Genomic DNA, 113935 nt, shown 5'->3' with positions numbered 1-113935 from the left:
CTATTCTCCATTCCTCAGAGAGTTGAGCCCCATGGGGGTCAGGGACCGGGCCCAAACTGATTATCCTGTAACTGTCCCCGCATGGAGTACACAGTACGTGCCTAATAAATAATAAGCGCAATAATTATTATTAGGGACCCGAGAGACGTAGGAAATGCGTGGGACGCAGTTCTCGGCATTCAGAAACTTGTGTCCTACAAAGCAGTCCCATGTGACCCATCTGTAATGATTCATGTACTTGGAAACGGGGGCACGCACAGCGAGGGATGAGAGCGAGTGTGAGAGGAGCTGGGCAAACAATTATCACTGAAATCAATTCCTTTGTGTCTGCAGACCAGGGCTTGTCCATCACCCTGACAGGAGACGCCACCGTTTAGAAACTCTGCTTTCTCCCAGTTCTCCTTCGTTCAATCAGACGATTCTTTGCCCAAGCTCCTCGGCAATTATGCTTGGGTAACTGCGCATTTTAATCATCCATTTTGGAGGAGGGTAGAAATTTCTGTGGTTGCAACTATTTTTAACCCGACTCTGAGAAGATCTAGAGAAGCCGTGGCCTAGCGGAAAGAGCACGGAAAGAAGAGCTCGAGACTGTAAACTCGTTGTGGGCAGGGAATGTGTCTGTTTATTGTTATATTGTATGCTCCCCAGTACTTAGTACAGTGCTCTACACCCAGTAAGCGCTCAATAAATACAACTGAATGACTGACTGACCTGGGTTCTAATTCCGGCTCGGACATTTGTCTGCTGTGTGATCTTGGGCAAGTCACTTAACTTCTCTGGGTCTGTTTCCTCACCTGTAAAATTTAGAACAGTGCTTTGCACATAGTAAGCGCTTAATAAATGCCATTATTATTATTATTATTATTAAATCCTACTTCCTCTCTCCTCAGACCGTGAGCACCGTGTTGGACAGGGACTCTGTCCAGCCCGACTATCTTGGATCTATCCCATTGCTTAGAATAACGCTTGGCACATCATAAGCGCTTAACAAATATCATAATTATTATTACTTGAACAGGGAAAATGGGGGTCCAGAGTAAAGGCTCCAAAACTGAGGCTAAATTCAGTGTTCCACTTGAAAATATTTGCGGCTGGAAAGAGCACAGAACTGGGAGTCAAAAGATCTAGATTCTAGGCCCAGCTCTGTCCCTCAGCCGCTGGGTGATCTCAGGCAAGTCACTTAACCTCTCTGGGCTTTTGTTTCTTCATTTGTGAAATAGCATGGCATAGTAGATAGAGCACAGGCCTGGGAATCAGAAGGACCTGGGTTCTAATCCTACCTCCACCACTTGTCAGCTGTGTGACTTTGGGCGCGTCACTTCACTTCTCTGTGCCTCAGTTACCTCATCTGTAAAATGGGGATTAAGACTGTGAGCTCCTCGTGGGACAGGGACTACGTCCAACCTGATGAGCTTGTATTTACCTCAGTGCTTAGAAAAGTGCTTGGCATATAATAAGTGCTTAAAAATACTATTATTATTATTATTTTATTAGCTGCTCTCCTTCCCACTTACCCTAGGAGTCCCACGTGGGACCTGTGTTCTGTCTAATTTGACTATAATAGTAGCGGTATTCGTTAAGCGCTTACTATGTGCCAAGCACTGTTCTAAGCCCTGGGGGAGATACAAGGTAATCAGCTTGTCCCACGTGGGGCTCACAGTCTTAATCCCCATTTTAAAGATGAGGGCTTAGTACAGTGCCTGGCACATCATAAGCACTTAACAAATGCCATTATTATTATTGTTATTATTATCATACCCACCAAAGGCTTCTGTTTCTTTCTGTCAATTCATTCATTCAATCGTATTTATTGAGCACTTACTGTGTGCAGAGCACTGGACTAAGCGCTTAGGAAGTACAAGTTGGCAACATAGAGAGACGGTCCCTACCCAACAGCGGGCTCACAGTCTAGAAGGGGGAGACAGATGACAAAACAAAACATATTAACAAAATAGAATAAATATGTACCAGTAAAATAATAAATAAATGAATATTCATTCATTCATTCAATCATATTTATTGAGCACTTAGTGTGTGCAGAGCACTGGACTAAGCGCTTGGGAAGTACAAGTTGGCAACAGAGAGAGACAGTCCCTACCCAACAGCGGGCTCACAGTCTAGAAGGGGGAGACAGATGACAAAACAAAGCATATTAACAAAATAGAATAAATATGTACCAGTAAAATAATAAATAAATAAATATTCATTCATTCATTCAATCGTATTTATTGAGCTCTTACTGTGTGCACGGCACTGGACTAAGCGCTTGGGAAGTACAAGTTGGCAACGTAGAGAGACGGTCCCTACCCAACAGCGGACTCAGAGTCTGGGTGAGGTCTCGAGAAAGGCCCGTCTTTCGCCTGTGTGACTCCAAAGCCCAAGAAAACCAAAATGTCAATGGCCCCACTGCCATCTGACTTCTGAAGTCCACCTCCTCCAGGAAGCCTTCTTCGAGTAAAATCACCTAATTACTAAGAACTGTACTGTCTCCAATCCCTCCACGAACACTGAATCACTTGGCCAATTTGTATGATCCATGCCTTCCCGCTTTCCTTTTAGACTGTGAGCCCGATGTTGGGTAGGGATTGTCTCTATATGTTGCCAATTTGTACTTCCCAAGCGCTTAGTACAGTGCTCTGCACACAGTAAGCACTCAATAAATACGATTGATGATGTTGGTGGCCCTGCCACTTGGCCTTTCTGTCCTCTAGTCTGTCAGCCTGGTCTGCTCCTGTCTGTCTCATCTCCGCCGTACGTGGTCCGGCTCCTGGAGGGAGGGCCTATGCCCACTCCTTCCTCCGTCCTTTCCCACGATGTCCAGTTTGAGGCTGTGCCCATCACGGGTTTTGGGGCCGGTCGTCTGACTGACCGAGTGACATTCACTGACACAGGAGCTGCTCGACAGGTGGACTGACTGGCAGACTCACCGATGGAAGGGTTGGTTGACAGGCGGACACACTGACACATGCACTGCTGGCAGAGTTGCCCGACAGGCGGATGATTAATGGACTGACAGACTCCATACCCCACTCTGCCTTTTTTCTACAAAAACATTCAGGCCATGTTTCCCCTCTCCTCAAGAACTTCCAATGGTTGCCCATCCACCTCCGCCTCAGAAAGAAACTCCTCCCCATTGACTTCAAAGCCCTCAATCACCTTGCCCCTTCCTACCTCAACTTGGTACTCTCCTACAACCCAGCTCGCACACTTCGCCCCTCTAATGCTAACCTTCTCGCCGCACCTCCATCTCGTCTATCTCGCTGCAGATCTCTCACCCACATCCTTCCTCTGGCCTGGAACGCCCTCCCTACTCATATCTTTTAGACTGTGAGCCCACTGTTGGGTAGGGACTGTCTCTATATGTTGCCAACTTGTACTTCCCAAGCGCTTAGTACAGTGCTCTGCACACAGTAAGCGCTCAATAAATACGATTGATGATGATGATGATGATGATGATATCCGACAGACCATCCCTTTCCTCCCTTCGAAGTCTTATTGAGGGCACTGCCTCCAAGAGGCCTTCCCTGACTAAACCCACCATTCCTTCACTCCCATTCCCTTCGGCATTGTCTTGACTTGCTCCCTTTATTCACCCCCCTTCCCAGCCCCACGGTACTTACGTTCCTATCTGTAATTCATTTATTTATATTAATGTCTCCCCCTCTAGATCGTAAGCTTGTTGTGAGCAGGGAATGTTTCTGCTCATTGTTATATTGTGCTCTCCCAAGTGCTTAGTTCACTGCTCTACACACCGTAAGCACTCAATAAATACAATCGACCAACTTACTGATTGACTGATTCCTGGAAGGGCTAAAAGGTGAACCAACCGACTGAATGACTGACAGGAAGACCGACAGGTGGAAGGACCACTTGTACTTCCCAAGCGCTTAGTACAGTGCTGTGCACACAGTAAGCGCTCAATAAATACGACTGATTGATTGACTAATGGACCGACATATTCACTGATCTGGGCTGCCCGTCAGACGGACTAATGGACTGACAGACTCACTGATGTACGGGCTGCCTGACAGATGGACGGAAGGGCTGACTCCACGGTTGGCAGACTGACTTTCTGGCCAACTGCCTGCCTGTCTGCTGAACGGACGGGAGGCCATTCCTTGGGCAGTTTTAGGTTACTCCCTCGCTCCCACCCTCCCTCGCACCTAGCCTTCCCCCTCCCTCCCTCCCACCCTGATTCCCTCACACCTTACCGCTCCCTCCTGCCCTTCCTCCCTCGTGCCTTCCTTCCCGCCTTCTCCCTCCCTCTCACCCTCCCTCCCTCACACCTTCCCCTTCTCTCCTGCCCTTCCTCCCTCTCACCTTACCTCCCTCATACCTTCCCCCTCCCTCCTGCCCTTCCTGCCTTCGCCCTCCCTCTCACCCTCCCTCCCTCATACTTTGCCCCTCCCTCTCACCCTCCTTCCCTCGTGCCCTCCTCCTCACATGTGCCCTTCCTCCTGTTCTCCCTCCAGCCCTCCCTCCCTCCCTCCGGCCTCCATCCTCCCTCACCCCCTCCCCCTCCTTCCCTCAGGCCTTTCTCAATCCCCTGCCCTCCCTCGCTCCTTCCCTCCCTCATACCTTCCCGCCGTCCCTCCCGGCCTCGCGCCTTCTCCCTCCCATCTGCTTTTCCTCCCTCACACCCTCCCTCCTGCCTTCGTCCTCCTTTGGGCCTTCGCCCTCCCTCTCACCTTCCTTCCCTCACACCTTCGCCCTCCCTCTCACCTTCCCTCACAGCTTCCCCCTCCCTCACTCGTACCTTCTTCCTCCCGCCCTCCCTTCCTCCCACCTTCCTTCCCGCCTTCGCCCTCCCTCTCACCTTCCTCCCTCATACTTTCCCCCTCCCTCACGCCCTCCTTCCCTCGTGCCCTCCCCCTCACACGTGCCCTTCCTCCTGCTCTCCCTCCAGTCCTCCCTCCCTCTGGCCTCCGTCCTCCCTCACACCCTCCCCCACCTTCCCTCAGGCCTTTCTCAATCCCCTGCCCTCCCTCACACCTTCCCTCCCTCAAACCTTCCCGCTGTCCCTCCCACCCTCACATCTTTCCCCTCCCACCTGCCTTTCCTCCCTCACACCCTCCCTCCCGCTTTTGTCCTCCTTCGGGCCTTCGGCCTCCCTCACACCCTCCTTCCCTCACACCTTCTCCCTCTCAATCCCCTTCTCACACCTTCACCCTCCCTCCAGCCCTCCCACTCTCCCGCCTTCGCCCTCCCTCTCACCCTCCTTCCCTCATACCTTCACCCTCCCTCTCACCCTCCTTCCCTCACACCTTCACCCTCTCTTCTGCTCTTCGTCCCTCACACCCGCCTTACCTCACACGTGCCCTCCCTCCTGTTCTCCCTCCAGCCCTCCCACCCTCCCACCTTTGCCCTCCCTCTCACCCTCCTTCCCTCACACCTTCGCCCTCACTTCTGCTCTTCGTCCCTCACGACCCCCTTCCCTCACACGTGCCCTCCCTCCTGTTCTCCCTCCAGCCCTCCCACCCTCCCACCTTTGCCCTTCCTCACACCTCCCTCCCTCTCACCCGCCTTCCCTCACACCTTCTCCCTCATTTCCCTTCCCTCACACATCCGCCCTCCCTTCTGCTCTTCGTCCCTCACACCCCCCTTCCCTCACACAAGCCCTCCCACCCTTCCGCCTTCGCCCTCCCTCACACCTTCTCCCTCCCTCAGCCCCGTCCCTCACACCTTCGCCCTCCCTCTCACCCTCCTTCCCTCACACCTTCTCCCTCTCACTCCCCTTCCCTCACACCTTCGCCCTCCCTTCTGCTCTTCGTCCCTCACACCCGCCTTCCCTCACACGTGCCCTCCCTCCTGTTCTCCTTCCAGCCCTCCCACCCTCCCGCCTTCACCCTCCCTCACACCTTCGCCCTTCCTCTCACCCTTCTTCTCTCACACCTTCTGCCTCTCACCCTCCTTCTCTCACACCTTCTCCCTCTCACCCCCCTTCCATCACACCTTCTCCCTCTCACCCTCCTTCCCTCACACCTTCTCCCTCTCACTCCCCTTCCCTCACACCTTCACCCTCCCTTCTGCTTTTCGTCCCTCACACCCGCCTTCCCTCACACATGCCCTCCCTCCTGTTCTCCCTCCAGCCCTCCCAGCTTCGCCCTCCCTCACACCTTCGCCCTCCCTGTCACCCTCCTTCCCTCACATCTTCACCCTCCCTCTCACCCTCCCTCCTTCCCTCACACCTTCGCCCTCCCTTCTGCCCTTCGTCCGCCTCCCGCCTCCCTCTCCCCCCACGCGCCCTTCCCCCCTCCCTCCCTCCGGCCCTGGCGCCTGCGCCCTCCTTCCCGCGCGCGCCTCCTCTCGGGCGCGCGCCCTCCCGCCCCGGCGCCTTTCCCCCCCCCCGCCCCCGCCTGGGGCGCGCGCCTCCCGGCCCCGCGGTGCTGCCCCCTGGCGTCCGGCGCGGGCGGAGCCTTGGCCCGGTCCGGCGGGGGCGCGAGCGCGCGCGCGCGTGCGCAGAAGCCCCGCCCCCCGTGACCCCGTGACCCCGGGCGCCACGTCTGCTCCTCCAGGCCCGGCGGAGACGGGGCTGCTGCCATGGCGGACTGGGGCCGAGGTGAGCCCCCAGCCCAGCCCAGCCCAGCCCAGCCCACCTGACCCCCCCCGGGATTAATAATAATGATAATAATAATAATAATGATGGCATTTGTTAAGCGCTCGCCATCAGACCCCCGGCCTCGACAGGGGCCCCCCGCCCCCTTCTCTAAACCCCAATCTCAGGCCCCAGGCCCAGCCCGGTCACTGGCTCCCGGGGCCGCCCACTTTCATAAACCCCAGTCCCAGCCCCCAGGCCGGGCAGTGACTCCCCGCACTGTCCCCCTCCATAAACCCCAGTGTCAGCCCCTAGGCCGGACAGCGACTCCTGGGACTGTCCACCTCTGTAAGCCCTAGTCTCAGTCCCAGGCCGGGCACTGACTTCCGGGACTGGCCACTTTCATAAACCCAACCTCAGTCCCCAGGCCGGGCAGTAACCCCCACACTGTCCACCTCTCTAAACCCCAGTCTCAGTCCCCAGGCTGGGCAGTGACTCCCGGGACTGGCCACTTTCATAAACCTAACCTCAGTCCCCAGGCTGGGCAGTGACTCCCGGGACTGCCCACTTTCATAAACCCCAGTCTCAGTACCCAGGCCGGACTGTAACTCCCCACACTGTCCACCTCTCTAAACCCCAGTCTCAGTCCCCAGGCTGGGCAGTGACTCCCGGGACTGGCCACTTTCATAAACCTAACCTCAGTCCCCAGGCTGGGCAGTAACCCCCACACTGTCCACCTCTCTAAGCCCCAGTCTCAGTCCCCAGGCTGGGCAGTGACTCCCGGGACTGCCCACTTTCATAAACCCCAGTCTCAGTACCCAGGCCGGACTGTAACTCCCCACACTGTCCACCTCTCTAAACCCCAGTCTCAGTCCCCAGGCCGGGCAGTGACTCCCGGGACTGGCCACTTTAATAAACCTAACCGCAGTCCCCAGCCCGGGCAGTAACCCCCACACTGTCCACCTCTCTAAACCCTAGTCTCAGTCCCCAGGGTGGGCAGTGACTCCCGGGACTGGCCACCTCTCTAAACCCCAGTCTCAGTCCCCAGGCCGGGCAGTGACTCCCGGGACTGCCCACTTCCAATAAACCCCAGTCTCAGTCCCCAGGCCAGACAGTAACTCCCCGCACTGTTCCCCTCAGTAAACCCCAGTCTCAGTCCCCAGGCCGGGCAGTGACTCAGGGGACTGCTCACTTTCATAAACCTAACCTCAGTCCCCAGCCCGGGCAGTAACCCCCACACTGTCCACCTCTCTAAACCCCAGTCTCAATCCCCGGGGTGGGCAGTGACTCCCGGGACTGGCCACCTCTGTAAACCCCAGTCTCAGTCCCCAGGGTGGGCAGTGACTCCCGGGACTGCCCACTTTCAATAAACCCCAGTCTCAGTCCCCAGGCCGGACAGTAACTCCCCGCACTGTCCCCCTCAGTAAACCCCAGTCTCAGTCCCCAGGCCGGGCAGTGACTCCTGGGACTGCCCACTTCCATTAACCCCAGGCTCAGCCCCCAGGCCGGACAGTAATCCCCCCTCTGTAAACCCCAATCTCAGCCCCCAGGCCGGGCAGTGACTCCGGGGACTGCCCACTTTCATAAACCTAACCTCAGTCCCCAGCCCGGGCAGTAACCCCCACACTGTCCCCCTCAGTAAGCCCCAGTCTCAGTCCCCAGGCCGGGCAGTGACTCCCGGGACTGCCCACTTTCAATAAACCCCAGTCTCAGTCCCCAGGCCGGACAGTAACTCCCCGCACTGTCCCCCCTCAGTAAACCCCAGTCTCAGTCCCCAGGCCGGGCAGTGACTCCTGGGACTGCCCACTTCCATTAACCCCAGGCTCAGCCCCCAGGCCGGACAGTAATCCCCCCTCTGTAAACCCCAATCTCAGCCCCCAGGCCGGGCAGTGACTCCGGGGACTGCCCACTTTCATAAACCTAACCTCAGTCCCCAGCCCGGGCAGTAACCCCCACACTGTCCCCCTCAGTAAGCCCCAGTCTCAGTCCCCAGGCCGGGCAGTGACTCCCGGGACTGCCCACTTTCAATAAACCCCAGTCTCAGTCCCCAGGCCGGACAGTAACTCCCTGCACTGTCCCCCTCAGTAAACCCCAGTCTCAGTCCCCAGGCCGGGCAGTGACTCCTGGGACTGCCCACTTCCATTAACCCCAGGCTCAGCCCCCAGGCCAGACAGTAATCCCCCCTCTGTAAACCCCAGTCTCAGCCCCCAGGCCGGGCAGTGACTCCGGGGACTGCCCACTTTCATAAACCAAACGTCAGTCCCCAGTCCGGGCAGTAATCCCTACACTGTCCCCCTCAGTAAACCCCAGTCTCAGTCCCCAGGCCGGGTAGTGACTCCCAGGACTGCCCACTTTCATAAACCCCAATCTCAGCCCCCTGGCCGGTCAGTAATCCCCACACTGTCCCACTCTATAAACCCTAGTCTCAGTCCCCAGGCCGGGCAGTGACTCCCGGGACTGCCCACTTTCATAAACTCAGTTTCAGCCCCCAGGCCGGACAGTAACACCCTCTGTAAACCCCAAACTCAGTCCCCAAGCCAGACAGTGACTCCGGGGACTGCCCACTTTCATAAACCTAACCTCAGTCCCCAGCCCGGGCAGCAACCCCCACACTGTCCGCCTCTGTAAACCCCAATCTCAGTCCCCAGGCCGGGTAGTGACTCCCAGGACTGCCTACTTTCATAAACTCAGTCTCAGCCTCCAGGCCGGACGGTAACTCCCCATACTGGCCCCCCATGAACCCCAGTCTCAGTCTCCAGGCCGGGCAGTGACTCCCGGGACTGTCCACCTCTGTAAGCCCCAGTCTCAGTCCCCAGGCCGGGCAGTAACCCCCTGCCCTAACCCCCCTCTCTAAACCCCAATCTCAGGCCCCAGGCCCAGCCCGGGTACTGACTCCCGGGACTGCCCATTTTCATAAACCTCAGTCTCAGCCCCCCAGTCTGGACGGTAACTCCCCGCACCCCCGGACCTCTGTAAACCCCAGGCCAGGCAGTGACTCCCGGGACTGCCCACTTTCATAAACCCCAGTCTCAGTTCCCAGGCCGGGCACGGACTCCCGGGACTGCCCACTTTCATAAACCCCAGTTTCAGTCCCCAGGCCGGACAGTAACTCCCCACACTGTCCACCTCTGTAAACCCCAGTCTCAGTCCCCAGGCCGGGCAGTGACACCCGGGACTGGCCACTTTCATAAACCCCAGTTTCAGTCCCCAGGCCGGGCAATAATTCCCGCACTGTCCACCTCTGTAAGCCCCAGTCTCAGTCCCCAGGCCGGGCAGTGACTCCCGGGACTGTCCACTTTCATAAACCCAAACTCAGTCCCCAGGCCAGGCAGTATCCCCCGCACTGTCATTCCTTCCTTCATTCATTCAATTGTATTTATTGAGTGCTTACTGTGTGCAGAGCACTGTACTAAGCGCTTGGAAAGTACAGTTTGACGACAGATAGAGACAGTCCCTACCCAACAACGGGCTCACAGTCTGGAAGGGGGAATAATAATTAGGGAATTTTTTAAGCATTTACTATGTGCAAGGCACTGTACTAAGCGCGGGGGTAGATTACAAGCAAATGGGGTTGTATACAGTCCCTGTTCCACGTGGGGCTCACAGTCTCAATCTCCATTTTTACAGCTGAGGTAACTGAGGCACAGAGAAGTAAAGTGACTTGCCCAAGGTCACTCAACAGACAAGTGACAGAGCCGGGATTAGAACCCACGACCTTCTGAGTCCCAGGCCTGGGCTTTATCAATTACACCATGCTGCTTTGCCAGATCTGACATGAGGAAGGGAAGGAGGGACTTAATCAATCAATCAATCAATCAATCGTATTTATTGAGCGCTTACTGTGTGCAGAGCACCGTACTAAGTGCTTGGGAAGTACAAGTGGGCAACATATAGAGACAGTCCCTACCCAACAGCTGGCTCACAGTCTAAAAGGGGGAGACAGAGAACAAAACCAAACATACTAACAAAATAAAATAAATAGAATAGATATGCACAGATTAAATAAGTAAATAAATAGAGTAATTATTTTCTTGGGATCCAAGAAAAGTGTCCTTTTCCCCACCGTGGGTGGCCAAACCTGCTGCCTCTGTCAACCCTCTGACCTCCTCTTCCACACCCTCCCTCCTTCCTTCCTTCTAATAATAATATAATGATGGCATTTGTTAAGCGCTTACTATGTGCAAAGCACCGTTCTAAGCTCTGGGGAGGATACAAGGTGGCCAGGTTGTCCCGCATGGAGCTCACAGTATTAATCCCCATTTTACAGATGAGGTAACAGACACAGAGAAGTGAAGTGACTTGCCCAAAGTCACACAGCTGACAAGTGGCGGAGCCGGGATTAGAACCCATGACCTCTGACTCCCAAGCCTTTGCTGTTTCCACTGAGTCACACTGCTTCGTTAGTAATAATAACAATAATGATAGTCATATTTGTCCACCAAGCACTTCTGTAAGCATACTGGTTAATCAGGATGGACACAGCTCCTGTTCCACGTGGGCTCACAGTCTAAGAAGGAGAGAGGACAGGTATTTCATCCCCATCATCATCATCAATCGTATTTATTGAGCGCTTACTGTGTGCAGAGCACTGTACTAAGCGCTTGGGAAGTACAAGTTGGCAACGTATAGAGACAGTCCCTACCCAACAGTGGGCTCACAGTCTAAAGGGGGATGCCATCATCATCTTCCTGATGAGGAAAACGAGGCCCAGAGAAGTTAAGGAGGTTTCCAAAGGTCACGTGGCGGGCAAGTGGCAGAGGCAGGATTAGAACCCGGGATTAGAGAAGCGGAGTTGCGTAGTGGCTAGAACCCAGGCATGGGACTTAGAAGGACCTGGCTTCTCTCATTCATTCATTCAATCGTATTTATTGAGTGCTTACCATGTGCAGAGCACTGTACTAAGCGCTTGGAAAGTACAATTTCTGATCCTAGTTCTGCCACTTGTCTGCTGGGTGACCTTGGGCAAGTCACTTCACTGTTCTGTGCCTTAGTTCCCTCACCTGAAAAAAAAAAATGGGGCATAATAGTAATTGTGGTATTTGTTAAGCACTTTCTGTGTGCCAGGCACTGTAATAATAATAATAATAATAATATTACCCTCCCTCTGCCCATCCGCCAAGCTAGCTCTCTTCCTCCCTTCAAGGCCCTGCTGAGAGCTCACCTCCTCCAGGAGGCCTTCCCAGACTGAGCCCCTTCCTTCCTCTCCCCCTCGTCCCCCTCTCCATCCCCCCATCTTACCTCCCTCCCTTCCCCACAGCACCTGTATATATGTATATATGTTTGTACATATTTTTTAACTCTATTTATTTATTTAATTTATTTGTACATATCTATTCTATTTATTTTATTTTGTTAGTATGTTTGGTCTCTGTCTCCCCCTTTTAGACTGTGAGCCCACTGTTGGGTAGGGACTGTCTCTATATGTTGCCAATTTGTACTTCCCAAGCGCTTAGTACAGTGCTCTGCACATAGTAAGTGCTCAATAAATATGATTGATGATGAATAATAATAATAATGGCATTTATTAAGCACTTACTATGTGCAAAGCACTGTTCTAAGCGCTGGGGAGGTTACAAGGTGACCAGGTTGTCCCATGGGGGGCTCACAGTCTTCATCCCCATTTTACAGATGAGGTAATTGAGGCACAGAGAAGTTAAGTGACTTGCCCAAAGTCACACAGCTGACAGTTGGCAGAGCCGGGATTTGAACCCATGAACTCTGACTCCAAAGCCCGGGCTCTTTCCAGTGAATCACACTGTACTAAGCACCAGGGTGGATACAAGCAAATCGGGTTGGACAAAGTCCAGGTCCCATGGGGGGGGGCTCACAGTCTCAATCCCCACTTTACAGATGAGGTAACCGAGGCCCAGAGAAGTGAAGTGACTTGCTCAAGGTCACCCAGCAGGAATGTGGTGGAGTCGGGATTAGAACTCATGACCTTCTTACTCCCAGACCCGTGCTCTTTCCACTACATCATGCTGCTTCTCCGGCTTAAGACTCTGAGCCCCATGTGGGACAAGGACTGTATCCAACCTGATTACTTTTTACCTACCCCAGCTCTTTGAACAGCGCCAGGTGCGTAGTAAGTGCTTAACAAATACTAGAACAGTGCTCTGCACATAGTAAGCACTTAATAAATGCCATCATTATCATTATTATTATTAAAAAAACCCACAAAACCCAAAAACCCCAGGTCCTCCGTTTCCCAGGTCCAGGCTCTTTCCTCTAAATAATAGTAATAATAATGTTGGTATTCATTCATTTATTCATTCATTCAATCGTATTTATTGAGCGCTTACTGTGTGCAGAGCACTGTACTAAGCACTTGGGAAGTACAATCGGCATATAGAGATGGTCCCTACCCAACAATCAATCAATCGTATTTATTGAGTGCTTACTGTGTGCAGAGCACTGTACTAAGCGCTTGGGAAGTACAAGTTGGCAACATATAGAGACAGTCCCTACCCAACAGTGGGCTCACAGGCTAAACGGGCTCACAGTCTAGAAGGGGGAGACAGACAAAGCAAAACAAGTAGACAGGTGTCAATACCATCAGAATAAATAGAATTATAGCTTGTTAAGCCCTTACTATATGCCAGGCGCTGTACTAAGCACCAGGGTGGATACGAGCAAATCGGTTTAGACGCAGTCCCTATCCCATGTGGGGCTCACGGCCTCAATCCCCACTTTATTAAGCACTTACTATGTGCCAAGCACTGTTCTAAGCGCTGGGGGAGATACAAGGTAATCAGGTGGTCCCACGTGGGGCTCATAGTCTTCGTCCCCATTTGACAGAAGAGGGAACTGAGGCACAGAGAACGAGAGCTCACCTCCTCCAGGAGGCCTTTCCAGACTGAGCCCCTTTCCTTCCTCTCCCCCTCATCCCCCTCTCCATCCCCCCATCTTACCTCCTTCCCTTCCCCACAGCACCTGGATATATGTATATATGGTTGTACATATTTATTACTCTATTTATTTATTTATTTTACTTGTACATAGCTATCCTATTTATTTTATTTTGTTAGTATGTTTGGTTTTGTTCTCTGTCTCCCCCTTTTAGACTGTGAGCCCACTGTTGGGTAGGGACTGTCTCTATATGTTGCCAACTTGTACTTCCCAAGCGCTTAGTACAGTGCTCTGCACACAGTAAGCGCTCAATAAATGCGATTCATGATTCATGACAGAGAACGATGGCATTTATTAAGTGCTTACTATGTGCAAAGCACTGTTCTAAGCGCTGGGGTGGTTACAAGATGATCAGGTTGTCCCACGTGGGGCTCACAGTCTTAATCCCTATTTCGCAGATGAGGGAATTGAGGCCCAGAGAAGTGAAGTGACTTGCCCCAAGTCACACAGCTGACAAGTGGCAGAGAGGGGATTTGAACCCATGACCTCTGACTCCAAAGCCCGGGCTCTTTCCACCGAGCCACGCTGCTTCCCCCGAAGTTACGTGACTTGCTAAAAGTCACACAGCGGACAAGTGGCGGAGCCGGGATTAGAACCCACGACCTCTGACTCCCAAGCCCGGGATCTTGCCACTGAGCCACCGTCCTTCTGGGAGTTGGGAATTCTGGTAGCAAGGGCCACGGGGGCGAGGGGGAGATGGGCCCCGGGTTTCGAAGCGCTCCATAAGTAATAATAATCATGGTATTTGTGAAGCGCTTGCTTACCACGTCATGGGTTCAAGTCCCAGCTCCGCCAGTGGTCGGCTGTGTGACTTTGTGTCACTTCACTTCTCAGAGCCTCAGTTCCCTCATCTGTAAAATGGGGATGATCAATCAATCAGTCAATCGTATTGAGCGCTCACTGTGTGCAGAGCACTGGACTAAGCGCTTGGGAAGTCCAAGTTGGCAACATCTAGAGATGGTCCCTACCCAACAGCGGGCTCACAGTCTAAAAGGGGAGACAGAGAACAAAACAAAACAAAACATATTAACAATAAAATAAATAAATAGGATGATGACTATATATATAGTATATATGTTTGTACATATTTTTTTTACTCTATTTATTTGTACATATCTATTCTATTTATTTTATTTTGTTAGTATGTTTGGTTTCGTTCTCTGTCTCCCCCTTTTAGACTGTGAGCCCACTGTTGGGTAGGGGCTGTCTCTATATGTTGCCAACTTGTACTTCCCAAGCGCTTAGTACAGTGCTCTGCACATAGTAAGCGCTCAATAAATACGATTGATGATGATGACGATGATGACTGTGAGCCCCTTGCGGGACAACCTGATCACTTTGTATCCCCCCCAGCGCTTAGAACAGTGCTTTGCACATAGTAAGCGCTTAACAAATGCCATTATTATTATTATTATTATTATTATTATTATTATTATTAAGCCGGCTGCCTCAGGGGGGGACTCAGCTCTTTCTCGTCCTGCAGGAGGGACGCCAAGCGCGGTGGATGACCTGCTGGACGTTGAGAACAAGCGGATTGCCGACAGTTTGGCCACCAAGGTCACCAGGTTGAAATCGGTGTGTAGCTGACTTCCCCCCTCGTCCTCTTAGTGGCAATAATAACAATAACAGTGTTCATTTATTAAGCGCTTACTATGTGCCGAGCACTGTCCAAAGCACTGGGGCCGATACAAAGTCATCAGGTCCCACTTGGGACTCATCGGCTAAGCAGGAGAGGGGACGGGGATTGAATCCCCGTAATCCTGGCCCCGCCACTTGTCTGCCGTGTGACCTTGGGCAAGTCGCTTCACTTCTCTGTGCCTCAGTGACCTCATCTGTGAAATGGGGATTGCAACTGTGAGCCCCATGTGGGACAGAGACTGTGTCCAACTCGATTTGCTTGTATAATAATAATAATAATGATGGTGGCACTTATTAAGCGCTTACTATGTATCCACCCCAGCACTACAGGGATTGAATCCCCATAATCCTGGCCCCGCCACTTGTCGGCCGTGTGACCTTGGGCAAGTCACTTCACTTCTCTGTGCCTCAGTGACCTCATCTGTGAAATGGGGATTGAAACTGTGAGCCCCATGTGGGACAGAGACTGTGTCCAACTCGATTTGCTTGTATAATAATAATAATAATGAGCGCTTACTATGTGCTTACTATGTATCCACCCCAGCACTACAGGGATTGAATCCCCATAATCCTGGCCCCGCCACTTGTCTGCTGTGTGACCTTGGGCAAGTCGCTTCACTTCTCTGTGCCTCAGTGACCTCATCTGTGAAATGGGGATTGCAACTGTGAGCCCCATGTGGGACAGAGCCTGTGTCCAACTCGATTTGCTTGTATCCACCCCAGCATTTAGTACAGTGCCTGGCACCTAGTAAGCACTTAACAAATACTATAATAATGATAATAATAGTTATCATTATTAATAACAAATACCAAAGAGCTTAGCAAATACTGTTATTATTGTTATTATTCGGATGAGGGAACTGAGGCCCAGAGAAGTGAAGGGACTTGCCCGAGGTCAGCCAGCAGATACGTGGCAGGGGCAGGATTAGAACCAAATCCTCTGGCTCCCGGAATGTGGGTTCTTTCATTTATTCATAATTTGTTCAATCATATTTACTGAGCGCTTACTGGCAGAGCACTGTACTAAGCGCTTGGGAAAGCATAATACAACAATAAACAGTGACATTCCCTATGTACAATAAGCTTACAGTCTAGAGGTGGGGGCTCTTTCCACTAGGTCACACTCCTCTTGTTTCCCTGTGTACCATCGGGACAAGTGGGAAGCGGGGTGGTGGGCGATGATTTGGAGCAGGTGCCAGTTTAAATGGAAAACAAAAACCAACCGCTTCTTACCCCTTTGAGACTGCATCAGCCTCCACACAGTAAGTGTGTTGCCAACTTGTACTTCCCAAGTGCTTAGTACAGTGCTCTGCACACAGTAAGCGCTCAATAAATACGATTGATGATGATGATGAAGTGCCGTGTGGCCTAGTGGAAAGAGGATTGGCCTGTGAGCTGGGAAACCCGAGTTCTTACCCCAGCTCCTCTGTGATTTTAGGCCCAGTCGCTTGACCACTCTGGGCCTCCGTTTCCCCATCTGTAAAATGGAGATAATAATGGTATTTGTTAAGCACTTACTATGTGCCAAGCACTGTTCTAAGCACAGGGGGGGATACAAGGTGATCAGGTTGTCCCACGTGGGGCTCACAGTCTTAATCCCTTTTTACAGATGAGGGAACGGAGGCATAGAGAAGTTAAGTGACTTGCCCAAAGTCACGCATCTGAGGAGGTAACAATCCATCTCTTCCTTGATTGTGAGCCTTGGGTGGGGCTGGACTGTGTCCTATCTAATAATAATAATGGTATTTGTTAAGCGCTTACTATGTGCCAGGCACTGTACTGCAGACTGGGGTGGATGCAAGGAAATCAGGTTGGACCCAGTCCCTGCCCCACATGGGGCTCACAGTCTCAATCCACGTTTTTCAGGTGAGGTGACTGAGGCCCAGAGATGTGAAGTGATTTGCCCAAGGTCACACAGCAGGCAAGCGGTGGAGCCGGGATTAGAACCCATGGCCTTCTGACTCTTCGGCCCAGGCTTTATCGACTAGTCCATGCTGCCGACCGATTCTTTTCTAACTGCCCGTGCAAGGCACTTGGCACCTTGCAAGCGTTTAATAAGTACCAGCATCTTTACTGTTTTTACCATTACCTTTTCCATTGTTAGGGGTTTGCTCACATACCTGCAAGGCTTCAAGGCTGTCCATCACCTCGCCCCCTCCTACCTCACCTCCCTTCTATCCTTCTCCAGCCCACCCTGCACCCTCCGCTCCTCTGCTGCTAATCTCCTCACCGTACCTCGTTCTCGCCTGTCCCGCCATCGACCCCCGGCCCACGTCCTCCCCCTGGCCCGGAATGCCCTCCCTCTGCACATCCGCCAAGCTGGCTCTCTTCCTCCCTTCAAAGCCCTACTGAGAGCTCACCTCCTCCAGGAGGCCTTCCCACACTGAGCCCCCTCCTTCCTCTCCCCTCCCTACCTCCTTCCCCTCCCCACAGCACCTGTATACATGTTTGTACAGATTTATTACTCTATTTTACTTGTACATATTTACTATTCTATTTATTTTATTTTGTTAATGACGTGCATCTAGCTTTACTTCTATTTATTCTGATGGCTTGACACCTGTTCACGTGTTTTGTTTTGTTGTCTGTCTCCCCCTTCTAGACTGTGAGCCCATTGTTGGGTAGGGACCGTCTCTATATGTTGCCAACTTGGACTTCCCAAGCGCTTAGTACAGTGCTCTGCACACAGTAAGCGCTCAGTAAATACGATTGAATGAATGAGTGAAAGGTGAGAAGCAGCGTGGCTCAGTGGAAGGAGCACGGGCTCTGGAGTCAGAGGTCATGGGTTCAAATCCTGACTCTGCCAATTGTCAGCTGTGTGACTTTGGGCAAGTCACTTCACTTCTTTGGGCCTCAGTTGCCTCATCTGTAAAATGGGGATTAAGACTGTGAGCCCCCCCGTGGGACCACCTGATCACCTTGTAACCTCCCCAGCGCTTAGAACAGTGCTTTGCACATAGTAAGTGCTTAATAAATGCCACTGTTATTATTATTATTATAAAGCAAAGCTCATTGCCAGCAGAGTAAGGTGAGCAGTATGGCCTGTAAGAAGTGGCATGTGAGAGTAGTAGAAGAAGTGTGAGAAGCAGCATGGCTCAGTGGAAAGAGCACGGGCTTAGGAGTCAGAGGTCGTGGGTTCAAATGCCGACTCCGCAAATTGTCAACTGTATGACTTTGGGCAAGTCACTTCTTCTCTGGGCCTCAGTTACCTCATCTGTAAAATGGGGATTAAGACTGTGAGCCCCCAGTGGCCCAACCTGATTACCTTGGGACCACCCCAGCGCTTAGAACAGTGCTTTGCACATAGTTAGTGCTTAATAAATACCATACCATTTACTGAGCGCCCACTTGGTGCCGTGTTCTGTACTAGGCATTTGGGAAGTTCAGAATAACAAAGTGACACCCTTCCCTGCCCTCATGCATTTACATGCGAAGTGGGGAAGACAAACATTAACTATTTCAGCTAGAAAAGCCAAAAATAAATAAGGCAGGGGTATAGAGAGAGAGAGCATGTATACGAATTAGGGTGTAAATAAGTTTTTAAGTGGTAGAGTTGGTTGAAGGGATGATATGGCTCAGGGTGCTGGGAAATAAATCAGGGAAGGCTTGTTGGAGGGTGGGATTTTAGGATGCCGGGAGAGCTGTGGTCTAGCTGATGTGGGAAGGGAGGGGGCCGCAAGCCGGGGAAATGGCGTGAGCGAGGAGACGGAGGCGGGAGAGTTGAGAGCGAGGAGATGGAGGTGGGCGAGTCGAGAGCGAGGAGACGGAGGCAGGAGACCCCAGGAGTGAGGAGAGACGGGCGGGAAAGTTGAGAGCGAGAAGACACAGGCGGGAGAGGCGAGAGTGAGGAGATGGAGGCGGGAGACTCGAGAGTGAGGAGATGCAGGCGGGAGAGTCGAGAATGAAGAGACAGAGGCGGGCAAGTCGAGAGCGAGGAGACGCAGGCGGGAGAGTCGAGAACAAGGAGATGGAGACAGGAGAGAGTGAGGAGACGGAGGCAGGAGACCCCAGGAGTGAGGAGAGGCAGGCGGGAAAGTTGAGAGTGAGAAGACGCAGGCGGGAGAGGCGAGAGTGAGGAGACGGAGGCGGGAGACTCGAGAGTGAGGAGATGCAGGCGGGAGAGTCTAGAATGAAGAGACAGAGGCGGGCAAGTCGAGAGCAAGGAGACGCAGGTGGGAGAGTCGAGAACAAGGAGATGGAGACAGGAGAGTTGAGTGTGAGGAGGCAGAGGCGGGAGAGTCGAGCGAGGAGACGGAGGTGGGAGAACCCAGAGCGAGGAAATGGAGGCGGGAGAACCCAGAGCAAAGAAATGGAGGCGGGAGAAACCAGAGCGAGGAGATGGAGGCGGGAGAGTTGAGTGAGGAGATGGAGCCGGTAGAATCGAGAGCAAGGAGGTGGAGGCGGGAGAGTCGTGCAAGGAGGTGGAGGCGGGAGAGTCGTGCAAGGAGATGGAGGTGGGAGAGTGGAGAGAGAGGGACAACCAGAAGGTTGGCTTGGGGTCAACGGAGGTGGAGAGCGGGGGAGTAGTGGGTAAAGAGAGCAGGTAGGTAAGAAAGGGCCAGAAATTTGAGGCAGGGAACACGTCTACCAACTGTTGTATCATCCTTTCCCAAGCGCTCAGTACAGTGTTCAGCACACAGCAAGCCCTCAATAAATACCTTTGATGGACTGAACCTTGAAACCAACTGGAAGGGATTTCTGTTACAAGAGACACCCAGAGTGGAAAGACGGGCTTGTTGAGCAGCGGCTGAGATTGAATGGGAATCGGGGCCGTTGAGTTTCGGGGAGTCATTGCCTTCCATCTTTCTGTGTCTTGACCAGCTGGCCCTGGACATCGACAAGGATGCCGAGGACCAGAACCGTTACCTGGATGGCATGGTAAGCGACCGCTTTGGTTTCCGGGTAAGCGATGAGGGGCTGCTTCCCCCCCCACCCCACCAAGCGTGGGAGAGCTTCATAAATCCAAAACCCAAGTCAGCTCTGGATGCAGCCAATCAATCAGCCCAACAATCAATTAGGTTTTTTGGGCGTCTCTTCTGTGCAGAGTACTGTAGCAAGTGTTTATTATTGTGCTATTTGTAAAAGTGCTTAAGCACTGTAATAAGCGCTGGGAGAGATTCCAGATAATAATAATAATAATAATGGCAAGTGTTTATTATTGTGCTATTTGTAAAAGTGCTTAAGCACTGTAGTAAGTGCTGGGAGAGATTCGAGATAATAATAATAATAATGGCATTTGTTATGCGCTTACTATTGGCAAAGCACTGTTCTAAGCACTGGGGAGGTTACAGGGTGAGCAGGTTGTCCCATGTGGGGCTCACAGTCTTATTCCCCATTTTACAGGTGAGGTAACTGAGGCGCAGAGAAGTTAAGTGACTTGCCCAAAGTCACACAGCTGACAATTGGCAGAGCTGGGATTTGAACCCATGACCTCTGACTCCCAAGCCCGTGCTCTTTCCATTGAACCACACCACTACAAATCAGATTAGATTATCAGATATCAAATCAGATAATCAGATTAGATAGTCCCTGGCCCATGTGGGGCTCCCAGTTTGAGGGGGAGGGAGAATGGGCATCGTAAACCCATTTTACAGATGAGGGACCCAAAGCCCAGAGAAGTAAAATGACTTGCTCAAGGTCCCACAGCAGGCAAGGACAGAGCTGGAATTAGAACCCAGGTCTTCTGATTCCCTAGCCTGAACTCTTTCCACTAATCAATCAATCAATCAATCGTATTTATTGAGTGCCTACTGTGTGCACAGCACTGTACTAAGTGCTTGGGAAGTACAGGTTGGCAACATATAGAGACAGTCCCTACCCAACAGTGGGCTCACAGTCTAAAAGGGGGAGACAGAGAATAAAACCAAACATACTAACAAAATAAAATAAATAGAATAGATATGTACAAGTTAAATAAATAGGCCACGCTTCTTCTTGCTACAATAATCCGCAGACCGGAAGGTGATTTTCCCATCACTGTAGATGACACCACCGTCCTTCCTGCCTCACAAGCCCGTAACCGTGGTGTTATTCTTGACTCAAGGCCCTTCAAGGCCCTGCTCCCTTCAAGGCCCTGCTGAGAGCTCACCTCCTCCAGGAGGCCTTCCCAGACTGAGCCCCTTCCTTCCTCTCCCCCTCGTCCCCCTCTCCATCCCCCCATCTTACCTCCTTCCCTTCCCCACAGCACCTGTATATATGTATATATGGTTGTACATATTTATTACTCTATTTATTTTACTTGTACATTTCTATCCTATTTATTTTATTTTGTTAGTATGTTTGGTTCTGTTCTCTGTCTCCCCCTTTTAGACTGTGAGCCCACTGTTGCGTAGGGACTGTCTCTATGTGTTGCCAATTTGTACTTCCCAAGCGCTTAGTACAGTGCTCTGCACATAGTAAGCGCTCAATAAATTTGATTGATTGATTGACTCCTCTTTCTCATTCAACCCACCTGTTCAATCCCTCACTAAATCCTATTGATTCCACTGTCACGACGTCGCTAAAATCCATCCTTTCCTCTCCATCTAAACCGCTAGCATGTTAATCCAAGCACTTATCCTAGCCCGCCTTGATTACTGTATCAGCCTCCTGGCTGACCTCCCTGCCTCCTGTCTCTCCCCAGTCCAGTCCATACTTCACTCTGCTGCCCGGATCATTTTTCTACAAAAACGTTCAGGCCGTGTTTCCCCACTCCTCAAGAACCTCCAGGAGTTGCCCGTCAACTTCCGCATCAAACAGAAACTCCTCACCATTGGCTTTAAAGCCCTTAATCCCCTTGTCCCCTCCTATCTCACCTCGCTGCTGTCCTACAACAACCCAGCCTGCACACTTTGCTCCTCAATGCCAGCCTTCTCACCGTCCCTCCATCTCATCTATCTCACCGTGGACCTCTCTCCCATCTCCCACCTTTGTCCTTTGCCCCCCCGCCGCCCATCCGCCAAGCTAGCTCTCTTCCTCCCTTCAAGGCCCTGCTGAGAGCTCACCTCCTCCAGGAGGCCTTCCCAGACTGAGCCCCTTCTTTCCTCTCCCCCTCGTCCCCCTCTCCGTCCCCCCGTCTTACCTCCTTCCCTTCCCCACAGCACCAGTATATATGTATATATGGTTGTACATATTTATTACTCTATTTATTTATTTATTTATTTATTTTACTTGTACATTTCTATCCTACTTATTTTATTTTGTTGGTATGTTTGGTTCTGTTCTCTGTCTCCCCCTTTTAGACTGTGAGCCCACTGTTGGGTAGGGACTGTCTCTATGTGATGCCAATTTGTACTTCCCAAGCGCTTAGTACAGTGCTCTGCACATAGTAAGCGCTCAATAAATACGATTGATTGATTGATTGATTGAATGCCCACCCACCCCGAATCCAACCAACAATGACTCCCTCCCTCTTCAAAACCTTACTGAAAGTACATCTTCTCCAAGAAGCCTTCCCTAAGCCCTCCTTTCCTCTTCTCCCCTCTTACTTGCTCCCTTCATTCATCTCCCCCTCTCCGCCCCACACCACTTATGTATTTATCTGTCATTTATTTACTTATATTAACGTCCGTCTCCCCCTCTAGACCGTAAGCTCGTTGTAGGCAGGGAATGTGTGGTTTTTGTTGGATTGGACCCTCCCAAGCTCTTAGTACAGTGCTCTGCATGTAGTAAGCACCCAGTGATTGATTAATAGTTGGGTAAGAGCTGTATGTAAGTGCTCGGAGAAGTGTGGACGTGCCAGTGGCTAAGTGGCACAGGGCTCAGTGGAAAGAGCCCGGGCTTTGGAGTCAGAGGTCATGGGTTCAAATCCCGGCCCCACCACTCATCAGCTGTGTGACTTTGGGCAAGTCACCTCACTTCTTTGGGTCTCAGTTTCCTCATCTGTAAAATGGGGATGAAGACTGTGAGCCCCCCGGGGGACAACCTGATCACCTTGGAAAGTCCCCAGCGCTTAGAACAGTGCCCTGCACATAGTAAGCGCTTAATAAATGCCATTATTATTATTATTATTATTTGAAATTAACGGGGGAAGGCCTTCCTTAAACTGACAGACCCCCGGGGGCGTTCAGGCAGTAGGCGGGCTTTGGTTTGGACTGCTCCGTTAACCAGGCTCTGCGATCCCCTGTAGACTGCAAGAACCATGCGGGCAAGGATCGCGTCTACCAACTCTGTTGTCTCGTACTTTCCCAAGCGCTTAGTCCAGTGCTCGGTGCACGGTAAGCGCTCAATAAATGCCTTCCATGCCTGGAAGCCCAACCCTAAACCATCCAGAAGGTCAACGCCTACTGAGGGCAGGGAAATCAGTCAAGCTCTTGGATTTACTGAGGGCCTCCTGGGTGCTGATCTCCATACTCAGCACCTTGAGGAGCTAAAGAGAGTTAGCAGGCACAGGCCCCATCCATCTTACCATCTAGCGCTTAGAACAGTGCTTTGCACATAGTAAGCGCTTAATAAATGCCATCATTATTATTATTACTATCTAGCGGGGGAAGACAGAGGCTGAAATCTTTACAGATAAGAGGAAAAGTGCATATGGATCCGATAAGAGAAGCAGTGTGGCTTAGTGGCAAGAACCCCGGCTTGGGAGTCAGAGGATGTGGGTTCTAATCCCGCCTCTGCCACGCGTCTGCTGGGTGACCTTGGTTAAGTCACTTCTCTGTGCCTCAGTTACCTCATCTGTAAAATGAAGACTAAGACTGTGAGCCCCACGTGGGACAACCTGATGATCTTGTATCTACCCCAGCGCTTAGAGCAGTGTTTGGCATATAGTAAGCGCTTAACAAATACCATAGTTGTTATTATTATCTGACTGTAGCTTAGAAGGAGCACGGCCTAGTGGATAGAGCCCGGGCCTCGGGAGTCAGAAGGGCCTGAAGAGTCATAAGGACCTGGCTTCTAATCCCGACTCCACCACATGTCCGCTGTGTGACCCTGGGCAAGTCACTTTACTTCTCTGGACCTCAGTTACCTCATCCGTAAAATGAGGATTAAAACTGTGAGCCCCCTCTAGACTGTAAGCGCCGTATGGGCAGGGAATATGTCCCTGTTTATTGTTAGAGTGTACTTTCCCAAGCGCTTAGTACAGTGCTCTGCACACAATAAGCGCTCAATACAAATGACTGAATGAATGATCGTGGACTGTGTCCAACCTTGTATCTACCCCAGCACTTTAGTACGGTGCCTGGCACATAGTAAGCGCTTAACAAATACCCTAAAAAAAAAAAAAAGAATTAGAATAAGCAATAGCTGTCCAGTTGAGTCCGTGTGAGTGTGGAGGAAGGATATAAACATGAGAGCCATAAGGGGATTGCTGGAGTACCATCCCTGGAGAAGATTAGAGAAGCAGCGTGGCTCAGTGGAAAGAGCACGGGCTTTGGAGTCAGAGGTCATGGGTTCGAATGCCGACTCCACCACATGTCTGCTGTGTGATCTTGGGCAAGTCACTTAACTTCTCTGGGCCTCAGTTACCTCATCTGTAAAATGGGGATTAAGACAGTGAGCCCCACGTGGGACAACCTGATCAGCCTGTATCCTCCCCAGCGCTTAGAACAGTGCTTTGCACATAGTAAGGGCTTAACAAATGCCAATTATTATTATTATTATTATTATTGGGAACTAATTGGGAAGGTTGGAAACTCAAGTGGACTGTTGGTTTGGTATGAAGGAGAGCTGCCTAACTTGGATTGGCGTGAGCGAGTGTCTCTGTAATAATAATAATAATAATAATAATAATAATAATGGCATTTATGAAGCGCTTACTATGTGCAAAGCACTGTTGTAAGCGCTGGGGAGGATACAAGGTCATCAGGTTGTCCCACGGGGGGCTCACAGTCTCCATCCCCATTTTCCAGATGAGGGAACTGAGGCCCAGAGAAGTGAAGCGACTTGCCCAAAGTCACACGGCTGACAGTTGGCAGAGCCGGGATTTGAACCCACAACCTCTGACTCCAAGGCCCGGGCTCTTCCCGCTGAGCCACGCTGCTTCTCTTAGTGTGTTTGGTTTTGTTCTCTGTCTCCCCCTTTTAGACTGTGAGCCCACTGTCGGGTAGGGGCTGTCTCTATGTGTTGCGAACTTGTATCTCCCAAGCGCTTAGTACAGTGCTCTGCACACAGTAAGCGCTCAATAAATATGATTGATTGATTGATGTAGGAGGCCGAATCTCCTCCCATCCCCACTCTTTGGTTTCACCCTGATTTTATGGGTCTGTGGGCATGGCAGAATGAAAATGGCAGTGTTCTCGGTCCCCAGAGGCGGGGGGAGAGTGGTCCCCGAGTTTAGTGTTGCGGGGGGCCGAAGTTGGGTGTGGAACTTCTTGGAATTGGCTTGTGTGGGAGCCTGTAGGCAGTGTTTCGGACTTTAAAGCGTGGTCCGTAATCTCAGCGTGTGTGTGTGGGGGGCCCACGTATGAGGGTGTCCCCTCTCCCGCAGGACACAGACTTCATGAGCGTGACAGGCCTGCTGACAGGAAGCGTGAAGCGCTTCTCCACCATGACGCGCTCGGGGCGCGACAACCGCAAACTCATCTGCTACGTCTCCGTCGGACTCATCTTCGTTTTCTTCATCCTCTACTACCTGGTGTCCAGAGCGCGGACCTGAGCGGGGCCCCGGCCCCGGGGGCGGGGGTAGGGAGGGGGTGCTTAATGAAAGGGACTCGGGGGGAGAAGCAGAGCTTGACCCCGTCAGGAAAGGCCGCTTCTTTCCCCCAACCCCCTCCTCCGTCGCCCTTCCAGATTTTCCTGGATGAACAGGGGATTTCACTTCCGGGCCCCTTTTTTAAGAAATCAGGGCAAAGGCAGGAATCTGGGAAATCTCCAGGGCAAAGTCGGGAATCAATTTCCCGGGAAATCTCCAGTGCCCTGGGACTTCGAGGGCAGGTAAGGGGGTGAGTCCTGATGGAAGAGGGGGAAAATCCTTGAGAGCTACTGCTTTTCCCGGTGCTTAAGGAGCAGGATCGAAGGGTTCTGAGAGTGAGTGTGTGTATGTGTCTGTGAGAGAGAGAGAGAGAAAGAAAAAGAAAAGAGCCACCGACTCAACTCTGAGAAGGAGGACTGGGGGCCCGGTCCTTCGGTTTTCAGGAAGACTGACCTCTTCAGGGTCCGGAAGCCCACCGGGCAGGACCAGTAGGCAAAATACAGCCTTCCATCGAGCGAACTGGACGTGACCGGATTCTCCACTACCGAGCGGGCTCCGTGGGGACCAGAAGGCGAGCGGCAGCCCAGGCATAGACGCAGACCGGCCCGCTACCCACTAGGCCCCAGCACAACCAGCCAGTTGGCAGCGGGGGCCTGGGGAAGGAGGCCCCACAGTTACCATGAAGACCTGCTGGTTTTTAAGCCTCCCACCGTGCCCCTCCCCACTCCAGGCTGTCCGGTCAGAGGGATCCGGGGATGACTAGAAACTGGAAATGATCTCGATCGGCCGGTTCCCCCAGAAGACCAACCTGGATCCTCCCTCCCATTTGTCGATAGCAGGTGGTGCTGGGCCCCCCGCAACAATCAGGATAGACGGGGGCCGGGGGGGGGGGGGCAATAAGGCAGACCTCAAAAAGCAGGTCGGAGAGGAACAAAGACAGTGATTCTGTGCTCCGCCTCCATAGGAACCAGCCTTCTCCAAATTACCCACCCACAACACCGCCCACCGCCCCCCTCGCATTGCACTTTGTCCCACTTTTGAATATTTCTGGCCCCCACCCTATTCACCGTCTCCCTTCCTATCCCCTCTGTCTCCTTGAGAGGTGAAGCCAGGTCTAACTTAAAACATTTTTTTTTTAAACTGCTACCAAAAATGCCTCTATTGCATTCTCCCCCACCCCAAGCCCAGGTCGCCGTCGTTTAAAAAACGTGCGGACAAAGTTGCTTTGTAATTATCGGCTTTATTTATTTACCCCTACAGCTCCCAATTGTTCCTTGGTTCCAGTTTCCTTAATAAAAAGAAAAAAAATCCTTAACGAAAAGTCACTGGCCAAACACGGGTTTCCACACAATTTTTGTTTCCTGGGGTTCTCTGCCGCTAGAGAGGAGGCGGGGTTTGCCGTCGCTTGGATTTCTTCTCATCCTGATGAGAATTAATCCACCCTTAGGTAGCCATCCCCAGGCAGGCAGGCAAAACTTGCCAGCCGAGGCACAAAGAGAGAGTTTTCGGCAACTTGGCCCCGTCGCAAACTTGACCCCCAAGTCTGAGACTGGGCAAAGGTCAGCTGACCGCAGGCCTGGGTATCTCACTGCTCCAGAACTCAGCCTGGTCAGTCAGTCACTCATATTTATCATCATCATCATCAATCGTATTTATTGAGCGCTTACTATGTGCAGAGCACTGTACTAAGCGCTTGGGAAGTCCAAATTGGCAACATATAGAGACAGTCCCTACCCAACAGTGGGCTCACAGTCTAAAAGGGGGAGACAGAGAACAAAACCAAACATACTAACAAAATAAAATAAATAGAATAGATATGTACAAGTAAAATAAATAGAGTAATAAATATGTACAAACATATACATATATACAGGTGCTGTGGGGAAGGGAAGGAGGTAAGACGGGGGGATGGAGAGGGGGGCGAGGGGGAGAGGAAGGAAGGGGCTCAGTCTGGGAAGGCCTCCTGGAGGAGGTGAGCTCTCAGCAGTGCCTTGAGCGCTTACGGTGCTCAAGCGCTTATTGAGCGCTTATGGTGTGCAGAGCACCGTACTAAGCACTTGGGAGAGCTCAATAAAACAATAGCGCGAAGGGCCCGGCTCTGCCAATCACTTGCTGAGACACCTTGGTCAAGTCACTTAATGTCCCAGAAAGTTACCTCATCTGTAAAATCAATCAATCGTATTTATTGAGCGCTTACTGTGTGCAGAGCACTGGACTAAGCGCTTGGGAAGTACAAGTTGGCAACATGTAGAGACGGTCCCTACCCAACAGTGGGCTCACAGTCTAGAAAAGCCTCTAAAATGAGGCTCCTCCCTCCAACTTGGAGGGAGGACAGGAACAGCCTCCAGCCTGATTAACTCTTAGCTACCCTGGCGCTTAGAACAGTGCTTGACATATAGTAAGTGCTTCAAATGGTGCTTGACAAATAGTAAGCGCTTAGCAAGTACCATAAGAAGAAACCAAAATAAAAAGCAAGGAGCCCAATCAGAGGATGGTGGGGTGAAGTGGGAGAGGTGTGTGTGTGAGAGAGAAAGAAGAGAACACCTTGGTCGTCATCATCATCATCAATCATATTTATTGAGCACTTACTGTGTGCAGAGCACTGTACTAAGCGCTTGGGAAGTACAAGTTGGCAACATATAGAGACAGTCCCTACCCAACAGTGAAGCATCTGACTTTTGATCCAAAGTCAGCTGTGTGACTTTGGGCAAGTCATTTAACTTCTCTGTGCCTCGGTTGCCTCGTCTGTAAAATGGGGATTAAGACTGTGAGCCCCCGTGGGACAACCTAATCACCTTGTAACCTCCCCAGCGCTTAGAACAGTGCCTTGCACATAGTAAGTGCTTAATAAATGCCATCATTAATTAAAAAAGACCGGTTGATGGGGGGCCATCAGAGAGAATGTCCTTGCAAGCCCTCCCCAGTCTTGCTTCTGGCTCGGGGGGGACTTTGGGATCCATTGCTATTGCGGGGAGAAAGCCTGGCGCCTACTGTGTGCAGAGTGCTGTACTAGGCGTTAGGGAGAATACAACATAAAGGACATTCCCTGGCCACAACGAGCTTACAGTCTAGAGGGGGACAGACATGAATAGAAAGAAAGAAATGAAGGATATGGACAAAAGTGTTGTGGGGCTGAGAAGGAGGATGAATAAAGGGAGCGAGTCAGGGTGATGCAGAAGGGAGAGCTCATCTCTAGACTCAGCTCGCTATGGGCAGGAAATATGTCTGTTTATTTTATTGTACTCTCCCAAGCGCTTAGTACAGTGCTCTGCACACAGTAAGTGCTCAATAAATATGATTGAATGAAGGAATTAATGAAAGGGGGGAGGGATGGGTACCCCAGCCGCCCTCGCACCCCCTTCTCCGGGCCCAGGATTTGGTAGGCCTGACTGACGAGGGGAGACCAGCCCCCCCAGGACTGGCAGCCCCCTGCCCTCTGTGCAGTCATATTGGACACCCCTGCAATTGACCGGCCCCCCCGCCCCTGCCCCCGCAGGCCCCCATCCCCACCGGAGCTGAAAGAGGGGCAGGCCCTTTCCGACCAGGCCTGAGTTGGGTTCGTCCCAGCCTCTGCCTCACGCTGAGGCAAATCGAGGTTTCTCGTTTTCAGACACAGCTGGGAGCCTGGATAGCCCGTCTCCATCCAAAGCGTGAAATTCCAATTCGCACCAAAGTCCAAAAAAACGCAAAAAAACCCCCCAAAACACCCCGCCGGCCTCCCGAGACGGTGACTCGGGCAGCCGGAAAGGTGAAATCCGGCTCCCGCGTGACGTCGGCCGCGGGGGCCGAGGCCAGACGATCTCCGCGGGGGCGAGATTGGGGCGAGGGTTGGGGGGCCGGGCTGACGTCGGCAGATGATACCACTGCCGATGGGCTTTGGGGAAGTACACCCGGGCATCCTTGCCTGTTTTCAAGCCCCCCCAAGGGAGGGCCCTGTGGGCAATAACCCATTTATTGTACAGCCTTTCATCGTAGGCGACAAGAGGAGCAAACCGGAAAACGAGGGACGATGCACACACACACACAAATACACACTCACACACGAATACACACACACACACGCACATATCCCGGGTCCCTCGCCGTTCTCCGGGCTCTCGAGCATAAGGCTAAGCCAGAACTGACACCTAATCGGGGACACGGGACGCTCGTCCGGTCGTCGGGGGAGAGGAGGATCTCAAAGCAATTCTGGTCTGGGAAGGAGCAGGATGTAGGTGATGAGGTGGGGTGGGAGACGGGAAGGGGCGAGGGGATGGCTATTCCACGTCCACTATCAGCGGAGCCATGTAGTCGGAGTATTTGATTCCAAAGGTGATGCCTTGGCTGCCGGGTTTGATCAGGGAGACCTGTGGGCGGAAGAAGATGGACGTGTATAATAAAGAGGTACATGGCGGTATTTGTTGAGCGCGCATACTGTGTGCCAAGCACGAGGGTGGGTACAATACGATCGGATAGAGATCCTGACAACAAGGGGCTCCCAGTCCAACGTGGGGGTCGGGGTAAGGACAGGTATTTTTCTTACTCCTCCCTCAGGAATAAGAAAAATTCCTCCCTTATGTCAAACAGGTGTCTGTTTTACAGATGCGGAAACTGAGGTAGCGAGCAGTTAATTTTTTTTGGTGGGGGAAGGATACCTGTTAAGCGCTTACTATGTGCTAGGCATCATCATCATCATCATCAATCGTATTTTTTGAGCGCTTACTGTGTGCAGAGCACTGTACTAAGCGCTTGGGAAGTACAAGTTGGCAACATAGACTGTGAGCCCACTGTTGGGTAGGGACTGTCTCTATGTGTTGCCAATTTGTACTTCCCAAGCGCTTAGTACAGTGCTCTGCCCATAGTAAGCGCTCAATAAATACGATTGATTGATTGATTGATTGATATAGAGACAGTCCCTACCCAACAGTGGGCTCACGGTCTAAAAGGGGGAAACTTAGGCACTGTACTAAGCCCTGAGGTAAATACAAGTTTGTCACGTTGGACATAATCCATGTCCCACATGGGGCTCACGGTCTTAACTACCCATTTTACAGTTGAGGTACCTGAGGCACAGAGAAGTGAAGTGACTTGGCCAAGGTCACACAGCAGACAAGTGGCGGAGGCAGGATTAGAACCCAGGTCCTTCTGATTCCCAGGCGCTTGCTCTATCCACTAGGCCACCCTGCTTCTCAAGTGACTTGTTGCTCCTTAAGAGACTTGCTCATGGTCACGTAGCTTGAGGAGCTAGGATTAGATCCCAGGTCCCTGCTTTTCCCTCCGAACCATGATGTTTCACCTTCCATGATTCCCAGATTATTCATTCATTCCTTCCATCATATTTATTGAGCGCTTACTGTGTGCAAAGCACTGTACTAAGCACTTGGATCACTCCAGATTACTCTGGAGTAGGAGGAGGAGAGGGGAAAACAGGCCGAGAGCCAGTTGTGGAGCCGGGAGGGAGGTGAATTCAGAACACAGTTGCAGCTCGGCCCCTGCCCCCAGGACCAGATGATGCTTATGGTACTTGTTAAGTGCTTGCTATGTGCCAAGCACTGTACTAAGCGCTGGGGTAGGTATAAGCACTTAGTACAGCGCTCTGCACACAGTAAGCGCTCAATAAATGCGATTGAATATAAACTAATGCCGGCTCCACCACTTGCCTGTTGTGACCTCGAGGACCCTCTCTATATGTTGCCAAATTGTACTTCCCAAGCGCTTAGTACAGTGCTCTGCACACAGTAAGCGCTCAATAAATACGATTGAATGAATGAATGAATGAATGAGCAAGTCACTTCACTTTTCTGTGCCTCAGTTACCCCATCCGTAAAATGGGGATTGAGACAGTGAGCCCCATGTGGGACAGGGACTGTGTCCAACCTGATTACCTTGATTCCACCCCAGCGCTTAGTACGGTGCCTGGCACATAGTAAATGTTTAACTATTACTCTATTTATTTATCTTGTACATATCTATTCTATTTATTTTATTTTGTTAGTATGTTTGGTTTTGTTCTCTGTCTCCCCCTTCTAGACTGTGAGCCCGCTGTTGTTGGGTAGGGACTGTCTCTATATGTTGCCGGCTTGTACTTCCCAAGCGCTTAGTACAGTGCTCTGCACACAGTAAGCGCTCAATAAATACGATTGATTGATTGATCGATTAACAAATGCCACAATTATTATTATTTTAATCGGGTTCGATCCAGTCCCTATCCCACATGGGACTCACACTCTAATTAAGAGGAGGATTGAATCCCCCTTTTCCAGAGGAGGGAACTGAGGCACAGAGAAGTAAAGTGCCTTGCCCAAGGTCACGCGGCACACAACTGGCCGAGGCAGAACTAGAACCCAGGCCTCTGACTCCCCGGGTGGGCGGCTCTTTCAGGTAGGACACACTGCTTCCCTGAGAGGAACTGGATTTGGGGCGGGGGGCAAGGATGGTTCCTTTCAAGCCCCCCTTTCTTCCCCATCCTCCCAGCTCTCTGCTCTGGGAAGCCACGAGGGACCTTTACTTGTTGCCAACTTGTACTTCCCAAGCGCTTAGTCCAGTGCTCTGCACACAGTAAGCGCTCAATAAATACGATTGATTGATTTACCTTTCCCAAGCCGGAAAGTCCTGGCCTCTCTGAGGGAGGAATGAGCCACTGGCTCCGAAATTGCAGTTTTGGGCTACTTTGGAGCCAGAAATGGAGTGGGGTGAGAGGTCAGGGAAGGGGACTCCTCTCCCTCCCGTCTCCCCCCGCCATTCCACGAGGTCAACAGCTCTGTTGTAAGTTCTCAGAATTGTCAATCAATCAATCAATCGTATTTATTGAGTGCTTACTATGTGCAGAGCGCTGTACTAAGCGCTTGGGAAGTACAAATTGGCAACATATAGAGACCGTCCCTACCCAACAGTGGGCTCACAGTCTAAAAGGGGGAGACAGAGAACAAAACCAAACATACTAACAGAATAAAATGAATAGATATGTACAAGTAAAATAAATAAATAGAGTAATAAATACGTACAAACATATATACATATATACAGGTGCTGTGGGGAAGGGAAGGAGGTAAGATGGGGGGGATGGAGAGGGGAATGGAATTGTCCATTCATTCATTCATTCACTGTCATATTTATTGAGAGCTTACTGTGTGCTCAATAAATACTGTACTAGGCGCTTGGGAAGTACAAGTCGGCGACATATAGAGACGGTCTCTACCCACCAACGGGTTTATAGTCTAGAAGGGGGAGACAGACAACAAAACCAAACATGTAGACAGGTGTCAAAATCGTCAGAACAAATAGAATTACAGCTTCCATGCACATCATTAACAAAATAACTAGTAAATATGCCCGACCTGACCTGAGCTCAGAAAAGAAACTTGTCAGGAAAACAATCTGATCCGTGGTTCTGAGTGACCCCCCACCCCATCCCCATTAAGATATATATATCTTTATATACTTGTATATGCTTGTATATATGTTTGTACATATTTACTACTCTATTTATTTTACTTGTACATAACTATTCTATTTATTTTATTTTGTTAGTATGTTTGGTTTTGTTCTCTGTCTCCCCCTTTTAGACTGTGAGCCCACTGTTGGGTAGGGACTGTCTCTATATGTTGCCAGCTTGTACTTCCCAAGCGCTTAGTACAGTGCTCTGCACACAGTAAGCGCTCAATAAATAATAATAATAATAATGGCATTTATTAAGCGCTTACTATGTGCAAAGCACTGTTCTAAGCCCTGGGGAGGTCACAAGGTGATCAGGTTGTTCCACGGGGGACTCACAGTCTTAATCCCCATTTTACAGATGAGGGAACTGAGGCCCAGAGAAGTGAAGTGACTTGCCCAGAGTCACCCAGCTGACAAGTGGTGGAGCTGGGATTTGAACCCATGACCTCTGACTCCAAAGCTCGGGCTCTTTCCACTGAGCCATGATTTGATTGATTGATTGAGTGATTGATTGATAAAGATGGGGGACCCCTGCTGTGGACCCTGTTGGAAGGACCCTGGATCTGGGAACAAGGAGGCCCGAGTAGTGGTCCCAACGCCGCCTGCAAGGACTCTGCCGGTGGTGGTGGCGAAGGATGCCGACTGGAGAAACACCCTGTGCTTTCCGTGAGATGGATGAAACCAACGGGAATCCTGAAAGTGCTTAGTACAGTGCCTGGTATGTAGTAAGTGCTTAACAAATACTATATAAAAAAAGAAAGATGACTGGCTGATGAGGGCGGTGAAGGCTGTAGTGGCTACTATTTCTCAATGGGCTGCCCCTCGTCCTCACACCCGGCCCCAGCCCCTGCCCCCGCCTAACTTCTCCGCCTTCTCACTCTGTAATAATAATAATAATAATAATAATAATAGTATTTATTGAGCGCTTACTATGTGCAAAGCACTGTTCTAAGCACTGGGGGGATACAAGATGATCAGGTTGTCCCACGTGGGGCTCACAGTCTTAATCCCCATTTTACAGATGAGGGAACTGAGGCACAGAGAAGGTAAGTGACTTGCCCAAAGTCATACAGCTGACAATTGGCGGAGCTGGGATTTGAACCCATGACCGCTGACTCCAAAGCCCTTTCCACTGAGCCACACTGCTTCTCTTAATTGATTGTACCAATCAATCAATCGTATTTATTGAGCGCTTACTGTGTGCAGAGCACTGTACTAAGTGCTTGGGAAGTACAAGGTGGCAACCACTGGCAGGGGTGACTGGTACTTTGCAAACCACCCACACGAGGATCAACTCCCAGCCTGAGCCCAGTAGTCAGAAAGACCTGAATTCTAATCCCAGTTCCTCCCCTCGTCTGCCACGTGACCTGTAGCAAGTCACTTCGCTTCTCTGTGCCTCGGTTACCTCAACTGTACAATGGGGAATAAGATTGTGAGTCCCCTGAGGGGCAGAAACTGTGTCCAACTTGATTAGTTTGTATCTACCTCAGCGCTTAGTACAGTGCCTGGCACATTCATTCATTCATTCAATCGTATTTATTGAGTGCTTACTGTGTGCAGAGTACTGTACTAAGCGCTTGGGAAGTACAAGTTGGCAACATATAGAGACGGTCCCTACCCAACAGCGGGATCACAGTCTAAAAGATCAGGTTGTCCCACGGGGGGCTCCCAGTCTTCATCCCCATTTGACAGATGAGGGAACTCTCCCAGGCGCTTAATACAGTCGTCTACCCACAGTAAACACTCAGTAAGTATCATTGACTGATTGATTGTGCACTGAGATGGAGGTTTAGAGGATACAAAGACTGAAGATTAGCTGAACGGCTGAGTCGTGGGCAAAAATCACCTCACATTGGATGCAAGAATCATCATCATCATCATTATCAATCGTATTTATTGAGCGCTTACTGTGTGCAGAGCACTGGACTAAGCGCTTGGGAAGTACAAGTTGGCAACATATAGAGACAGTCAATCAATCAATCAATCAATCAATCGTATTTATTGAGCGCTTACTATGTGCAGAGCACTGTACTAAGCGCTTGGTAAGTACAAATTGGCAACACATAGAGACAGTCCCTACCCAACAGTGGGCTCACAGTCTAAAAGGGGGAGACAGAGAACAAAACCAAACATACTAACAAAATAAAATAAATAGAATAGATATGTACAAGTAAAATAACTAAATAGAGTAATAAATATGTCCAAACATATATACATATATACAGGTGCTGTGGGGAAGGGAAGGAGGTAAGATGGGGGGATGGAGAGGGGGACGAGGGGGAGAGGAAGGAAGGGGCTCAGTGTTTGAAGGCCTCCTGGAGGAGGTGAGCTCTCAGTAGGGCCTTGAAGGGAAGAAGAGAGCGAGCTTGGCGGATGGGCAGAGGGATTGGGGGCATTCCAGGCCCGGGGGATGACGTGGGCCGGGGGTCGATGGCGGGACAGGCGAGAACGAGGTACGGTGAGGAGATTAGCGGTGGAGGAGCGGAGGTTGCGGGCTGGGCTGGAGAAGGAGAGAAGGGAGGTGAGGTAGGAGGGGGCGAGGTGATGGAGAGCCTTGAAGCCCAGGGTGAGGAGTTTCTGCCTGATGCGCAGATTGATTGGTAGCCACTGGAGATTTTTGAGGAGGGGAGTAATATGCCCAGAGCGTTTCTGGACAAAGATAATCCGGGCAGCAGCATGAAGTATGGATTAAAGTGGGGAGAGACACGAGGATGGGAGATCAGAGAGAAGGCTGATGCAGTAGTCCAGACGGGATAGGATGAGAGCTTGAACGAGCAGGGTAGCGGTTTGGATGGAGAGGAAAGGGCAGATCTTGGCAGGGGCCCCCAAATCAGGCCCAAAGGGGCTGTCCTCCCCCCCTGCCCCCATGTCCCTCTCTCCTCCTGACCCCTCTTCCTTACCTTCCCTAGGGTGTATGTTCCCGGTCCGGGTTTCTGGGATTTATCTCCCGGCGGCACGTTTCTCGTGGTGATGGAGAACCCTGGGGCCCGGTTCTTGAACAGGTCAAGTTCGGTCATCCGATAGGCGGCAGGGCCTGGTGTCTGGAAGAACAATAACAATAATAATAATAATAGAGAAGCAGCCTGTGCTCTATCCACTCACCATAGGGAATGTCTCCGACCTGACTTGCTTGTATCCATAATAATAATAATAATAATTTTTAGACTGTGAGCCCACTGTTGGGTAGGGACTGTCTCTATATGTTGCCAATTTGTACTTCCCAAGCGCTTAGTACAGTGCTCTGCACATAGTAAGCGCTCAGTAAATACGATTGATGATGATAATAATAATAATAGAGAAGCAGCCTGTGCTCTATCCACTCACCATAGGGACTGTCTCCGACCTGACTTGCTTGTATCCACCCCAGCTATTAGAACAGTGTGTAATAAGCGCAGAACAAATACCGCAATTATTATTATTAGCTACTATTTTTTCCACCTGAGTTAGTGGGGAGGGAAAGGAGTTGTCAAATCCCGCCAGGGGATTTGACATATTAATACAACAATAAACGGACACATTCCCTGCCCACAGTGAGAAGCAGCGTGACTCGGTGGGAACAGCCCGGGCTTTGAAGTCGGAGGTCATGGGTTCAAATCGCGGCTCCGCCAATTGTCAGCTGTGTGACTTTGGGCAAGTCACAACTTCTCTGGGCCTCAGTGACCTCATCTGCCAAATGGGGATGAAGACTGTGAGTCCCCCGTGGGACAACCTGATCACCTTGTAACCTCCCCAGCGCTTAGAACAGTGCTTTGCACATAGTCAGCGCTTAATAAATGCTATCATTAAATAGTGGCTAGAGACTGGTTCCGGTAGTCAGAAGGACCTGGGTTCTAATCCCGGGCAGGCCACTTGTGTGCTGTATGACGTCGGGTAAGTCACTGAACGTCTCTGGGCTTCCGTTACCTCATCTGTAAAATGGGGATTAAGACGGTGAGCCCCATGGGGCATATGGACTGTGTCCAACCTGATGATCTTGTATCTGTCCCTGTGCCTAGTTGCGTCTGGAACATAGTAAGCGCTTAACAAATACCATTTAAAAAAAAGTATGTACTAGCATTCAGTGAATCAACTGATCAATCAGTGGTATGCCTTGAGCACTGACTATGAGTAGAGCACTGTACTAAGCACTTGGGAGAGTCCAAAAGAGCTGACATGAGCTCATTGTGGACAGGGACTGTGTGTTTATTTTTCTATTGTATTATTATCTATTATTCTTCTTCTCCCAAGTGCTTAGTACAGTGTTCTGCCTGCACTAAGCGCTCAATAAATATGATTGAATGAACGGATAAATGATCTTTATCTCAGATAAAGAGCTCAGAGTATGTTGCCAATTTGTACTTCCCACGCGCTTAGTACAGTGCTCTGCACACAGTAAGCACTCCATAAATACAATTGATGATGATGATGATGATCTTTGACTTCAAGAAGCATCCAATCTAAAATCAATCAATCAATCAATCGTATTTATTGAGCGCTTACTATGTGCAGAGCACTGTACTAAGCGCTTGGGAAGTACAAATTGGCAACACATAGAGACAGTCCCTACCCAACAGTGGGCTCACAGTCTAAAAGGGGGAGGCAGAGAACAAAGCCAAACATACCAAAAAAATAAAATAAATAGGATAGAAATGTACAAGTAAAATAAATAAATAAATAGAGTAATAAATATGTAAAAATTAAAAATAAAAATCAGTTAGAGGCAATAAAATATGAAGACTGGTGGACTTAAATGCTCCTCCTAGGGACTGTGGGAGCTAAATTGTTCGGGGGGCATGCAAATGCCAAGGCGAGAGGTCAGACTCTAGCAAAACTTCCTGGGAAAAGATTTTAAACTACTGTATTGCCTAGTGGAAAAAGCACGGGCCTAGGGTTCTAACAACAACAATAATAATAATAATAATGGTATTTGTTAAGCTCTTACTATGTGCCAAGCACTGGGGTAGATACAAGGTAACCAGGTTGTCCCACGTGGGGCTCACAGACTTCACGTCCATTTTACTGATGAGGGAACTGAGGCCCGGAGAAGTGAAGAGACTTGCCCAAAGTCACTCAGCCTATATGTGGCGGAGCTAGGATTAGAACCCATGACTTCTGTCTCCCAAGCCCAGGCTGTTTTCACTAAGCCACTCTGCTTCTCTCAATCAATCAATCGTATTTATTGAGCGCTTACTGTGTGCGGAGCACTGTACTAAGCGCTTGGGAAGTACAAGTTGGCAACATATCATCATCAATCGTATTTATTGAGCGCTTACGGTGTGCAGAGCACTGTACTAAGCGCTTGGGAAGTACAAGTTGGCAACATATAGAGACGGTCCCTACCCAACAGTGGGCTCACAGTCTAGAAGGAAAATCTTGGAGAATGCGGACATCGAACCCGCTACCTCTCACATGCTAAGCGAGTGCTCTACCATTTGAGCTAATTCTCCTCTCCTAATCCCTGCTCTACCACTTCTCTGCCGTGTGACCTTGGGGAAGTCACTTCCACTTGTCTGTGCCTCAGTTCCCTCACCTGTAAAATGGTGATTGAGACCGTGAGCCCCACATGGGACAGGGACTGTGTCCAATACAATATGCTTGTATCCACCCCAGCGCCTAGTACATCACATGGCACATAGTACTTAACAATTCCTTCTGCATCGCCCTGACTTGCCCCTTTGCTCTTCCCCCCTCCGGGCCCCAAAGCACTCATGTCCAGATTTGTCATTTTATTTCATCATCATCATCATCATCAATCGTATTTATTGAGCGCTTACTATGTGCAGAGCACTGTACTAAGCGCTTGGGAAGTACAAACTGGCAACACATAGAGACAGTCCCTACCCAACAGTGGGCTCACAGTCTAAAAGGGGGAGACAGAGAACAAAACCAAACATACCAACAAAATAAAATAAATAGGATAGATATGTACAAGTAAAATAAATAAATAGAGTAATAAATATGTAAAACCATATATACATATATACAGGTGCTGTGGGGAAGGGAAGGAGGTAAGATGGGGGGGTGGAGAGGGGGATGAGGGGGAGAGGAAGGAAGGGGCTCAGTCTGGGAAGGCCTCCTGGAGGAGGTGATTATTATTTATTTGTATCGGCATCTGTCTCCCCCACTCTAGACTGTGAGCTCATTGTGGACAGGGAATGTCGCTGTTTATTGTTGTACCGTACTTTCCCAAGCGCTTATTACAGTGCTCTAGCACTCAATAAATGATTGAATGAATGAATGAATGAACAAATACCATAATTGTTATATTATTTACATTCGGGAGGCTGTGTGAAGCAGGGGGCTGAACGAGATGACCCCAGAGCGCTCCAGCTCCAGGGTCAATCTCTCTCTTATCCAAGGCTTCTCCTTCCTCCCCAGCAGTTCGGCCCCTTCCACCCCAGAGCGGCTCGTACAAGATGGAAATTCATCCACTAGCCCCCTCCTTCCTCCCTTGACTAGCCCCCCTTCTCCCTCTCCCTTCTGCATCGCCCTGACTTGCTCCCTTTATCACCGCCACCCCCCTCCTGTCCCAGCCCCACAGCACTTACACCCAAATCTGTCAGTTTCTTTCTATTCGTCATCATCATCAATCGTATTTATTGAGCGCTTACTGTGTGCAGAGCACCGTACGAAGCGCTTGGGAAGTACAAGTTGGCAACATATTCATGTGTGCCTCCCCCTCTAATAATAATAATGATAGCATTTATTAAGCGCTTACTATGTGCAAAGCATCGTTCGAAGCGCTGGGGAGGTTACAAGGTGATCAGGTTGTCCCACGGGGGGCTCACAGTCTTAATCCCTATTTTACAGATGAGGTAACTGAGGTGCAGAGAAGTGACTTGCCTAAAGTCACACAGCTGAACCCGTGACCTCTGACTCCAAAGCCCGGGCTCTTTCCACTGAGCCACGCTGCTTCTAGGCCGTAAACTCGTTAATGGGAAGGGAATATGTCCATTAATTGTTGTATTGTACTGTCCCAAGCGCTTAGTCCAGTGCTCTGCACATTGTAAGGGCTCAATAACTATGACGGATTGACGGACTGGCTGGCTCCCTTGGCCTGGATGTGGCTGGGAGTCCTGGGTCCCCATGGTCGTGGCTCTGGGGGGTCCCCCATTGGGGTGCGGGCCCGCGTACCTTGGCGAGATCGTCCGCGAAGCCCCCCAGCTGGTTCTTCCCCGTGATGGAGTAACAGGGCCGGGATGATTTGCTGACAGCCCGGGGCCCGTTGACTGAAGGAAGCACGTAGGCCGCGGGACCTGCATTGGGGGAGCCCCACGGGCCGGTCAGCAGCCGGACCCCCCCAACCCCAGGAGCCGCGACCCCTCCTCCCTGCCTTCCCACGGTCCTGCCCCCGACCCGAGATGTGAACCAGAGAGAGGGGAGGGGGTCGGGGCTGAGGAAAGCAGATGGCTGTGGTCCCCCCCCACCACACTCCACGACCACCCCAGGCAGACACTCTGCTGAGTCTGGGGGAAGCAGAGGGGGACCCCCTCTCCCAAACCTCTCTCCCAATCCTGCCTCTGGCCTGGAATGCCTTCCCTCCTATCCTCATTCAAAGCCTTATTCAAGGCCCATCTCCTCCCAGAGGCCTGCCTTTTTCTTTCTTTCTTTCTTTCTTTCTTTCTTTCTTTCTTTCTTTCTTTCTTTCTTTCTTTCTTTCTTTCTTTCTTTCTCTCTTTCTCTCTTTCTCTCTTTCTCTCTTTCTTTCTCTTTCTCTCTTTCTCTCTTTCTCTCTTTCTCTCTTTCTCTCTTTCTCTCTTTCTTTCTTTCTTTCTTTCTTTCTTTCTTTCCTTTCTTTCTTTCTTTCTTTCTTTCCTTCCTTCCTTCCTTCCTTCCTTCCTTCCTTCCCCTTCCTTCCTTCCTTCCTTCCTTCCTTCCTTCCTTCCTTCCTCTCCCCCTCGTCCCCCTCTCCATCCCCCCCATCTTACCTCCTTCCCTTCCCCACAGCACCTGTATAGATGTATATATGTTTGTACGTATTTTTTACTCTATTTATTTATTTATTTTACTTGTACATATCTATTCTATTTATTTTATTTTGTTAGTATGTTTGGTTTTGATCTCTGTCTCCCCCTTTTAGACTGTGAGCCCACTGTTGGGTAGGGACTGTCTCTATATGTTGCCATCTTGTACTTCCCAAGGGCTTAATACAGTGCTCTGCACCCAGTAAGCGCTTAATAAATGTGATTGATTGATTGACTAAGCCCCCCTTTCCTCTTCTCCCACTCCCTTCTGCATCACCCTGACTCACTCCCTTTATTCATCCCCCCTCCCAGCCCCACACCACTTATGTCCATACCTGTCATTTATTTATTTATATATGTTGCCAATTTGTACTTCCCAAGCGCTTTGTACAGTGCTCTGCACATAGTAAGCACTCAATAAATACGATTGATGATGATGATGATGATTTATTTCTCTTGATGCCTGCCTCCCCCTCTAGACTGTAAGCTCATTGTGGGCAGGGAATGTGTCTGTTTATTGTTGCACTGGACTCTCCCAACCGCTTAGCACTGTGCTCTGCATACAGTAAATCAATCAATCAATCGTATTTATTGAGCGCTTACTGTGTGCAGAGCACTGTACTAAGCGCTTGGGAAGTACAAGTTGGCAACATATACAGTCCCTACCCAACAGTGGGCTCACAGTCTAAAAGACTGTAAATGCTCCATAAATACAATTGAATGGATGAATAAATAAATAAATGATATTGTGGGCAGGGAACATTGTCTGCTTATTGTAATACTGTCCACTCCCAAGCTTTTAGTACAGTGCTCTGCACACAGTAAGTGCTCAATAAATATAGCTGAATGAATGAATGAACACACAAACAGATCCTTTTCTCCTCTTCCACCCTCCCTACCCATCTGCTCATGGGGCAGCTGGATCTTCAGGGTAGTTCACTTTTCCTGACTCAGGTGGACTTTTTAGTTACCTAAAAAGTTAGTTTTACTACCTTTAATTTAGTTTACTTTAGTTTAGTTTTTAGCTTAGGTCCGGGAAGGACCTGAAGGTAACAGGGAAAAAAATGACCCCACCCCCAGTGATAACCGGGTCTACTGGCTAACCCATTGGGAAACCCACTGGCCAACTCACCAACCCACCAGACAACCCATTGGACAACCCACTAACCAACCGATTGGTCAACCTGCTAGTCAATCTGCTAGTCAATCCACTAGTAATAATAATAATTATGTTGTTAAGCACTTATTATGTGCTAAGCACTGTTCGAAGTGCTGGGGTAGATCCAAATTAATCAGGTTGGACGCAGTCCCTGTCCAACACGGGGCTCACAGTCTTCATCCCCATTTTACAGATGAGGTAGGTGAGGCCCAGAGAGGTGAAGTGACTTGCCCAAGGTCACACAGCAGACATGTGGCAGAGCCAGGATGAGAACCCAGGTCCTTCTGATCCGCAGGCCCAGACTCCGTCCACTAAGCCACACTGCTTCTCAACCAACTAGTCAACCACCTGGCAACCCACTGGACAATCCACTAATCTACCCGCTGGACAAACCACTAGTCAACTTGCTGGTCTAACCGTAAATAATAATAATTATGGTATTTGTTGAGCGCTTACTATCATCATCAATCGTATTTATTGAGCGCTTACTGTGTGCAGAGCACTGTACTAAGCGCTTAGTACTATGTGCCAAGCACTGTACTTAGCACTGGGGAAGATACAAGGTAATCAGGTTGTCCCACGTGGGGCTCACAATCTTAATCCCTGTTTTACAGATGAGGTAACTGAGGCACACAGAAGTGAAGCGACTTGCCCAAGATCATACAGCAGATAAGTGGCAGAGCTGGGATTGGAACCCACATCCTCTGACTCGCAAGCCCGGGCTTTCGCCAATCGGCCATGCTGCCCTATTCCTTAACATAAAACCTTGTTCCTCTCACAGGGACCCATTGGTTTAGGCTTCGCCCTCTTCGCCCTGAAGAGCCTCAACCCTAGCAGGGGTTTGAGCGGGTGGGCCGCACCCTGCCCTCACCTGGGGTGTTGTCCACTTGGAAGCTCTTGCCCCTCAAGGCGATGGTTTGGCTGGGGGGAGACTTGTAGATGTACCTGTTGGCCCTCTCTGCGTAGTAATCACCTAATAAAAATAAATGAAAATGGTATTTGTTAAGCACTTAGTACTTAAGTGCTAGACGCAAGGTAATTGGTTTGGACATTAGGCTCCCAGTCATCATCCCACATTAGGCTCCCAGTCATCATCCCCATTTTACAGATGAGGGAACTGAAGCCAAGAGAAGTTAAGTGACTAGCCCAGGGTCACACAGCAGACAACTGGCAGAGTCAGGATTAGAACCCAAGCCCCTCTGACTCCCGAGCCCATTCTCTCTCCACTAGACCATGCTGCTTCGCTGCCTAGAGCAGGAGAGCAAAGTGGGGCAGGCCAGTGTGGGCCAGGAAGGAGGAGGAATCGGAGGAGTCAGTGATGTGCCCAGTGGGAGTATATGGTTGGGGGCGAGGGACGAGTGGGGCCTCCATCCTGATGCTGCCGTTCACACACCCCAGGGAGGAAAACAACGCCAATCAATCAATCAATCAATCATATTTATTGAGCGCTTACTGTGTGCAGAGCACTGTACTAAGTGCTTGGGACGTACAAGCTGGCAACATATAGAGACAGTCCCTACCCAACAGTGGGCTCACAGTCTAGAAGGGGGAGACAGAGAACAAAACCAAACATACTAACAAAATAAAATAAATAGAATAGATAGGTACAAGTAAAATAAATAAATAAATAGAGTAATAAATATGTACAAACATTTATACATATATACAGGTGCTGTGGGGAAGGGAAGGAGGTAAGACGGGGGGATGGAGAGGGGGATGAGGGGGAGAGGAAGGAAGGGGGTCAGTGTGGGAAGGCCTCCTGGAGGAGGTGAGCTCTCAGTAGGGCCTTGAAGGGAGGAAGAGAGCTAGCTTGGCGGATGGGCAGAGGGAGGGCATTGCGGGTGGCTGCCCTCTGCAAACCAGGCCTAGCCGTCTCAGCCCCCCACGGTAGGGCTGATCTGCGTGGACGCTCACAGCGTCAGAGATCTCCTGGGGTAATGGGAGTATCTTGGGGAGGGGCCTGGGACATTTTTCTACTCGGAGGAGCCTGAAGACAGGGCTGGGCACTCAGGCAGTTGAAACAAATCAATCAATCAATCAATCAATCGTATTTATTGAGCGCTTGGGCTTCAAGGCTGTCCATCACCTTGCCCCCTCCTACCTCACCTCCCTTCTCTCCTTCTCCAGCCCAGCCCGCACCCTCCGCTCCTCCGCCGTTAATCTCCTCACCGTACCTCGTTCTCACCTGTCCCGCTATCGACCCCCGGCCCACGTCCTCCCCCGGGCCTGGAATGCCCTCCTTCCCAACATCCGCCAAGCTAGCTCTCTTCCTCCCTTCAAGGCCCTACTGAGAGCTCACCTACTCCAGGAGGCCTTCCCAGCCTGAGCCCCTTCCTTCCTCTCCCCCTCGTCCCCCTCTCCATCTCCCCATCTTACCTTCTTCCCTTCCCCACAGCACCTGTATATATGTATATATGTTTGTACATATTTATTACTCTATTTATTTATTCATTTATTTTACTTGTACATATCTATTCTATTTATTTTATTTTGTTAATATGTTTGGTTTTGTTCTCTGTCTCCCCCTTTTAGACTGTGAGCCCACTGTTGGGTAGGGACCGTCTCTATGTGTTGCCAACTTGTACTTCCCAAGCGCTCAGTACAATGCTCTGCACACAGTAAGCGCTCAATAAATACGATTGATGATGATGATGATGATGATGATGTGCAGAGCACTGTACTAAGCGCTTGGGAAGTACAAGTTGGCAACATATAGAGACAGTCCCTACCCAACAGTGGGCTCACAGTCTAAAAGGGGGAGACAAAGACCTCTGCACACAGTAAGCGCTCAATAAATACGATTGATTGATTGATTGATTGATTGATTGATTGATGCCAGGTAATAGGGCAGAACTTCTGGGGCTTCTGGGTATTGATGCTGTCCTGTGTGCCGTCACTAGGGGGCGGGCTGGGGCAGAACGTCCAGGGCCTTCTGGGTAATGATGCTGTCCTGGGTGCCGTCACTAGGGGGCAGTGTTGGGGCATTCATTCATTCATTCAATTGTATTTATTGAGCGCTTACTGTGTGCAGAGCACTGGACTAAGCGCTTGGGAAGTACAAGTTGGCAACATACAGAGACGGTTCCTACCCAACAGTGGGCTCACGGTCTAGAAGGGGGAGACAGAGAACAAAACAAAACATATTAACAAAATAAAATTCATTCATTCAATCGTATTTATTGAGCGCTTACTGTGTGCACAGCACTGGACTAAGCGCTTGGGAAGTCCAAGTTGGCAACATCTAGAGACGGTCCCTACCCAACAGTGGGCTCACAGTCTAGAAGGGGGAGACAGACAGCAAAACAAAACATATTAACAAAATAAAATTCATTCATTCATTCATTCAATTGTATTTATGGAGCGCTTACTGTACAGTAATAAATAAATAAATAGAATAAACATGTACAAATAAAATAAATAAATTCATTCATACATTTGTATTTATTGAGCGCTTACTGTGTGCAGAGCACTGTACTAAGTGCTTGGGAAGTACAAGTCGGCAACATATAGAGACGGTCCCTACTCAACAACAGGCTCACAGTCTAGAAGGGGGAGACAGACAACAAAACAAAACATGTGGACAGGTGTCAAGTCATCAGAATAAATAGAAGTAAAGCTAGATGCAGAAACAGGGGTGCAAATTCATTCATTCGTTCATTCATTCATTCATTCAAATAATAATAATAATGGTGGTATTTATTAAGCACTTACTATGTGCAAAGCACTGTTCTAAGTGCTGGGGAGGTTACAAGGTTAGACTGTCAGCTCGATGTGGGTAGGGAATGCATCTGTTTATTGTATTGGACTCTTCCAAGCTCTTAGTCCAGTGCTCTGCGCACAGTAAGCACTTAATAAATACGATTGAATGAATAATAATAATAATGATGGCATTTATTAATCACTTACTATGTGCAAAGCACTGTTCTAAGCGCTGGGGAGGTTACAAGGTGATCAGGTTGTCCCACGGGGGGCTCACAGTCTTCAACCGCATTTTACAGATGAGGTAACTGAGGCCTAGAGAAGTGAAGTGACTTGCCCAAAGTCACATAGCTGACAATTGGCGGAGTTGGGATTTGAAACCATGACCTCTGACTCCAGAGCCCGTGCTTCTTCCATTGAGCCACGCTGCAATTGTATTTATTGAGTGCTTACTGTGTGCAAAGCATTGTGCTAAGCACTTGGGAGAGTACAATACAACAACAAACAGACATATTTCTGCCCACAATGAGCTCACAGTCTAGAGGGGGAGACAGACATTGAAATAAATAGATGGATAGATAGATAGATAGATAGATGATGGATGGATGGATGGATGGATGGATAGATAGACAGACAGACAGACAGACAGACAGATAGATAGATAGATAGATAGATAGATAATGGAGATAGATGATAGATAGATAGATAGATATAGAGATAGACAGATAGATAGATAGATAGATAGATAGATAGATGATAGATAGATAGAGACAGATAGATAGATAGATAGAGACATAGATAGATAGATAGATAGATAGATAGAGATAGAGATAGAGATAGCTAGATAGATAGATAGATAGATATAGAGATAGATAGATAGATAGATAATGGAGATAGATAGATAATGGAGATAGATAGATAGATAGATAGAGATAGATAGATAGATAGATAGATAGATAGATAGATAGATAGATAGATAGAGACCTAGATAGATAGATAGATAGATAGATAATGGAGATAGATAGATAATGGAGATAGATAGATGATAGATAGATAGATAGATAGATAGATAGATAGATAGATAGATGATAGATAGATGATAGATAGATAGAGAGAGAGAGAGAGAGAGAGAGATAGATAGATAGATAGATAGAGATAGATAGATAGATAGATAGATATAGAGATATAGAGATGGATAGATAGATAGAGACAGATTAGATAGATAGATAGATAGATAGATGATAGATAGAGAGAGATGATAGATAGATGATGGATAGATAGATAGATAGATAGATAGATAGATAGATAGATAGATATAGTAGAGATATACTCTCAGCATGGCTTAGTGGAAAGAGCCTGGGCTTTGGAGTCAGAGATCAGGGGTTCAAATCCCAGCTCCGCCAGTTGTCAGCTGTGTGCCTTTGGGCATGTCACTTAACTTCTCTGTGCCTCAGTTACCTCATGTAAAATGGGGATGAAGACTGTGAGCCCCCCATGGGACAACCTGATCACCTTGTAACCTCCCCAGCGCTTAGAACAGTGCTTTCATTCATTCAATTGTATTTATTGAGCACTTACTGTGTGCAGAGCACTGTACTAAGTGCTTGGGAAGTACAAGTTGGGCTTTTCACATAGTAAGCGCTTAATAAATGCCATCATCATCATTATTATTATTATACATCTGTGCTGTGGGGATGGGAGGGAGGCCGAATGAAGGAGCAAGTAAGAGCGAGCCCACTGTTGGGTAGGGACTGTCTCTATATGTTGCCAATTTGTACTTCCCAAGCGCTTAGCCCAGTGCTCTGCACATAGTAAGCGCTCAATAAATACGATTGATGATGACGATGATGAGTGGCGCGGAAGGGAGTGGGAGAAGAGGAGAGGAGGGCTTAGTCAGGGAAGTCTTCTTGGAGGAGATGGGCCTTCAATAAGGCTTTGAAGGAAATGCCAAGAGAAGCTTCCCTCCCCTGCCCCTTGGGAAAATGCCCTAATGCCCTCTGGGGTAGTCCAACTGCCAGCGGGCATCGTCTGGGCTACTCCAGGAGAGGCCGAGATGGCCCAACAGCTGCAGCAGAACCCAGGGTGGCTGCCCATTTGGCCTCCGTGAGGCATTTTTATTTTCTCTATTTATTTATTTATTCATTTTATTTGTACATATCTATTCTATTTCATTTTGTTAGTATGTTTGGTTCTGTTCTCTGTCTCCCCCTTTTAGACTGTGAGCCCACTGTGGGGTAGGGACTGTTTCTACATGTTGCCGATTCGTACTTCCCGAGCGCTTAGTCCAGTGCTCTGCACATAGTAAGCGCTCAATAAATACAATTGATGATGATGATGACGATGATTGGCCACGTACTCACCAGGGCCGGGAGTCAGGGTGGTCTTGGCCTCGTAACGCTTGCACATGGAATATGCCGGCGATAAGTCTTTCCCCGTCTTCTGAATGTTGGGTTGAATGTAGTAGGGACCGGGGGAGCAGATTTTGGCCAGAGGCATAGGGGCTCCCCGAAAGCTGTAAGCGGGGGCTCGGTCCTTGCCCGGGTGGTGTTTCCAAAACCCTGGGGAAACAACACAGACAGAGGGAAGGAGGCAACCCATCCATCAATCTAGGGTATTTATTGAGCACTTAATGCATGCGGAGCACTGTACCGAGGACTTTTAGACCGTGAGCCCACTGTTGGGTAGGGACCGTCTCTATACGTTGCCAACTTGTACTTCCCAAGCGCTTAGTCCAGTGCTCTGCACACAGTAAGCACTCAATAAATACGACTGATCGATCGATCGATTGACTTGGCATTATAACAGAGTTGGTAGACACGTCTCCTGCCCACAAACAGAACAGCATGGCCTAGTGGGTAGAGCATGGGCCTCGGAGTCCGAAGGACATTCGTTCATTCATTCATTCATTCAATCGTACTTATTGAGCGCTTAGTGTGTGCAGAGCACTGTACTAAGCGCTTAAGACATGGGTTCTAATCCAAGCTCCACCGCTTGCCTGCTGTGTGACCAAGCCACTTTACTTCCCTGGGCCTCGGTTCCCTCGTCTGTAAAATGGGGGTTAAGATTGTGAGCCCCATGTGGGACAGGGGTTGTTTCCAACCTGATAAATGTGGATCCACCCCAGCGCTTAGAACAACGGTAGAGCACCAAGCACATCGAGGAAAAGCGTCAGGCACAACAGGGCTGACTGTCAGCTCGTTGTGGGTAGGGAATGCGTCTCTTTATTGTTGTATTGGACTCTCCCAAGCGCTTAGTCCAGTGCTCTGAACACAGTAAGCGCTCAATAAATACGATCGAATGAATAATAATGATGATGATGGCATTTATTAAGCACTTGCTATGTGCAGAGCACTGTTCTAAGCGCTGGGGAGGTTATAAGGTGATCAGGTTGTCCCACGGGGGGCTCACAGTCTTAGTCCCCATTTTACAGATGGGGTAACTGAGGCACAGAGAAGTTAAGTGACTTGCCCAAAGTCATACAGCTGACAATTGGAGGAGTCGGCACTTGAACCCATGACCTCTGACTCCAAAACCCGGGTTCTTTCCACTGAGCCATGCTGTGAGCCCACTGTTGGGTAGGGACTTTCTCTATATGTTGCCATTTTGTACTTCCCAAGCGCTTAGTACAGTGCTCTGCACACAGTAAGCGCTCAATAAATACGATTTATTGAGCTTTATTGATGCTGCTCCTCTAAATGAGGCAGAGTGCGCTCTCTCTCTCTCTCTCTCTCTCTCTCTGTCTCTCTCTCTGTCTCTCTCTCACAATCTCTTAAAGGCACAGGGACTCTGGGGTCTCCCCACCTCCCCGGGGCGGCGGGGGGGGGGGGAGCAGTTTGTTATTATTAATAATAATAATATTTTTAAGCGCTTACTGTGTGCCAGGCGCTAGGGTAGAGACAAGCAATCGAGTTGGACACAGTCTCTGTCCCATGTTTCAATCCCCATTTTACAGATGAGGGGACTGAGGCCCAGAGAAGTGAAGTGACTTGCCCAGAGTCACATAGCGGACAATTGGTGGAGTCGGGATTTGAACCCATGACCTCTGACTCCAAAGCCCGGGCTCCATGCTACTTCTCTAAATGAATGAATCAGGGCAGAGTGCTCTCTCTCTCTCTCTCTCTCTCTCTCTCTCTCTCTCTCTCTCTCTCTCTCTCTCTCTCTCTCTCTCTCTCTCTCTCTCTCTCTCTCTAAGGCATAGGGACTCTGGGGTCTCCCCACCCCCCCGGGGGGGGCAGTTTGTTATTATTAATAATAATAATAATAACATTTTTAAGCACTTACTGTGTGCCAGGCGCTAGGGTAGATACAAGCAATCGAGTTGGACACAGTTTCTGTCCCATGTTTCAATCCCCATTTTACAGATGAGGGGCTTGAGGCCCAGAGAAGTGAAGTGACTTGCCCAAAGTCACACAGTGGACAATTTTTGGAGTCGGGATTTGAACCCATGACCTCTGACTCCAAAGCCCGGGCTCCATGCTGCTTCTCTAAATGAATGAATCAGGGCAGAGTGCTTTCTCTCTCTCTCTCTCTCTCTCTCTCTCTCTCTCTCTCTCGGACTCTGGGGTCTCCCCACCCCCCCGGAGGGGGCAGTTCGTTATTATTAATAATAATAATATTTTTAAGCGCTTACTGTGTGCCAGACGCTAGGGTAGAGACAAGCAATCGAGTTGGACACAGTCTCTGTCCCATGTTTCAGTCCCCATTTTACAGATGAGGGGACTGAGGCCCAGAGAAGTGAAGTGACTTTCCTAAGGGCACACAGCAGACATGTGGTGGAGCTGAGATTAAAATCCACGACCTTCTGTCTCCCAGGCCTGGGCCTGATCCACTGTGCCAAAGTTTCTGCTTGGGATCAGGGGCCTGGGGGCCAGCCCCGCTGCGGAAAAATGCGTCCTGGAGGGTCCCCGGTTACCTGTGGCTCCCTGGATCATGTATTTCGGGCCGGGGCTGGTGTACAGGGCCATGATGGGACCGCGGGGGCGGTGGGGCCGCCAGCTCCCCACCCACCCCCCGTCCGTCATGGTGGGCTTTGGAGCCAGACCCTGAAACAGAGGAGTGGAAAGGGTTAACCAGCCGTAGGGCTCCCCCCCCCCCCCCAACAATCTCTCCATCCCCCTATCTCTCCGCTCACTCTGGTCAAAGGGACAAAGAAGGAGGGTAGAAGTGAGAGTAGTAATAGAGGTAATACTATTTATTAATTATGAATAATAATAATTTTGGTATTTTTATAATTACATTTATTAAGCGCTTATCATGTGCAAAGCACTGTTCTAAGCGCTGGGGAGGTTACAAGGTGATCAGGTTGTCCCACGGGGGGCTCACCGTCTTCATCCCCATTTGACAGATGAGGTAACTGAGGCCCAGAGAAGTGAAGTGACTTGCCCAAAGTCACCCAGCTGACAATGGGCGGAGCTGGGATTTGAACCCATCACCTTCCTTCCTCTCCCCCTCGTCCCCCCTCCATCCCCCCATCTTACCTCCTTCCCTTCCCCACAGCACCTGTATATCTGTATATACGTTTGTACATATTTATTACTCTATTTATTTATCTTACTTGTACCTATCTATTCTATTTCTTTTATTTTGTTAGTATGTTTGGTTTTGTTCTCTGTCTCCCCCTTCTAGACTGTGAGCCCACTGTTGGGTAGGGACTGTCTCTATGTGTTGCCGACTTGTAATCAATCAATCAATCAATCGTATTTATTGAGCGCTTACTATGTGCAGAGCACTGTACTAAGCGCTTGGGAAGTACAAATTGGCAAGGCTTGTACTTCCCAAGCGCTTAGTACAGTGCTCTGCACACAGTAAGCGCTCAATATATATGATTGATTGATTGATGATTGATTGACCTCTGAATCCAAAGTTCTTTCCATTGAGCCACGCTGCTTCTCCGCCTTCTCCTGCAAACATTACCCAACCTTGGCTTCACCGACTGTGTCCTCTCCTGGTTCTCCTCCTGTCTCTCTGGCCGCTCGATCTCAGTCTCCTTCGCGGGCTCCTCCTCTGCCTCCCACCCCGAACTATGGGGGTCCCTCAAGGTTCATTTCTGGTCCCCTCCTATTCTCCAGTTACTCCCACTTCCTTGGAGAACTCAGTCGTTCCCACGGCTTCAACTGTCACCCCTAAGCAGATGATTCCCAAATCTACATCTTCCCCCCGGATCTCTCTCCCTCTCTGCAGTCTCTCATTTCCTCCTGCCTTCAGGACATCTCTACTTGGATCAATCAATCAGTAGTATTTATTAAGCCCTTACTGTGTGCAGAGCACTGTACTAAGCGCTTGGGAAGTACAAGTTGGCAACATCTAGAGACAGTCCCTACCCAACAGTGGGCTCCCTAAGCCACGCTGCTTCTTTTTAGGTCCCTCTCTTCCCCCGACAGGTAATAGTGTCTGCTGTGTGACCGCCATTTGTCTGCTGCAATCAATCAATCAATCAATCATATTTATTGAGCGCTTACTGTGTGCAGAGCACTGGACTAAGCGCTTGGGAAGTACAAGTTGGCAACATATAGAGACAGTCCCTACCCAACAGTGGGCTCACTAAGCCACGCTGCTTCTTTTTAGGTCCCTCTCTTCCCCCGACAGGTAATAGTGTCTGCTGTGTGACCGCCATTTGTCTGCTGCAATCAATCAATCAATCAATCGTATTTATCGAGCGCTTACTGTGTGCAGAGCACTGTACTAAGCGCTTGGGAAGTACAAGTTGGCAACATCTAGAGACAGTCCCTACCCAACAGTGGGCTCCCTAAGCCACGCTGCTTCTTTTTAGGTCCCTCTCTTTCCCCGACAGGAAATAGTGTCTGCTGTGTGACCGCCATTTGTCTGCTGCAATCAATCAATCAATCAATCAATCATATTTATTGAGCCCTTACTGTGTGCAGAGCACTGTACTAAGTGCTTGGGAAGTACAAGTTGGCAACATCTAGAGACAGTCCCTACCCAACAGTGGGCTCACTAAGCCACGCTGCTTCTTTTTAGGTCCCTCTCGTCCCCCGACAGGAAATAGTGTCTACCATGTGACCGCCATTTGTCTGCTGCAATCAATCAATCAATCAATCAATCAATCAATCGTATTTATTGAGCGCTTACTGTGTGCAGAGCACTGTACTAAGCGCTTGGGAAGTACAAGTTGGCAACATCTAGAGACAGTCCCTACCCAACAGTGGGCTCACAGTCTAAAAGGGGGACCGACCTTGAGCAAGTCACTTCACTTCTCTGTGCCTCAGTTACCCCATCTGGAAATGGGGTTGGACAGATCTTCCCAAACTTAGCCTGGGCAAAACAGAACTGTTTATCTTCCCACGCAAACCCATCCTACTGATTTTCCCATCGCTGTAAACCACCTTCGTTCCCGTCTCACAAGCCCGTAACCTTGGCGTTTTCCTCCACTCGTCTCTCTCATTCAACCCACATATTCAATCTGTCACCGGATCCGGTTGGTTCAACCCCCACAGCATCGCTTAAATCGGTCTTTTCCACTCCATCCAAACTTCTACCACGATAGAACAGTGCTTTGCACATAGTAAGTGTTTAACAAATGCCATCATTATTATTATTATTATAATCCAAACATTTATTCATTCATTCATTCATTCAGTTGTATTTATTGAGTGCTTACTGTGTGCAGAGCACTGGACTAAGCACTTGGGAAGTACAAGCTGGCAACATAGAGAGACGGTCCCTGCCTGATTACTGCATCATCATCATCAATCGTATTTATTGAGCGCTTACTATGTGCAGAGCACTGTACTAAGTGCTTGGGAAGTACAAATTGGCAACATATAGAGACAGTCCCTACCCAACAGTGGGCTCACAGTCTAAAAGGAGGAGACAGAGAACAAAACCAAACATACTAACAAAATAAAATAAATAGGATAGATATGTACAAGTAAAATAAATAAATAAATAGAGTAATAAATATGTACAAACATATATACAGGTGCTGTGGGGAAAGGAAGGAGGTAAGATGGGGGGATGGAGAGGGGGACGAGGGGGAAAGGAAGGAAGGGGCTCAGTCTGGGAAGGCCTCCTGGAGGAGGTGAGCTCTCAGCAGGGCCTTGAAGGGAGGAAGAGAGCGAGCTTGGCAGATGGGCAGAGGGATTGGGGGCATTCCAGGCCCGGGGGATGACGTGGGCCGGGGGTCGATGGCGGGACAGGCGAGAACGAGGCCTAACGGTGAGGAGATTAGCGGCGGAGGAGCGGAGGGTGTGGGGTGGGCTGGAGAAGGACAGAAGGGAGGTGAGGTAGGAGGGGGCGAGGTGATGGCATCAGCCTCCTTGCTGACCTCCCTGCCTCCTGTCTCTCCCGACTCCAGTCCATACATCTCTCTGGTGCCTGGATCATTTTCCTACAAAAACATTCAGTCCATGTTCCCCCACTCCTCAAGGGCCTCCAGTGGTGGCCCACCCACCTCCTCATCAAACAGAAACTCCTTTCCGTCCGCTTTAAAGCACACAATCCCCTCCCCTCTCCTGCTTTACCTCACTGCTCTTTTAGACTGTGACCCCACTGTTGGGTACGGACCATCTCTATATGTTGCCAACTTGTACTTCCCAAGCACTTAGTACAGTGCTCTGCACACAGTAAGTGCTCAATAAATACGATTGATTGATTGATTGATTGATTGCTCTCACTGCTACAACCCAGCCCCCATACTTTGCTCCTCTTTTACCAAACTACTCACGGTACTTTAATTTCATCTATCTTGCCATCAACCTCTTGCCCGCATCCTGTCTCTGGCCTGGAACTCCCCCCTCCATATCTGACGGATGATCTCGCTCCTCCACTTCAAAGCCTTTTGAAGGCCCACCTCCTCCAAGAAGCCTTCCCTGACTAAGCCCTCATTTCCTCTTCTCCCACTCCCTTCTGCTTCATCCTTGCACTCGGATTTGCTCTCTTCATTCACCCCTCCATCAGCCCCACAGCACTTATGTCCATATCTGTAATGTGTTTATTTATACTCACATCCCTGGGGCCTGGAATGGCCTCCCTCTGCCCATCCGCCAAGCTAGCTCTCTTCCTCCCTTCAAGGCCCTACTGAGAGCTCACCTCAATCAATCAATCAATCGTATTTATTGAGCGCTTACTATGTGCAGAGCACTGTACTAAGCGCTCCTCCAGGAGGCCTTCCCACACTGAGCCCCTTCCTTCCTCTCCCCCTCGTCCCCCTCTCCATCCCCCCCATCTTACCTCCTTCCCTTCCCCACAGCACCTGTATGTATGTCTATATGTTTGTACATATTTATTACTCTATTTATTTATTTATTTATTTTACTTGTACATATCTATTCTATTTATTTTGTTTTGTTGGTATGTTTGGTTTTGTTCTCTGTCTCCCCCTTTTAGACTGTGAGCCCACTGTTGGGTAGGGACTGTCTCTATATGTTGCCAATTTGTACTTCCCAAGCACTTAGTACAGTGCTCTGCACATAGTAAGCACTCAATAAATACGATTGATGATGATGATGATGATCTGTCTCCCCTGTAGGCCGTAAGCTAATTGTGGGCAGGCAACGTGTCTACCAAATCCGTTGTATTGTACTCTCCCAGGCGCTTAGGACAGTACTCAGTAAGCACTCAATAGATATGATTGAATGATTGACTAAGAGCTTTGTGTCAAGCGCTGTTCTAAGCGCTAGGGTAGATCAATCAATCAATCAATCGTATTTATTGAGCACTTACTGTGTGCAGAGCACTGTACTAAGCGCTTGGTAAGTACAAGTTGGCAACATATAGAGACAGTCGCTACCCAACAGTGGGCTCACAGTCTAAAAGGGAGAGACAGAGAACAAAACCAAACAGACTAACAAAATAAAATAAATAGAATAGATAATGTACGAGTAAAATAAATAAGTAAATAAATAGAGTAATAAATATGTACAAACATATATACAGAGATATATGAGAGCAGGGTGAGAGAGAGTAGATAAACATTAACATAGTAAGCGCTCAATAAATACGATTGATTGATTAATCAGGTAATCAGGAAAACCCAGGGCTCACGGTCTAAGGAGGAGGGTGAAGTGCTTACTGTGTGCTGACTATTGTCTATACTGTGAGCTCCTTGTGGGCAGGGATTTTCTCTATTGCTGCATTGTACTACTAATAATAATGTTGGCATTTGTTAGGCGCTTACTATGTGCCAAGCACTGTTCTAAGTGCTGAGGTAGAAACAAGGTCATCGGATTGTCCCACGTGGGGCTCCCAGTCTTCATCCCCATTTTACAGATGAGGTAACTGAGGCACAGAGAAGTTAAGTGACTTGCCCGAGGTCACACAGCTGACAAGTGGCGACCTCTGACTCCCAAGCCTGGGCTCTTTCCACTAAGCCACGCTGCTTCTCCAAGCGCTTAGTACAGTGCTCTGCACACAGTAAGCGCTTAATCAATCGATCAATCAATCGTATTTATTGAGCGCTTACTGTCTGCAGAGCACTGTACTAAGCGCTTGGGAAGTCCAAGTTGGCAACATCTAGAGACGGTCCCTACCCAATGGTGGGCTCACAGTCTAAAAGGGGGAGACAGAGAACAAAACCAAACATATTAACAAAATAAAATAAATAGAATAGATACGTACAAGTAAAATAAATAGAGTAATAAATCCCTCCAAACATATATCAATCAATCAGTCGTATTTATGGAGCGCTTACTGTGTGCAGAGCACTGTACTAAGCGCTTGGGAAGTCCAAGTTGGCAACCTCTAGAGACGGTCCCTACCCAACAGTGGGCTCACAGTCTATAAGGGGGAGACAGAGAACAAAACCAAACATATTAACAAAATAAAATAAATAGAATAGATATGTACAAGTAAAATGGAGTAATAAATCCGTCCAAACATATATCAATCAATCAATCATATTTATTGAGCGCTTACTGTGTGCAGAGCACTGTACTAAGCGCTTGGGAAGTCCAAGTTGGCAACATCTAGAGACGGTCCCTACCCAACAGTGGGCTCACAGTCTAGAAGGGGGAGACAGAGAACAAAACCAAACATATTAACAAAATAAAATGAATAGAATAGATATGTACAAGTAAAATGGAGTAATAAATCCGTCCAAACATATATCAATCAATCAATCATATTTATTGAGCGCTTACTGTGTGCAGAGCACTGTACTAAGCGCTTGGGAAGTCCAAGTTGGCAACATCTAGAGACGGTCCCTACCCAACAGTGGGCTCACAGTCTAGAAGGGGGAGACAGAGAACAAAACCAAACATATTAACAAAATAAAATAAATAGAATAGATATGTACAAGTAAAATGGAGTAATAAATCCGTCCAAACATATATCAATCAATCAATCGTATTTATTGAGCGCTTACTGTGTGCAGAGCACTGGACTAAGCGCTTGGGAAGTCCAAGTTGGCAACATCTAGAGACGGTCCCTACCCAACAGTGGGCTCACAGTCGAGAAGGGGGAGACAGAGAATACGATTGAATGAACGAATGAATACTAAGCATCGGGACAGAGTGCAAAAGTGGGAATATTCAGGAGAGGGAGATGCCGACCTATTAGTCGAATCTCCAAAACACTGTAAGTGGGCTTCCCGCTCTGGTTGCTGTAGTGGGAGGGGGTTTCCAGCTGCAAGAGATGCTGGGAGAGGTCGGCATTCCGAAAGTGAGGGGCCTGGAATTATGATCATTCCTACTGTTTTAAAAACCCCTTCTGGGGGGATGTGGGTCGGTAGGGACTGTCTCCATATGTTGCCAACTTGTACTTCCCAAGCGCTTAGTACAGTGCTCTGCACACAGTAAGCGCTCAATAAATACGATTGATTGATTGATTGATTGGGGTGGAGGTGGAGAGGGCGGAGAAGGGGAGGCCAGAGGGCAGGAACAGGCCAACCAGATGCAAGCCCCCATTGAGGAGTTGGTGTCTTTTTTTAATGGTATTTGTTAAGAATAATAATAATTATTATTATTACTATGTGCAAAGCACTGTTCTAAGCGCTGGGGAGGTTACAAAGTGAGCAGGTTGTCCCACGGGGGGGCCTCGCAGTCTAAATTCCCATTTTGCAGATGAGGTAACTGAGGCACAGAGACGTTAAGTGACTTTCCCAAAGTCACACCGCTGACAATTGGTGGAGGCAGGATTTGAACCCCTGACCTCTGACTTCAAAGCCCAGGTTCTTTCCACTGAGCCAGGCTGCTTCTCAAGCAGCTCTGCTCTGTTGAGCTCTTACCATGTGAAGTTAAGTGACTTTCCCAAAGTCACACCGCTGACAATTGGTGGAGCCAGGATTTGAACCCCTGACCTCTGACCTGTATATATGTATATATGTTTGTACATATTTATTACTCTATTTATTTATTTATTTATTTTACTGGTACATATCTATTCTATTTATTTTATTTTGTTAGTATGTTTGGTTTTGTTCTCTGTCTCCCCCTTTTAGACTGTGAGCCCACTGTTGGGTAGGGACTGTCTCTATATGTTGCCAACTTGGACTTCCCAAGCGCTTAGTACAGTGCTCTGCACACAGTGAGCGCTCAATAAATACGATTGATGATGATGACTTCAAAGCCCAGGTTCTTTCCACTGAGCCAAGCTGCTTCTCAAGCAGCTCTGCTCTGTTAAGCTCTTACTATGTGCCAGGCACTGTAGAAAGCGCCGGCGTAGATACAAGCAAGCATGGCATAGTAGCTAGAGCCTAGGCCTGGGAATCAGAAGGTCATGGGTTCTAATCCTGCCTCCACCACTTGTTTGCTGTGTGAGTTTGGGCAAGTCACTTTACTTCTCTATGCCTCAGTTCCCTCATCCGGAAAATGGGGATTGAGGCTGTGAGCCCCACATGGGACAGGGACTGTGTCCAACCTGGTTTGCTTGTATCCACCTCAGTGCTTAGTACAGTGCTTGGCACAGAGTAAGCACTTAGCCAATACCACAATTATTATTACAAGGTAATCGGGTTGCACACGATTCCTGTCCCACATGGGGCTCACAGTCTTAATGCCCATTCTACAGATGAGGAAAAAGAGGCACAGAAAAGTAAGGTGACTTGTCCAAGGTCACACAGCAGACAGTAATAATAATAATAATAATGATAGCATTTATTAAGCAAGCAGATTAGAACCCAAGTCCTTCTGATAACCAGACCCAAGCTCTATCCACAAGGCCACACTGCGTTTGGATTTGGCTTCTGTGGATGATAATCCAGAGAAGCAGCGTGGCCCAGTGGAAAGAGTACGGGCTTTGGAGTCAGAGGTCATGGGTTCGAATCCTGACCACCACATGCCTGCTGTGTGATCTTGGGCAAATCACTTAACTTCTCTGGGCCTCAGTTACCTCATCTGTGAAATGGGGATTAAGACTGTGAGCCCCATGTGGGACAACCTGATCACCCTGTATCCCCCCCCAGCCCTTAGAACAGTGCTTTGCACATAGTAAGTGCTTAACAAATGCCAATTATTATTATTATCATTATTATTATTATTATTGTAGTATTTGTTAAGCTCCTACTATATGCCAGGCACTCTACTAAGCACTGGGGTGGATACCCACAAATCAGGTTGGACGCAGTCCCTGTCCCACATGAGGCTCACGGTTGTGATCCCCATTTTCCAGATGGGGGAACTGAGGCCCAGAAAAGTGAAGCGACTTGCCCCAGGTCACGCAGCAGACAAGTGGCAGAGCTGGGATTAAAATCCAGGTCCACTGACTCCCAAGCTAGTACTCTATCCAGAGAAGCAGTGTGGCTCAGTGGAAAGAGCCCGGGCTTTGGAGTCCGAGGTCATGGGTTCAAATCCCAGCTCCGCCAGTTGTCAGCTGTGTGGCTTTGGGCAAGTCACTTCACTTCTCTGGGCCTCAGTTCCCTCATCTGTAAAATGGGGATTAAGACTGTGAGTCCCCCATGGGGCAATCTGATCACCTTGTAACCTCCTCAGCGCTTAGAACAGTGCTTTGCACATAGTAAGCGCTTAATAAATGCCATTATTATTATGACTATTAAGTCACTTCACTTCTCTGGGCCTCAGTTCCCTCATCTGTAAAATGGGGATTAAGACTGTGAGTCCCCCATGGGGCAATCGGATCACCTTGTAACTTCCCCAGCACTTAGAACAGTGCTTTGCACATAGTAAGCGCTTAATAAATGCCATTATTATTATTACTATTAAGTCACTTCACTTCTCTGGGCCTCAGTTACCTCATCTGTGAAATGGGGATTAAGACTGTGAACCCCCTGTGGGACAACTTGATCACCTCGTAATTTCCCAACACTTAGAACAGTGCTTTGCACATAGTAAGCGCTTAATAAATGCCATCATTATTATTATTATTATTAAGTCACTTCACTTCTCTGGGCCTCAGTTACCTCATCTGTAAAATGGGGATTAAGACTGTGAACCCCCTGTGGGACAACTTGATCACCTCGTAACTTCCCAGCACTTAGAACAGTGCTTTGCACATAGTAAGCGCTTAATAAATGCCATTATTATTATTATTATTAAGTCACTTCACTTCTCTGGGCCTCAGTTACCTCATCTGTAAAATGGGGATTAAGACTGTGAACCCCCTGTGGGACAACTTGATCACCTCGTAACTTCCCAGCACTTAGAACAGTGCTTTGCACATAGTAAGCGCTTAATAAATGCCATTATTATTATTATTATTAAGTCACTTCACTTCTCTGGGCCTCAGTTACCTCATCTGTAAAATGGGGATTAAGACTGTGAACCCCCTGTGGGACAACTTGATCACCTCGTAACTTCCCAGCACTTAGAACAGTGCTTTGCACATAGTAAGCGCTTAATAAATGCCATTATTATTATTATTATTAAGTCACTTCACTTCTCTGGGCCTCAGTTACCTCATCTGTAAAATGGGGATTAAGACTGTGAACCCCCTGTGGGACAACTTGATCACCTCGTAACTTCCCCAGCACTTAGAACAGTGCTTTGCACATAGTAAGTGCTTAATAAATGCCATTATTATTATTACTATTAAGTCACTTCACTTCTCTGGGCCTCAGTTACCTCATCTGTAAAATGGGGATTAAGACTGTGAACCCCCTGTGGGACAACTTGATCACCTCGTAACTTCCCGACACTTAGAACAGTGCTTTGCACATAGTAAGCACTTAATAAATGCCATTATTATTATTATTATTAAGTCACTTCACTACTCTGGGCCTCAGTTACCTCATCTGTAAAATGGGGATTAAGACTGTGAACCCCCTGTGGGACAACTTGATCACCTTGTAACTTCCCAGCACTTAGAACAGTGCTTTGCACATAGTAAGCGCTTAATAAATGCCGTCATTATTATTATTATATCCACTGCACCATGGTCCCACAGGAGGGTTGACAAGAGGGGTCGGGCGACAGTGCTTCGCACATAGTAAGCGCTTAATAATATATATGTATATATGGTTGTACATATTTATTACTCTATTTATTTATTTATTTATTTATTTTACTTGTACATTTCTATCCTACTTATTTTATTTTGTTGGTACGTTTGGTTCTGTTCTCTGTCTCCCCCTTTTAGACTGTGAGCCCACTGTTGGGTAGGGACTGTCTCTATGTGATGCCAATTTGTACTTCCCAAGCGCTTAGTACAGTGCTCTGCACATAGTAAGCGCTCAATAAATACGATTGATTGATTGATTGATTGATTAATAAATGCCATCATTATTATTGTTATATCCACTACACCATGCTCCAACAGGAGGGTTGCCCCGGTAAAGAGGGGGAGCCCGGGATGGCATTAGGGAGGCAGGCTTGCGGGGTGGGCAGAGTTGGTTCTGGATACCTTCACGATGAACCCGGATCACAGATTTCCAGAATCAGGAAAACCGTGCCACAGATTATACTCCCAGCCTGGGATTAAGCTCATTTCCTCTTACCTAAAGCTCCGGGGGTGGGCGGCGAGACCGCCAGAAGATTAGCCGCCACCAAAACCTGCCCCTTTCAGACCGGGAGAGCGGGTGCCGGCCTAGGTTACTATAGCAACGGGTTGGCAAGATGGGCATACCAGCCTCTACTCTGCTTCTTTGAGGCTGAGATGCGCCCTCCCCATCCCCAAAATCTCAGGCTGCGATTCTCCCCCGTCTCCCCAAAGAAGAAGAGTGGCCTAGTGGATCGAATCCGGGCCTGGGAATCAGAAAGACCTGGGTTCTAATCCCAGCTCCGCCACTTGTCTGCTGTGTGACCTTGGGCAACCCCCTTCCCTGCTCTGGGCCTCAGTTCCCTCATCTGGAAAATAGGGATTAAAACTGTGATCTCCCTGTGGGGCAGGGACTGCATCCAACCTGATCAACTTGCATCTATCCTTGTGCTTAGAACTGTGCTTGGCACGTAGTAAGTGCTTAGTGAGTACCATAATTATCATTATTAGTTTTGTTATCCCCGCCAATGGCCAAGGTGAAAAACCACTCTTGTCCCCTAGAATTGCCCAGCCAGGAAAATCAATCAATCAATCGTATTTATTGAGCGCTTACTGTGTGCAGAGTGTACTAAGCACGTGGGAAGGACAAGTTGGCAACATATAGAGACGGTCCCTACCCAACAGTGGGCTCACAGTCTAGAAGCAGCTTGGCTCAGTGGAAAGAGCCCGGGCTTTGGAGTCAGAGGTCATGGGTTCAAATCCCGGCTCCGCCGATTGTCAGTTGTGTGACTTTGGGCAAGTCACTTAACTTCTCTGTGCCTAAGTTACCTCATCTGTAAAATGGGGATGAAGACTCTGAGCCCCCCGTGGGACAACCTGATCACCTCGTAACCTCCCTAGTGCTTAGAACAGTGCTCTGCACGTAGTAAGCACTTAATAAATGCCATTATTATTAGAAGGGGGAGACAGCGAACAAAACCAAACATATTAACAAAATAAAATAAATAGAATAGATATGTACAAGTAAAATAAATAAATAAATAGAGTAATAAATATGTACAAACATATATACATATATGCTGTGGGGAAGGGAAGGAGGTAAGGCGGAGGAGATGGAGTGGGGGAGGAAGGGGAGAGGAAGGAGGGGGCTCAGTCTGGGAAGGCCTCCTGGAGGAGATGAGCTCTCAGTAGGGCCTTGAAAACACTTCTTTATTTTAATAATAATAATAATAATGGCATTTATTAAGCACTTACTATGTGCAAAGCACTGTTCTAAGTGGTGGGGAAGGATACAAGGTGATCAGGTTGTCCCAAGGGGGGCTCACAGGTAACCGAGGCACGGAGAAGTTAAGTGACTTGCCCAAAGTCATACAGCTGACAATTGGCGGAGCCGGGATTTGAACCCATGACCTCTGACTCCAAAGCCCTAGCTCTTTCCACTGAGCCACGCTGCTTCTCTGTTTGTTCTTTAGTCTCTCTCTGGCACCTGTCTCTTGGCACAAAAAAAAATCAGAGAGGCTGCCTGGTGAATAACTTTTAAAACTATTCCAACGGCAAACTTTTATCCAAAGGGCAGCCTAGTGGAGAGAGCTTGGAATCCTGCTTCTAATCCCAGCTCTGCCAATTGTCTGCCTGTGCAAATCACGACAGTGCTTGGCACATAGTAAGCGCTTAACAAATACCATCGTCATTATTAGCCTGTAGCATCAGCAGTAGCAATCGTATCTTTTTTTTAATGGAAACTTTTAAGCGCTTACTATGTCCCAGGGACTGTACTAAGCACTGGAGTAGATACAAGCAAATTAGTTGAACATAGTCCAAGTCCCACTCAGAACCTGGTTCTAATCCCAACTCTGCCACTTGGCTGCTGGATGACTTTGGGAAAGTCACTTAACCTGTAGCAACAGTAGTAGCAATAGTATCTCTCTTTTTTTAATGGCATCTGTTAAGTGCTTACTATGTGCCAGCCACTGTACTGAGCGCTGGGTGAGATACAAGCCAATTAGTTGGGACGCAGTCCGTGTCCCACGTGGGGCTCACAGTCTTATTCCCCATTTTACAGGTGAGGTAACTGAGGCACAGAGAAGTTAAGTGACTTGCCCGAGGTCACACAGCAGCCAAGCGGTGGAGCCAGGATTAGAACCCAGGTCCTCTGATTCTCAGGCCTGTGCTCTAACCATTAGGCAACTTTGCTTCCCAAGTATCTCTTAAGAAAATGGGGATTTAGACTTGGAGCTCCTTGTGGGAGCTCTATTTATTTATTTATTTATTTATTTATTTTACTTGTACATTTCTATCCTATTTATTTTATTTTGTTGGTATGTTTGGTTCTGTTCTCTGTCTCCCCCTTTTAGACTGTGAGCCCACTGTTGGGTAGGGACTGTCTCTATGTGTTGCCAATTTGTACTTCCCAAGCGCTTAGTACAGTGCTCTGCACATAGTAAGCACTCAATAAATACGATTGATTGATTGATTGATTGATTGATTGTGGGACAGGGACTGTGTTCAACCCGATTATCTTGTATCTACCCCAGCACTTAGAACGGTGCCTGGCACAGTAGAGAAGCAGCGTGGCTCAGTGGAAAGAGCCCGGGCTTTGGAGTCAGAGGTCGTGGGTTCAAATCCCGGCTCTGCCAATTGCCAGCTGTGTGACTTTGGGCAAGTCACTTAACTTCTCTGGGCCTCAGTTACCTCATCTGTAAAATGGGGATTAAAACTGTGAGCCCCCCATGGGACAACCTGATCACCTTGTAACCTCCCCAGTGCTTAGAACAGTGCTTTGCACATAGTAAGCGCTTAATAAATGCTATCATTATTATTATTATTATTAACAAATGCCATTATTATTATCATTATTTTTACCAATCAGATCCAAAAGAGTCTTAGTGTCCCATCCAAAAGGAGAGGGAGAAGAGATATTAAATCCCCATTTTACATATGAGAAAACTGAGGCCCAGAGGATTTTAAGACTACATAGCCCCGCAGCTACACAGCAGGCAAATTGGAGAGCTGGGATTAGAACCCAGGTCCCCTGAGTCCCAGTCCTGTGCTGTTTCTGCTAGACCACACTGCTTCTCAAGCAAGCACTTTACAGTACTGTATTATAGGAAGGAGGCGAGGAGGAAACAGCCCATGTCCCTCATCCGGCCGGCCCAGGCCGCAGGAGGCCAGAAAAACAGGAATGCTGCTGCATTGGTTTACAAACTCTAATCCTGCTCCGGGGAACCCGGAGGAGGAGCAGCCAACTGAGATCGGGTCGGCCTGGGTGAACATCATCATCATCATCATCAATCGTATTTATTGAGCGCTTACTGTGTGCAGAGCACTGTACTAAGCGCTTGGGAAGTACAAGTTGGCAACATATAGAGACAGTCCCAACCCAACAGTGGGCTCACAGTCTAAAAGGGGCAGACAGAGAACAGAACCAAACATCCTAACAAAATAAAATAAATAGAATAGATATGTACAGGTAAAATAAATAAATAAATAAATAGAGTAATAAATCATCATCATCAATCGTATTTATTGAGCGCTTACTATGTGCAGAGCACTGCACTAAGCGCTTGGGAAGTACAAGTTGGCAACATATAGAGACAGTCCCTACCCAACAGTGGGGTCACAGTCTAAAAGGGGGAAACAGAACAGAACCAAACATCCTAACAAAATAAAATAAATAGAATAGATATGTACAGGTAAAATAGAGTAATAAATATGTACAAACATATATACATATATACAGGTGCTGTGGGGAAGGGAAGGAGGTAAGATGGGGGGGTGGAGAGGGGGACGAGGGGGAGAGGAAGGAAGGGGCTCAGTCTGGGAAGGCCTCCTGGAGGAGGTGAGCTCTCAGCAGGGCCTTGAAGGGAGGAAGAGAGCTAGCTTGGCGGATGGGCAGAGGGAGGGCATTCCAGGCCCGGGGGATGACGTGGGCCGGGGGTCGACGGCGGGACAGGCGAGAACGAGGTACAGTGAGGAGATTAGCGGTGGAGGAGCGGAGGTTGCGGGCTGGGCTGGAGAAGGACAGAAGGGAGGTGAGGTAGGAGGCGGCGAGGGGATGGACAGCCTTGAAACCCAGGGTGAGGAGTTTCTGCCTGATGCGCAGATTGACTGGTTGCCACTGGTGAACAGATGCAGAGGAGGGAGATTTTCCTTGAATTTCTTTTCCAGAGGGAACCGGTCCCTCTGCCCACCTCCGCGCTTGGGTGGATGGAGTTTGAACGCTGGCCTGGCTTGAAGGAAAGTCTGTTCCGCTGTAATTCTGCTCATCCAAATGAGCTTTAAATACAGCGCAAAGTGCTGAGGCTTTCTCAAGATGTACAGCTCGGGAGGATGCCCGTGGAACCCTGTCTTCCATTCCCCAGGCATAGAAGACCCAGCCGCTGCCCACCCGCGTTTCACCGGCTCAAAGCGGGACTTCAGTCAATCAAATCAATCAATCAATCAATCAATCGTATTTATTGAGCACTTACTGTGTGCAGAGCACTGTACTAAGCGCTTGGGAAGTACAAGTCGGCAACACATAGAGACAGTCCCTACCCAACAGCGGGCTCACAGTCTAGAAGGGGGAGACAGAGAACAAAACCAAACATGCTAACAAAATAAAATAAATAGAATAGATATGTACAAGATAAATAAATAAATAAATAGAGTAATAAATATGTACAAACATATATCATCATCATCAATCGTATTTATTGAGCGCTTACTGTGTGCAGAGCACTGGACTAAGCGCTTGGGAAGTACAAATTGGCAACATATAGAGACAGTCCCAACCCAACAGTGGGCTCACAGTCTAAAAGGGGGAGACAGAGAACAAAACCAAACATACTAACAAAATAAAATAAATAGAATAGAGATGTACAAGATAAATAGAGTAATAAATCTGTACAAACATATATACATATATACAGGTGCTGCGGGGAAGGGAAGGAGGTAAGATGGTGGGGATGGAGAGGGGGACGAGGGGGAGAGGAAGGAAGGGGCTTAGTCATTATCAATCAATCAATTGGTTCATGGGTGGAACACAGGGACTGCTCTTCTCACTGAAGAAAACCTGCTGACCCACGTGCGTCTGAACACGGATCCTGTGCTCCACAGCTGGGGCAGCCCCCTCCTCCTGATCCTGCAGGCCACCAGACCTGAGCAGTGACAGACTCCCGCGGCCATGAAGGCCGCTCTCTCTCTCTCTGGCCACGCTCACCCCTGCTATCACCTTAAGAGCCACCAGACCGACTTCGGTGGGAGAATTTGCTCAACAGCCGCTGTCCTTCCCACACAGGCATCAGGACCCCACCTGACTAAGGTCTATATACTTCACGCCGCTGCCCAGATCATCTTTGTGCAGAAACACTCTGGGCATGTTACTCCCCTCCTCAAAAATCTCCAGTGGCTGCCTGTCAACCTACGAATCAAGCAAAAACTCCTCACTCTCGGCTTCAAGGCTGTCCATCACCTCACCCCCTCCTACCTCACCTCCCTTCTCTCCTTCTCCAGCCCAGCCCGCACCCCCTGCTCCTCTGCCACTCACCTCCTCACTGTACCTCGTTCTCGCCCGTCCCGCCATCGACCCCCTGCCCACATCCTTCCCCTGGCCTGGAATGCCCTCCCTCCACACATCCGCCAAGCTCGCTCTCTTCCTCCCTTCAAAGTCCTCCTGAGAGCTCACCTCCTCCAAGAGGCCTTCCTGCACTGAGCCCCCTTTTTCCTCTCCTCCTCCCCATCCCCCCACCCTACCTCCTTCCCCTCCCCACAGCACCTGTATATGTTTGTACAGATTTTTTACTCTATTTATTTTACTTGTACATATTTACTATTCTATTTATTTTGTTAATGACGTGCATCTAGCTTTATTTGTATTTGTTCTGACGACTTGACACCTGTCCACATGTTTTGTTTTGTTGTCTGTCTCCCCCTTCTAGGCTGTGAGCCGGTTGTTGGGTAGGGCCCGTCTCTATTTGTTGCCAACTTGTACTTCCCAAGCGCTTAGTACAGTGCTCTGCACATAGTAAGCGCTCAATAAATATGATTGATTGATTGATTGATTGAATGATTGATTGAATGAATGAATGAATAATTATTGAGGATGAAATGTAGGTGGCATTTCAGGATTCTGGGGGGAAGTTTCCTTAAAAAGAGCTTCAGACAGACAGATGGTAGGAGACACTCCCCAGACAGAGAATAATAATAATAATAATGATAGTATTTGTTGATTTCTAAGAGGTGGAGACCCAAATATTCTCATAGTAAAGATGGTATTTGTTAAGCGCTTGCTTCGTGCCAAGCACTGGGCCAAGCACTGGGGTAGAGACAATCAGATCAGTCACTGTTCCAGTCATTCATTCATTCAATTGTATTTATTGAGCGCTTACTGTGTGCAGAATACTGTACTAAGCGCTTGGGAAGTACAAGTTGGCAACGTATAGAGACGGTCCCTACCCAACAACGGGCTCACAGTCTAGAAGGGGGTGACAGACAACAAAACAAAACTTGTGGGCAGGTGTCAAGTCGTCGGAACAGAAAGAATTAAAGCTAAATGCACATCGTTAACAAAATAAATAGAATAGTAAATGTGTACAAGTAAAATAGAGTAATAAATCTGTACAAACATATATACAGGTGCTGTGGGGAGGGGATGGAGGTAGGGCTGGGGGAATGGGGAAGAGGGGAGGAGGAGAGGAGGAGTCCCCCCCCGGGGTTCCCAGTCTAAGGAGGAGGGAGATGGGCATCGAATCCCCATTTTACATATGAGGAAACTGAGGCCCAGAGAAGTGAAGAGTCTTGCCCAACAGCTGACATGCGGCAGAGCCGCCATTAGAACCCAGGTCCCCTGACTCATTCTGGGAGAAAGGGGCATGGCTTCAGGGGTGGCGGGTGGAATACAGTACCTAAATATGTATATATGTTTGTACATATTTATTACTCTATTTATTTATTTATTTATTTTGCTTGTAACATATCTATTCTATTTATTTTATTTTGTTAATCTGTTTGGTTTTGTCCTCTGTCTCCCCCTTCTAGACTGTGAGCCCACTGTTGGGTAGGGACCGTCTCTATATGTTGCCAACTTGTACTTACCAAGCGCTTAGTACAGCACTCTGCACACAGAAGGGCTCAATAAATATGATTGATTGATTGATATGTTGCCAACTTGTACTTCCCAAGCGCTTAGTACAGTGCCCTGCACACAGTAAGCGCTCAATAAATACAGTTCTAATTATTTTATTTTGTTAATATGTTTTGTTTTGTTGTCTCTAGACTGTGAGCCCGCTGTTGGGTAGGGACCGTCTCTATACATTGCCAACTTGTACTTCCCAAGGGCTTAGTACAGTGCCCTGCACACAGTAAGCGCTCAATAAATATGGTTCTAATTATTTTATTTTGTTAATACGTTTTGTTTTGTTGTCTCTAGACTGTGAGCCCGCTGTTGGGTAGGGACCGTCTCTATACGTTGCCAACTTATACTTCCCAAGGGCTTAGTACAGTGCCCTGCACACAGTAAGCGCTCAATAAATATGGGTCTAATTATTTTATTTTGTTAATACGCTTTGTTTTATTGTCTCTAGACTGTGAGCCCGCTGTTGGGTAGGGACCGTCTCTATATGTTGCCAACTTGGACTTCCCAAGCGCTTAGTACAGTGCTCTGCACACAGTAAGTGCTCAATAAATGATTGATTGATTGATTGATTGATTGACTCCCAGAGGCAGCAGGCATTTCGTCTGAGGTGGAGGGATTTCCTCAGTCGGAACGTGGTCCCCAACTTGCAGAGGCTGCTGGGGACAGGGTGGGTTGGAGGGGGAGTCATTCATTCATTCAATCGTATTTATTGAGCGCTTACTGTGTGCAGAGCACCAAATACGATTGATGATAAATGCGATTGATGGTGAGAGAGACGGGGATCATAGAAAGCTAAGATGGCGAGGGACCTCTCTTCCCTTCCTCACCTCGCTGCTCTCCTACTCCAACCCAGCTGCGCACTTCACTCCCCTGATGCCAACCTCCTCACTGTCCCTCCGTCTCGTCCATCTCGCCGCCGACCCCTCTCCCACGTCCTGCCTCTGGCCTGGAACATCCTTCAATCAATCAATCAATCAATCGTATTTATTGAGCGCTTACTGTGTGCAGAGCACTGGACGAAGCGCTTGGGAAGTCCAAGTTGGCAACGCATAGAGACGGTCCCTACCCAGCAGTGGGCTCACAGTCATCATCAATCATCATCATCATCAATCGTATTTATTGAGTGCTTACTATGTGCAGAGCACTGTACTAAGCGCTTGGGAAGGACAAATTGGCAACATATAGAGACAGTCCCTACCCAACAGTGGGCTCACAGTCTAAAAGGGGGAGACAGAGAACAAAGCCAAACATACTAACAAAATAAAATAAATAGAATAGATATGTACAAATAAATTAAATAAATTAAAGAGTGGGCTCACAGTCTTCCTCCTCAAATCCCACAGACGATGACTCGCCCCATCTTCAAAGCCTTATTGAAGGCCCATCTCCTCCAAGAGGCCTTCCCTGACTAAACCCTCCTTTCCTCTTCTCCCACTCCCTTCTGCTCCACCCTGACTTGCTCCCTTTATTCATCCCCCCTCCCAGCCCCACACCACTTATGTCCAGATCTGTCATTTTTTAAATTTCTATTAATGTCTGTCTTCCCCCCTCAAGACTGTAAGCTCACTGTGGGCAGGCAATATGCTTGTTATAGTGCACTCTTCCAAGTGATTAGTCCAGGGCTCAGCATGCAGTACGCGCTCAATAAATATGATTTTTAGCCTGTGAGCCCACTGTTGGGTAGGGACTGTCTCTATATGTTGCCAATTTGTACTTCCCAAGCGCTTAGTACAGTGCTCTGCACATAGTAAGTGCTCAATAAATACGATTGATGATGATAATGATGATCAGGCCTTCCCTGACTGAGCCCTCCTTTCCTCTTCTCCCACTCCCTTCTGCTCCACCCTGACTCGCTCCCTTTATTCATCCCCCCTCCCAGCCCCACACCCCTTATGTCCCGATCTGTCATTTTTTGAATTTCTATTAATGTCTGTCTTCCCCCCTCAAGGCTGTAAGCTCACTGTGGGCAGGGAATATGTTTGTTATAGTGTACTCTTCCAAGTGATTAGTCCAGGGCTCAGCATGCAGTACGCGCTCAATAAATATGATTTTTAGACTGTGAGCCCACTGTTGGGTAGGGACTGTCTCTATATGTTGCCAATTTGTACTTCCCAAGCACTTAGTACAGTGCTCTGCACATAGTAAGTGCTCAATAAATACGATTGATGATGATAATGATGATGATCAGGCCTTCCCTGACTAAACCCTCCTTTCCTCTTCTCCCACTCCCTTCTGCTCCACCCTGACTTGCTCCCTTTATTCATCCCCCCTCCCAGCCCCACACCCCTTATGTCCAGATCTGTCATTTTTAAAATTTCTATTAATGTCTGTCTTCCCCCCTCAAGACTGTAAGCTCACTGTGGGCAGGGAATATGTTTGTTATAGTGTACTCTTCCAAGTGATTACTCCAGGGCTCAGCACGCAGTAGGCGCTCAATAAATATGATCAACTGACTGACTGATCCTGACAGACAGAGATCTCCACCGATGAGCTCTCACCTCAAGCAGCGTGGCTTAGTGGAAAGAGCCCGGGCTTGGGAGTCAGAGGCCCTGGGTTCAAATCCTGGCTCCGCCAGTTGTCAGCTGTGTGACTTTGGGCAAGTCACTTCACTTCTCTGGGCCTCAATCAATTGATCGTATTTATTGAGCGCTTACTGTGCTCAGAGCACTGTACTAAGCGCTTGGGAAGTACAAGTTGGCAACATATAGAGACAGTCCCTACCCAACAGTGGGCTTACAGTCTAAAAGACCTCATCTGTTAAATGGGGATCAAGACAGTGAGCCCCAAGTGGGACAACCTGAAAACCTTGTATCTACCCCAGCTCTTAGAACAGCGCTTGGCACATAGTAAGCGCTTAACAGATACCATTATTATTATTTTGTCCCGACACCCGGTGATCAGGATCCTGCTCACCTAGAGAATGACAAGTCCTTCCAAAGCTCACTATCCCAGGATTGGAGCGATTCCGGAGAATTGGCACGTAGACCCCCTCCCTCCTGGGTCTCTCATTGGCTATGGTTTAGGCGTCAGCGGCGGGGGTGACGGGGAGGAGAGGTGGGGGAGCAGGGGAGGGGGACAATCCATTGTCACCAGGAATGCTAGAATTTGGATCCATCCCGAGATTCTGGAATGCTACCTCCCTGCCACCCACCTCCCCCGGGTCTGGGATTATTCCGTCAGTCACCTGCCGGGACATGGGATCACTGGGATGGGCCCATTTTGAAGAAAGTGGATAGAACCCAGGCCTTGGATTCAGAAGGACCTGGGTTCTAATCTCAGCCTTGCCATTTGTCTGCTGTGGGACCTTGGTCAAATCATCATCATCATCAATCGTATTTATTGAGCGCTTACTATGTGCAGAGCGCTGTACTAAGCGCTTGGGAAGTACAAATTGGCAACATATAGAGACGGTCCCTACCCAACAGTGGGCTCACAGTCTAAAAGACTGGTCAAATCACTTCTCTTCTCCGGGCCTCAGTCCCCTCATCTGTAAACTGGGGATTGAGACGGTGAGCACCATGTGTGACAGGGACTGAGTCCAACCTGATTAGTCTTCCAGACTGTGAGCCCACTGTTGGGTAGGGACCGTCTCTATATGTTGCCAACTTGTATTTCCCAAGCGCTTAGTACAGTGCTCTGCACGCAGTGAGCGCTCAATAAATACGATTGATTGATTGATTGATCTACCCCAGTGGCTGACACATAGTAAGTGCTTAACAAATAGCATTTCAAAACCAAAAAAGATAAGCAATCAATCAATCAATCAATCGTATTTATTGAGCGCTTACTGTGTGCAGAGCACTGTACTAAGCGCTTGGGAAGTACAAGTTGGCAACATATAGAGACAGTCCCTACCCAACAGTGGGCTCACGGTCTAAAAGTGGGCTCACAGTCTGAAAGCAGACAGAAGACCCCCAACCCGGAGCTCCAGAGGGCAAAGCTGAAGAAGGAGCATGGCTCAGTGGAAAAAGCCCAGGCTTTGGAGTCAGAGGTCATGGGTTCAAATTCCGGCTTCGCCACTTGTCAGTTGTGTGACTTTGGGCAAGTCATTTCACTTCTCTTTCACTCATTTCACTTAGTTAAGCAGCGTGGCTCAGCGGAAAGAGCTCGGGCTTTGGAGTCGGAGGTCATGGGTTCGTGGGTTCAAATCCCCGCTCTGCCAATTGTCAGCTGGGCGACTTTGGGCAAGTCACTTCACTTCTCTGTGCCTCAGTTACCTCATCTGTAAAATGGGGATTAAGACTGTGAGTCCCCCGTGGGACAACCTGATCACCTTGTAATCTCTCCAGCGCTTAGAACAGTGCTTTGCACATAGTAAGCGCTTAATAAATGCCATTATTATTATTATTATTCTCTGGGCCTCAGTGACCTCATCTGTAAAATGGGGATGAAGACTACGAGCCCCCATTGTGGGACAACCTGATCACCTTGTAATCTCCCCAGTGCTTAGAACAGTGCTTGGCACATAGTAAGCGCTTAATAAATGCCATTATTATTATTATTATTATTCTCTGGGCCTCAGTGACCTCATCTGTAAAATGGGGATGAAGGCTGCGAGCCCCCATTGTGGGACAACCTGATCACCTTGTAACCTCTCCAGTGCTTAGAACAGTGCTTGGCACATAGTAAGCGCTTAATAAATGCCATTATTATTATTATTATTTTTCTCTGGGCCTCAGTGACCTTATCTGTAAAATGGGGATGAAGACTACGAGCCCCCATTGTGGGACAACCTGATCACCTTGTAACCTCCCCAGTGCTTAGAACAGTGCTTGGCACATAGTAAGCGCTTAATAAATGCCATTATTATTATTATTATTATTATTATTCTCTGGGCCTCAGTGACCTCATCTGTAAAATGGGGATGAAGACTGCGAGCCCCCACTGTGGGACAACCTGATCACCTTGTAACCTCCCCAGTGCTTAGAACAGTGCTTGGCACATAGTAAGCGCTTAATAAATGCCATCATTATGATTATTACCTCAAGGATTCAGTCTCTCATCCGCGCCTCTCTACTCCATCGCTGCTTCTGGGAACCCCCCCAGAAGAAAGGTGCAGCAAAACCTCCCCCCTTCCTCCTGAGCCCCACAGGAGGCTTCCAAACAGCTCTTTCATCACTGAATTAGTGATATTTATTGAGCGCTTGGGAGAGTATGTAGAACTGGTAGACCTCAGGAGCTTACTGTTAACTATGTGGCACTTAGTAAGCGCTTACTAAGTGCTGGAGAAGCGGCGTGACTTTGTGGAAAGAGCACTGGCTTGGGAGTCAGAGGATGTGGGTTCTAATCCCGCCTCTGCCCCGTCTGCTGTGTGACCTTGGGCAAGTCACTTCACTTCTCTGTGCCCCAACGACCTCATCTGTAAAATGGGAATTAAAAGTGTGAGCCCCACATGGGACAACCTGATTACCCTGTGTCTACTCCAGTGCTTAGAACAGTGCTTGGCACATAATAAGCACTTAATGCCATCATTATTATTAGGACAATCATTATTGTTATTATCATTACTGTTATTATTAAATCACCGCAAATAATAATAATAATGACGGCATTTGTTAAGCGCTTACTATGTGCAAAGCACTGTTCTAAGCGCTGGGGAGGTTACAAGGTGATCAGGTTGTCCCACGGGGGGCTCACAGTCTTAATCCCCATTTTACAGATGAGGGAACTGAGGCACAGAGAAGTGAAGTGACTTGCCCAAACTCACACAGCTGACAAGTGGTGGAGCCGGGATTTGAACCCATGACCCGTGACTCTAAAGCCCAGGCTCTTTCCACTGAGCCACACTGCTTCTCCTAATGCCTAATGCTCCTAAATGCCACTTCACTTCTCAGTGCCTCAGTTTCCTCATCTGTAAAATGGTGATTCAATTGCCATTCTCCCCCTACTTAGACTGTAAGCCCCTGGCTAGGGCCACTTCACTTCTCGGTGCCTCAGTTTCCTCATCTGTAAAATGGGGATTCAATAGCTGTTGTCCCTCCTACTTAGACTGTAAGCCCCTGGCTAGGGCCACTTCACTTCTCGGTGCCTCAGTTTCCTCATTTGTAAAATGGGGATTCAATAGCTGTTGTCCCTCCTACTTAGACTGTAAGCCCCTGGCTAGGGCCACTTCACTTCTCGGTGCCTCAGTTTCCTCATCTGTAAAATGGGGATTCAATAGCTGTTGTCCCTCCTACTTAGACTGTGAGCCCCTGTTGGACGGGGACTGTGTGTGACCCGATCATCTTATATCTACCCCAGTGCTTGGCACATAGTAAGCGCTTAACAAACAGCACGGTTATTCTTATTCAAACAGCCAGCTGGGCTCTTTGAAGAGAAGTGACTTGCTCAAGGTCACAAAGCAGACAAGCGAGAAAGCCAAATTGTACTTTCCAAGTGCTTAGTTCAGTGCTCTGCACACAGTAAGCGCTCAATAAATACGACTGAATGAATGAAGAAGACCGAGCATGGGCTTGGGAGCCAGAGGTCACGGGTTCTAATCCTGCCTCTGCCACTTGCCTGCTGTGGGGCCTTGGACAAATCACTTTACTTCCCTTTGCCTCAGTTCCCTCATCCGTAAAGTGGGGATTGAAACTGTGAGCTCCACGTGGGGCAGGGACTGCGTCCGACCTGATCAACTTGCATCTATCCTCGTGCTTTTTTATTTTTTGATGGCATTTATTAAGCGCTTACTATGTGCAAAGCACTGTTCTAAGCGCTGGGGAGGTTACAAGGTGATCAGGTTGCCCACGGGGGGCTCACAGTCTTAATCCCCATTTTACAGATGAGGTAACTGAGGCACAGAGAAGTTAAGCGACTTGCCCAAAGTCACACAGCTGACATTGGTGGAGCCTGGATTCGAACCCATGACCCCTAACTCCAAAGCCCATGCCCTTTCCACTGAGCCACACTGCTTCTCGTGCTTAGAACAGTGCTTGGCATGCAGTCAGTGCTTAGCGAGTACCATAATTAGTATTATTAGTTTTGTTATCCCCACTGACGGCCAAGGTGAAAAACCGCTCTCGTCCCCTAGAATTGCCCAGCCGGGAAAACACTTCTTTATTTTAATAATGATTCTAATAATAATTTTAATAATGATAATAATAACGGCATTTATTAAGCGACTGTCTTTGACCCAATTGGGTTGCATCCACCCCAACGCTAGGACAGTGCCTGCCGTATAGTAAGCGCGTAACAAATTTCTTTATTATTAAGTGGCGCGGCCGGGATTAGAACCCAGAGCTGTAGCCCCCCTCGTCTCCGTCCCCACAAGTGCGGCCCCCCAAACGAATGAGCAGAGACAGGAAGGAGGCGAGGAAGCACCCTCCCTTCATTTTATTAGGGGGAGCGTGCTCTCTGATGCTGAGGGGGATTTGGGGGGGATTACAAGCACAGAGGGGTGGAAAAGGGGGCAACAGTAGCACAGTTCCTGGACAGGGAGATGGGGGGGGCGTCCAGCCTTCAACCGCTGTGGTGGGGGGCAGTGGGTGGAGGGTAGTTGGCCCAGTTGGCGGTGGACGGCCATCCGGCTGACGCCTTCAGGAGTTGGCTTCCTGGTTGTCCAGAACGAGCACCTGCAATGCAGAAGAAGGAGGCCGAGGTGGGCGGCGGGCCACGGCGAGGATCAATTCCCAATCTCCGACCCCTTCCCATCATCATCATCATCATCAATCGTATTTATTGAGCGCTTACTATGTGCAGAGCACTGTACTAAGCGCTTGGGAAGTCCAAATTGGCAACATCTAGAGACAGTCCCTACCCAACAGTGGGCTCACAGTCTAAAAGGGGGAGACAGAGACCAAACATACTAACAAAATAAAATAAATAGAATAGATATGTATAAATAAATTAAATAAATAAATAGAGTCAAAAATATGTACAAACATATATCCATATATACAGGTGCTGTGGGGAAGGGAGGGAGGTAAGATGGGGGGATGGAGAGGGGGATGAGGGGGAGAGGAAGGAAGGGGCTCAGTCTGGGAAGGCCTCCTGGAGGAGGTGAGCTCTCAGCAGGGCCTTGAAGGGAGGAAGACAGCTAGCTTGGCGGAGGGGCAGAGGGAGGCCATTCCAGGCCCGGGGGATGACGTGGGCCGGGGGTCGATGGCGGGACAGGCGAGAGCGAGGTACGGTGAGGAGATCAGCGGTGGAGGAGCGGAGGGTGCGGGCTGGGCAGGAGAAGGAGAGAAGGGAGGTGAGGTAGGAGGGGGCAAGGGGATGGACGGCCTTGAAGCCCAGGGTGAGGAGTTTCTGCCTGATGCGCAGATTGATTGGTAGCCACTGGAGATTTTTGAGGAGATTTTCCCATGTCCTATCTCGAGCCTGGAATTCCCTCCCTCCTATATGTATATACTTTTAGACTGTGAGCCCACTGTTGGGTCCCTACTGTCTCTATATGTTGCCAACTTGTACTTCCCAAGCGCTCAGTCCAGTGCTCTGCACATAGTAAGCGCTCAATAAATATGATTGATGATGATGATGATGATGATGTATATATTTTTTACTCTATCAATCAATCAATCGTATTTATTGAGCGCTTACTGTGTGCGGGGCACTGCACTAAGCGCTTGGGAAGTCCAAGTTGGCAACGTATAGAGACAGTCCCTACCCAACAGCGGGCTCACAGTCTAAAAGGGGGAGACGGAGAACAGAACCAAACGTACTAACAAAATAAAATAAATAGAATAGATATGTACAGGTAAAATAAACAAATAAATAAATAGAGTAATAAATCATCATCATCAATTGTATTTATTGAGCGCTTACTATGTGCAGAGCACTGCACTAAGCGCTTGGGAAGTCCAAGTTGGCAACATATAGAGACAGTCCCTACCCTACAGCGGGCTCACAGTCTAAAAGGGGGAGACGGAGAACAGAACCAAACATCCTAACAAAATAAAATAAATAGAATAGATATGTACAGGTAAAATAAACAAATAAATAAATAGAGTAATAAATCATCATCATCAATCGTATTTATTGAGCGCTTACTATGTGCAGAGCACTGCACTAAGCGCTTGGGAAGTCCAAGTTGGCAACATATAGAGACAGTCCCTACCCAACAGTGGGGTCACAGTCTAAAAGGGGGAGACAGAGAACAAAACCAAACATCCTAACAAAATAAAATAAATAGAATAGATATGTACAGGTAAAATAAATAGAGTAATAAATATGTACAAACATATATACATATATACAGGTGCTGTGGGGAAGGGAAGGAGGTAAGATGGGGGGATGGAGAGGGGGACGAGGGGGAGAGGAAGGAAGGGGCTCAGTCTGGGAAGGCCTCCTGGAGGAGGTGAGCTCTCAGTAGGGCCTTGAAGGGAGAAAGAGAGCGAGCTTGGCGGATGGGCAGAGGGAGGCCATTCCGGGCCCGGGGGAGGACGTGGGCCGGGGGTCGATGGCGGGATGGGCGAGAACGAGGTACGGTGAGGAGATTAGCGGCGGAGGAGCGGAGGGTGCGGGCTGGGCTGGAGAAGGATATGTATTTTACTTGTACATATCTATTCTATTTATTTTATTTTGTTAGTATGCTTAGTTTTGTTCTCTGTCTCCCCCTTTTAGACTGTGAGCCCACTGTTGGGTAGGGACTGTCTCTATATGTTGCCAACTTGTACTTCCCAAGTGCTTAGTACAGTGCTCTGCACACAGTAAGCGCTCAATAAATACGATTGATTGATTGATTGATTGATTGATTGATCTGACAGACAGTGACTCTCCCCTGCTTCAAAGCCTTATCAAATTCCCATCTCCTCCAAGAGGCCTTCCCTGACTAAGCCCCCCTTTCCTCTTCTCCATCACCCTGACTTGCTCCCTTTATTCATCCCCCTCCCAGCCCCACACCACTTCTGTCCCTATCTGTCATTTATTTCTTTCCATTCATATCTGTCTCCCCTTCTAGACTGTAAGCTCACTGTGGGCAGGGAATGTGTCTGCTTGTTGTTATAGTGTACTCTCCCAAGGTCTTAGTACAGTACTTTGCACACAGTATGGACTCAATAAATACAACTGAATGAATGAATGAAACCCCCAGGAGGGTGACAGGGGCTCCCTTTAGACTGTCAGCTTGTTGCGGGCAGGGAATGTGTCTACCAACTCTGTTGTAGTCTGCTGTGTGACCTTGGGCAAGTCACTTAACTTCTCTGAGCCTCAGTTCCCTCATCTGTAAAATGGGGATTAAAACTGTGAGCCCCATGTGGGACAACCTCATCGCCTTGTATCCCCCCAGCGCTTAGAACAGTGCTTTGCACATAGTAAGCGCTTAACAAATGCCATTATTATTATTATTATTATTATTCTCCTGAGCTCTTAGTACAGTGCTCTGCACACAGCAGGCGCTCAATAAATACAGGTGATTGACAGAGTGCAAGCTTGTTACGGGCAGGGAATGTGTCTATGAACTCTGTTGTAATGATGGTATTTGCTAAGTGCTTACTATGTGCAAAACACTGTTCTAAGCACTGGGGGGTCACAAGGTGATCAGGTTGTCCCACGTGGGGCTCACAGTCTTAATCCCCATTTTTACAGATGAGGGAACTGAGGCACAGAGAAGTTAAGTGACTCGCCCAAAGTCACACAGCTGACAATCGGCGGAGCCGGGATTTGAACCCATGACCTCTGCTCTGTACAAAGTAAGCGCTCAGTAAATATGATTGATTGATTCTGCTTCCCAGCCACTCCCTAAGTCTCTCCTGAGCGACCCATCCCTCCATCCCAGGAGAGGGGATCTAGCAGGGTGGGGTGGGGAATCATTCATTCATTCAGTCATATTTATTGAGCGCTTACTGTGTGCAGAGCACTGGACTAAGCGCTTGGGAAGTACAAGTCGGCAACATATAGAGACGGTCCCTACCCAACAACGGGCTCACAATCTAGTAGGAGGGAGATGGACGACAAAACAAAACAAGGAGACAGGCATGCGGAGTGGGTGAGTGCGGGAAGCTGAGAAGCAGCATGGCCTAATGGAAAAAGCCCAGGGAGTCAGAAGGACCTGGGTTCTAATCCCCCTTTTCTGCTGTGTGACCTTGGATGAGTCACTTCACTTCTCTGTGCTTCAGTTCCCTCATCTGCCAAATGGGGATGAAGACTGTGAGCCTCATGTGGGACAGCACTGTCCTCTCCCCCTTCTCCCCCTCCCCATCCCCCCGCCTTACCTCCTTCCCCTCCCCACAGCACCTGTATATATGTTTGTGTGTATTAATTACTTTATTTATTTTACTTGTACACATTTATTCTATTTATTTTATTTGGTTGATATGTTTTGTTTTGTTGTCTGTCTCCCCCTTCTAGCCTGTGGGCCCGCTGTTGGGCAGGGACCGTCTCTAGATGTTGCCAACTTGGACTTCCCAAGCACTTAGTCCAGTGCTCTGCATACAGGGAGCGCTCAATAAATGCGAATGAAAGCCCTACTGAGAGCTCACCTCCTCCAGGAGGCCTTCCCAGACTGAACCCCCTCCTTCCTCTCCCCCTCCTTCCCCTCCCCATCCCCCCACCTTACCTCCTTCCCCTCCCCACAGCACCTGTATATATGTTTGTCCGTATTTATTACTCTATTTTACTTGTACATATTCTATTTATTTTATTTGGTTAATATGTTTTGTTTTGTCGTCTGTCTCCCCCTTCTAGACTGTGAGCCCGCTGTTGGGTAGGGACCGTCTCTAGATGTTGCCGACTTGGACTTCCCAAGCGCTTAGTCCAGTGCTCTGCACACAGTAAGCGCTCAATAAATACAATTGAACGAATTAATGAAAGCCCTACTGAGAGCTCACCTCCTCCAGGAGGCCTTCCCAGACTGAGCCCCCTCCTTCCCCTCCCCCCTCCACCTTACCTCCTTTCCCTCCCCACAGCACCTGTATATATGTTTGTACGTATTTATTACTCTATTTATTTATTTATTTTGCTTGCACATATTTATTCTATTTATTTTATTTGGTCAATATGTTTTGTTTTGTTGTCTGTCTCCCCCTTCTAGACTGCGAGCCCGCTGTCGGGTAGGGACCGTCTCTAGATGTTGCCGACTTGGACTTCCCAAGCACTTCGTCCAGTGCTCTGCACACAGTAAGCGCTCAATAAATCATCATCATCATCGATCGTATTTATCGTGTGCAGAGCACTGGACTAAACGCTTGGGAAGTACAAGTTGGCAACACATGGAGACGGTCCCTACCCAACAACGGGCTCGCGGTCTAGAAATCTAGACTCGCAGTCTAGAAATCTAGAGTCTAGAGATCAGTCTTGCATCTACCCCAGCGCTTAGTAAAGTGCCTGGCACATAGTAAGCGCTGAACAAATACTGTTAAAAAACAAAATAGACAGTTTTACCAGCAACTTCACCAGCTCGGCTTTGTTCTGCGGGTCCAGGTGATCGATGCAGGACTTGAGCTCAGCCAGGGCCCGCTTGGCATTGGAGTTGACACTGTAAGGGGCCAGGGGCCCCCCTAACACTTCATCCAGGCTGCCCACCAGCAAGGTTTGAAGGAACTCCATGAAAAACTCATTGCCTGAAGCCACTCCTGGAATCCAAAATAATAATCGTTGTGGTAATAATAATAATAATAAGAAGAAGATGGCATTTATTAAACGCTTACTATGTGCAAAGCACCATTCTAAGCGCTGACAAGGTGATCAGGTTGTCCCCTGGGGGGCTCACAGTCTTCCTCCCCATTTTAATAATAATGATAATAATAATGGCATTTATTAAGCGCTTACTATGTGCAAAGCACCATTCTAAGCGCTGACAAGGTGATCAGGTTGTCCCCTGGGGGGCTCACAGTCTTCATCCCCATTTTAATAATAATAATAATAATAATAATAATAATAATAATGGCATTTATTAAGCGCTTACTATGTGCAAAGCACCATTCTAAGCGCTGTCAAGGTGATCAGGTTGTCCCCTGGGGGGCTCACAGTCTTCATCCCCATTTTAATAATAATAATAATAATAATAATAATAATGGCATTTATTAAGCGCTTACTATGTGCAAAGCACCATTCTAAGCGCTGACAAGGTGATGAGGTTGTCCCCTGGGGGGCTCACAGTCTTCCTCCCCATTTTAATAATAATGATAATAATAATAATGGCATTTATTAAGCACTTACTATGTGCAAAGCACCATTCTAAGCGCTGACAAGGTGATGAGGTTGTCCCCCGGGGGGCTCACAGTCTTCATCCCCATTTTAATAATAATAATAATAATAATAATAATAATAATAATAATAATGGCATTTATTAAGCGCTTACTATGTGCAAAGCACCATTCTAAGCGCTGACAAGGTGATCAGGTTGTCCCCCGGGGGGCTCACAGTCTTCATCCCCATTTTAATAATAATAATAATAATAATAATAATAATGACATTTATTAAGCACTTACTATGTGCAAAGCACCATTCTAAGCGCTGACAAGGTGATCAGGTTGTCCCCTGGGGGGCTCACAGTCTTCCATCCCCATTTTAATAACAATAATAATAATAATAATAATAATAATAATGGCATTTATTAAGCACTTACTATGTGCAAAGAACCATTCCAAGCACTGACAAGGTGATCAGGTTGTCCCCCGGGGGGCTCACAGTCTTCATCCCCATTTTAATAATAATAATAATAATAATAATAATAATGGCATTTATTAAGCACTTACTATGTGCAAAGCACCATTCTAAGCGCTGACAAGGTGATCAGGTTGTCCCCTGGGGGGCTCACAGTCTTCCATCCCCATTTTAATAACAATAATAATAATAATAATAATAATGGCATTTATTAAGCACTTACTATGTGCAAACCACCATTCTAAGCACTGACAAGGTGATCAGGTTGTCCCCTGGGGGGCTCACAGTCTTCATCCCCATTTTAATAACAATAACAATAATAATAATAATAATAATAATAATAATAATAATAATAATGGCATTTATTAAGCACTTACTATGTGCAAAGCACCATTCTAAGCGCTGACAAGGTGATCAGGTTGTCCCCTGGGGGGCTCACAGTCTTAATCCCCATTTTAATAACAATAATAATAATAATGGCATTTATTAAGCGCTTACTATGTGCAAAGCACCATTCTAAGCGCTGACAATGTGATCAGGTTGTCCCCTGGGGGGCTCACAGTCATCATCCCCATTTTAATAATAATAATAATAATAATAATGGCATTTATTAAGCACTTACTATGTGCAAAGCACCATTCTAAGCGCTGACAAGGTGATCAGGTTGTCCCCTGGGGGGCTCACAGTCTTCATCCCCATTTTAATAACAATAATAATAATAATAATAATGGCATTTATTAAGCACTTACTATGTGCAAAGCACTGTTCTAAGCGCTGGGGCGGTTACAAGGTGATCTGGTTGTCCCACAGGGGGCTCACAGTCTTCATCCCCATTTTCCAGATGAGGGAACTGAGGCCCAGAGAAGTGAAGTGACTTGCCCAAAGTCACCCAGCTGACAATTGGCGGAGCCGGGATTCGAACCCATGACCTCTGACTCCAAAGCCCAGGCTCGTTCCACTGAGCCACTTGTTAAGTGGGGTGGATGCAAGCAGATTGGGTTGGACGCAGGTTCCTGCCCCACACGGAGCTCACAATCTTAATCATACAGATGAGGTAACAGAGAAGTGAAGTGACTTACCCAAGGTCACACAGCAGACAAGTGGCAGAGCTGGAATTAGAACCCAGGCCCTTCTGACTCTCGGGCCCATGCTCTATCCGCCAGGTCATGCTGCTTAATAATAATTAAATGTGTTAAGCGCTTACTATGTGCCAAGCGCTGTCCTAGTCACTGGGGCAGATATGGCTTAGTGGCAAGAGCACTTCTTCTAGACTGTAAGCCCGCTGTTGGGTAGGGACCGTCTCTATATGTTGCCAACTTGGACTTCCCAAGCGCTTAGTACAGTGCTCTGCACACAGTAAGCACTCAATAAATACGATTCAATGAATGAATGAATGAAAGAGCCCGGGCTCGGGAGTCAGGGGTCGTGGGTTCTAATTCCAGCTCCGCCACTTATCAGCTGTGTGGCTTTGGACAAGTCACTTCAATCAATCAATCAATCGCATTTATTGAGCGCTTACTGTGTGCAGAGCACTGGACTAAGCCCTTGGGAAGTACAAGTTGGCAACTTCACTTCTCTGTGCCTCAGTTACCTCATCGGTAAAATGGGGATGAAGACTTTGAGCCCCGCGTGGGACAACCTGATCACCTTGTAATCTCCCCAGAGCTTAGAACAGTGCTTTGCACATAGTAAGCGCTTAATAAATGCCATCATTAGTATTATTATTATCAACTGTGTGACTCTGGGCAAGTCACTTCACTTCTCTGTGCCTCAGTGACCTCATCTGTAAAATGGGGAGGAAGACTGTGAGCCCCTCATGGGACAACCTGAGTACCTTGTATCTACCCCAGCATTTAGAACAGTGCTTGACACATAGTAAGCACTTAACAAACACCAGCATTATTATTATTATAATACAAGTTAATCAGGTGTGACACAGTCCCTGTCCCATAAGGGGCTTCCATTTTAAATAATCCACTAGACTGTGAGCTCATTGTGGGCAGAAATGTGTCTGTTCATTGTTATACTGTGCTCTCCCAGGTGCTTAGTACAGTGCTTTGCACACAGTAAGCGCCCAATAAATATGATTGAATGAATGAATGAATCTACTGTGAATGAAGTACTGGATTGAGCACTTGGGAAAGAACAATAGAGATGATAGTACAGTGCTAAGCGCTTAGTACAGTGCTAAGCGCTTAGTACAGTGCTCTGCCCATAGTAAGCGCTCAATAAATACGATTGATGATGATGATAACAATAATAATAATATTTGTTAAGCACTTACTATGTGTCAAGCACTGTTCTAATTGCTGGGGCAGATACAAGTTAATTCATTCATTCATTCAATCATATTTATTGAGCACTTACTGTGTGCAGAGCACTGTACTAAGCACTTGGGAAATACAAGTTGGCAACATATAGAGACGGTCCCTACCCAACAGCAGGCTCACAGTCTAGAAGTTAACAAATGCCATTATTATTATTATTATTATATAAGTGACTTGCCCAAAGTCACACAGCTGACAATTGGCAGAGCTGGGATTTGAACCCATGACTTCTGACTCCAAAGCCCGGGCTCTTTCCACTGAGCCACACTATCAGGTTGGACTCAGTCCCTGTCCCACATGGGGCTCACAGTCTAAGTAATCTACTGTGAACAGAGTAATAATAATAATGGCATTTATTAAGTGCTTACTATGTGCAAGGCACTGTTCTAAGCGCTGGGGAGGTTACAAGGTGATCAGGTTGTCCCCCGGGGGCTCACAGTCCCCATTAGTCCCCATTTTACAGATGAGGGAACTGAGGCACAGAGAAGTGAAGTGACTTGCCCAAAGTCACACAGCTGACAATTGGCAGAGCCGGGGTTCGAACCCATGACCTCTGACTCCAAAGCCCGGACTCTTTTCCACTGAGCCACGCTGCTTCTCTACTGTACTGTATTAAGCACCTGGAAGAGAACAGCTGAGTTAATAGACACCCCTCCCCCCCTTTTTCCTCTGCTCCTCCTCCCCTCCCCATCGCCCCCAATCAATCAGTCAATCAATCAATCGTATTTATTGAGCACTTACTGTGTGCAGAGCACTGTACTAAGCGCTTGGGAAGTACAAGTGAGCAACATATAGAGACAGTCCCTACCCAACAGTGGGCTCACAGTCCCCTCTGCCCTACCCCATTCCCCTCCCCACAGCACTTGTATATATTTGTACATATTTATTACTCTATTCATTTGATTAATGATGTGTATATATCTATAATTCTACTTATCTATTTTGATGGTATTGACGCCTACTTATTTTGTTTTGTTCTCTGTCTCCCCCTTCTAGACTGTGAGCCCGTTGTTGCGTAGGGACCATCTCTATCTGTTGCTGATTTGTACTTCCCAAGTGCTTAGTACAGTGCTCTGCACAGAGTAAGTGCTCAATAAATATGATTGAATGAATAGTAATAATAATAATGGCATTTATTAAGCGCTTACTACGTGCAAAGCACTGTTCTAAGCACTGGGGAGGTTACAAGGCAATCAGGTTGTCCCACGGGGGGTTCACAGTCATAATGATGGTACTTGTTAAGCGCTTCCTATGTTCAAGGCACTGTTCTGGGCACTGGGGGGATAGAGGGTGATCAGGTTGTCCCACGTGGGGCTCACAGTCTTCATCCCCATTTTACAGATGAGAGAACTGAGGCATAGTAAGGCGCTTAATGTGTGCCCCTTCTAGACTCTCCCCCTTCTAGACTGTGAGCCCACTGTTGGGTAGGGACCGTCTCTCTATGTTGCCAACTTGTACTTCCCAAGCGCTTAGTACAGTGCTCTGCACACAGTAAGCGCTCAATAAATACGATTGATTGATTGATTGATTCATCCCCATTTTGCCAATGAGGCCACTGAGGCCCAGAGAAGTGAAGTGACTTGCCCAAAGTCACATAGCTGACAAATGGCGGAGCCGGGATTTGAACCCAGGACCTCGGACTCCAAAGCCCGGGCTCTTTCCGCTGAGCCACACTGCTTCTCTATGAATGAGTGAAAGAAACAATTCTTGCCCTCAAGGAGCACACAGTCCTATGGGAACTAGAGGCAAGACAATGTTTACAGATAGGAGAAAGGTGGAAAAATGGATCTTAATCCCTTCTGTTCTCCCAGCAACCTCTTGAATTTCCCAGTCCGGCCCGGGCCAGAGATAAGGAGCCAAAAATAACTCTTTAATAATAATAATGGCATTTATTGAGCACTTACTATGTGCAAAGCACTGTTCTAAGCGCTGGGGAGGTTACAAGGTGATTAGGTTGTCCCACAGGGGGTTCACAGTCTTAATCCCCATTTTCCAGATGAGGTAACTGAGACACAGAGAAGTGAAGTGACTTGCCCAAAGTCACACAGCTGACAATTGGCAGAGCTGGGATTTGAACCCATGACCTCTGACTCCAAAGCCCAGGCTCTTTCCACTGAGCCACGCTGCTTCCCGTGGCTCCTCCCAACCCCACAGCATTTATGGGCATGGCCTCCTACTCTACATTTCCTCTCTCTGCAATTTATTTTAATATCCTTCTGCCCCTGTAGACTTTAACTCCTTTATTTATTTTTTTTTAATGGTATTTTCAAGTGTTTATTTTTTAATGGTATTTTCAAGTGTTTATTATGTTCCATTAGAGACCATAATTTATGTTCTATTAGAGAAGCAGCGTGGCTCAGTGGGAAGAGCCCGGGCTTTGGAGCCGGAGGTCGTGGGTTCGAATCCCGGCTCCGCCAATTGTCAGCTGGGTGACTTTGGGCGAGTCACTTCACTTCTCTGGGCCTCAGTTCCCTCATCTGGAAAATGGGGATGAAGACTGTGGGACAGCTTTATCACCTTGTAACCTCCCCAGTGCTTAGAACAGTGCTTTGCACATAGTAAGCGCTTAATAAATGCCATTATTATTGTTGTTATTATTATTATTATTATTATTATGTTTCAGGCATTGTACTCAGTGCTGGGGTAGATCAGCTCCTAGAACAGTGCTTGGCACCTAGTAAGCGCTTAACAAATACCACTATCCTCATCATCTTACAAGTAAATCAGGATGGTTTACTTGTTTGTAAACCATCCTGATTTACTTGTAAGATGATGAGGATAGTGGTATTTGTGTATTTGTTGTAAATATGTTTGTACATATTTATTATTCTATTTATTTATTTTACTTGTACATATCTATTCTATTTATTTTATTTTGTTAGTATGTTTGGTTTTGTTCTCTGTCTCCCCCTTTTAGACTGTGAGCCCACTGTTGGGTAGGGACCGTCTCTATATGTTGCCAACTTGGACTTCCCAAGCGCTTAGTCCAGTGCTCTGCACACAGTAAGCGCTCAATAAATATGATTGATTAAATATGTTGCCAACTTGTACCTCCCAAGCACTTAGTACAATGCTCTGCACACAGTAAGTGCTCAATAAATATGATTGATTGATTGATTAATGGATGGATGGATGCAGTCCCTGTCCCCCATGGGGCTCACAGCCTTAATCCCCATTTCACAGATGAGGGAACTGAGGAAGTGACTTGCCCGAGGTCACCCAAAAGACAAATGACAGAGCCGGGATTAATAATAATTATAGTATTTGTTAAGCACTTAACTATGTGCCAGACACTGTACTAAGCACTGGGGTGGATACAAGCAAATCGGGTTGGACACAGTCCTTGTCCCATGTGGGGGTCACAGTCTCAATCCGTATTTGACAGATGAGGTAACCGAGGCCCAGAGAAGTGAAGTGACTTGCCCAGGGTCACACAGCAGACAAGTGGCTGGATTAGAACCCATGACCTCCTGGCTCCCGAGCCTGTGCTCTATCCACTAGGCCGTGCTGCTTCTCTGTACTATTCATTCAATCATATTTATTTAGTGCTTACTGTGTGCTTCCTTCCTCTCCCCCTCGTCCCCCTCTCCATCCCCCCGTCTTACCTCCTTCCCTTCCCCACAGCACCTGTATATATGTATATATGCTTGTACATATTTATTACTCTATTTATTTATTTATTTTACTTGTACATATCTATTCTATTTATTTTATTTTGTTAGTATGTTCGGTTTTGTCTCCCCCTTTTAGACTGTGAGCCCACTGTTGGGTAGGGACTGTCTCTATAAGTTGCCAATTTGTACTTCCCAAGCGCTTAGTCCAGTGCTCTGCACACAGTAAGCGCTCAATAAATACGGTTGATGATGATGATGCAGAGCACTGTACTAAGCGCTGGCGATGTACAAGTTGGCAACATATAGAGACGGTCCCTCCCCGATCTCCCAGTAGTATGATTTAATTGATTAACTGATCTGAACAATGGGTTTTCAATATCCGTTCTCTCTCCTACTTAAAATGCAAACCCCGTGTGGGACAGGAGCCATGGCCAACCTGATTCCCTTGTATCTTGAGAAGTAGCGTGGCCCAGTGGAAAGAGCACGGGGTGGGAGTCAGAGGACCTGGGTTCTAATTCCAGCTCTGCCAGTTGCTTGCTGTGTGACCTTGGGCAAATCACTTACCTTCTCTGTGCCTCAGTTTTCCGGTTCTCCCTCCTATTTAGACTGCGAGCCCCATGCGAGAGAGGGACTGTGTCTGACCTAAATAACCCGTACAGTGTTTGGCACAAAGCAAACACTTAAGAAATATTATTAAAATGAAAAATCTACTACAGTGCCAGACACCCTCATTCATTCATCATCATCATCATCAATCGTATTTATTGAGCGCTTACTCTGTGCAGAGCACTGTACTAAGCGCTTGGGAAGTCCAAGTTGGCAACATATAGAGACAGTCCCTACCCAACAGTGGGCTCACAGTCTAGAGTCATTCATTCAATCGTATTTATTGAGCGCTTACTGTGTGCAGAGCACTGTACTGAGCACTTGGGAAGTACAAGTTGGCAACATATAGAGACAGTCCCTACCCAACTGTGGGCTCACAGTCTAGAGTCATTCATTCAATCGTATTTATTGAGTGCTTACTGTGTGCAGAGCACTGTACTCAGCGCTTGGGAAGTACAAGTTGGTAACCCTCAAAGCACATTCCCCGTAATGGTCCAAGTGGGAATGACATAATAATAATAATAATGGCATTTATTAAGCGCTTACTATGTGCAAAGCACTGTTCTAAGTGCTGGGGAGTTTACAAGGTGATCAGGTTGTCCCACGGGGAGCTCACAGTCTTAATCTCCATTTTACAGATGAGGGAACTGAGGCCCAGAGAAGTGAAGTGACTGGCCCAAAGTCACACAGCTGACAATTGGCGGAGCTGGGATTTGAACCCATGACCTCTGACTCCAAAGCCCGGGCTCTTTCCAGTGAGCCACGCTGCTTCTCCAGCAGCGGAGATGGACATGGGGGTGCAAGGATGATAGGGTACGGACCGTCCCTCTCTGTTGCTGATTTGTACTTCCCAAGCGCTTAGTACAGTGCTCTGCACACAGTAAGCGCTCAATAAATACGACTGAATGAATGAATAGGGTATTTTAGAACAGATCAACCGTTCAATCAATGGTATTTATTGAGCTCTTACTATGTGCAGAGCACTGTACTAAGGGCTTGGGAGAGTACGCTACGAAAGAATTAGCAGACATGTTCCTTGCCCATAATGAGCTTATACCCTGGGCACCATTTTCAATCTATCACCAAATCCTGTCGGTTCAACCTTCATAATATTGCTAAAATCCGCCCTTTCCTCTCTATCCAAACTGCCACCCTGTTGATTGATTCATTCATTCAGTCATATTTATTGAGCACTTACTGTGTGCAGAGCCCTGTACTAAGCGCTTGGGAAGTACAAGTTGGCGACATATAGAGACGGTCCCTACTGTTGATCCAAGCACTTACCCTATCCCGCCTTGACTATTGTGTCAGGCTCCTTGTTGACCTCCCAGCCTCCTGTCTCTCCCCACTCCAGTCAATCAATCAATCAATCGTATTTATTGAGCGCTTACTGTGTGCAGAGCACCGTACTAAGCGCTTGGGAAGTACAAGTTGGCAACATATAGAGACAGTCCCTACCCAACAGTGGGCTCACAGTCTACAAGGGGGAGACAGAGAACAAAACCAAACATACTAACAAAATAAAATAAATAGAATAGATAGGTACAAGTAAAATAAATAAATAAATAAATAAATAGAGTAATAAATATGTACAAACATATGTACATATATACAGGTGCTGTGGGGAAGGGAAGGAGGTAAGATGGGGTGGATGGAGAGGGGGACGAGGGGGAGAGGAAGGAAGGGGCTCAGTGTGGGAAGACCTCCTGGAGGAGGTGAGCTCTCAATAGGGCCTTGAAGGGAGGAAGAGAGCTAGCTTGGCGGATGGGCAGAGGGAGGGCATTCCGGGCCCGGGGGATGATGTGGGCCGGGGGTCGATGGCGGGACAGGCGAGAACAAGGCCTAAAGGTGAGGAGATTAGCAGCGGAGGAGCGGAGGGTGCGGGGTGGGCTGGAGAAGGACAGAAGGGAGGTGAGGGAGGAGGGGGCGAGGGGATGGATGGACAGCCTTGAAGCCCAGGGTGAGGAGTTTCTGCCTGATGCACAGATTGATTGGTAGCCATTGGAGATTTTTCCAGTCCATACTTCACTCTACTGCCCGGATCATTTTTCTACCAAAACGTCCAGGCCATGTTTCCCCACTCCCTCAAGAACCTCCAGTGGTTGTCCATCCACCTCCTCATCCAATAGAAACGCCTCACTATTGTCCTTAAAGCCCTCCATCCCCTCGCCACCCCCTCCACCTCACCTCGCTGCTCTCCTACTACAACCCAGCCCACAAACTTTGCTTCTTTGCCGTCAACCTTCTCACCATCCCTCTATCTCATCTATCTCACCACCGAACCCATGCCCATGTCCTGCCTCTGGCCTAGATCACCTTCCCTCTTCATATCCAACAGACAATGACTCTCCCCACCTTCAAAGCCTTATTGAAGGCCAATCTCCTCCAAGAAGCCTTCCCAGACTAAGCCCTCCCAGCCCCACAGAACTTATGTCCATATCGGTAATATATTTATTTATATGAATGAATGATTCCCCCTCCAAACTGTAAGCTCATTGTGGGCTGGGGGGGGGGGGGGTGTCTGTTATATTATTGTGTTGTACCCTCCCAAGCGCTTAGTCCATCACTCTGCACAAGATAAGCAGCGTGGCTCACTGGAAAGAGCACGGGCTTTGGAGTCAGAGGTCATGGGTTCGAGTCCTGGCTCCGCCACATGTCTGCTGTGTGACCTTGGGCAAGTCACTTCACTTCTCTGAGCCTCAGTTCCCTCATCTGTAAAGTGGGGATTAAGACTGTGAGCCCCACGTGGGACAACTTGATCACCTCGTATCCTCCCCAGAGCTTAGATCAGTGCTCTGCACATAGTAAGCGCTTAACAAATGCCATTATTATTATTATTATTATTATAAGCATTCAATAAATATGATTGATTGATTGATTTATCCCAACTCTTCCTCGGTCTCCAGACGGGTTGACTATTTGCCCCAGGCAGCCAAAAGGAGGTTGCTGTTTTCTGGGGATGCCCCAGGTGGGTGAGAATAATAATAATAATCATAATCCAGGCGCTGGCCGGATTGCCCACACGGGACTCAGTTGGTCCGATGCCAGTGGCACTTTCCTCTGCAAGGGGCCCAGGATGGTAGAGCAAGGTGGGTGGGCGAGAAGAGGGCAAAGAAGAATGGGGGAAAGTGGGAGAGCGGAAAGCCGGGAACGGGGGAGCAGGAGGAGAGAAGAGGGGGAAAAAAGAGCGGGGAAGAGAGGAAAAGGGGAGGAAATAGAATTAGAATTAGATTGTGAGTCCCATGTGGGATAGGAACAGGTGTTCTGTTCTGAGCACTGGAATAGATACAAGCAATCAGGTTGGACACAGAGTCTGTCCCACATGGGGCTCACAGTCTTCATCCCCATTTTCCAGATGGGGTAACTGAGGCATAGAGAAGTTCAGTGGTCACGCAGCAGACAAGTGGCAGAGTTGAGACTAGAACCCATGTCCTTCTGACTCCCAGCCTGAGCTCTATCCCCTAGGACATGCTGCTTCTCATAATTATGGTATTTGCTAAACGCTTCCTATATGCCAAGCACTGTTCTGAGTGCTGGGGTAGATACAAGGCCATCAGATAGGACACAGTCCCTGTCCCACGTGGGGCTCACACTCTGAATCCCCACTTTACAGGTGAGGGAACTGAGGCCCAGAGAAGTGAAGTGAGTTGCCCAAGGTCAAGCAGCAGACAGGTGGCAGAGCAGGATTAGAACCCATGTCCTTCTGACTCCCAGACTGAGCTCTATCCCCTAGGACATGCTGCTTCTTATAATTATGGTATTTGCTAAACGCTTCCTATATGCCAAGCACTGTTCTGAGTGCTGGGGTAGATACAAGGCAATCAGATAGGACACAGTCCCTGTCCCACGTGGGGCTCACCCTCTGAATCCCCACTTTACAGATGAGGGAACTGAGGCCCAGAGAAGTGAAGTGACTTACCCAAGGTCAAGCAGCAGACAGGTGGCAGAGCCAGGATTAGAACCCATGTCCTTCTGACTCCCAGCCTGAGCTCTATCCCCTAGGACATGCTGCTTCTCATAATTATGGTATTTGCTAAACGCTTCCTATATGCCAAGCACTGTTCTAAGTGCTGGGGTAGCTACAAGGCCATCAGATAGGACACAGTCCCTGTCCCACGTGGGGCTCACACTCTGAATCCCCACTTTACAGATGAGGGAACTGAGGCCCAGAGAAGTGAAGTGAGTTGCCCAAGGTCAAGCAGCAGACAGGTGGCAGAGCCAGGATTAGAACCCATGTCCTTCTGACTCCCAGCCTGAGCTCTATCCCCTAGGACATGCTGCTTCTCATAATTATGGTATTTGCTAAACGCTTCCTATATGCCAGGCACTGTTCTAAGTGCTGGGGTAGATACAAGGCCATCAGATAGGACACAGTCCCTGTCCCACGTGGGGCTCACACTCTGAATCCCCACTTTACAGGTGAGAGAACTGAGGCCCAGAGAAGTGAAGTGAGTTGCCCAAGGCCAAGCAGCAGACAGGTGGCAGAGCAGGATTAGAACCCATGTCCTTCTGACTCCCAGACTGAGCTCTATCCCCTAGGACATGCTGCTTCTCATAATTATGGTATTTGCTAAACGCTTCCTATATGCCAGGCACTGTTCTAAGTGCTGGGGTAGATACAAGGCCATCAGATAGGACACAGTCCCTGTCCCACGTGGGGCTCACACTCTGAATCCCCACTTTACAGATGAGGGAACTGAGGCCCAGAGAAGTGAAGTGAGTGGTCCAAGGCCGAGCAGCAGACGGGTGGCAGGGCCTGGATTAGAACCCACGTCCTCTGACGCCAAGGCCCGGGCGCTAACCACTAGGCCACATTGCTTCAACCGGTCACACTCACCAGAATAGCAGCAGAAGATGAGTGAGAAACACAAGAAGGCAACGGAGAGCTTCATGTTGGCAAGTGGAGGCCGCTTGGGTGTCTGTGCCCCCTAAGAGCTCTCCCTAGGACCACCCCCTCTTCGGCCCCCCGCTATATGGCCTGGCCACCCCCGGGCCCCTCCCTCGTAATCAGGTAGCCCGCCAATAAATGGGATTAGGCCTGGGCACTGGCCGGATTGCCCGCACGGGGCCCAGCTGGTCTGATGCCAGCTGGCATGGCCCCCATGGAGGTGGTTCTGCAAGGGGCCCAGAGTGGCAGAGCCAGGGGGGTGGGGGAGAAGAGGGCAAAAAGTGGGAGAGCGGAAAGCTGGGAATGGGGGAGCAGGAGGAGGGGAGTGGGGAAAAAAAGAGCGGGGAAGAGGGGAAGTGGGGGAGGAAGTAGAATTAGAATTAACTCAGATTGTGAGCCCCATGTGGGGCAGGAACCGTGTCCATCCTGATTATTTTGTATCTACCACAGTCCTTAGTACAATGCTTGGCACATAGTAGGAACTTTACAAGCGCCGTTATTATTATTCTTATTATTATTAGGATGGGGGGTGGGGGAGAAGAGGGCAAAAAGTGGGAGAGTGGAAAGCTGGGAATGGGGGAGCAGGAGGAGGGCAGTGGGGAAAAAAAGAGTGGGGAAGAGGGGAAGTGGGGGAGGAAGTAGAATTAGAATTAACTTAGATTGTGAGCCCCATGTGGGGCAGGAAGCGTGTCCATCCTGATTATTTTGTATCTGCCCCAGTGCTTAGTACAGTGCTCGGCACATAGAACTTTACAAGCGCCGTTATTATTCTTCTTCTTATTATTAGGATGGGGGGTGGGGGAGAAGAGGGCAAAAAGTGGGAGAGCGGAAAGCTGGGAATGGGGGAGCAGGAGGAGGGGAGTGGGGAAAAAAAGAGCGGGGAAGAGAGGAAGAGGGGAGGAAGTAGAATTAGAATGAACTCAGATTGTGAGCCCCATGTGGGACAGAAACCATGTCCATCCTGATTATTTTGTATCTGCCCCAGTGCTTAGTACAGTGCTCGGCACACAGTAAGAACTTTACAAGCGCTGTTATTATTATTTTTATTATTATTAGGATGGGGGGTGAGGAGGAAGAGGGCAAAAAGTGGGAGAGCGGAAAGCTGGGAACGGGGGAGCAGGAGGAGGGCAGTGGGGAAAAAAAGAGCGGGGAAGAGGGGAAGTGGGGAGGAAGTAGAATTAGAATTAACTCAGATTGTGAGCCCCATGTGGGGCAGGAACCGTGTCCATCCTGATTATTTTGTATCTACCGCAGTGCTTAGTACAGTGCTCGGCACATAGTAAGAACTTTATAAGTGCCGTTATTATTATTATTATTATTGTTATTAGGATGGGAAGAGGAGCAGAGTGCAAAGAAGAATGGGGGAGAAGAGGAGAGCAGAGAGGAGGGAAAGGAGCACGAGGAGGGGAGTGGATGATCAGTCAGTCAATCAATCAATCGTATTTATTGAGTGCTTACTGTGTGCAGATCACTGGACTAAGTGCTTGGGAAGTACAAGTTGGCAACATATAGAGACGGTCCCTACCCAACAGTGGGCTCACAGTCTAGAAGATGTGATGATAATGGTATTTGTTAAGAGCTTACTATATTCATTCATTCATTCAATCGTATTTATTGAGTGCTTACTGTGTGCAGAGCACTGTACTAAGCGCTTTAGGTCAAGCAGCGCTCTAAGCGTTGGGGTAGAGACAAGCTAATCAGGTTGGACACAGACCCTGTCCCACATAGTGCTCACAGTCTTAATCCCCACGTTCCAGATGAGGTAATTGATGCCCAGAAAAGTGAAGCGACCAGCCCAAAGTCCCACAGCAGACAAGTGGCGGAGGTAGGATTAGAACCCAGGTCCTTCTGATTCCCAGGCCTGAGTTCTACCCACTAGGCCATGCTGACTGGGGTAGCAGAGGGCAGGGAAGAGGGGGAGTGAGAAAACAGGAGGAATTGGGGGTGAGGGGGGTGAATATTGAGCACTTTTAGACTGTGAGCCCACTGTTGGGTAGGGACTGTCTCTATATGCTGCCAACTTGTACTTCCCAAGTGCTTAGTACAGTGCTCTGCACACAGTAAGCGCTCAATAAATACGATTGATGATGATGATGAATATGAGAAAGAGGGGATGTGGAAGCTCCTTATGAGCACTATTTTGGATGTGTTGTCCTCTCCCAAGAGTTTAGTACAGTTTTCTGTCAACAGTAAGTGCTCGATAAATACCATTGATTGGGAAATATTTCCCTGCCTACAGAAAGCTTACGCCCTAATGGAGGAAGCAAAAATATAATTGAATGTCCTAGTTGGTAGATAGATACAAGAGTGATGAGGATTGGTATAAAAATAAGTTCTAGACTGTAAGCCCATTATGGGCAGGGAAAAATTCTGCTAATTCGGTTGTATCGTACTCTCCCAGGGACATAGAACAGAGTTCTGCACATAGTAAGCACTCAATAACTACCACTGATTGATTGGTTTACATGTGCTGGAGTTGGCTGATGGGTTTATAGGGCAAAGGAGATGCAGCAGAGAGGATGAAAGAGCACGGCCTTGGGAGTCAGAGGTCATGGGTTCGAATCCCTGCTCCACCACATGTCTGCTGTGTGACCTTAGGCAAGTTACTTAACTTCTCTGAGCCTCAGTTCCCTCATCTGTAAAATGGGGATTAAGATTGTGAGCCCCACGTGGGATGACCTGATCACCTTGTATCCCCCCCCAGCGCTTAGAACAGTGCTTTGCACATAGTAAGCGCTTAACAAATGCCATCGTCATCATCATTATTATTATTATTATGTTGGAGGTGCGGGGATTTTGGGAAGATTTTGAATAGGGAGTCGGAAAGACCGCAGTGTGGCCTAGTGGAAAGGGCATGAGAGCCAGAGGTTATGGGTTCTAATCCCTGCTCCGCCACATGTCTGCTGTGTGACCTTAGGCAAGTTACTTAACTTCTCTGGGCCTCAGTTCCCTCATCTGTAAAATGGGGATTAAGGTTGTGAGCCCCACGTGGGACAACCTGATCAACTTGTATCCCCCCCCCCCCAGCGCTCAGAACAGTGCTTTGCACATAGTAAGCGCTTAACAAATGCCATTATTATTATTATTATTATTATGTTGGAGATGCGGGGATTTTAGGAAGATTTTGAATATGGAGTCGGAAAAACCGCAGTGTGGCCTAGTGGAAAGGGCATGAGATTGGGGTGTCTAATCTGAACTCTTACCACTGTTTTTTCAGTGTGATCTTGGGCAAGTCATTTCACTTCTCTGGGCCTCAGTTTCCTTATCTGTAAAATGGGGATGACACCAGTTCTCTCTCATATAAATATATATCTTATCTCCTTCCCTTCCCCACAGCACCTGTATATATGTATATATGTTTGTACATATTTTTTACTCTATTTATTTATTTATTTATTCTATTTGTACATATCTATTCTATTTATTTTATTTTGTTAGTATGTTTGGTTTTGTTCTCTGTCTCCCCCTTTTAGACTGTGAGCCCACTGTTGGGTAGGGACTGCCTCTAGATGTTGCCAATTTGTACTTCCCAAGCGCTTAGTACAGTGCTCTGCACATAGTAAGCGCTCAATAAATACGATTGATGATGATGATGATGATATATCATTATATATATATATATATATATATGTATGTATATGTATTTTAATGATATTTTCCAGGCATTCTTCTAAGGCTGGGGAAGATAGAAGGTAATCAGGTCGACACAGTCCCAGTTCCATATGGGGCTCAAAGTCTTAATCCTCATTTTGCAGATGAGGTAACTGAGGCACAGAGAAGTAAAGTGACTTGGCCGAGGTAACAAAGCAGACAAGTGGCAGAGCCAGGACTAGAACCCAGGTCCTTCTGATTTCCAAGCCCTGGAAGTGACCCTCAAGTCACGCTGCCTCTCTATAACAATAATAATAATAATGATGGCATTTATTAAGCGCTTACTATGTGCAAAGCACTGTTCTAAGCGCTGGGGAGGTCACAAGGTGATCAGATTGTCCCACAGGGGGCTCACAGTCTTAATCCCCATTTTACAGATGAGGTAACTGAGGCACAGAGAAGTGAAGTGACTTGCCCAAAGTCACACAGCTGACAATTGGCGGAGCCGGGATTTGAACCTCTGACCTCTGACTCCAAAGCCCATGCTCTTTCCACTGAGCCACACTCCTTCCATTGCTTCCCTCAATGAGCCCCATTTGCTGCAGGAATCGTTTCGCATCAGCATGGCTTAGTGGAAAGAGCCCGGGTTTGGGAGTCAGAGATCATGGGTTCGAATCCCAGCTCTACCACTTGGGCAAGTCCCTTCACTTCTCTAGGCCTCAGTTCCCTCATCTGTAAAATGGGGATTAAGACTGTGAGCCACATGTGGGACAACCTGATTACCTTGCATCTACCCCAGTGCTTAGAGCAGTGTTTGGCACATAGTAAGCGCTTAACAAATGCCATCATTGTTTTTATTATTATTGTCTTGTATCTACCCCTGTGGGTGGCACTTAATAATGATAAATCAATATTATTAATAAAATTGGTTCCTATCACCCATTGCATGGTATGATAGTCACACCACTCTCAACCTCAGAGCACTTTAGTCCATTTCTATAATCTGTTTTAATATCTGTCTCCCCCTCTAATAATAATAATAATAATCGTATTTGTTAAGCAATTATTCTGTGCCAGGCACCGTATTTATCACTGGGGCAGATACAAGCAAATCGAGTTGGGCGCAATCCCTGTCCCATGTACAGCTCACAGTTTCAGTCCCCATTTTACAGATGAGATAACTGAGACACAGAGAAGTGAAGTGACTTGCCCAAGGTCAATCAATCAATCAATCGTATTTATTGAGCGCTTACTGTGCGCAGAGCACTGTACTAAGCGCTTGAGAAGTACAAGTTCGCAACATATAGACACGGTCTCTACCCAACAGTGGGCTCACAGTCTAGAAGGGGGAGACAGAGAACAAAACCAAACATACTAACAAAATAAAATAAATAGAATAGATATGTACAAGTAAAATAAATAGAGTAATAAATATGTACAAGCATATATACAGGTGCTGTGGGGAAGGGAAGGAGGTAAGACGGGGGGATCAATCAATCAATCAATTGTATTTATTGAGCGCTTACTGTGTGCAGCGCTTGGGAAGTCCAAGTTGGCAACATAGCGCTTACTGTGTCACACAGAAGACAGGTATAAGTAGGAGGGAGGACAGGTATTGAATCCCCATTTTACAGATGAGGCAACTGAGGCACAGAGACGTGTAGTGACTTACCCTAGGTCACACAGCAGGCAATCAGCAGAGCCGGAATTAGAACCCAGGTCCTTCGAATCCCAGGCCTTGGGCTCTTTCCACTAAGCCACACTGCTTCTCTAGACTGCAAGCTTCTTGTGGGCGGGGAACATATTTACCAACTCAGGTGCACTGTATCAATCAATCAGTGCCACTGACTGACATTAACAAAGAACAGTAATAATAATAATTATGGTGTTTGTTAAGTGCTTACTCTGTGCCAGGCCTTCTACTAAGCGCTGGGGTGGATCATCATCATCATCAATCGTATTTATTGAGCGCTTACTGTGTGCAGAGCACTATACTAAGCGCTTGGGAAGTACAAGTTGGCAACATATAGAGACAGTCCCTACCCAACAGTGGGCTCACAGACTCAAAGGGGGAGACAGAGAACAAAGCCAAACATACTAACAAAATAAAATAAATAGAATAGATATGTACAAGTAAAATAAATAAATAAATAAATGGAGTAACACATATGTACAAGCATATATACATATATACAGGTGCTGTGGGGAAGGGAAGGAGGTAAGATGGGGGGATGGAGAGGGGGACGAGGGGGAGAGAAAGGATACAAGAAAGGATACATGTACAAGAGAGGTGGATACAAGAAAATCGGATTGGACACGGTCCCTGTCCTATGTGGGGCTCACGGTTTTAATCCCCATTTCACAGTTGAGGTAACTGAGGCTCAGGGAAGTGAAACGACTTGCCCAAAGTCACACAGCAGACGAGTGGCGGAGTCTGGATTTAGAACCCACGACCTTCTGATTGCCAGGTCCGTGCCCTATCCACTACACCATGCTGCCGAAGAACAGAAGAACAGAGCTGTGGGTATGCGGCCTAAGATCTCTTCCTTCCATGATCTAGAGCAAAAATCGCCCAAACCACAGATCCACAGAAATCTCAGCGGCGGATAAATCGTGATGGACAAAGATTAGTTGTTCGGCTTGAGGATTAATCTCGGCATCCGGATCAACTGGAGGTTGAAGATTAGTGGTTCCTTCTCACCTTTTGATTCTCGGATGTCATTTCTTACCCCCCGGGGGTTTGCCAGAATTGGCCTCCACCGCTTTTCCAGCCCAAGATCCCTCATTTAAGAGAAGCAGTGTGGCCTGGTGGAAAGAGCCTGGGGACTGGGAGTCAGAGGTTGTGGGTTCTTACCCTCAGTGGCCTCATCTGTAAAATGGGGATTACGACTGTGAGACCCCCGTGGGACAACCTGATCACCCTGTAACCTCCCCAGCGCTTAGAACAGTGCTTTGCACATCAATCAATCAATCAATCAATCGTATTTATTGAGCGCTTACTATGTGCAGAGCACTGTACTAAGCGCTTGGGAAGTACAAATTGGCATCACATAGAGACAGTCCCTACCCAACAGTGGGCTCACAGTCTAAACATAGTTTAGACTATGTTTAAGCGCTCACATAGTTAGCGCTTAATAAATGCCATTATTAGTATTATGCCAGCGGGCTGGGGCTGCTGGGAGATGAGGCCGTTGCATGCTGTGTCTCCCCCTTTTAGACTGTGAGCCCACTGTTGGGTAGGGACCGTCTCTATATGTTGCCAACTTGTACTTCCCAAGCGCTTAGGACAGTGCTCTGCACACAGTAAGTGCTCAATAAATGCGATTGATTGATTGATTACCCTGGCTCTGCCACTTATCTGCTGTATGACCTTGGGCAAGTCGCTTCACTTCTCAGTGCCTCAGTTCCCTCATCTGGAAAACGGAGATTAAGATTGTGAGCCCCATGTGGGACAGGGACTGTGTCCAACCTGTTTATCGTATATCTAGACTGTAAGCTAGTTGTGGGCAGGGACTTTGTCTGTTTATTATTATATTGTCCTCTCCCAAGCAGTTAGTACAGTTCTCTGCATACATTAAGCACTTAGTTACTATGAATGAATGAATTGAATGAATTAATATCTGTTTCAGTGCATAGTAATAATAATAATGATGGCATTTATTAAGTGCTTACTATGTGCAAAGCACTGTTCTAAGCCCTGGGGAGGTTACAAGGTGATCAGGTTTTATTTTATTTTTTAAAATTTATTTATTATTATTATTATTATTATTTTATTATTTTATTATTTATTTTATTTTATTTTGTTAGTATGTTTGGTTTTGTTCTCTGTTTCCCCCTTTTAGACTGTGAGCCCACTGTTGGGTAGGGACTGTCTCCATATGTTGCCAATTTGTACTTCCCAAGTGCTTAGTACAGTGCTCTGCACATAGTAAACGCTCAATAAATACGATTGATGATGATGATGATGATGATCAGGTTGTCCACGGGGGGCTCACAGTCTTCATCCCCATTTTACAGATGAGGGAACTGAGGCCCAGAGAAGTTAAGTGACTTGCCCAAAGTCACACAGCTGACAACTGGCGAAGTCGGGATTTGAACCCTTGACTTCTGATTCCAAAGCCCGGGTTCTTTCCATTGGGCCATGCTGCTTCTCTGCTAATAATAATAATAATGGCATTTATGCACTTACTATGCGCTGTTCTAAGCGCTGGGGTAGATACAAGGTGATCAGGTTGTCCCACGTGGGGCTCACACTCTTCATCCCCATTTTACAGATGAGGGAACTGAGGCCCAGAGAAGTTAAGTGATTTGCCCAAAGTCACACAGCTGACAAGTGGCAGAGTTGGGATTTGAACCCATGACCTCTGACTCCAAAGCCCGGGCTCTTTCCACACTGCTGCTAACACGATGTCTACCACGGAGCACGTGCCTAACATATAACAAACGCTTAGAACAGTGCTTGGCACATAGTAAGCAGTTAACAAATACCATTTTATCGTTATTATTATTATTATTATTATTTTATTTTAAAAACACTAAAAAACAAAAAATCCACTTTAGGTCTCTTCGGGGCCCAGTTTAAGCCTGTGCCTTTACTGCCACCTCGTGGTATGAATGGAACACCGCAGCCCGGAACGCAGTTTCAATCCCCATTCTACAGATGAGGTAACTGAGGCCCAGAGAAGCAAAGTGACTTGGCCCAGGTCACACAGCAGACAAGTTTTAGGTCCCGGAGGAAACCTGCAAGAGACACCTCCAAGGAGCCCAGCTTAACTGGGCCTCTTTGTTTGTTTGTTTTATGGTATTTGTTAAGCTCTTCTTATGTGCCAGCCACTGTAGTAATAATAATAATAATAATGGCATTTGTTAAGCGCTTACTATGTGCAAAGCACTGTTCTAAGCGCTGGGGAGGTTACAAGGTGATCAGGTTGTCCCATGCGGGGCTCACAGTCTTAATCCCCATTTTACAGATGAGGTAACTGAGGCCCAGAGAAGCAAAGTGACTTGGCCCAGGTCACACAGCAGACAAGTTTTAGGTCCCGGAGGAAACCTGCAAGAGACACCTCCAAGGAGCCCAGCTTAACTGGGCCTCTTTGTTTGTTTGTTTTATGGTATTTGTTAAGCTCTTCTTATGTGCCAGCCACTGTAGTAATAATAATAATAATAATAATGGCATTTGTTAAGCGCTTACTATGTGCAAAACACTGTTCTAAGCGCTGGGGAGGTTACAAGGTGATCAGGTTGTCCCATGCGGGGCTCACAGTCTTAATCCCCATTTTACAGATGAGGGAACTGAGGCCCAGAGAAGCAAAGTGACTTGGCCCAGGTCACACAGCAGACAAGTTTTAGGTCCCGGAGGAAACCTGCAAGAGACACCTCCAAGGAGAGCAGCTTAACTGGGCCTCTTTGTTTGTTTTATGGTATTTGTTAAGCTCTTCTTATGTGCCAGCCACTGTAGTAATAATAATAATAATAATAATGGCATTTGTTAAGAACTTACTATGTGCAAAGCACTGTTCTAAGCGCTGGGGAGGTTACAAGGTGATCAGGTTGTCCCATGCGGGGCTCACAGTCTTAATCCCCATTTTACAGATGAGGTAACTGAGGCCCAGAGAAGCAAAGTGACTTGGCCCAGGTCACACAGCAGACAAGTTTTAGGTCCCGGAGGAAACCTGCAAGAGACACCTCCAAGGAGAGCAGCTTAACTGGGCCTCTTTGTTTGTTTGTTTTATGGTATTTGTTAAGCTCTTCTTATGTGTCAGCCACTGTAGTAATAATAATAATAATAATAATAATAATTATAATGGCATTTGTTAAGCGCTTACTATGTGCAAAGCATTGTTCTAAGCGCTGGGGAGGTTACAAGGTGATCAGGATGTCCCATGGGGGACTCACAGTCTTAATCCCCATTTTACTGATGAGGTAACTGAGGCCCAGAGAAGTGAAGTGACTTGCCCAAAGTCACACAGCTGACAACTGGCGGAGCTAGGATTTGAACCCACGACCTCTGACTCCAAAGCCCGTGCTCTTTCCATTAGAGCCACGCTACTTCTGTTATAAACACCAGGGTAGATATGAGATCATCAGCTTGGACACGGTCCCTGTCCCACAAAGGGATCACAGTCTAATTAGGAGGGAGGACAGGTATTGAATCCCCATGTTACAAATGAGGACAGTGGAGCACAGAGAAGTGAAGCGACTTGCCCAAGGTCGCACAGCAGACGAGTGGCCAAGCAGAGATTCGAACGCAGGTCTTCCTGACTCCCAGGACCCATGCTCTATCCACTAGGCCATGCTGCTTCTCACTTCCCAAGCATTTAGCTCAGCGCTGTCCATACAGTAAGCGCTCAATAAATATGATTGACTGACTGACTCGCCTGCTGTGTGACCCTGGGAAGTCACTTGACTTCTCTGTGCCTGTTTCCTCATCTGTAAAATAAGGATAGAATATTGAACGAACGAACGAACCTGTCTTCTCTCCCCTTTAGAGGGTGAGCCGTGGTTTGAGAAGCAGAGTGGCCTAATAGATAGGACACAGGCCAAGGAGTCAGAAGACCTGGGTTCTAATTTCGACTCAGCTAGTTGCTTGCTTTGTGACCTTGGGCAAGTCACTGTCACTTCTCTGCGCCTCAGTTTCCTCATCTGTAAAATGGATATTCAAAACCTGTCTCCCTCTTCCTTAGATTGAGTAGTCCCATGTCGGGCGTGGACTGTGAACCCGCTGTTGGGTAGGGACAGTCTCTATATGTTGCCAACTTGTACTTCCCAAGCGCTTAGTACAGTGCTGTGCACACAGTAAGCGCTCAATAAATCATCATCATCATCATCAATCATATTTATTGTTTATTCAATAAATACGATTGGATGAATGACTGCATTCAGCCTGATAAATTTGTATTTACCCCAGTGCTTAGAACACTTCCTGGCACATAGTAAGTGCTTAACAAATATCATTTTTTAAAAAAAGGCCTGTACCTTATCTGATTATTATAATAATAATAATAATAATGGTATTTGTAAAGCGCTTACTATGTGCAAAGCACTGTTCTAAGCGCTGGGGAGGTTACAAGGTGATCAGGTTGTCCCACGGGGGGCTCACATCTTAATGCCCATTTTACAGATGAGGGAACTGAAGCCCAGAAAATGAATGAATGAATGAAAGTAAGAGTGAATGAATGAATGAATGAATGAGCCCATGACCTCTGACTCCAAAGCCCGGGCTCTTTCCACTGAGCCACGCTGCTTCTCTGCACTCAGTAAGCGCTTAACAAATATGTACCTCAGTGCTTGACACATAGTAAGCGCTTAAAAAATTCCATTTCTTAGAATGGGCCTCATGAAATGTGCTGATGTAACAGTTGCCACAAAAATACAAATAGTCAGTTCTACGGTGTTTCCAGTGACAGCGTATGGATCCGAAATCTGGGCGGTGAAAAAACGGAATAGAAAGAACATCGATTCTTTTGAAATGTGGTGTGGGAGAAGGCTTTGGCGAATACCGTGGACTGCCCGGAATACAAACAAATGGGATTTGACATTTATCTGGGATCAGGATAGCAGCATGAGAAGCAGTGTGGTCTAGTGAGAAGAGCACAGATCTCGGAATCACAAGATCTGGTTCCTCATTCTGGTTCTGAAATTTGCTGTGTCTGTGTCGGGTTGGCAAATCGGTTAACTTCACCTCATTTACCTCATCTATAAAATGGGGATAAATTACCTATTTTCCCTCCATTTAACTGGGAGAACCATGTGGGATAGGGGTTGTCTTATCTGCTTATTTTGTGTCTATCCCAGTGCTTAGTCCATTTTTTTGCACTTAGTAAGTGCTTAACAAATACAATAAAATGTATATATTATTTTCTTCTTTTAATTACATCTTTGAAAATGCTATCAGAAATAATGCATCATTAATGATGGATGTTAACCTGCCCTGAAGAATTGATTATAGTGATAATGGCTTGATTAAAGAGATAATACCAGTCATACTTTCTCATTCTCATAAATACTCTAATTATTTGTGCATCTTTATTCTATTTATTTTATTTTGTTAATATGTTTTGTTTTGTTCTCTGTCTCCCCCTTCTAGAGTGTGAGCCCACTGTTGGGTAGGGACCGTCTCTATATGTTGCCAACTTGGACTTCCCAAGCGCTTAGTCCAGTGCTCTGCACGCAGTAAGCGCTCAATAAATACGATCGAATGAAGGAATGAATAAATAAATATCATTGATTGATTGAAAATGAAGTGGGAACATCCTCCCCTAATCATCCCCATGTTCCTCTCCCTCTCGGTCCCCTGCGATTCTTGGATCCCTTGACAATTCATTCATTCATTCATTCATTCAATCGTACTTATTGAGCACTTACTGTGGGCAGAGCACTGTATTAAGTGCTTGGAAAGTACAATTTGGCAACAGATAAAGACGATTCCTACCCAACAACGGGCTCACAGTCTAGAAGGGGGAGACAGACAACAAAACAAAACAAGTAGACAAGTAGACCAGGAGCAGGGTGGGGGGACTGTGAGCCCACTGTTGGGTAGGGACTGTCTCTCTATGTGCCAACTTGTACTTCCCAAGCGCTTAGTCCAGTGCTCTGCACACAGTAAGCGCTCAATAAATCATCATCATCATCATCAATCGTATTTATTGAGCGCTTACCATGTGCAGAGCACTGTACTAAGCGCTTGGGAAGTCCAAGTTGGCAACATATAGAGACAGTCCCTACCCAACAGTGGGCTCACAGTCTAAAAGGGGGAGACAGAGAACAAAACCAAACATACTAACAAAATAAAATAAATAGAATAGATATGTACAAGTAAAATAAATAAATAAATAGAGTAATTAATCTGTACAAACATATATACCTCTATACAGGTGTTGTGGGGAAGGGAAGGAGGTAAGATGCGGGGGATGGAGAGGGGGACGAGGGGAAGAGGAAGGAAGGGGCTCAGTCTGGGAAGGCCTCCTAAATACAATTGATTGATTGATTGATTGATCTTCTGTGTCCGAAGTCCTGATCCGGATTCACTCCTTCCTCCCCTCGATGGTTACTGACCAAAAAAGGGAACCGAATCACACACCCCCGGGATACTCCACCCCGAGATCCATCTCCAGTCCCCTGTCTACATTCACCGGGGCAGAAAGTGATCCCTCTGGTGTGGAACTCCCACCCCTTTCATATGGTACTTGTTAATAATAGTAATAATAATAATAATAATAATAATAATAATAATAATAATAATGGCATTTGTTAAGCGCTTGCTATGTGTAAAGCACTGTTCTAAGCGCTGGGGCAGATACAAGGTAATCAGTTTGTCCCACGTGGGGTTCACAGTCTTCATCCCCATTTTCCAGATGAGGTCATTGAGACACAGAGAAGTGAAGTGACTTGCCCAAAGTCACACAGCTGACAAGCGGCGGAGCCGGGATTTGAACCCATGACCTCCGACTCCCAAGCCCGTATTCTTTCCTCTGAGCCACGCTGCTTCCCTGTTAAATGCTGACCCTATGCCAAGCACTGTTCTAAGCGACGGGGCAGATACAAGTTAATCAGGGTGAATATGGTCCCTGCCCCACACAGGGCTCCCAGTCTTAGTCCCCGTTTTACAGATGAGGGAACCGAGGCCCAGAGAAGTTAAGTGACTTGTCCAAGGTCACACAGCAGACAAGTGGCAGAGCTGGGATTAGAACCCATGACCTTCTGACTCCTAAGCCCATGCTCTTTCTACTAAGCCACACTGCTTCTCTAATATTTGACAGACCACTGCTCTCCCCACCTTCAAAACCCTCCTAAAAGCCCATCTCCTCCAAGAAGCCTTCCCCGACTAATCCCTCATTTCCTCTTCTCCCACTCCCTTCTGTGTCTCCCTTGCATTTGGATTTGCTCCCTTTATTCACCCCTCCCTCAACCCCTCAGCATTCATGTCCTTATCCTTAATTTATTCATTTATATTAATGTCCGTCTCCCCGTCTAATCAATCAATCAATCGTATTTATTGAGCGCTTACTGTGTGCAGAGCACTGTACTAAGCGCTTGGGAAGTACAAGTTGGCAACATATAGAGACGGTCCCTACCCAACAGTGGGCTCACAGTCTAAAAGGGGGAGACAGAGAACAAAACCAAACATACTAACAAAATAAAATAAATAGAATAGAAATGTACAAGCAAAATAAATAAATAAATAGAGTAATAAATATGTAAAAACAGACTGTTATCTAGACTGATAAGCTCATCTGGAGAAGCAGCGTGGCTCCGTAGAAAGAGCTCGGGCTCGGGAGTCAGAGGTCATGGGTTCTAATCCCGACTCTGCCGCTTGTCATTCATTCAATCGTTTTTATTGAGCACCTACTCTGTGCAGAGCACTGTACTAAGCGCTTGGCAAGTACAAGTCGGCAACATATAGAGACGGTCCCTACCCAACAACGGGCTCACAGTCTAGAAGGGGGAGGCAGACAACAAAACAGAACATGTAGACGGGTCAAAATCGTCAGAACAAATAGAATTATAGCTATATGCACATCATTAACAAAATAAATAGAATAGTCAGCTGTGTGACTTTGGGCAAGTCACTTCACTTTTCTGTGCCTCAGTTCCCTCATCTGTAAAATGGAGATTAAGACTGTGAGCCCCATGTGGGACAACCTGATCACCTTGTATCTACCCCAGCGCTTAGAACAGTGCTTCGCACATAGTAAGTACTAAACAAATGCCATCATCATCATCTCATCATCATCATCGTCTCTAGACTCATTATGAGCAGGGAACATGTCTACTAATTCTGTTGCATTCATTCCCTCCCAACCGCTTAGTACAGTGCTCTGCACATAACACTCAATAAATGCCATTGATTGATTGACAGACCTGTGGGCAGGGTTGTGGTCTGTTTATTGTTCTATTGTCCTCTCCCAAGCTCTTAGCAAAGTGCTCTGCACACAGTAAGCGCTCAATAAATATGATTGATTGATTGATTGATTGACTAACAGACTGTAAGCTCCTTGTGAGAAGCAGCATAGCTTAGTGGAAAGAGCAAAGGCCTGGACGTCAGAAGTTGTGGGTTCTAATCCCGGCTCCACCACTTATCAGCTGTGTGACTTTGGGCAGGTCACTTCACTTCTCTGTGCCTCAGTGACCTCATCTGCAAAACGGGGATAAAGACTGTGAGCCCCAAGTGGGACAACCTGATTACCTTGTATCTACCCCAGTGCTTAGAACAGTGCTTGGCACATAGTAAGGACAACCTGATTAACTTGTATCTACCCCAGTGCTTAGAAAAGTGCTTGGCATGTAGCAAGCGCTTAACAAATACCATTATTATTATTATTATTGTTGTTATTATTATTACTATTATTATTACTGTGGACAGGGAGCCTGTCTACCAACTCTATTATATTTTACTCTCCCAAATGCATAGTACAGTGCTCTGCTTGCAATATGTGCTCAATAAATGTGATTGATTGACTGATTGATTGTCTCCTCTTATTACTATTATTATTACTGTGGACAGGGAGCCTGTCTACCAACTCTATTATATTGTACTCTCCCAAATGCGTAGTACAGTGCTCTGCATGCAGTATGTGCTCAATAAATATGATTGATTGACTGATTGTCTCCTCATCCCCATCCTCCCACCTCACCCCGCAGAGTCAGAGAGGGAGCAGAAAGAAACCTGTGGCAGGGAACGTGTCTGCTAATTCTTTTGTATTGCACTCTCCCAAGTTGCTTAGTCCCGTGCTTTGCAGACAGTAAGTACTAAATAAATCCTATTGATCGAACGACTGATTGATTGATGGATTTATTGAAGCGAGCCCCACTGTTGAGATTCCTTGGGGACAGAGGAAGGAGCAGATATGCTTTGTTCTGAAGTTGTCCCTCTCCTGGGGTCAGGGGCTGAATGGCGGTCTCCTGGTGGGTGGCTGGGGGTGTCGTCTCTCCCGTTAAACAGATAAGAAATTGACGCATTCTGGACTCTTGGCCACGGTGTCCTGCAACGGAAACCCATCAATAATCACTCAATAATAATAATTAATTATAGTACATGTTATTTATAATCCTAGCAATAGTATTTGTTAAGCGTTTACTAAGAGCCAAGCACTGTACTAAGCCCCGAGGTAGATACCAGCAAATCGGGTTGGACACAGTCCCTGGCCCATGTGGGGCTCCCAGTCTCAATCCCCATTTTACAGAAGAAGGAACTGAGGCCCAGAGAAGTGAAGTGAGCCCACCGTTGGGTAGGGACTGTCTCTATATGTTGCCAATTTGTACTTCCCAAGCGCTTAGCAAAGTTCTCTGCACATAGTAAGCACTCAATAAATACGACTGATGATGATGATGATGATGAAGTGACTCGCCCAAGGTCACACAGCAGACCACCGGCAGAGCCTTCTGACACCCAGGCCCGTGATCCGCTTACTCCCGCCAAGCGCCATTCCAAGTTCTGGGGTAGAAACAAGTTAATTAGGTTGGACGCAGTCCTTGTCCCCTATGGGGCTCACACGCTTAATCCCCATTTGACAGATGAGGTCACTGAGGCTCAGAGAAATGAAGCGACTTGTCCACGGTCGCACGGAAGCTGGGATTAGCACCCGTGACCCCATGATCTTTTGATTGCCAAGCCCCCGCTCTGTCCTTTACTCCCGTCCTCCCGGCTCCAGACCACGGCCCTCCCTCAGCCCCCCGACCGAGAGGAGAGAGCAGGAGGAAGGAGTTACCGCAAACTTGGCCAGAGCGTTGCGGTGGCTGGGAGAAAGCCGGTCCACGGTTTCTTTAAGGACCCGGGCGGCCTCCAGGGCTCCATCCTCCTGGCTGAATGGGCCCACCGAGGCCAGGAATTCGTCCATGGTGCCCACCAGCATCGTGCTGACCTGCCTCAGGTGGGTGTCGCAGATGCCCCTGTGAGGACAGGAGGCTGCCGGCCCGCCGGGGACGGGAGCGGTCAGAACCAGGGGGTTCCCCTTGGCATCATTAATCAGACAGTCATTCCGGCCTCTGCCCTCGAATGCCCTCCCTCCTCCTAATAATGGCATTTATTAAGCACTTACTATGTGCAAAAGCACTGTTCTAAGCGCTGGGGAGGTTACAAGGTGATCAGGTTGTCCCGTGGTGGGCTCACAGTCACAATCCCCATTTTACAGATGAGGTAACAGAGAAGTGAAGTGACTTGCCCTTTTAGACTGTGAGCCCGCTGTTGGGTAGGGACTGTCTCTATGTGTTGCCAATTTGTACTTCCCAAGCGCTTAGTACAGTGCTCTGCACACAGTAAGCGCTCAATAAATACGATTGCTGTGAGCCCACTGTTGGGTAGGGACTGTCTCTATGTGTTGCCAATTTGTACTTCCCAAGCGCTTAGTACAGTGCTCTGCACATGGTAAGCGCTCGATAAATACGATTGATGATGATGCCCAGAGTCACACGGCTGACAATTGGCAGAGCCGGGATTTGAACCCATGACCTCTGACTCCAAAGCCCGGGCTATTTTCCTCATATAATAATACTAATAATTACGGTATTTGTTCAGCACTTACTGTATGAAAGACCCTTACTCTCCCGCCCTTCAAAGCCTTATGGAAGGCCCATTTCCCCCCTGATTAAACCCTTCTTTCCTCTTCTCCCACTCCCTTCGGCGTCGCCCTGATTTGCTCCCTTAATTCATCCCAGCGCTTAGAACAGTGCTTTGCACATAGTAAGTGCTTAATAAATGCCATCATTATTATTATCCCCCCTCCCAGGCCCACACCACTTATGTCCATCTCCGTCATTTACTTATTTCTGTCAACGGCTGTCACAGTCTCTAGACTGTATGTTGCCAATTTGTACTTCCCAAGCGCTTAGTACAGTGCTCTGCACACAGTAAGCGCTCAATAAATGCAATTGATGATGATGATGATGATGACTGTAAGCTCGTTGTGGACAGGAAATGTGTCTGTTTATCATTCTATCGTACTCTCGTAAATGTTTAGTGTAGTGTCCTGAGCACAGTAAGAGCTCAATAAATATGATTGAATTCATTCAATCATATTTATTTATTTGTTTATATATTTGTTCATTCAATCGCATTTATTGAGCACTTACTGTGTACACAGCACTATACTAAGCGCTTGGGAGCATACAGCTTGTTTATTTTATGTATTTATTTATTTTAAATGGTATTTGTTAGAGAAGCAGCGTGGACTGGCAGAAAAGCAGCGTAGTCTAGTGGAAAGAGTTTGGGCCTGAGACTGTAAGCTCGTTGTAAGCAGGGAATGTGTACGTTATATTGTTATTTTGTACTCACCGAGCGCTTAGCACAGTGCTCTGCACAGAAGCAGCATGGCTCAATGGAAAGAGCATGGGTTTGGGAGTCAGAGGTTGTGGGTTCTAATCCCGCATCTGCCACTTGTCAGCTGCGTGGCTTTGGGCAAGTCACTTAACTTCTCTGAGCCTCAGTTACCTCATCTGTAAAATGGGGATTAAGACTGTGTGCCCCATGGGATCACTTTCCATTCACTCATTCAATCGTATTTGTTTATTTATTTGTTCATTCAATCGCATTTATTGAGCACTTACTGTGTACACAGCACTATACTAAGCGCTTGGGAGCGTACAGCTTGTTTATTTTATGTATTTATTTATTTTAAATGGTATTTGTTAGAGAAGCAGCATGGACTGGCAGAAAAGCAGCGTAGCCTAGTGGAAGGAGTTTGGGCCTGAGACTGTAAGCTCGTTGTAAGCAGGGAATGTGTACGTTATATTGTTATTTTGTACTCTCCCAAGTGCTTAGCACAGTGCTCTGCACAGAAGCAGCATGGCTCAATGGAAAGAGCATGGGTTTGGGAGTCAGAGGTTGTGGGTTCTAATCCCGCATCTGCCACTTGTCAGCTGCGTGGCTTTGGGCAAGTCACTTAACTTCTCTGAGCCTCAGTTACCTCATCTGTAAAATGGGGATTAAGACTGTGTGCCCCATGGGATCACTTTCCATTCACTCATTCAATCGTATTTGTTTATTTATTTGTTCATTCAATCGCATTTATTGAGCACTTACTGTGTACACAGCACTATGCTAAGCGCTTGGGAGCGTACAGCTTGTTTATTTTATGTATTTATTTATTTTAAATGGTATTTGTTAGAGAAGCAGCGTGGACTGGCAGAAAAGCAGCGTAGCCTAGTGGAAGGAGTTTGGGCCTGAGACTGTAAGCTCGTTGTAAGCAGGGAATGTGTACGTTATATTGTTATTTTGTACTCTCCCAAGCGCTTAGCACAGTGCTCTGCACAGAAGCAACATGGCTCAATGGAAAGAGCGTGGGTTTGGGAGTAGGAGGTTGTGGGTTCTAATCCCGAGTCTGCCACTTGTCAGCTGCGTGGCTTTGGGCAAGTCACTTAACTTCTCTGAGCCTCAGTTACCTCATCTGTAAAATGGGGATTAAGACTGTGTGCCCCATGGGATCACCTTCCATTCACTCATTCAATCGTATTTATTGAGCGCTTACTGTGTGCAGAGCACTGTACTAAGCGCTTGGGAAGTACAAGTTGGCAACATATAGAGACGGTCCCTACCCAACAGTGGGCTCACAGTCTTGTAACCCCCCCACCGTTTAGAATAGTGCTTTGCACATAGTAAGCGCTTAACAAATGCCATCATTATTATTATCCCCCTCTCCATCCTCCCTGTCTTACCTCCTTCCCTTCACCACAGCACCTGTATATATGTATATATGTTTGTACATATTTATTACTCTATTTATTTATTTTACTTGTACATATCCATTCTATTTATTTTATTTTGTTAATATGTTTGGTTTTGTTCTCTGTCTCCCCCTTCTAGACTGTGAGCTTACTGTTGGGTAGGGACTGTCTCTATATGTTGCCAACTTGTACTTCCCAAGTGCTTAGTACAGTGCTCTGCACGCAGTAAGCGCTCAATAAATACAATTGATTGATTGATTGAGCCCCTTCCTTCCTCTCCCCCTTGTCCCCCTCTCCATCCCCCCCATCTTACCTCCTTCCCTTCCCCACAGCACCTGTATATATGTATATATGTTTGTACATATTTATTATTCTATTTATTTATTTTACTTGTACATATCTATTCTATTTATTTTATTTTGTTAGTATGTTTGGTTTTGTCCTCTGTCTCCCCCTTTTAGACTGTGAGCCCACTGTTGGGTACGGACTGTCTCTATATTTTGCCAACTTGTACTTCCCAAGCGCTTAGTACAGTGCTCTGCACACAGTAAGCGCTCAATAAATACGATTGATTGATTATTATAGTAAGCATTCAGTAAATACGATAGACTGACTGACTGACCTCAATTCTAATCCCAGCTCTGCCAATTTTTTTTAATGTCACTTGTTAATAATAATTATGGTATTTGTTAAGCGCTTACTATGTGCCGGGCACTGTTCTAAGCGGTGGTGTAGAGACAAGATAATCTGGTTGGACACAGTCCATGTCCCACGTGGGGCTCACACTCTTAATCCCCATTTTACAGATGAGGGAACTGAGGCCCAGAGAAGTTAAGTGACTTGCCCAAGGTCACACAGCAGACATGTGGTGAAGTTGGGAT

The 113935-nt window shown here is 47.8% G+C and overlaps 3 protein-coding genes across 3 annotated transcripts; 1 reads left to right on the top strand and 2 right to left on the bottom strand.

The window, feature by feature from the left end:
- Positions 1-6484: 6484 nt before the first annotated feature.
- Positions 6485-25667, top strand: BET1L (Bet1 golgi vesicular membrane trafficking protein like). The gene is made up of 4 exons (XM_038764551.1): positions 6485-6559; positions 14925-15016; positions 19901-19957; positions 25488-25667. Exons 1-4 carry the CDS (start codon positions 6541-6543, stop codon positions 25653-25655), a joined length of 336 nt encoding a protein of 111 aa, XP_038620479.1. The 5' UTR covers positions 6485-6540; the 3' UTR covers positions 25656-25667.
- Positions 25668-29600: 3933 nt separating this feature from the next.
- On the bottom strand, positions 29601-71884 carry ODF3 (outer dense fiber of sperm tails 3). Its single transcript, XM_038764983.1, has 7 exons — positions 71761-71884; positions 50821-50950; positions 48269-48466; positions 43081-43182; positions 40221-40342; positions 36008-36148; positions 29601-30037 (listed from the first exon to the last, which is right to left on the bottom strand). The coding sequence occupies exons 2-7, from the start codon at positions 50927-50929 to the stop codon at positions 29948-29950; spliced, it is 762 nt and encodes a 253-aa protein (XP_038620911.1). The 5' UTR covers positions 50930-50950; positions 71761-71884; the 3' UTR covers positions 29601-29947.
- Positions 71885-76364: 4480 nt separating this feature from the next.
- Positions 76365-93810, bottom strand: SCGB1C1 (secretoglobin family 1C member 1). The gene is made up of 3 exons (XM_038765406.1): positions 93756-93810; positions 81148-81338; positions 76365-76400 (listed from the first exon to the last, which is right to left on the bottom strand). Exons 1-3 carry the CDS (start codon positions 93808-93810, stop codon positions 76365-76367), a joined length of 282 nt encoding a protein of 93 aa, XP_038621334.1.
- Positions 93811-113935: the final 20125 nt, after the last annotated feature.

Source organism: Tachyglossus aculeatus, chromosome 22 (assembly GCF_015852505.1).
Source record: "Tachyglossus aculeatus isolate mTacAcu1 chromosome 22, mTacAcu1.pri, whole genome shotgun sequence".
In the NCBI taxonomy this organism is placed as follows: Eukaryota; Metazoa; Chordata; class Mammalia; order Monotremata; family Tachyglossidae; genus Tachyglossus; species Tachyglossus aculeatus.
The sequence above is the reverse complement of the archived record's forward strand: the minus strand, read 5'-3'. Positions and strand labels throughout refer to the sequence as shown.

Excerpts from the sequence above, each read along its gene's own strand:
- BET1L (XM_038764551.1), top strand. Across the intron at positions 15,017-19,900 it reads AGGTCACCAGGTTGAAATCG|CTGGCCCTGGACATCGACAA; the intron begins GTGTGTAGCTGA and ends TGTCTTGACCAG. Across the intron at positions 19,958-25,487 it reads ACCGTTACCTGGATGGCATG|GACACAGACTTCATGAGCGT; the intron begins GTAAGCGACCGC and ends CCTCTCCCGCAG.
- ODF3 (XM_038764983.1), bottom strand. The coding sequence starts at position 50,929 with ATGACGGACGGGGGGTGGGTGGGGAGCTGGCGGCCCCACCGCCCCCGC. Across the intron at positions 48,467-50,820 it reads CATGATCCAGGGAGCCACAG|GGTTTTGGAAACACCACCCG; the intron begins GTAACCGGGGAC and ends TTGTTTCCCCAG. Across the intron at positions 30,038-36,007 it reads GAACATACACCCTAGGGAAG|GTCTCCCTGATCAAACCCGG; the intron begins GTAAGGAAGAGG and ends TTCCGCCCACAG.
- SCGB1C1 (XM_038765406.1), bottom strand. The coding sequence starts at position 93,810 with ATGAAGCTCTCCGTTGCCTTCTTGTGTTTCTCACTCATCTTCTGCTGC. Across the intron at positions 81,339-93,755 it reads CATCTTCTGCTGCTATTCTG|GAGTGGCTTCAGGCAATGAG; the intron begins GTGAGTGTGACC and ends TTTGGATTCCAG. Across the intron at positions 76,401-81,147 it reads CCGAGCTGGTGAAGTTGCTG|GTGCTCGTTCTGGACAACCA; the intron begins GTAAAACTGTCT and ends TCTGCATTGCAG.